The following is a 144,179-nucleotide window of genomic DNA, read 5'->3' on the forward strand; positions in this document are numbered from 1 at the left end:
CTCTTATAGTTGATGTGTTTCCCTCGGTTTTGGTTTGTGACCCGGATTTGTTTCAGTTAAATCGATTTATGACTATTGAACAGCGGTATACTACTGTTGCCTTTATTTATACAACTTTTATTGTGCTCGTATTTATTTTCATTATTGTTTTACTGACTAATTGAAGCTAAACAAACTTATCCTTTAAAGATCATCTTTGCGGAAAATACTTCATTTGAAACATTATAAACTTAAACATGGAGAAAGCAGATAAATAAATCATTTTATGAGCGTAAGCTTAAGCTCAATATGGGAAATAAACCCAGGAAAAAAAATAAAAACAAAACTGTCTCCAATTGAAGAAGAAAAGAACAGTCGATTTAATTTTGTTTTGATTATGAATTATGAAAGTATTATTGCAAGACAAATGGTATCTTTGGAAACGTTTGGCTAGCAAGGTACATACCAAATACCATCTGATGCACCTGGCGAATAATACGACACGCCATAACTATATTTTTGGATTAGCATGTGGAATGAACTTTGAAACGCCAATTGCAATTGCACTCTGTACATCAAAGCTTAACAAACCTTAAATGAGATAACCAAAATGGTCTATGTTCAATTTTACCGTATGTTGCATGACCCATTTATGGTATTCCCGGCTTTATTATTAAATAATTTTCTTACTAACATTAATGTCTTTATTGAGAAAAAGTATATAGCTTAACGTGTTAAACGATTGCTCCTTTCCCTTTGGAATCAATCAAATGGTATGTTTTTATTTGACTTTGGAATATGGAGAAGAATTATAAAGCATTTGCTTTGAAAGTAGGCCATAAATTACTATTATTATTTTTATTTTTATTGTATTCATTACACACTGTTTTATTCTTACTTAACGTTTTTTTGATAGCCACTTCATTTATATTGATCAACGACATTTTGTTCCCTATTCACTACATTATAAGCGTTCAAAACGAACAGTTCTATAAAAAGAAAATCTATAGATTTTGAAACATCTATAAAACTAAATAAGGTTATTTGTTTTTGTGTGTCGCTTCTCCAAAAAACAGATAAGCTAAATATGTGTAACTGTTTCTTGTAGCAAGCGTGAGTATTGTAGGTCATCATCCTCACTTTTCATTATTGTGTCTGAATTTTCTGAGGAATAGTTTGGAAAATAAAATGATCCCCGATTTTCCTTCCTGACATAAGATTCGGATTTAAGCCAAAACTCCAATTTTCCATGCAATCCTGGAATTTGTTAAACCATTGACTATAAATCAACTTCATTAAAAACACTTATAATCCTGGTATCTTTGATGAGCTTATTCTCAACCACTGGGTCGATGCCACTGTTGGTACAGATTTCTTCCCCGAGGTTTTTCACAAGCCCAGTAGTCAGCACTTCTGTGTTGACATGGATTGTATTGTATTGATATGGTCATAATTATAAATTTACTGTTAAAATAATTTTGCATTCTCAAGATACTAAGGATTTTAGATATATTTGGCGAAACGTTCATCTGGCGTACAAAAATGTGATCTTGGTATATATGATGAGTTTATTTACAACATATTTAATGACAAGATTGGAGCAACAATCAATATTAAATTTCAACCCGTCTCATATTCATGTTGAAATCCCGAGTCATGAACCTCGTAACTGATATACACTTGTTTAATGATGTGTGTTTATGTCCGTTAGGGAATATTGTGTAGTTATCCTTGATAATTTCCATTAAATTTTTTCACCGAATGACTCGCCCTATTGTATTTGTCTATTCTGGAATATAAGAAAAATGCAGGGCATTAAAATGTTTTAATTCAGCGTCTTTTGGTTCATACAGACAAGATATAAAAAGATTTACTCTGAAGTAACCGCTTATAATGTTATCAAAGTGTGATTCATATTTGTTTATAAGATAGTATTGATCTAACAAGGGATATGTATTTAATGCACTATTACCAAAAGGAAAAATAAAGTGTTTTTTCCGTTTTGTTAATAATGATTTTTTTTATGTCAAAGCAATTTTTTTCACGTATGATATAATATTTTTTGTGGTGTTATTATACAATATGTCAGCAGTTTTTAAGTAAATGTCTACCTCCTGCTTGTATGTACATACAGTCTTGCAAGGTGATATCAATATACTCTCCTAAATTATGGGAACACTATTTTGATTTCCTAATTCTTTTCAACTATATAATATTCTTTCTTCCAACACACAGTTTATTTTTCTGTCTGTGTGGTACGGATTGTTGTGTTTGCTTTGATGTTGGCACGGATTTGGATCTTCCTTGTTCCATACTGAAAAAATCCATATAGGTCGGAATTTTGCACAGACATGACATTTTGAGGTGAAAATAAAAAGCGCATTGGCGAATTCAAAGGGTAATAATTAAAGTCTCATAATAATTCAACCTTCGTTATTTGCATTTCCGTAAGGAACAATGTAGTCGTATATCTTATTAATAACCGGAAAAGGGGGAATATACATTTTTTGGTATTCGACTATTAAAAAATGTATTTTAGACATAATGTGCAATGTGTTGTACTTTTATAACTATTCTTTCATAGACTGTGCATGGCTATAATTAAGATGTAATTATGATGATAATGGGCGTGAAATAAAAAAAAGTGTAAGTGGGAGTATTACATGCTCCTTGCACGTACATAACTACATTTATTGCTATAAAGCGCCGTAATAATTTTTACGCGTTATAGTTCCTTTTTTGGAAATAAAAGTTAAAACAATTTAAATATCCACACTTTTTAGAGAATAAAGAGCGTGCCCTTTTGTAGAAGACTGTACCTACCGGTATTGCCATATATACGTCTTTTAGTTATTTGTATCAGTTGGTTGCTGTCTAATTCTCCCTTAATAGCTACTTCCTTTGTTATGTGCAAAAATGCAAAAATATTATTATGAACAATTGATCTACATTTTCTTTAAATTTAATCACAATTCAATTCTATTTTTCAATTTCTAAATGAAGTTCTTGAAACAAAGGTTGCAACTCCAAAAAATAAGTTGACTTTAGATGGCATTTGATTTATGATTTGGTCACTTTTTATTTTGATGCTTACAAATGTTTCCTTTATTTGACTTCCCAAACTTTTGTTCTCGAGCCATGCAGGATTCGCTTTCCCTCCTGTGGTATGAACACCAATGCACCAACTATTTCCAAAGACCTAAAGACAGGATGTTAGCTAACACATGGCACCGCCATGGCTTTAACAATCATTGTAAATGTTTTTATTTCTTCGTCTGCTTTTTCAGTATTTTTCTCTAAATTTTGATTTTTAAAACTCTTTTAAAGGTTATTTAAAAGAAACTATATGTTTTGTGTCCATATAATTTCATCCATCAATAAATATTTGAAATTTTTTTTATATTTAGTAATATCTATATATGTCCATCTGAATCTAAATTGGGTGAGTAATATGCAATTAAAAAAAAAAGCTAACAAATAATTGGCAAAAAGTCCTTAACCATATTTTATTGGATATCCCTCTAACCCCTAATTATTGTTATGTTTCAAAGTACAGATCATTTAAAACAAATACTATATTTGCAAGATGTATAATTCCCGGAATGCTTTTAAAAAGTAATACTATACTGCAGTGAAATATCCTGGCTAATTTTGCAATTGGATTTGTTACATTATCAGGATATATGAGCCCATATACCTTGTGAGCATGCACGAAGATCAGAATGATAACTAATGTTGAAATCAGGGCACTCCAGTTAAATATAATTGTTATTCGGTCTTCCCTATTTCCCCTTCGCCTGACGGTTCAGGGGAAACAAATCACTGAAAGGGATTATGTGTCAATGTCTGCTGTAAAAATCCGAATAGCCTATAATATATTTATATGCAACCTCTGTTTAATTTTTATGATATAAATGAAAGAGCCACATAAAATTTTTTTTGAAATGGCAAGACGCAAATAGCATTTATTGAACAACAACGATAACATACAAATATAAAAATGGGTTTGAATCATTGTATTTATGTATTATCACAAATACTTAAGACTTCGCCCTGTGTTTAAGCTGAAAACAATATCAAAACCAATAAGTACTTGAAAAAGTATATATGTAATGTTCCTCATTATTGTTGATAGCAAAGTTCATATATATATATTTAACAAAGCTCAGAGAGGTATGAGCTTAAAGAAATAGTCTCTTGCATTCGATGAACTATATAAAAGTAATTGGAAAAATTTTCTTTGGATTTTTTAAAGTAAGTTTTACAATCATTAGATTTATTACTTTTATAAAGGAAATAGGCATTACGATTTATAATTTTTTTAAAGACATTGTCTACTTTTCCAATTAAACCAAAATTGCAGAACGTTGAATTTTTTTTTCAATATGTTTGACATTAATTTGTAAAATTGAAAGGCCGTTCTCATTCAGCGCTAAACATTACTATTGAATATAATTTTAATACACTATTGTATTTCCCTTTTTTGGAGGGTCAAATTTGGCAAAGAAGAACATAAGAAACCAAATTAGTTTGTATCTGAGGTTATATCCATGTTTATTTTTCATAGAATTTGGTTTTAAGTGTAGGCTTTTTGTTAAAAAGATAAAGATGATATGGTATAATGGCCAACGAGAAAACATTTTCCAGAGATCAAATGACAAGATGTGAGCAAACACTTGGCACTGTATGGCATTTAACAATCTTTGTATATTTGTTTATTTCTACGTCTGTCTCCTTCTAGTATTGTTCTCTGAATTTTGAATTTTAAAAACTCTTTTTAAGGAGATTAAGAAGAAATCTACCTGATTGTATCCATATCATTCAATCTGCCATCCATCAATAAATATATGAAAAGTGTATATAGTAATATTTATATATGCCATAACCATCTGAATCAAAATTGGGAGAGTAATATGTAATGATCTTAGACACATAGATAATGACACTGTGCAATGAACAAGGTAAAGATCATACATCTTCCTTATTATAAGTTACTTAGTAAAAAAAAGTTAACAAATAATTGACAAATTGTTATACAAAAGTCATAAACCCTTTTTTATTCATCCTTACTCTCATTAAAATATAATTTAAAAAAGTTAATGTTATGTTGCAAAGTACAGTTGATTTAAGAAAAAACTATATTTGCAAGATGTTTAATTTCGAGAACGCATTTTAATAGTATTTATTCAAATCCAGCATCTGTTTGATTTTTATGACATTTACAAGATAGCCATATAAATAAGTTTTGAAATGGCAAGACCGCAATTAGCATTTATTGAATTACTACGATAAGATATAAGAGATAAAAATATTTTTGAATCAGTGTATTTCTGTATTATTACAAATACTTTTAAGACTTTGCCCGGTTTTTAAGTTGTAAACAATATGAAAACCAATGAGTACTTAAAAAGTATATATGTAATGTTGACTGCTATTGATAATGTCAAAGTTCATAACAAAAGTGCTTGAGAAACAGGGAAGTATAAGCTTCAAGATAAACTCTTTTACATTTGATATACTATATAACAGCAATTGAAAAAACTTCTGAATATACATTTTCTTACGGAATTTAATAGCTAGTTTTACAATCATGTAATTTTTTACTTTGTAAAAGGAATAGACATTTAAATTTATAAAAAGCATTTTTTGTAAATAGATTTGGCAATTTCCCCTGTGTTAGTTTCGCCTCGGAAAAGGTCGTTTTTTCGACATTTTTGTACATAAATCGGAAATATTGATGTTATTCAGCAGTATTCATTGCTATTGAAGATAATTTTAATACATTACTACATATTTCATTTTTGGGGTCAAATTTGGCATACGCCCGAAACCATTATTTCTCCTAAAAGGGGGTTTCAAGTGTCCCTTTCATCATTTTTGATTTGTAATATCTCTAAAATGTGCTAAAATGTATCAAATTTGGCTCTTTGAAAATGTCCCTTATACCAAAGAAAATTTGCCCTACCCCTTTTTTTTAAACCTGCGTTTCGTTAAATAAACTTACTTAAATGACAAACGGCGAACACTTATATAAGTTGTACCGAAATAGTAATGAGGTATGACAGACAAATATATAAATTAATAATAATAATAATAATAATTAAAAACCAATTGTTCAGAGAACAATTGAAGGTCTTTCCACAGCAATTTATAAATTTATTGAAAAGAAGCTAGTTCGTGTTTACTCAAAGTTAAAATTGGCATCTTATCATCAGTTTCTTCATACTGATGCGATAAATAAGTGGTTTCTATATACTTCTGAGTGAAATAAGGGAGATAATTAGCTACTTCCGGTGAAGTAAATGTCACTTCAGGTATCATATAATAGTTTTTTCACACTGATTCTAAAGATATATAGTTTCTATATACTTTTGCTTGTAAACCAGGAGATAATTGGCCACTTCCGGTTTATCGAAAGTCATTTCTAGTCATCAGTGATATGTTAATGTATTAAAATTACAAAATATATGGATTCCGAGTACTTTTCCATGAAGAAAGTGCAAAAATGGCTACTTACGGTTTTCTCAAGGTCATTTCCGGTTGTCATTCTTCAAGGTCATATGTCATCCAACCTTTTGTAAAAGGTCATATGGCTTTATAATGAACCAATTTGAAGTAATAATCAATTAACCTTATAATTGGACATTTCAGGGGCACTTACTCCTATAAGATGCCATTAGATTGTTTCAGACTAAATGTAACATATCTTCATTACAATAAAGCAAACATTTTGCACTTGTTGTTTCATATATATCTTTAAAAATGTTTGAGAAAATGCAAAAACAAGGAAAAGTCAAAATTGAGAACTTGACCTATGACCTTGACCTCATTTTCTAAGTTATGACCTAGAGACCTCAAATAAAAAGATTCCAGGGTTATACGGTTAACGTTGTATGAGTCAAAAAACATACCGACAAATTTATTTGGTAAAGGTAGATAACTCCTTTAAAATTTCATCGAATCGCTTCGATCCAAATTAGCCAAAAATTCCTGAGGATGTAACGAACAATTTAGAAAATGAATTTTGTCGATATCTGTTTTTGTTTCGAAGGAGATGCAGTCAATTGATAAACAGTGAATAGGGAGATAACTCTTACAAAGAAAATTGTTCTGCTTAGAATGGGTGAAAATAAAAAGCGCATAAACTGTATGATACTATATAAGAAATATCTTAGCGACGTATTGCGAAACAAAAATTTTACGCAATAACAAAATTTGGCGAAAAAAAAAAATAATAATCAGAACAAATACAATAGGTCTTTTCACAGAAAAGTGGAAAGACCTAATAATAATTATTCTTTATTTAAAGAGGATTACACAGTTAACTATAAAATTGATCTTCTCTGATGCCCTCATCTCAACTTTATATTAAAAGAGCATCATAACAGATTTAAGTTTACCTTAAAATTGGCCATACATACATTGCAAATACCCTTCTGTTTGCAATTATCTATGTGCATGGTTGGGAAATTTTGAAATGCAACTAATGAATATTTGGAACATCTTTTACGATGACATTTTTTTTCTACTTGAATCTACACATTTATTCAAAATTTGATTGATCAAATGTCTTTTTTGTGAAACACCCGTTGCTAATCATATAGATTCAATATTTTTTTTTTTGTTGAAAAAAAATTGATTTCAATAGTTTCTGTTAATTATTATCATTTACTTTAATTGATTAAATTATATTTTTTAATTTTTGAAGTCTGATTTGGTTTCAGGTTCACAAAGGTATCGTTAAAAATGAAAGCATCACTCATAGTTCTTGTAAGTATTACAGGAGTTATATCCGGTGTCATTCAAAAGACAAATGGAACTTGCCAGTTTAATCGTCAATGCTTTTGCTACCAAGGAAATCATCACTTACTTATAGATTGCTCGAATAGACACCTGAACAGGATTCCAAAATTTCCACCAAACGTTGATATTCTGAATTTACATAATAATTCTTTAGAAAGTATACCTGATAAAGCATTTGAAAATCTTCACGAACTACTAGAACTTGATATTTCTTCCAACAAGCTAACGATTATTAGGATCGATGCGTTTGTGGGATTACAGAATTTAAAACGATTGATCTTGGAGGACAATAGATTAAAGGATGGTATCTCGTATCCTTTTGGTGTTTTCAAATCTTTGGTTTCCCTTGTTTATTTGAATATCAAATTTAATGATAACGATGAGTTCTTATATAGCATAATCCCAGATTATGTTATATCAGACCTTGTAAAGCTTGAAAGTTTGGAACTAGATGTAATTGATCGTCGTTTCGGCGTTTTTGTCTTTGGAGAGGGATTTTCTAGATTATCTATTCTTAAAAGAATCAAAAACAGGAGCATGTCATATCAATATGGTGAACAATGAAACGCTTTCCAACTTGCCACATCTAGAATTTATAGATCTATCTAATTGTGTTATTTATCAATATGTAGCTGGAACACTAAGCGATAGAACACAATTGATATACCTGGATATGTCAAACGTCCTCATGAAAATTGAAACCTTTCAGGACTTATTCGAAACGGATATTCAATCATCCAAGGTGAAAATTCTAAAAACAAAAGGTATACTTCAAAATGCAGCTGATCTTCCGCTGTGCTTTTTCCTAGTCTTGAATAATACTGGTATTGAGGAACTATATATTAACAATAACAGTTTTGTTGTAGCTGAAAATGTCCATTTAAAAATTTGTAATGCCGTTCCAACAACATTGAAATTATTAGACTTTTCAAACAATAAACTGACAAAGTTTTGTTTTGAATTACCATATTTGGTTACACTTGATTTGAAAAATAATGCCCTTGCACAATATTTGGCGCATAATTCATACATGGATAATAATACCGGTATTTCTCAATTAGAAATGATAGATTTGTCTCATAATCAAATGATAACTCTCAGTTTCACAATTTTTCATTTTCAACCAAATCTGAAAATTATAAATTTGAGTCATAATTTTCTATCAAATATTACATTTGACCTTTCACACAATATCAATTTGCAGCTCTTAGACTTGTCAAGCAATTGGATAAAACTCTTTGAAAAAGAAACAATGGATTTAATTTCATTCATTGCTAAGAATTCGAAACTAACAATTGACATGACCGGTAATACTCTCCAATGCAATTGCCGAGCACTTCCATTTTTAAGGTGGATGAATGAGAACAAGTATCTATTTTTGAATATTCAATCATACAAATGCGTATCCGAAAATGAGGTTATTATTCAATTGAACAATTTCCCCAAAACTGCACAAGAAATTGAAAAAGAATGTAAGTCGTATACAGTTTTAATAACATGTATATCTGTAGCCATAACAGCATGTGGTATTGCTATAGCAACAGGATTGATATTTAGATATCGTTGGAAAATGCGTTATTTGTATTACATGACGAAAGGCAAATATTACAGTTATAAGCCAGTCGCTGATAGTATACATACTTACAAGTACGATGCCTTCATGAGCTTTTCAGATATTGACATTGGCTATATAAAAAACGTTTGTATACCACAACTTGAGATAAAAAGTAATCTAAAGCTATGTATTCATAACCGTGATTTCCTGCCCGGTGAAGAAATCACCGTAAACATAACAAATGCTATCCACAACAGTAGAAAAACGATTTGTGTCATATCTAGAGCCTTTCTGGATTCATACTACTGCAGATTTGAATTTAATATGGCTAGAATGGAAAGTATTTACTCAAGAAGTGGACATAATATTTTGCTTTTAGTATTTTATGAACAAATACTTCCAAGAGAACTGCCTCTAGTCATGTTAGAATTAGTTCAGGAGCAGTCATATATTGAATACCCACACGATGAACAAGGAAATGTTGTGTTTTGGGAGAAACTCAAAGAAGCAATAGCTTAAGACCTGTTTTTACAAAAAAACAGTTGAAAAGATAAATAACAAAGGATTTTTTAAAATCAAATTTGTATTATAATGATTCATATGAGATATGACTTTTTCACTGCGTTGTATGGCAGCAATCCTTTCAGCTAATTCCAAACACGGAAATGTAAATAATTGATCTGAAGTGCATCAAGATTTTACAATTTTTTAAAGATATTTCAGTACATCAAAGAGAATATAGAGTTCACATAGATTCTCGAAATAATTTCATTTTGTGCCATATCACTGTCCGTTTTTATCTTTTACCGTTTACGAATTATTTATCTATGTAGAGTATCACTTTTTATTTTTTTATTTCTAACTTGATTGTGTCCTTACGGTTCACATTCATATTAACGCTAAGTTTCTGCCAAATGAAAGAAAATTTTTACAGCATATCAATTAATCTATCTTTCTAGAATCGTGTTACCTTAAACTGTCAGGAATATTAAATAATCACAACTAGTCTCAAAAGAAAATATTGGCTAAAATGAAATTTATTCTAAATTTGAAAATTATAAATACATCAATTCTCATTGAAATACCAAATCAATTGTGGTCCTAACGAGAAAACACGAAGGGTAAAATAACACTGGCTCAAATATACGATTTCAAAGCTATTTCCTGAATTGAAGATTTTTAAGTCTATTCTTTGATGCAAATTATAAACTCTTTTTTATTATTTAAAGTTTTATATTTTAGTTTCGTCTTCTCACAGATATACTTTTGGCATTTTACTGCCATTAAGAGAAATATGTTCATGGTTGAATATCGTAAACAACTACTAGTGATGTTTGTAATAAAGTAACTGTTTAATATTGACAAGCTGTTGTTATGAAATAATTGAATAGAGTTGTCTCTAGTCATATTAGAATATTACAACTAGTTCACGAGCAGTCATTCATATAACATGATTAACAAGAAAATATTGTTTTATGGTTTCTGGGGGGGGGGGGGGGGGGACTCAAAAGAGCAATAGTTTGAACAGTATTGTAGATATAACTATCGCTATTTTGTGTATTTTTCCTTTGATCTTTTTTTTGTGATAATTTTTCATATCATGCTACTCGCTTGAGATAAAAAATTATCGTCAGAAACTAAGAGCGCATGTGTCGTTGTCAATGTAAAAGTTAACGACGTCTTAGGCAAAATAGCGATAAACAGATTATCAGTGGTCTTTCAAACTCGAGGATGTTTTTCTGCCACATCTCATCTCAGGGCTGTCGCCCTTCGATGAGATTGTAGCTGAGGAACACCCTCTAGTTTGAAAAACCATCGATAATCTATAAATATAATACTGATAATTGCAAAATAAGTCGATCAATTTAGGATATAAAAATTATTTTTATGATGAATTACTTCATGTTTTGTTCCGAAAAATAGAGTAAACCTCAAAATGAATTTCATTCCTCCTTTTATTTATTTCTTTTTTAATCTTGTTAATATTTTTCTTGCTGAAGAAAAACATATGTAAGCACTTTATCATTTTTTATATATGATTTATGGTTCTATTTGTGAGATATTGAAAGAATTCCTATCTTAATTTTTGTTCAAATCGAGATAACTGAAAAAGAAATTATCTTCCTTGTTTTTCAACTTATGTATTTGCAATCTTTCACAAATTTCTTTCCGCAAGAACTCATAGTGAAGACTTATAACTTCCCTATATGTATTTGGAATAAGTGATATGACATTTGTAAATAAATAAAATATATCATAAAGAATTGTCTGGTTTTTGTTTTGATTTATTCTTATCTAAAGAACATTTGAGATTTGGATATTTTATTTTATGTATCTAAATCAGCATCAATAATCTAGAGATTGGCTCTTATGGCAATCAAAGAGACCTAGAGTCTGGAATGAATATTTGTTTGCATGAATCTTGATATTGAAGACAAGTTAAATACACATTTTGTCATTATCTGTTGACCCCAATGTATACGATGTATCATTCTAACTTGGCGCATTCCATGATTCTTATATGAATCCCTATACGTAAACATAACAACTTAGATTTGTTTATATGAATCGCACTAGTTTGACAACTTATTTGAACATTTTCGTATGGCTATTAAAATCTCAACACACACAATTATCCATAATAAACTGTAAAATTTAATGATAAAAACAGTTTTTTCAAAACATATCATCAATATAAACAACACATTAAACGGTTCTCATTCTCCAGGGTATGCACTGTCAAATGAAGATACACAGAATGAAAAGTCAACATGGTTATTGAAAAATAAATAACAAATTCCATGGGAAGAATCAAATGGAATATTATAGTGATTACTACAACATTGCAAACGTTCTTAAACTACAAACTAATTTTGGGTCCAAGTATAAAATTTCGGAAGCGGAAACACACATACAAGGTGTATCCGTAGAGCTGCATTCAAACATTGATTTTCTACAAGAATAATGTTTTGAATCAGATTCACCATTGTCAATATATCGTTTATATCTAACCAAGAAAAGAATCCCTTTCATATACAAAAAGTCAAACTTATCAAAGATACCAGGCTTTTATTTAAGAACGCCTTGCGCGTGTTTCGTCTACTTGAGACTCTCCGTTGGTGACTCTAGTAACTAAACAGTGGAAAAGTCAAATCATTAAAGAATTTGAAGATAACTGAAGCCCTAAAATTCTTAAAAGTTGTGAAAAGCAAGTATCTTTCTATCTAGGTGTTCTTTTCTTTTTTTCTCAATATATAATATATATATACACGTCTAAACATGTGATAACTTTATGACAGACATTCTCCATCAGATAACACGTGGTTATACAGGGCTATGTTTCCCTCAGTTTTAGTTTGTAACCCGGATTTTTTTCCTCAATCGATTTATGAATTTCGAATAGCGGTATACTACTGTTGCCTTTATCTAACACCATGAGATATATATAATCCGTCTCAAATTTAGCCAAACAATGTTCATTCTTCAAATTTGCGTTAGATAACGCAAATTTAAAGATCGAACATTTTGGGCTTAATTTGAGACGAATTATATATATATATATATATATATATATATACAGCACAAACAACATTTTCCAAAAGACCAAAAAGTGAAAAAGTATATTTTAACAAAACGCATTTGACTAGCAGGTCGAACAACGGATGTTCTTAAACCCTGCTGACTGCCATGGCGATTGCCAAATAAACGGATCACAGATGTAACAAAATGGATTTTAATTTTAATCTAATACTAAATAGAAAAAAACAAAAAACTTGCGGAAAAGATGGTATACCGCAAACATGAGGTGCAAAAATTTGTACACCATATCCGGATTTCGACAATTAATGTCTCGCCATGGCAGTCAGCAGGGTTTAAGAACATCCGTTGTTCGACCTGCTAGTCAAATGCGTTTTGTTTAAATATACTTTATCACTTTTTTGGTCTTTTGGAAAATGTTGTTTGTGCTGTATTTAGACCCCTCTACAAAGAAATTTGTTTTGCATGCACACGTATAAAAATTGCGGTTTTTATCCAACGCATTCATAGGTTTGAACGTTGTTTTCAATTTAGACTTGTATATATATATATATATATATATACATATATATATATAGCTACGAACTACAAGTATATAAAAAACACAAATTTTAGGGGGGACTTTATCTTCTATTAAACATCATAGATGTTTTTTAATTTATATGTTATACATATTTCATCTGAATATCATTGTTCTACAACGATCTAACAGAATACTTTATAGGCATTAGATTCACCAGACTAAGGAAAAGTATAGTATACATTATTTTCATTTACCTGTGTTTAAAGTTATTGCAAATGGCTGATATTTTTGTTCGAGCATATTGTTTTTCTTTAATTGTTTAACATTTCTAACCGATATAACATGTTACTTTTATTATTCTTCCCTTAGTTTATTTATTTTGTATTTACATTATGTCATAGGTCAAATTTATTTGTTTAGTGTATGTTCAATGGTGTTAATATGTCCTTTGGTTGAGTTAAGCTATTTCAGTTGATATTTTATAGTGTGTCTTTCTATGTTGTGATGTTACACTATTGTTTCAGAAAAAGGGTAAAGGTTTGGTACCATTAAAACGTTTAAACCCGCTGCATTAGTTTGCACCTGTCCTAAGTCAGGAATCTGATGTTCAGTAGTTGTCGTTTGTTGATGTGGTTCATAAGTGTTTCTCGTTTCTCGTTTTTTGTATAGATAAGACCGTTGGTTTTCCCGTCTGCATGGTTTTACACTAGTAATGTTTTGGGGCCCTTTATAGCCTACTGTTCGGTGTGAGCCAAGGCTCCGTGTTGAAGACCGTACTGTGACCTATAATGGTTTACTTTTATAAATTTTGACTTGGATGGAGAGTTGTCTCATTGGCACTCATACCACATCTTCTTATATCTATATAAAGTCAAGTTTTGCAGAGCTGTCTAAGGCGCTGGACTAAGTGCAGGCGACAAAGCCGTTGATGTATCAAAAGCTAGACTTCGAATCCCGCGAAGGGAACATTATAAACTCGTGTAGAGATTTATAGATTTGTAAAATCTACCTGTTATGTATCCATAGATACCAGGTTTAAAGTTTTGTGTGCCAGACGCGCGTCCTTAAAAGACTCGCTAGTGAAGATCGAATAATAAAGGTTAACACGCCAAATAAATTACGAAGTTGGAGTCCAATGAGGACCAATAATTCCGAAAGGGGTTGTCAAATACAGATAAAGTAATCTATTCCTGGGGTAGAAAATCTTTAATATTTTGGAAAATTCAAAGTTTTTTTAACAATTGATTTATAATTATGACCATATCAATGAAAATTCATGTCAACACAGAAAAGGTGACTACTGGGTTGGTGATAACCTTGGGGAGGAAACCTCCAGCAGAAGTTGCATCAACCCAGTGGTTGTAAATAAACTCTAATTTAAGGATACCAGACTTTAAATTTTGTACGCAAAACGCGCTTTTCGTCTACAAAGACTCAACAGTTACACTCCCATAAAAAAAGTAGAAAGGCCAATTGAAGTACGAAATTGGAGAACATTACGGACCCAAAATTCTGAAAGGTTTTGCCAATTGCAGATAATTAATATTCTGTTTGCCATCCATCGATACATAATCAAAATGTTCATGTAGTAATTCATATATGTCATTAATATCTGAATTAAATTTAGGAGAGTATATGTTATAATCAAAGACACATAAATAATGGCACTGTACAATGAACAAGGTCATGGTCATACATTTTCCTGGTTATAAGTTAAATAAAAGCTAACAAATAACTGGCAAACTCTTATTTCAAAAGTCATAAATCCTGTTTTATTTAACCTTCCTCTCACGAAAATTGAATTTTTGTTAGAAATAATTGAACCTGATGCAAGTAAATCCACCCCTTTTATTTTGCGACTAATAAGTTTATATGACATTCAATAAGCTCCCACTGCAAAACTCATTTACTATTATATAAAAAAAGATGAAAGAACTTAAACTATTGATTTCCGAAAATACCAATCACAGACATGATACTAAAGTATATATATTTTTCAAAACTATTGATTTGTTGCAAAAGTACAGATAACAGTCAGATCACTAAGACAGCACTCCACTGGACCCCATAAGGTAAAAGAAAGAGAGGAAGACCAAAAATGACATGGAGGAGAACTGTAGAAGCAGAGGCTAGTCAACATTAACAAACAAGGGGCACACTACAGAAAACTGCCAACGACCGACAAAAATGGAAAATCTTCGTTACTGCTCTACACGCAAATAGCGTACAGAGCAGTAAGTAAGTAACAGTTAACTAAAAAACAACTATATTTGCAAGATGTTTAATTTCGGGATTGCTTTCGGAATTTTGGGTCTTTAATACTTTGTACTTTATTAAGCCTTTTAACCTTTTTATTCGAGAGTCACTGATGGGTTTTTTGTAGACGAAACTCGCATCTAGTGCACACAATTATAAGCCCTGTATCCTTGAAATGTTTGATGTGTATTTTTGTATATAGTAATACAAAATGTACATATCCAGCCTATGTTTTTTTTTACATTAATGAAAGAGCGACATCAGTTTTTTTGGAAATGGCAAGATGTAGATAGCATTTATTGAACAACAACGATAATATTAAAACATGAAAATGTGTTTGGAACAGTGTATATCTGTTTTATCACTATTACGCGCATTTTCTAAAAAATGTCCTGTACCAAGTCAGGAATATGGCAGTTTTTATCAAATTGTCCCTTCCTATATATGTTGGCGTTTGTTTTTGTTGCAGTTCAGTGTTTCTGTTGTTCCGTTGATTTCCTCTTATAGTTGATTTGTTTCCCTCGGTTTTAGTTTGTAACCCGGATTTGTTTTTACTTTATCGATTTATGACTATTGAACAGCGGTATACTACTGTTGCCTTTATTTACATCAGACTTCGTTTTAAACAATATTTGAACTAATTAATACTTGCAAAAAGTATATATGTAAATTTCCCTATTATTTTTTTTTTATGTCGTTTACAAAAAAGTACGTGAAAACCAGGGAAGCATTTAAATTTGTAGTTTTATAAAAGGAATAGACATTAAAATGTATAAAACAAATTTTTTAAAGAGATTATCAAATTTTCAAAGAAAATCATAATTGTGGAAGGTTGATGTTTTACTATTTTTTAATCTAATTTGTAAAATTGAAATATCGTTCAGCGTTAAACATTACTATTGTAGATACTTTTAAAATTTTATTGCAGTTTACATTTGTTGAGGTCAAATTTTGCATACATGAACATCAAAATCCAAACTTGAACGAGTTCGTATCTGAAACCCAGCTTTATTTCTCCCTGCAATTAGTTTTATGTGTTAAATTTTCATTAAAAAAAAGAATAAGGGCGATGTACTTGGATGGCAAATAAGGCAATTAAACTCCAGAGACCATAGGAAAGGCTGTGAACAAACAGGTGGCACCGTACTGCCTTCAACAATTTGTGTATGTTTGTTTATTTCTACGTCTGTCTCCTTCTTGTATCGTTCTCTGAATTTTGAAGTTTAAAGATTATTTTTGATGTGATTACAGAATCCATCTAAGTATCCATATCATTCTGTTTGCAATCCATCCATAAATATTATAAACTTCATTAAGTGATATTTGTTTATGTCATAACCATCTGAATCAGAAGTTGGAGAGTTATATGTAATGATCAAAGACAAACGAATAATGACATAGATAATTGAACAAGGTCAAGTTCATACGACGTCCTGGTTATAAGTAAAATTAATGTTAACAAACAATTGGTAAACTGTTATTCCAAAAGTTCTAAACCCAATTGTATTTAACCTTCAACCCACCAAAAATATGTTTTGGAAGTAATTGAACATGATCCAACTTTTTTCGTCCCCTTTTGTATTGCGACTTATAAAAGTATGTGACATCCAATAAGATCACCACAACAAAACAAGTTTTTCGTGCTACTATTTAGAAAAAAAAAAACATTTTAAAGAACTTAAATTATTTATGTCTAAAAAAAGAGACCACCGACACGATGCTTGGGCATATATTGATATGTTTCAAAGCACAGAACAGTTAAAAAACAAATTTACTTGCCGGATTTTTATTTTTGAGAACGCATTCGGTTCTCTTCAACTTCGTACTTTATAAATTCATACACAATCTTTGTTTTAAAAAACAAATTGTTTACATCTATAAAAGAGCCACATCAATATTTTTTTGGAAATTAAAGATGCATTCAGCGAATAACAACGATCTTATTCAGTGTTTGAATCAGTGCATTTCTGTTTTATCACATAAATGCTTCAGCTTTCGTCCGGTGGTTAAGTTTCACACAATATAAAACCAATTAATACTTGAAAAAATTACATATCTCATTTCCCCTTTTATTGTAAATGTCAAAGTCCATTTACATATAACAAAATTGCGTGAGAAACAATGAAGTAATAAGATTCGTGATAAACTCTTTTAAATTTGATAAATGATATAAAAAGCACCTGGAAAAGTTTTCGAATATACATTTACCTGCGAAATTTATCAGTAAGTTTTACAATCTTTTTACAATGGATATTTATAAAAGGAATACACATTAAACATTATATTTTTCTAAAAGAGATTGTAAAATTTCGCTTGAGTTTGTTCCCACCAGAGAACCAAAATTCCGGCATGTCGAATTTTTACTCAATATTTTTGACTTTAATCTAAACAAGTGAAATGTCACTCAGTGCTAAAATTACATGTGAAGATTTTAATACATTAATGCATTGTACATTGTTTTGTCAAATATGGCATACAAGGACATCAGCAACCAAACTTATATAAGTGTGTGTTATTGAAAGGTTGTACCCATAGAATTTGGTTTGAAATTTCCCTTTCGTTAATTTTTGTTTATTTTTGTTCAATCCCAAAATTTGGTTAAATGTATCAAATTTGACTTTTTAAAAATGTTACTGTAAATAATATTTGCCCTGCTCTTTTTTTCAATTAACTTTTTTATATAAATTGTTAATGGCGAACAATAATGTCATTTATCCTACACTGGTCATTTATTGTTATAGAAAAAAATAGCTACATTTAATCTCATTATAATAAATTTAAATTTACCTTAAAATTGGACATACATATATTGAAAAAGTAAAATAACAAAACTACCGACCTCCAAGGAAAATTCAAAACGGAATGGCCTTTATCAAATGACAAAATCAAACGCTCATATACATCAAACGAATGGCAAACAACCGTCTTATTCCTGACTTGGTACAGGCATTTCCTTATGTAGAAAATGGTGGATTAAACCTGGTTTTATAGCTAGTTAAACCTCTCCCTTGTATGACAGTCATAAAGGAATCCATTATATTGAAAACAATTTGTGATCAAAACAAACGGACATAATAGGTAAATATAATATCAATAAAAATTAAAAACCAATTGTTCAGAGAACAATTGAAGGTCTTTCCACCAGTAAGGATCTATTTTGATATGAAAAATATTAAAATTAGGTTTTAAATGTCAATTCCAGCGTCAAATGACAGCTTAATGTACGCTTATTCCAAAAATATATGGTTTCTATACAAAAGATAAATAAGGGAGATAATTTTTGACTTCCGGTTTAAAAAATATCACTTCCGGTATTGTTTGATAGTTTACTTGACACTGATTCCAAAAATATATAGTTCTATATACTTTTACATTAATTTAGTACAATAAATAGCTACTTCCGGTTTACAAAAGGTCACTTCCAGTTGGCTTTTTCAAGGTCAAATAGCTTGCAACCTAATGCAAAAAGTCCTATGGCTTTATCATGTATATATATGAGGTAAAAGCAAAGGTAAAAATATAGAACGTCGAATCAACCTTTGACCTTGACCCCAATTTCAAGGTCATGAAACAAGGGCTTCAAATCAAAATACCCTAGGTCTCAATTATATATGATGAATGAGTTATATGACCATACGTGTAATTTTGAATATAAAAGGGGAGAAAACTCCCATTAAATGTCTCCGTACACTTTCAACTCAAATTTACGTGTTACGACATGTCGCAACTAACAATTCTGTAAAAAAAATTTGTCGATATTTTATAAGATTTCTGAAAATTAGTGATAACAAGCCAAAATCAAAATTTTTTACATGACCTTGACCTTTGACCTTGACCTCATTTTCATTTTTATGGACCAAGGACCTCAAATCAAAAGACCCTAGGCCTCTATCACTTATGGTTTTCCAGTTACAAGTACATTTCACATATATCAAATACAAAAGGGGAAATAACTCTCATATAGAGTCTTCGTAAAGCTTCGGTCTAATAAACCTAACATCCTGAGGATATAACGAGCAATTTGGAAAAAATAAATTTGTCGCTTTCTTTTATGGTTGCGGAGGAGATCTCATAACAAGAAAAACAGTGTTTGTGGAGATAATTCTTACAAAGAAAAGTGTTCTGTTAAAAAGGGTCAGTTTTAAAAGCATATAGACTGTATGATATCATATACAAAAAACTAAGCGACATCTATTGAAACAAAAATACACCGCAAGATAAAAATTAGGCGGAAGAAAAAAAAAAATAGAACGTCAAATTAAACTTTGACCTTGACCCCAATTTAAAGGTCATGGAACAAAGGCCTCAAATCAAAAGACCCTAGGTCTCAATTAGATAAGATGAATGAGTTATATCACCATACATGTAATTTTGAATATAAAAGGGGAGAAAACTCCCATTAAATGTCTCCGTACCCTTTCAACTCAAATTCACGTGTTACGACATGTCGCTACTAACAATTCTGTAAAAGTATTTTGTCGATATCTTATAAGATTTCTGAAAATTAGTTATAACAAGCCAAAATCTAAATTTTTAACATGACCTTGACCTTTGACCTTGACCTCATTTTCATTTTTATGGACAAAGAACCTCAAATCAAAAGACCCTAGGCCTCTATCACTTATGGTTTTCCAGTTACAAATAAATTTCACATATATCAAATACAAAAGGGGAAATAACTCTCATATGGAGTCTTCGTAAAGCTTCGGTCTAAATAAAACCTAACATCCTGAGGATATAACGAGCAATTTGGAAAAATATATTTGTCGCTTTCTTTTACGGTTGCGGAGAAGATCTCAAAACAAGAAAAACAGTGTTTGGGAAGATAACTCTTACAAAGAAAAGTGTTCGGTTAAACAGGGTCAGTTTCAAAAGCGTATAAACTGTATGATATCATATACCAAAAAACTAAGCGACATCTTTTGAAACAAAAATACACCGCAAGAAAAAAATTAGGCGGAAGAAAAAAAAAATAATCAGAAGAAAACCAATAGGTCTTTCCACGGAAAGGTGGAAAGACCTAAAAATGTCAAAATTTGGGGCACAGCAGTCTACATTGCGTTAAAATCTTAATCACTATAAAAACAAATAGCTATTTCAACAAAGAAAAACAAAATGGCATATAGACACTGTATAGATAAAGTACATAAGCAAAAATGAAAGACAAAAATATAAAAATTATCAAAGCACAATAACACAATGGCGGAATGTATGAATACCAAGCCACGCCAAATTTTTTAAAAGTATATTACCAAAAATGGGCTAAACAGCAAAGGTTAAAAATATTCAAAGACAAATAAAAAGAACACTATACCATGTAATTAAGATACCTAGAAATCCTTCTTAATGCAAGTAACAATTTACTCGGATGAGAATCTTGAAATACAATAAATGAATTTTTTGGAAATTTTTGTCGACTACAAATATGTTTTTGTTTTCCATTGTAAGCTTTGTAAATCGCAAATCAATCTAAAAATTATTTCAAAATCTAATTTATCAACATTTATCCTTCAATCAGCTAACTATTGTACAATTAACAGGTACACAAATAATTTTTTGTTTTATTTGTACGTGTTTAGAGTCTTTTGCTACTCCGCTTCCATATTAAGCAAACGGAAATATGAATATTTCTTTTTGGATGACTGTTTATTTTGGGATCTCTTTTGCAGTCAGCGTTTTAATTCAGTTGATAACTTTGAAAAATCAGAGACAGCTATTTGGATAAAAACAACTAAACCGTAAGTTGCCAGGTGTAATTAACAGGATAAAACAAATACATGTACATTGTCGGAAAATATTAATTGATATGTACTCGATACGAATCATCAAGTTTTTTTTAGCACGTACAATTAAATTTTATACTTTCCGACAATGTACATATATTATATATTTCTTTTTCGCGATACATGAGTCGCTGTATCATAAATTTCATCCTTAAAGCACGAAAAGTTGATTCAATATTTTTTTCTCGCATAGATGTTGATTTCAATAGTGTCTTTTTATCGTCGTGAAAGCAGCACTCATAGTTCTTGTAAGTCTTACAGGAGTTATCCACGATGTCCTTCAAAAGACAAATGGAATTTGCCAGTTTAATCGTCTGTGTTTCTGCTACCATGGAAATCATCACTTACTTGTAGATTGCTCGAATAGATACCTGAACAGGATTCCAAATTTCCCATCAACTCTTGATATTCTCAATCTACTTAATAATTCTTTAAAAATTTTACCTGATAAAGCATTTGAAAATCTTCACGAACTCCTGAAACTTGATATTTCTTCCAATAAGCTAACGATTATTAGTAGCGATGCGTTTGTGGGATTACACAATTTAAAACGATTGATGTTGGAGGACAATAGATTAAATGATGGTTCTTTGTATCAGTTTGGTGTTTTCAAATCTTTGATTTCCCTTGTTTTTTGGTAATATCAAATTTAATGGAAACAATCAAGACAGCATCATCCCTGATTATGCTATTTTAGACCTCGTGAAACTTGAAAGTTTGGAACTGGATGCATTTGATCTTTAAAATGTATTTGTCTTTGGAGACGGATTTTCTAGGTTGCCAAGTCTTATCTAAAAATTATAAATCTGAGTCATAATTTTTCATCAAATATTACATTTGATCTTTCACACAATATCAATTTGTGCAGCTTCTAAGTTTGTCAACTAATATGATAAAACTGTTTGAAAAAGAAACAATGGAATTAGTTTCATCTATTGCCAAGAATTCGAAACTAACAATTGACATCACTGGTAATACTCCTCAATGCGATTGTCGCTCACTTCCATTTCTAAGGTGGATGAATGAGAACAAGTATGTGTTTTTAAATATTCAACTATACAAATGCGTATCCAAAAATGAAGCCATTATTCAATTGAAAATGGTCTCCAATACCGTCCAAAAAATTGAAAAAAGAATGTAAGTCGTTTACAGATTTTATAACATGTATATCTGTAGCCATGACAACATGTGGTATTGCTATAGCAACATGATTGATATATAGATATCGTTGGAAAATTTGTTATTCGGGTTACCTGTCGAAAGGTAAATATTACAGTTATAAGCCAGTCGATAATAGTACACAAACTTACAAGTACGATGCCTTTATTAGCTTTTCAGAAATTGACATTGGTTTTATTAAAAACGTTTGTATACCACAACTTGAGATAAACAGTAATCTAAAGCTATGTATTCACAACCGTGATTTCATGACCGGAGAAGAAATCACCGTAAATATAACAAATGCTATCCATAACAGTAGAAAAACTATTTGTGTCATATCTAGAGCCTTTTAGGATTCATACTACTGCAGGTTTGAATTTAATATGGCTAGAATGGAAAGTATTTACTCAAGAGGTGGACAGAACATTTTGCCTTTGATATTTTATGAACAAATTCTTCCAAGAGAACTGCCTCTAGTCATGTTAGAATTAGTTCAAGAGCAGTCATATATTGAATACCCACACGATGAACAAGGAAATGTTGTGTTTTGGGAGAAACTCAAAGAAGCAGTAGCTTAAGAGCTGTTTATAAAAATAGAGTTGAAAAGATAAGTTAAAAAAAGGACTTTTCTTAAATCAAATTTGTATTATAATGATTAATATAATATGAGACTTTTTCAGTGCTTGGCATGGCACCCACACGATGAACAAGGAAATATTGTGTTTTTGGAGAAACCCAAAGAAGCAATAGCTTAAGAGCTGTTTGTAGAAAAAAAATTGATCTGTTTCGGAGTTTAGTGTGACGTCCATTTTCGCTGAACTAGTTCACATTTTTGTTTAGGGGCAAGCTGAAGCCCGCCTCAAGATGTGGAATTTTCTCGCTGTGATGAAGACCCATTATTGGCCTTGGACTGTTTTTTTTGCCCTTTGCTCTGGTTGTTGTCTCTTTAACACATTCCCTGTTTCCATTCTCAATTTTATTTTATTGAAAAGATAAGTAACAAAAGATATTTTTTATCAAATTTGTATTATAATAATTCATATGATATATAAATTTTTCACTGCTTTGTAAAGCAGCAATCCTTTTAGCCTATTCCACACATATGGCAATGTTTATAATTGATCTGAATGCATTCAGATTTTATATTTTAAAAAGATTTTTTTTTTTTCATGAAAGATAATTTAGAGTTCCTAATAAACCCATTCAGTGCCATAACACTGTTTGTCTGTTTTAATCTTTTACCGTTTACGAAGCAATTATCAAAGTAGAGTATCATTTTTTAAAAAAAAATTTATTTAACGGTTCTGAATTAATTGTGTCCATACAGTTCATATCCATATTAAGGATGTAGTCATGTCAGGTTTAGGAATGTTTGTCAGATGTTCGGACTCCTAGTGTTTTCCCTACAATACAGGGTAAAATATTATGCCCCATATCACCCACTTTTCTTTTTATAGAAGACTTCACATAGCTCATAAAAGGTCATTACCAAAATTTAAGTAGATTCTAGATTTCCTTTCTTATGATGTGAGACCCACAAAATGCCAATGCTAAATATAAGGTAATGGTCAAAGTCAGCCTTTTCCTGCCATTTTTTAAAAATCAAATATCTCGAAAAAGAGTTCCATAACCTATCGATATTTTTGGTTTATTTTTTTCTTTAACTAATGCTCTTCTGGTTTTTAGTATCAATTTTGAATTCCAGATTTTTTAAATTTTACCTGACTACATCATTAAGGCATAGTGAAAGAAACATTTAACTACAATTAATCTATCTTTCTAGAATCGTTTTACCTAAACTACCAGGAATATCAAATAGCTAATTCTAGTATCAACAGGAAATATTGACTAAAATAATATTTATTCTAAATTTGAAGATTAAACATATATCAATTTTCATTGAGATACAACATCGATGGTGGTCCTATCGAGGTGACATAGATGGTAAAATAACACCGGCTCAAATATCCAATTTCAAAGGTTTCTCCTGAAATAAAGATTTTAAGTTTATTCTTTATTTCAAATTATAAACTCTCTTTAATAATTGAAGTATTATATTTTAGTTTCATCTTCTCACAGATATAATTTTGGCATTTTACTGCCAGGAAGAGAAATATATTCACGGTTGAATATCTTAAACTGCTACTAGTAATGTATGTGATGAAGTAACTATCTAATATTAAAAAGCTGTTGTTATGAAATAATTGAACAGAACTGTCTCTAGTTCTGCTAGAAGTAGTTCACGAACAGTCATTCATTTAATACTCACATGATTAATAATGCGACATTTTATTCTGAGGGGAAACTCAAAAGATGAATAGTATGAACAGTATTGTAGATATAGTACTGAAAAGATAATTGACAAAATAATTTAATCAATTTAGGATATGATAATGATTTTTATGATGAACTATTTCACTGTTTTGTTTCAAAAACGAGAGAAAAAAAATGGATTTCATTCCTTTTTTTGCCATTTATTTATTTGAATCTTGTAAAAGTTTTTCTTTCTGAAAGAGAAAAAAACATATGTAAGCACTTTATCATTTTTTATGATTTATGGTTCTATTTTTGGGATATTGAAAGAATTCCTATCTTAATTTTTGTTAAAATCGAGATAACTGGAAAATAAATTATGTCCCTTGTTTTCCCACTTATTTATTTGCAATCTTGCACAAATTTCTTTCTGCAAGAATTCATGGTGAGGATTTAAAACTTCCCTATAAGTATTTGGACTGAGTAAGATAGCATGTGTAAATAAATAAATATATCATTACAATTTGTCTGTTTTTTTTTTCATTTATTATTCTCTAAAGAACATTTAGATGAGATGTCATTATTTTATTTTATGTATCAAAATCAACATTTGTAATCTAGAGATTGGCTCTCATGGCGGCAATCAATGAGACCTAGAAACAGAAATAGATATTTGTTTAACGAATCTTGATATTGAAGACAAGTTAAATACACATTTCGTCCTTATTTGCTGATCCCAATGTACATGATGTATAATTCTAACTTGGTGCATTTCGTGATTTTTAAATGAAGCCCTATACGTAAATAGAACAACCTGAGATTTGTTCATTTGAATCGCACTAGTTTGAAAACTTATTTGAACAGTTTTGTAGAGTATATGTGGAATGGCTATAACAATCGTAACACAAGTAATTAACAATTATCAACTTTAACATTTAATGATAAAAATTGTTTTTTTTTTAATTTAAAACATATCATCAATATAAACAACATATTACACGGTTCTCATTCTAAGGGTATACACTGTCAAATGAAGATACACAGAATGAAAAGTCAACATGGTTATTGAAAAATAAATAATTAAATTTCATGGGTAGAATCAAATGGAATATTAAAGTAGATACTACAACATTGCGAACGTTCTTAAACTACAAATTAAGTGCCATAACACTGTTTGTCTGTTTCAATCTTTTACCGTTTACGAAGCAATTATCAAAGTAGAGTATCATTTTTTTTTAAAAAATTTATTTAACGGTTCTGAATTAATTGTGTCCATACAGTTCATATCCATATTAAGGATGTAGTCATGTCAGGTTTAGGAATGTTTGTCAGATGTTCGGACTCCTAGTGTTTTCCCTACAATACAGGGTAAAATATTATGCCCCATATCACCCACTTTTCTTTTTATAGAAGACTTCACATAGCTCATAAAAGGTCATTACCAAAATTTAAGTAGATTCTAGATTTCCTTTCTTATGATGTGAGACCCACAAAATGCCAATGCTAAATATAAGGTAATGGTCAAAGTCAGCCTTTTCCTGCCATTTTTTAAAAATCAAATATCTCGAAAAAGAGTTCCATAACCTATCGATATTTTTGGTTTAATTTTTTCTTTAACTAATGCTCTTCTGGTTTTTAGTATCAATTTTGAATTCCAGATTTTTTAAATTTTACCTGACTACATCATTAAGGCATAGTGAAAGAAACATTTAACTACAATTAATCTATCTTTCTAGAATCGTTTTACCTAAACTACCAGGAATTTCAAATAGCTAATTCTAGTATCAACAGGAAATATTGACTAAAATAATATTTATTCTAAATTTGAAGATTAAACATATATCAATTTTCATTGAGATACAACATCGATGGTGGTCCTATCGAGGTGACATAGATGGTAAAATAACACCGGCTCAAATATCCAATTTCAAAGGTTTCTCCTGAAATAAAGATTTTAAGTTTATTCTTTATTTCAAATTATAAACTCTCTTTAATAATTGAAGTATTATATTTTAGTTTCATCTTCTCACAGATATAATTTTGGCATTTTACTGCCAGGAAGAGAAATATATTCACGGTTGAATATCTTAAACTGCTACTAGTAATGTATGTGATGAAGTAACTATCTAATATTAAAAAGCTGTTGTTATGAAATAATTGAACAGAACTGTCTCTAGTTCTGCTAGAAGTAGTTCACGAACAGTCATTCATTTAATACTCACATGATTAATAATGCGACATTTTATTCTGAGGGGAAACTCAAAAGATGAATAGTATGAACAGTATTGTAGATATAGTACTGAAAAGATAATTGACAAAATAATTTAATCAATTTAGGATATGATAATGATTTTTATGATGAACTATTTCACTGTTTTGTTTCAAAAACGAGAGAAAAAAAATGGATTTCATTCCTTTTTTTGCCATTTATTTATTTGAATCTTGTAAAAGTTTTTCTTTCTGAAAGAGAAAAAAACATATGTAAGCACTTTATCATTTTTTATGATTTATGGTTCTATTTTTGGGATATTGAAAGAATTCCTATCTTAATTTTTGTTAAAATCGAGATAACTGGAAAATAAATTATGTCCCTTGTTTTCCCACTTATTTATTTGCAATCTTGCACAAATTTCTTTCTGCAAGAATTCATGGTGAGGATTTAAAACTTCCCTATAAGTATTTGGACTGAGTAAGATAGCATGTGTAAATAAATAAATATATCATTACAATTTGTCTGTTTTTTTTTTTCATTTATTATTCTCTAAAGAACATTTAGATGAGATGTCATTATTTTATTTTATGTATCGAAATCAACATTTGTAATCTAGAGATTGGCTCTCATGGCGGCAATCAATGAGACCTAGAAACAGAAATAGATATTTGTTTAACGAATCTTGATATTGAAGACAAGTTAAATACACATTTCGTCCTTATTTGCTGATCCCAATGTACATGATGTATAATTCTAACTTGGTGCATTTCGTGATTCTTAAATGAAGCCCTATACGTAAATAGAACAACCTGAGATTTGTTCATTTGAATCGCACTAGTTTGAAAACTTATTTGAACAGTTTTGTAGAGTATATGTGGAATGGCTATAACAATCGTAACACAAGTAATTAACAATTATCAACTTTAACATTTAATGATAAAAATTGTTTTTTTTTAATTTAAAACATATCATCAATATAAACAACATATTACACGGTTCTCATTCTAAGGGTATACACTGTCAAATGAAGATACACAGAATGAAAAGTCAACATGGTTATTGAAAAATAAATAATTAAATTTCATGGGTAGAATCAAATGGAATATTAAAGTAGATACTACAACATTGCGAACGTTCTTAAACTACAAATTAATGTTGGGTCCAAGTATGCAATTTCGGAAGAGGAAACACATATACAAGGTGTATCCGTAGAGCTGCATTTAAACATTGATTTTCTACTAGAATAATGTTCTGAATCAGATTTACCATTGTAAATATATAGTTTATATCTAACTAAGAAAAAAAATCCCTTTGATATACAAAAAGTTAAACCTAAACAAAGATACCAGGCTTTTATTTAAGAACACCAGGTGCGTGTTTCGTCTAATCGAGACTCCTCGTTGGTGACTCTAGTAACGAAACAGTGGGAAGGACAAATCAGTAAAGAATTTGAAGATAACTGAAGACCTCAAATTCTAAAAACTTGTGAAAAGCAAAGAAAAGAAAAAGCAAGTATCTTTCTATCTAGTTGTTTTTTCCTGTTTTCTACATGCTACACACACACATATATATATATATATATATATATATATATATAAAAACACAAATTTAAGTGGGGACTATATGTTCTATAAAACATCATAGATTTTTTTTAATTTATATGTTATACATATTTCATCTGTATACCATTGTTCTACAACGATCTTCCAGAATACTTTATAGGCATCAGATTCACCAGACAAATGAAAACTATATTATATAGTCTAGTTTTGTCGAGCTGTTTAAGGAGCTGGACTAAGTGTAGGCGACAAAGCCGTTGATGTATCAAAAGCTTGACTTCGATTCCGCGTAGGGAACATTATAAAAATTTGTGGTCAGTTTTGTAAATTCTTTTTATGGAAATTTTGCAAAATCTACCTGTCATGTATCCATAAATTTATCATAGATACCAGGTTTAAAGTTTTGTGTGCAATACGCGCGTCTTTAAAATACTCACCAGTGACGATCGAATAAAAAAAAGGTAAACTGGCCAAATAAAGTACGAAGTTGGAGAGCAATGAGGATCAATAATTCCGAAAGTGGTTGTCAAATACAGATAAAGTAAATTACTGCTGGGGTTGAAAATCTTCAGTATTTTGAAAAATTCAAAGTTTAGTTAACATATGATTTATAATTATGACCATATCAATGATGATACAGGTCAACACAGAAGTGCTGAATACTGGCCATGAGTGGGAAATATCCTTTTCGAGGAAACCTCCAGCAGCAGTTGCATCGACCCAGTGGTTGTAAATAAACTCACAAAAGATATCAAGCTTCAATTGTTTACGCCAAACGTGCGTTTCGTCAACAAAATACTCATCAGTTACACTCCTATCAAAAAATTTTAAAGGTCAATTGAAGTACGAAATTGAAGAGCATTGCGGAACCAGAATTCTGAAAGGTTTCGCAAATTGCAGATAATCAATATCATTTTATTTGCCATCAATCGATACATAATTGAAATGTTCATGTAGTAATTTATTAATGTCATTACTATCTAAATCAAATTTAGGAGAATAAATGTTATAATCAAGGACACATAAATAATGGCACTGTACCAGCTGTCGTCAGGTGGTTTATTTTCACACAATATAAAACCAATTAATACTTGAAAAATTACATATCTCATTTCCCCTTTTTATTGTGGATGTCAAAGTCCATTTACATATAACAAAATTGCGTGAGAAACAATGAAGTAATAAGCTTCGTGATAAACTCTTTTGAATTTGACAAACGATATAAAAAGCAATTCGAAAAGTTTTAGAATATACATTTTCCTGTGGAATTTAACAGTAAGTCTTACAATCTTTTTACAATTGATTTTTATAAAAGCAATACACATTAAACATTATAGTTTTCTTAAAGAGATTGTAAAATTTCGCCTGAGTTTGTTCCCACCATAGAACCAAAATTCCGACAGGTCGATTTTTTACTCAATATTTTTTACTTTAATCTAAAACAATGAAATGTCATTCAGTGCTTAAATTACATTTGAAGATAATTTTAATACATTAATGCATTGTAAATTGTTTTTTCAAATACGGCATACAAGGACATCAGCAACCAAACTTGTATAAGTTTGTTATTCAAAGGTTGTTCCCATAGAATTTGGTTTGAAATGTCCCTTTCAACAATTCTTGTTTATTTTTGTTCAATCCCAAAATTTGGTTAAATATATCAAATTTGACTTTTAAAAAATGTGAATGTAAATAATATTTGCCCTTCTCCTTTTTCAATTGATTTCTTTATATAATAATGTCATTTATCCTACAATGGTCATTTTTAGTTACAGAAAAAAATATATAAATTTAATCTCACTATAATAAATTTATATTTACCTTAACATTGAACATACATTGAAAAAATAAAATAACAAAACTGCCGACCTCCAAGGAAAATTCAAAACGGAGAGGCCTTTATCAAATGGCAAAATCAAACGCTCATATACATCAAACGAATGGAAAACAACCGTCATATTCCTGACTTGGTACAGGCATTTCCTTATGTAGAAAATGGTGGATAAAACCTGGTTTCATAACTAGCTAAAACTCTCACTTGTATGACAGTCATAAAGTATTCCATTATATTGACAACAATTTGTGATAGAAAAAAACCAGACATAATAGGTAAAAATGTCAAAAATTTGTAGTACAGCAGTCTACATTGCGTTAAAATCTTAATCACTATAAAAACAAATAACCATTTCAACAAAGAATAACAAAATGGCAAAATGACACTGTATAGATAAAGTACATAAGCAAAAATCAAAAGACAAGAATATAAAAATGACCATAACACAATAACTCAATGGCGGTATGTATGATTACCTAGCCACGCCAAAAGTATATTACCAAAAATGGGCTAAACAGGAAAGGTTAAAAATATTCAAAGACAAATAAAAAGAACACTATTACAGGTAATTAAGATGATAAACAACGTCAGTACCTAGAAATTATCCTTCTTAATGCAATTTACAATTTACACGGATGAGAATCTTGAAATAAAATAAATGAATTTTTGGGACATTTTTGTCGACTACAAATATGTTTTTGTTTTTCATTTTAAGCTTTGTAAATCGCAAATCAATCTAAAAATTATTTCAAAATCTAATTTATCAACATTTATCCTTCAATCAGCCGACTATTGTACAGATAAAAGGTAGACAAATACATTTTTGCTTTATTTGTATGTGTATAAAGTCTTTTGCTACTCCGCTTCTATATTGAGCAAGCGGAAATATGAATATTTCTTTTTTGGTGACTGTTTATTTTGGGATCCTTTTTGCAGTCCGCGTTTTTATTCAGTCGATAAATTTAAAAAATCAGAAACAGCTATTTGGATCAAAACAACTAAACCGTAAAGTGCCGGGTGTAACTAATAGGATAAAACAAATAATTGTACATTGTCGGAAAATATTAATTTATTTGTACTCGATACGATTCGTCAAGTTTCTAAAGCTCGAAAAATTAAATTTTATATTTTCCGACGATGTACATATATTATATATATTTTTTCGCTATACATGAGTCGCAGTATCATAAATTTCATCCTTAAAACGCGAAGAGTTGATTCAATATGTTTTTTCGCATAGATGTTGACTTCAATAGAGTCTTTTTATCGTCGTTTATTGTATTTTTTGATTTATTAAAATTTATATTCTAAAGTTTGATTTAGTTTCAGGTTCACAAAGATATCGTTAAATATGAAAGCAGCACTCATAGTTCTTGTAAGTCTTACAGGAGTTATCTACGGTGTCCTTCAAAAGACAAATGGAACTTGCCAGTTTAATCGTCAATGCTTCTGCTACCACGGAAATCATCACTTACTTGTAGATTGCTCGAATAGATGCCTGAACAGGATTCCAAATTTCCCATCAACTGTTGATATTCTCAATCTACATAATAATTCTTTAAAAATTATACCTGATAAAGCATTTGAAAATCTGCACGAACTCCTGGAACTTGATATTTCTTCTAACAAGCTAACGATTATTAGTAGCGATGCGTTTGTGGGATTACACAATTTAAAACGATTGATCTTGGAGGACAATAGATTAAATAGTGATTATTCGTATTCTTTTGGTGTTTTCAAATCTTTGGTTTCCCTTGTTTATTTGAATATCAAATTTAATGGAAACAATGATTACAGCATTATCCCAGATTATGCTATTTTAGACCTCGTGAATCTTGAAAGCTTGGAACTGGATGCATTTGATCTTCCTTTAAACGTATTTGTCTTTGGAGACGGATTTTCTAGGTTGCCAAGTCTAAAACGAATCAAAACAGGAGTATGCAAAGTGAATACGGTGAACAATGAAACGTTTTCCAATATGCCGCATCTAGAATTTATAGATTTATCTCAATGTTCAATTTTGCATTATGATGCGGGAACGCTGAGCAATAGAACACAATTGATATATCTGGATATGTCAAACGTATACTTTCTATTTGAATATTTTAGGAAATTCATCGAAGAAGATATTCAATCCTCCAAAGTGAAAACTTTGAAAATAACCGGAATAGTTCGGCAAGCAGCTGAGCTTCCGTTATGCTTTTTCCAAACTTTGAATAATACTGGTATTGAGTTTTTGTATATGGATAATAATAGTTTTGTCGAAGCTTATAATGATCGTATGGAAATGTGTAATGCTGTTCCTACAACTTTAAAGTTATTAGATTTTTCAAACAATAAACTGACAAAGTTTTACTTTGAAATACCATATTTGTTTACACTTAATTTGAAAAACAATACACTTGGACAATATTTGGGGCAAAATTCATACATGGATAATAAAACTGGGATTTCACAATTAGAAATGATAGATTTGTCTTTTAATCAAATAATAAGTTTAAGTTTCATAATCTTTCATTGCCAACCAAATCTAAAAACTATAAATCTGAGTCATAATTTTTTATCAAATATTACATTTGATCTTTCACACAATATCAATTTGCAGCTTTTAAACTTGTCAAGTAATAGGATAAAACTGTTTGAAAAAGAAACAATGGAATTAGTTTCATCTATTGCCAAGAATTCGAAACTAACAATTGACATGACCGGTAATACTCTCCAATGCAATTGTCGCGCACTTCCATTTCTAAGGTGGATGAATGACAACAAGTATATATTTTCGAATATTCAATCATACAAATGCGTATCCGAAAATGAGGCTATTATTCAATTGAACAATTTCCCCAAATTCGTACAAAAAATTGAAAAAGAATGTAAGTCGTATACAGTTTTGATAACATGTATATCTGTAGCCATGACAGCATGTGGTATTGCTATAGCAACAGGATTGATATATAGATAGATATCGTTGGAAAATTCGTTATTTGTATTACCTGTCGAAAGGTAAATATTACAGTTATAAACCAGTCGATGATAGTACACAAACTTACAAGTACGATGCCTTTATTAGCTTTTCAGAAATTGACATTGGCTTTATTAAAAACGTTTGTATACCACAACTTGAGATAAACAGTAATCTAAAGCTATGTATTCACAACCGTGGTTTCATGCCCGGTGAAGAAATCACCGTAAATATAACAAATGCTATCCACAACAGTAGAAAAACTATGTGTGTCATATCTAGAGCCTTTTTGGATTCATACTACTGCAGATTTGAATTTAATATGGCTAGAATGGAAAGTATTTACTCAAGAGGTGGACAGAACATTTTGCTTTTGATATTTTATGAACAAATACTTCCAAGAGAACTGCCTCTAGTCATGTTAGAATTAGTTCAAGAGCAGTCATATATTGAATACCCACACGATGAACAAGGAAATGTTGTATTTTGGGAGAAACTCAAAGAAGCAATAGCTTAAGAGCTGTTTATAAAAATAGAGTTGAAAAGATAAGTTAAAAAGGACTTTTCTAAAATCAAATTTGTATTATAATGATTCATATGATATATGACTTTTTCACTGCTTGGCATGGCAGTAATCCTTTTAGCTAGTTCCAAACATGGAAATGTTAATAATTGATCTGAAGTGCATCAAGATTTTACATTTTTTAAAAGATATTTTAGATACGTGAAATAGAATTTAGGGTTCACCATAGATTTTTCTAATAATACCATTGTGTGCCATATCACTGTTTGTTTAAATCTTTTACCATTTACGAAGTATATATCTAAGTAGAGAATCAATTTTTTTATTCTATTTTTATTTAACTGTTCTGATTTGATTGTGTCCTTACAGTTCACTTCCACATTAAAGCATCCGACAAGTGAAAGAAACTTTTAAATACATATCAATTAATCTATCTTTCAAGGATCATTTTACCTAAAACTGCCAGGAAAATTAAATAGTTAATTACATTATCAAAAGAAGATATTTCACTAAAATAAAATTTATTCTAAATTTGAAAATTATAAATATATCAGTTTTCACTGAAATACCAAATCTTTTGTGCTCCTAGCGAGGGGACCCAAAGGGTAAAATAACACTGGCTTAAATATACGATCTCAAAGGTTTCTCCTGGAATCAAGATTTTAAGTCTTCTGTGTTGCAAATTATAAACGCTCTTTTATTATTGAAAGTATTATCATTTTGTTTCATTCTCTCGCAGATATAATTTTGGAATTTTACTGCCAGTAAGAGAACTATGTTAACGGTTAAACTGCATGTAAGTAACTGTGTTTGATATTGACATGCTATTCTTATGAAATAATTGAACAGAACTGGCTTTAGTCATCTTAGAACTAGTTCACGAGCAGTCATTTATTTAATACCCACATGAATAACAAGGAAATATGTTTTTTTTGGGGGGCAAACTGAAAAGAGCAATAGTATGATCAGTATTATAGATATAGTACTGAAAAAGATAATTGACAAAATAAGTTGATCAATTGAGGATATAACAATGATTTTAATGATCAATTATTTTACACTTTTGTTTCGAAAACTAGTGAAAAAAATAAAATGGATTTCATTTCTTCTTTTGCCATTTATTTATTTAATCTTGTAAAAGTTTTTCTTTTTGAAAAGGAAACATTTGTAAGCACTTTATCATTTTTATATATGATTTACGGTTCTATTTGTGGGATGTTGAAAGAATTCCTATCTTAATTTTTGTTAAAATCGAGATAACTGAAAAATAAATTATCTCCCTTGTTTTTCCACTTATTTATTTGCAATCTTGCACAAATTCTTTCCGCAAGAAATCATGGTGAGGATTTAAAACTTCTTTATATGTTATTGGATTGAGTAAGATAACATGTGTAAATAAATGAATATATCATTACAATTTTCTGATTTTTTCATTTATTCTTCTCTTAAGAAAATTTGAGATGTCTCTATTCTATTTTATATATCTAAATCAGCATCCATATCTAGAGATTGGTTTTCATGACAATCAATGAGACTTAGAAACAGAGATAAATATGTTTGTCATCAATTTTGATATTAGAGACAAGTTAAATACGCATTGCGTCATAATCGGTTGACTCCAATGTATCATTCTAGCTTGGCGCATTCCATGATTCTTATATGAATCCCTATACGTAAACATTACAAACTTTGATTTGTTTATATGAATCGCACTAGTTTGACAACTTATTTGAACAGTGTACAAAGTGATCGTATGGCTATTCAAATCTAAACATGAATAATTAAAATTAATAAACTTTACCATTCAATGATAAAAATTGTTTATTTAAATCAAAACATATCATCGATATAAACAACACATTAAACAGTTCTCATTCTCAAGGGTATGCACTGTTATTGTTAAATGAAGATAAAGAGAATGAAAATTCAACATGGTTATTGCAAATCAAATAACAAATTCTCATGGGTAAAATCAAATGGAATATACAAGTGGTTACTACAACATAGCGAACGTTCATAACCACAAACTAATTTTGGGTCAAAGTATGAAGAGGAAACACACATACAAAGTGTATCCGTAAAGCTGTATTCAAACATTGATTTGCTACAGGAATAATGTTCTGAATCAGATTTACCATTGTCAATACATCTTTCATATCTAACTAAGGAAAATATACCTTTGATGTACAAAAAGTCAAACCAGATCAAAGATACCAGGCGCGTGTTTCGTCTACTTGAGACTAATCGTTGGTGTAACGAAACAGTGGGAAGGTCAAATCAGTAAAGAATTTAAAGATAACTGAAAATCTAAAATTCCTTAAAGTTGTGAAAACGCTGGAGGAGAAAGAAAAACAAGTCGGTATCTATCTAGGCGTTCTTTCCAACTACAAGTATATAAAAAAAATATTCAAAGTTTAGGGGACTATATGTTCTTACTTTAGTACCATTGTATTATAAATAAAAATTAAAATATATCAAAAATATCGAACTTCAGGGAACATTCAAAACCGAAAGTCCCTTATTAAGTTGTCATATTCCGGATTTGGTTCAAGCATTTCCTTATGTAGAAAATGGTGGATTAAACCTGGTTTTATAGCTAGCAAAAATCTCGCTTGTATGACAGTCCCAAAGAATTCCATTATATTGACAACAATGTGTGAGCAAAACAAACAGACGTAATTGGTAAAATTGTTATAAATTGGGGTACAACAGTAAATTTAAAACTCATCATAGGTGTTTTTTATTCATATGTTATACATATTTCATCTGTATACCATTGTTCTACAACGATCTTCTAGAGTACATTATAGGCATTAGATTCACCAGACCAACGAAAGCTATATTGTAAAGTCTACTTTTGCCGAGCTGTCTGAGGCAACAAAGCCGTTGATGTCTAAAAAGTTTGACTTCAAATCCCGCGTAGGAAACAATATAAATTCGCACTTAAAATGCAGTTTTAATATGTTGAACTGAATTCAAGACATATCGATTCTCTGAAGTTACAATGGTAAATGTCTAATAAAGGTCATATTAACGATATTGTCAATGGCTCCTATATTATCGTTTCCCCAGTTGGAATATAATCATAGAACATTTACTAGTTTCAACTTCATTAGATATTTTAAATCAGTTGCAACTAGAATGTTATGCTTGTTATGTACAACTGTAACGTTACACAAATGGAATAATCTGTTAGATGGAAAATTTTATATAAATGAACGTCTTATTCATCTTATTTTTTTGTACAATGTACAATTGAAAATCTAAAAACTCTCAGTATCTTGACACCCTTTATGAACAATTATCAAATACTGATAGTAAGTGATTTAATTTGGTGAATCCGTCGGGACCATCTAAGCAGAAAAGAAAAGCAGTGACCCTTTAAGGTTTTTTTAGTTGAGTGCATGGTTTGTTTTCTTGAAATAGGGCCTTGGTGGACTAGTGGTCCAAATAGTCAAAGTACTGTATCACTAGCTTGTCAACACGGAGGTTGAGTTCGAATCCCGTACGTGGCAGGTGCACTCGACTCCATTCTTAATTGACTAGGATTGTCCGTTTTTCTACCGAAGGTTGGTGGTTCTCTCTGAGCACTCCGGCTTCCTCAACCAATAAAAACTGACCGCCACGAAATAGCACAATAGTGCTGAAAGTGTTGTTAAACTTCAATCAATCCATGTTTTCTTGAGAAAAAAAAACCAAAAACAATTCCAAAAAGATTGCAATGGCTTAATACAGTAAAGATGAAAAGTGTTTGTATGAGTGAGTTGAAAAAATAAAACTGGAAGCGTTTATGTTGTTGGGTCCGAATGTATCCAAGGAATCAATAACGTTTCTATTCAAATACTTCTCTTACAAAATAAAACAACATACATTTCAAATAAAGACAGTTTTTCCAAGTGTTTCTGTACTATTTGTGCAAAAACTGTACTCTTCTCTGGAATTCAGCTACCGAAGACGGCAAGGATTAACATCAACAGCCTATAATGAAATAAAATTGAGAATGGAAATGGGGAATATGTCAAAGAGACAACAACCCGACCAAAGAGCAGACAACAGCCGAAGGCCACCAATGGGTCTTCAACGCAGCGAGAAAATCCCGCACCCGGAGGTGGTCCTCAGCTGGCCCTTAAATAAAATTGTGTACTAGTTCAGTGAAAATGGACGTCACACTAAACTCCAAAACATATAAATGAACTAAAATTTAAAAAAAATCATACAAGAATAACAAAGGCCAGAGGCTCCTGACTTGGGACAGGCGCAAAAATGCGGAGGAGTTAAACATATTTTGTGAGATCTCAACCCTCCCCCTATACCTCTAGCCAATGTAGAATAAAGAAACACATAGCAATACGCACAGTAAAACTCAGTTTAAAAGAAGTCCGAGTCCGATGTCAGAATAGTTAACAAAAGAAACTAAGCAAAATGACAATGATACATAAATGACCAAAGACTACTAGCAGTTACTGACATGCCAGCTCCAGACCTCAATTAAACTGATTGAAGGATTATGTCTTCATCATATGAAAATCAAGTACAATCCCTCCCGTTAGGGGTTGAGTATCATACCATCATAAAATATATGAGAAGAACATAACCTATATCATGCCAACAACTGGTTTTAGAATAAATGTGTTTATTATATATTTTGAGCTTGCTCTTAGTTCCTGCGAGCAAACTGTACGGGTAATTTTACCATTGTTTTGTTTGTTATTGATGGTTTATTTATTGTTATAACTTGATAATAGAGTTAAGTGCCTTTGCTGTTCTGATTCTTATTCTACGTTTGTATTATATACTTCTTCTAATTCTTAAATCCCAATTGAAATCTAACCCTGCGCCTTCTTCTTGTGCCGGTCTTAATTCAGTGACCTCACCAATGATTGTCTTTTGTCATAATTTGTTTTCATTCGGAAAATAAGTTGTTCATGGCGTATCTTTGATAAGCTCTGTTTACTTTATTCATACATATTTTAGATTCGGACAATTCAGTGCTTGACATATTGTAAAGAAACATATGTATTATAAAAGACCGTATGTTGACCTGTTACAGTAGGTGTATTTTGTGTTACCCGTCATTGAGTTGTCGTCTTTAACGAATACCCATATCTCCTATTATTCAAATATTTTGGTTTTATTCTTGAATTACTAGTTCTTTTTCGTTGACTATAACCATATCTGTAGTAATAAGAAGTGAATAAACTAATCATAGATACCAGGATTATAATTTTGTAGCCAGAGCATATTGAGGACCCAAAATTCCGAAAGGTTTTCCAAATGCAGCAGAGGTAATCTATCTCTGTGGTAGAAAATCCTTAGTATTTCGAGAAATTCAAAGTTTAGTAAACAGTTAATTTATTTGTATGACAAAATCAATGATAATTCTTGTCAACACATGTGAGTAAGTGCACATAATTGATTAGTATAAAAAAATGAATAAATGTATGCGATATACTCAAATGGTTGGAACAGCGACGAGGAGTATGCAGAATGTCGTATATGGATTTCCCTAAAAGAGAAATGCTCTTTACGATTTTATTACTTAATTATTGATCTACCTTTTTATAAACTCAACCTTCGCAATGCTACCGATGGCCACGCTAATGCATGTTTCGTCTATACTTGACCAGGCCATTTAAGTCATAGACTGTTATAAGCTGTTTTTTTTTAAATTTCTTTAATTGATTGGCTGTTGATAATTGGAACAATTCGCAGCCGCGAGCTATAATTATAAGAATTTCCGTTATTTTTGTATAGGTAAGAGAATGATAAATCCCTTTCTTCAATATTAAGATAGAGTGTAAGCGAATACAGGAAGAAAGGAATCATCATTCTCTTAAAAAGTTAGACTGTTGCAGAGTACTCAAGGCTCAAATAATCAAAATTTCGTGACATTGTTAGTGCATTGTTTATAATTAATGCATGACTTCCTATTTAGATATTTTAATTATGGATAAGTCTTGGTAATGTAGGGACTATCTTATAGTATGGAAAAGTTTAATAAAATGTGTTTTAGGCATTATATGACACAACAAATACGATGAAATGGTAAGAATTGTTCAAGTTTCCTTATTGTGAATATGAATTTAAATCATGCAATCTATCATTGTTGAAGTTAAACTGTTTACTCGCGTAGTGGTATTAACCATATGTGGATTCTAAAAACTCTAGAGAACTTCTGGATAATTTTAAATCTCGATCTTTCTCTGAAATGAATTGATTTTTCAACCCTTTATACCACCATTCTCCATGTGCAATTGAAAAATCGTCTAAAAGAAATAATCCACATTGTTTTTCAATATAAAACTGGTAGCACGCGCTATGAATTTATTGCTATGGCATATTTTGTTAAAAGTGAACAAAAAGGTAAAACATGCTACACAGAGGAACAAGTGATCAGTATGCTGGAGTTTCTTATTGACAATATATTTTTTGAATCTAGAAGTAAACTTTTTCAACAAATTGTCGTCATTCCTATTGGAACGAACTGTGCGCCTCTCCTTGTCGACCTCATCTCATTTTCATATGAGTTCGGAGTTGCTTCAGACCCTTGTCAAGAAGATCAAAGTACAATTTATTTAATTGCACATTCATATATGTTGATGATGTGTTTTCCATTACCAATCCAAACTTTTTTGATCGGGTTCAACTAATATATCCTCCAGAACTATTAATTAAAGAACAACAGACACCTCCGCCTCATTTTTAGACTTATACCTCGAATTTGATATAAGCGGTCATCTCAGTACCAACATCTATGACAAACGAGACGATTTTAATTTCGAAATTATAAATTTTCTCCACCTTAGCAGTAATATACCAACTTCACACCTGTATGTGTATATTGGATGTACATTTCCCAACTTATTCGGTATTCATGAGCTTGCAGCTGCTACTCAGACTTAATAAAACGTCACCAGTGTCTGAGCAGAAAGTTGATGAACTAGCTTGGTTATGTCAAAAAACGTCTCGTCCCGTCTCATCGGAAGATACCAAGACCTTGTTGATAAATATTCCGTATCAGCTTCACAAATAGTACATGATGGTCTTGAAGTATAGTTTCTAGGTACTGATGTTGTTTATCATCTTAAATACGTGTTATAGTGTTATTTTTATTTTTATTTGTATATTTTAAACCTTTCCTGTTTTGCCCATTTTTGGTAATATGATTTTTGGTGTGGCTCGGTATTTATCCCGCCATTGTGTTATTGTGCTATGGTATTTTTTGTATTCTTGTCTTTCATTTTAGCTTATGCGCTTTGTCTATAGAGTGTTTATATGCCATTATGTTTCTCTTTGTTGACATAGTTGTCTGTTTTTATAGTTATTAAGATTATAACACAATGTTGACTGCTGTACCCCAATTTTAGACATGTTTACCTATTTTGTCTGTTTGCTTTCTCACACATTGTTGTCAATATAATGGAATTCTATGCGACTGTCATACAAGTGATAGGTTTAGCTAGCTATAAAACCAGGTTTAATCCACCATTTTCTGCATAAGGAAATGCCTGTACCAAGTCAAGAATATGACGGTCGTTTTCCATTCGTTGGATGTGTTTGAGCTTTCGACTTTGCCATTTGATAAGGGACTTTCCATTTTAAATTCTCTTTAGAGTTCGGTTTTTTTGTTATTTTACTTTTTGTTTACTTACCGTTCAAATCAATGAATTCTGAATTTTAGTTACAACTAAAGTTTATTTCACATCCTATATTTGATTCCAACTCTTTACAACAAATACGATTTCATTAATTATGGTAATTAACTAAAATTAAAATGTTGAAAAAAATGCATTTAAAACGAATTCAAGTGTTGATTTTACCTCCCATATGTAAATACTATTCGTACCAACCGAGGATCCAGTAATCAGATATTTTGTAAACGTATCAGCTGTAAGGTTAACGTTATATTTAGTTTAAAGGTTTTTTTTCTTTCTTTCCCTTTGCATTGCATTGATTATGTTTATTTTTTTAGGTCATTTTAAAGTCTTTTATATTCAAATTATAACTTTACAGAACCACTTTTTACTGCACCAATAAACTTCAACTTATTTAGATTTTTGTTTGCATAACTATTAAATTTTTAATCAATTTCAATCATAAAATGTAATCCTTTCAAGCTGATAAATGGCTCCGGACAGATGTATTTCATTTATAGACATTTTTGTTTTGAACTGTTAAAAACTTATTCCCTTACTAAGAACAAGATTTATATTTATTATTCGCAATTAAGACACATACAATCCTACAATTTCATTGGTCCAGATCACTTTGCTTAATTCTAAAATATGATATTGATTTTTGATTATTATCTTTTCCGTAATAATTCACGACAGAAAATTTGATTTGAAATGTTAATTGCTTCAATGCGGGAAACATCAGTTCACAGTTAGAATGCTCGTACTGATAAAATTGATATTATTTTGGCAAACGTATGTTAACCATGCAGGTAAGGTTGTTACATTATATTATGCCTGAAAATAAAAGAAAAAAAAACGAATATATTTTTTTTAGAAATTCGAAAAAAACTGTTTTCGAATCTCAAACTATATGTTGTGAACTGGTCCTTGTATGGCAAGCTGGGGACTTGTTGAAAGATAGCACAAGGGGAACGTATTGTTTTCTAAGTGAATAATTCGTTGATTCATGAAGGATATGCATTTCTTAGCTAGTTTCGTTCTATGAGGATATACACATATTTTCTCACATGGATTCGACATTTAAAACAGTCCTAGTTTTCAAGACATTTGTATGTAAATGACGCAGTTAAAACTGTCTGTCCTTCGTGGCTGTAAACTTTAAGTTGGCCACGAATGGGACCAGTCAAAACACTGGACGACATGGAAGGTCAACTTCGATTTGTGAACAAGAGCTGAACGAAAAGAAGATCATATTTGTCTGCTTTCATTTTTAATTTGAAATAGTCAAAATTAATATTCATGTGTTTTATTACTTGGTCATCTTTCATTATAAACTCAGTCATCATTTTAAGATTTGAAAAAAAAAAGATAATGCTGTTTTCGTATTAATATTTAAAACAAATGATTCGTTGTATCTGTAAAGCTCTGTATCCTTCACAGGGTCTTTGTCAATTATAACATGTTTATATTCATAAAGTAACTTGAAATTTGGTTGTTGTTTCAAACTATTAACACAATTCAGAGTACTATTATATCAAAGAAAGGATGTGATAAAACCTCTGTTCAGGTCTCACTGAGTTCGAAAATGTTAAATTCTATAAATAATAAAAAAAAAAAAAAAAAAAAAAAAAATAGAAAATAAAAAAAAAAAATAAAACACAGAAATGTCAGCAATTAAATCCTTTTGAATTTGTGTGATACACAATTTACTCCAAGGGTTATCTAATAAGAGATATTTTTGGAGTGTTTATTTGAATAAAGTTTAGATTAAAAATCAGACACTTTTTTGCCCATTATATAGTTGTTCTTGTCTTGTCGGCAAACCAGCAAAACAATATGCATTTTGATCCTAAAACACATAATAAATCCACAATAAGATATGTATTTTTGTTTGAGTAAATGTGCATTTATGGCTTTAATCTTAGTACAATTATTCATTTTAATTTTGATACTATATGCATTTATGTTCGTGTAATTTTGTTCAGAAAGACGTTCGGCTTAGATTCTGTGATTGTGCATATCTATAGCGTATAGCATAGAAGGCATAATAGGTTGTAAGAGGAGTATATATATATATATGCATTCGATATACGGTGAATTTATGGTAGTGGTTAGAAAAAACAAGAAAAACTCTAAAAATTAGATGATAATGTTGTACAATTTAGCAATATTATGTAACACCATTTGTTAATCTATACGGTGCAGTCCAGTGTATCCGCGCACCTACGACTTTAAATTTGGCTTCACTTTCGTAATCTCATAAAACCAATAATCGGATAATATTGTGTGAACAAATTCATGACATACTTTGCTTTCATGAAATCTTCTTTATGTATGGTTTCACCCTTAAGATTTTATGTAATGTGTCTCCAAATTAGAGAAACCCCTGTTTTGACAGTTCTTCAAATGTCTGGTAACTTCGTGCATGCCTTCTAAAAATAGCTAATTTTGAATACAGGAAAGATTTTATACTACGAAATATAGTTCAGTTGGAAGGAAACATGGACTGCATGAATTATTTGCGCGTTAAATAAACATATTTTGTTGAAACCGATTTTAATTAAAAATTTATACAATCGGATGTTTTAAATTTTCACATATTTTGCAGTAAAATGATAAAAGATTTTATTAATAACAGTCTTCAAAGGGAATATTGAATCCAGTTGCTTGTAATCAATTGCACCTATCATTAGTTGGTCATTTCACTTAACCCATATTTAGTTCTTTTTCAAATGGTGGATTTTTAAAGCTGCTTAATCAAAATTTAGTCTGAATAAATACAAATTATAAAATCTGAAGCGAGATCATAATCTCATTTTTACTTGTTTCTATAAGTCATAATTTAAAGAAAAATGTCAATCACGCCCAAATGTAATATATGTGTACCCGACTTACAACTTTAGCATATTTCTATAATTTACATTAAGATACTTTTGTCTGTAGCAGAAATTCCGATCATTAATGCATTTATCATATAGGACTTTTTCATCTGTTCACAGAATGTTATAAAATTTAATTTATGAGAATGCATCTTCAAGATAAATAAATTATAACTAAACTAAATAACTATCTAAATCAGCTGTTTTTTAATTTCATGTCTTTGATTATGATGATCTGATCAACCAAGGGTTCTCGGTGTACGTTAAAAGAGGGACGAAAGATACCAGAGGGACAGTCAAACTCATAGATAGAAAACAAACTGACAACGCCATGGCCAAAAATAAAAAGACAAACAGACAAATAATAGTACAGATGACACAACATAGAAAACTAAAGACTAAGCAACACGAACCCCACCAAAAACTGAGGGTGATCTCAGGTGCTCCGGAAGGGTAAGCAGATCCTGCTACACATTAATGTCATTGCTCACAAATTGTTTTTTTCATGAATAAGTGCACGTTTAACTTAGACAAATACGTCTGAAAAATGGAATTGTGTGAAATATTTCAGTGCAGTTTTGTTGAATAGGATCCTTGTAGTTTTATGCCCAACCTATGATAGAGGTGATATTATATTTAATTGAGTGTACGTCCGTCCGTCCCTTCATCCCGTACCCCATTCAAACTTTTAAAATTATACACCAAATTAGAATTTTGACCCGGATTGACTGACGCACTGAACATGACAATGTAATATTGTGAGTTGGTACGATGTCATATGCACATATGTTCTTGTTTCATTTGTTTTAGATAACTACTTATGTGTATCTTCAATATTCATTGTCTACCCACAAACAAATTATCAGGTATTATTTGCTTGAAAAGTGTGTATCATTTATAATCACACTACATATGTAATGAACACGTATGGTCCTACATATGCATCCTGTCGAAACTTATATTCTGCACAAGGTCGCAATCGTGATCTTTAGCACTGCTTTGGAAAACGTATTTGGTCATCCGTTTTAGTTACCCCCGGATTTTGTTTTCTGGATTTGATCTTTCGCGCATCTGTTCAAAAGTAGATGCTAATGCGATTTATTAAAAGTTATTTTTTCATTATCGTTTCTTTTTTATTATATTTTTTTTTTCATTAATAATTATATTATGATATTCTGTTAAAACTTTTAATATTCAGTGTTGAACCAAGCACTCAAATATACATGAAATTGAGAATGGAAACGGGGAATGTGTCAAAGAGACAACAACCCGACCAAAGAGTTTAAAAAAAAAAAAAAAAAAAAAGAACAGCCCAAGGCCACCAATAGGTCTTAAACACAACGAGAAAATCCCGCACCCGGAGGCGGGCTTCAGCTGGCCCCTAAACAAAAATGTGTACTAGTTCAGCACAAATTGACGTCACACTAAACTCCGAAACATATAAATGAACCAAAATTAAAAAAAATATACAAGGCTTAACAAAGGCCAGAGGCTCCTGACTTGGGACAGGCGCATAAATGTGGCGGGGTTAAACGTATTTTGTGAGATCTCAACCCTACATGTAAATCTATGCACAGAATTTTGTTGAAAAAAATTTGTAATTCCTATAAACATTTCCGTTTTAATGATATATTCATATGGATTCTTTTTGTTAGTACAAAACAATCAGTCACGATATGTAGGTAAATAAACTCAGCATTATCATTAGGAATTTAAATTTTGTACACCAGACTCACGTTTCGTCTACAGTAGACTCATCAGTATCAAAAAGGTAAAAAAAAAAATAATAAAGTACGAAGTTCAAGAACATTGAGGATCCAAAATTTCGAAAGGTTTTACCGAATGAGGTTATCAATAAGCGTTACGCCGTAACGTAAACAAAATCATGTGCATGGAAATTTGAAAAATAAGTAATAATTTGAATTTAATCTTTTTTATGACACTCTTTTACGTACAGTCAATTAAGTTTAAGATCTTGTTTTACAATTTTGTAATTGAATCCATCTGTTGAAGAATACTGTTCTTTAAAAAAAACATTGTCTTATGGTTGTGGCCTGTTATCTATTTCACAAGGGACAGTGGTGGCCGAATGGTCTACGTAGTATATCTACGCAATCACTAGCCTAGGCAACTAAGGTCGTTGGAACCGCTCACGTAGAAGGTGCGTTCGACTTCAATTTTTTTTTATTAGGATTATCAGTGTTTTGGCCGAAGGTCGGTAGTTCTCTCCGGACATTCCGGCTTCCTCCACCAATAAAACCTGACAACCACGTAGAAGTTTATAGTGATTTAAGTGACAATGAATCAATGAAAGAATGAATCAATCAATCTAATTACAACATGAAGAGATATTTTTCGTTTCACACTGAACGGAGTGTGAAAAAATTAAGTCATACAAAACATTTTGTTATAATAAATTTGCATACATATTATCAATATGAAGCACAGCACTAAATTGTATAAACAGCTTCTAGAAAAAAAGTCAGGACTTATCGCAGATACCCCAGATGGGTAAGAAGACATCGATACATATGTGAAAATAATTTCCAACAACAAAGTTTGTTGCCGCGTGTAATTGTCCTGTTTTACAAAATAACAAATTTTATTTCATTGTATATTCTTCTTTCTCTTTCTAAAAATTATTTATTTCAAATGAAATGATAAAAATCATCCTCTTGATATATGAAATTAAAAATAAAATCTATCAATATGACTCCACACGTAATGTGAAATATAGCTCCCTTTTTAAGCCTCTTTCTCATCATGACGTTATTATAGTGTGCCTGGAAAAGACACCACTTAACGCATATAAATGGTAACCGTGACCTATCCCGTTCGACCTCAAGATAAATTATTTGGGGCATTTGTATGACTGTGTATGATATATAAATGCTAATCTAAGCCTGGTGGACATTGGGCAGTTAAATGCAATTCTTCGTGTTATGAAAGTTTCAGGCATTTTACAAGTTGAAGAACCCTTACAATAAGTCTTTTAAAGTTTCGTAGGTGACCTATTGCAAGGCAAAGTTTCTGCACATAACCAATGTATCCTCTTTTTGTAATGGCAATGCAAATTTTTCAATCTCAGGTCGAACAAACTTATTAGATATACCGTTATTTAGTTATATCAATAATATTCATGAACTTGCATGCAATATTTGCAAAATGACGTAAAGCGAACAACCATCAATCAATCAATCAATCAATCTTTTAAATATATACTTTCAAGCTGTGCATTTATCGTGCATTTATTGTGCATTTAAACTGTATTATCATATATATAGCAAATAACATATAATTTTTACAGTATGATAACAGCATTGAATTTACGTGAATTCCATATTTTTTCCGAAATGGTGTTTAGCGGGCTGATATGAAAAATTTGTCACATGTTATTTTTCTCTATTGTTGAAGCATATGATAAAAAGATCATAACATGTCATTTTTCATATCAGATGTATTATAAGCCCTCGGTCAATATCAGCCCTTCGGCTCTTGGGCTGATAATACATCTGATATAAAAAATGTCATGTAATAATCTGATATTATACAAAGAATCTAAATGATGTGAAATATCACTTTTGGTACAACAATTATTCATATTTCATTTTTACCAAGGTTTCGTGATATCTTTGTGTAAATAGTTAGTTGTGATCAAATATATCAATAATGAAACAGTGACGTCGCAAACAACTTTTCTACACCGAAATTTCCAGACTGTATCATTTTCTTCTGTATCAATGAAATAAACTTAATTGAAAAAGATCCACTTGTGAGAAGATTTGATATTTAAGCAAAACAGGTTCTCACCATTCTACCTCCTTTATATGAATATAAATAAGACATAAATTCAGATGTCAGATCTGCTTCATTGATTTTCTTTATCTACACTTTTTCATAATAAAAACAAGATATGAAAAATTCTGTATAATGAAGTGTAGATTTTTCATTTTCATTCTTGTACATAACTATTACCTGGATTGTCTTCTTTATTATTGGACATAATTTTCATTTTCATTCTGCCCTGGGCGAAGAATTTGTTTTCAGTTATTTCCACATTCTATTTTTCTTAGATTGTTACAATAAAAATATGATTCTTTTCCGCCTTGTAAATGAATATGGGATCATGTTGTAATTGGATAATCAGACAACCCAGTATAAGGTCTTGGATAGAAAAAAAAATTTAAAAGACCTCGACCACAAAATATATATAGGAAGCAATCAAGAAAAGAGAAGTATGCATATCCTTAACATGATAAGATAATTTTGGAAATTGAGAAGAAAGAATTTTATTTCTGATAAAAAGAAAAGCAAGCTTACATAGAATAATTTAAACATGTATATTCACCTATATGCCGTTTCTAAAAAGAATTTTTTGGTAAAAATCAGAGAAATAAAAACGTGAGATTTGTTAACAATTTAATAATTATAGCATATTTTTTTGCTAAAAAACAGTTGAATGAAATGTTATGCATTTCTCGAATGCTCTCACATGCGTAATTTTTAAAACTGTTTGTAGCTGCTTTCAGATTTATGCTTTATTTATGATGAATTCCTATCGTTTGTTTTCTCTTTCAAACTCACAAGCTCAACACTAGATCAAAAGACAAAAAAGAATAATTACTGTTTGGAAATCTGCCAAAACGGGACCATAGAATTGAGCTATTGACGTCATAGAACAGTACTATTTTTGTGTTACGACAAAATTTTACGGGAATGTCTGTAATTTCAAGTTAAGGCAGACTAATTGAAAAAAAGTTGTATTGCGAAAATAAAGAAAATAAAACAACTGTCATTTTACTTGTAATTACTCATTGATTTGTGTTTTCTAAAATTCCATCCAAAATTACATCATTTGTATTTTTGTAATTATTGAATAGATAATTAGAAGGTTTCATCATGGTTGAATCTGAACTCCGATCTTGTGACCTGACGTGCCATTGATGAAGAACCTGTAACATTTAAAAGTGTTCAAAGCCGAGAATTAGATCAGTTTAGAACTGTATATATTTCATAATAGTGACCTGGTAACCTGATGCAATTTTTTAACGTTACTTTGTAACACAAGTGAGTACCATACTGGCGCCCAAATGAGATATATCATAAATACTTCTAACAAATTGTATTTTTAAACAGGAGATACTGACAAGGAAGCAGCAAAACTGGCTCTAGAATATGTAAGCAGAATCGAACAAAATCCCTGCACTGGTGGTACCGATGAGACATTGGACCTGAACTTCAACCATACCGAATGGGAAGTATACATCCAACCTGCAATTCTTACATCAAACTTCCTCACATCAGTTATGCTTAAAAATAATGGTTCACTCAATTCCCTGACTGATGAAATGTTTTTCTCTCTAGTGAGAAATAATGTAAATAGTCATGCAACCTTATTCGGATCTTGCATAGCAATAGAACCAGGGATATATTCAAAATATTCTTTGTTTGCACCTTACGCTTACCGTAAGAATGGGATTGTGTTTGCTCATGATATAGCTTTATCGTATACATATCAAGACAACAAAACTGTGTGGTATTTTGACTTAAAGAACAGGAATTGGGAAAATGCAACAAGAACAGTTTCAAAAACCAAATATAGGTAATGTTTTAGATGCATGATTTTTTCATTAGTTGTTGTTGGCTTTGAACTAGCTGTCAGTAACTGCGAGTACTCTCAGATCTGTACTTAGTGTCTTTCTGTTGTGTGGATGTATAAGTACCCGTCCACGTCCACTCTGTGTTTTTGTTAGATGTATTTCTATTTGTATCCATCTGATGAGTAAAACGCTTTTCAACTGATTTTTATAGTTTGTTCTTATGTTGTACTGTTTCACCACTGTCCCAGGTTAGGGGGAGGGTTTGGCGCCAACAAACAAGTTTAACCCCGCCACATTCTGTATGTGCCTGTCCCAAGTTAGGAGCCTCTAATTCAGTGGTTATCGTTTGTTGCTGTGTAACATATTGGTTTTTCGTTCATTATCTTGTTTATAGATTAGGCCGTTAGTTTTCTCGTTTGAATTATTTTACATTTGTCATTTCGAGTCCTTTTATAGCTGACTATGCAGTATGAGCTTTGCTCATTGTCGAAGACCGTAAGGTGACCTATAGTTATTCTGTGTCATTTGGTCTGTTGTGGAGAGTTGTCTCATTGGAAATCATACCACATCTTCTTGTTTTTATATTTTTGAATCGTTAATAAGTTTTTTTCATGTAATTAATATTTTTTTCTTTCAGATTATTAGTTCCATTCAAATTTCTGTCAGGATATTTATAAAAGAAAATTGTTCTAGTCAAATTGTTTAAGAAAAACTGACTCTTTATAAAGATAAATCTATATCACGCAGAGGATATGATAACTCTTCCCTAGAACTCGACATCGTTTCTGCTAAGGTTAAAGTTTGTACTGACATGGAAGTATTATATTGACAGGAACTCCAATGAAAAATTAGCACATACATAAGTTTTAATGAGGTTAAAAGCTTCACGTGAGGACCTCTACTTAAAATGTTGGGATGTTAGGTTACGAGATAGATAACATGATACACCTTTAAAATACAGGTTTAATTGAATAATTTTAAAAGGTGAATGATAGTTATATCATAAATGTTAAAAATGTATGAATTATTTGCCACTGGACATTAAAAAGACACTGAATAAAATAGATGTCAAAGTTAACAGTAAACCCCAGTAATAGCAGCTTTTTCACGGAAAATATCTTACGATTGTAAAATTGATCGTAAGTAAAACTGAAATGTTCATGACTTGTTAGTATGGTAACTCTTAAGATATTTTGTGTCGCAGGGTTTTTACTGTCTTTCTTTTATATTTATGTCAAAGCAGCAAAAACAGTAGTCGTTGAATGCAATTTCCATTTCAATTATGTACACATCGATCCGGTCATTTCGGTATAGCCCGTATGATACTGTGCTTTTGGTCCGGGATTTACTTTTTGTCCGCTTTGGCTTTTTGTCCGATAATTTTGCTTTTTGTCCGACACTTTTTCTTTTTGTCCGTTGCTTTCGGTCCGTTCTGCTTTTTGTCCTACACTTTTGCTTTTTGTCCGTTGCTTTCGGTCCGTTTTACTTTTTGTCCGATTATTTTGGTTTTAGTCCGACACTTTGCTTTTTGTCCGTTGCTTTTGGTCCGTTTTGCTTTTTGTCCGTTGCTTTTTGTCCGACACTTTTGCTTTATGTCCGTTGCTTTTTGTCCGATTTGCTTTTTGTCGGATGATTCTGTTTTATGTTCATTTTAAAATGTGCATATTTTTGTAGGTTCCGTTTGAACTTCGAAACTCAATGACATATTTGAAATAAATACAAACCTTATTCCTCTCTATAAATGAGTGGTATATGGAGTTTCTGGTTTTGTACAGGTCTAATCAATTTGTTCTGAATTTACCACTGGTAAAGCCAAGCATGCTTTAATTAACCGTGCGCTTCGGTTAAAAATAAGTATTCGTAAATATTTAGACGATGGTTATAATGAGCATTATTAATATATCTTTATATTTGAAAAAAAAACGCCTGAGAAGAAAGCCACAAAATGCGAAACATGGGGATGCAAATACGGCGTCACTATCTTTCGATATGGTTTTTGTCTCGCCTGCGAAGAAAGTAGCTGAAAGCTAGACTTAGAGATTGATTTTCCGGCGACAATTGTTAAGTTTTCTGCTTAAATTAGTTTGATATGGTTTACTTGTGATAGATCATTGTTATTTAATATAAAGTTGCATTAATATCTGTACATATCAGTTTGGCGACTATTTTGAAGCCTTGCCTCCTGGGTCATGGTCTAGCCACTTTAAATTGATAAGCAATTTTTAATGTTAAGTTTCAGTATATTCTATAAACTTACATTACTATCAGTACATATCAGTTTGATAACTATTTTGAGGCTCTGTCCCCTAGGTCGGAATAAAACGGTGACTTTGAATTAATTCACAATTTTCTATGTTAAGTTTTCAGTTTTACTTAGATTGATAGAAACTACTTACAATAAAAAAGGATATTTTCTATAAAGTTACATTAAATTTTTTAAACCACTTATCAAAAGAAGATAAGAGAGGAAAACTCAAAATTTTACTAACTTGTCGCCGCCGGAAAAGCAATCCCTAATTCTAGCTTTCAGCTACTTTCTTCGCAGGCGAGACAATTGAAAAACCATTTCGAAAGATAGTGACGCCGTATTTGCATCTCCATGTTTCGCATTCTGTGGCTTTCTGCTCGTGCGATTTTTTTTTCAAATATAAAGATATATTAATAATGCTCATTATAACGATCGTCTAAATATTTACGAATACTTATTTTTAACCCAAGCGTACGGTTAATTAAAGCATGCTTGGCTTTACCAGCAATAGATTCAGAACAATTTGATCAGATTAGTAATAAAACAGATACTCCATATATCACCAATGTATAGAGAGGAATATGGTTTGTATTTATTTCAAATATGTCATTGAGTTTCGAAGTTCAAACGCAACCCTACAAAAATATGCACATTTTAAATTGGACATGAAGCAGAATCATCTGATAAACAGCAAATCGAACAAAAAGCATACGTGTCGGACAAAAGGCAACGGACAAAATAGCAAAAGTGTCGGTCAAAAAGCCAGACGGACCGAAAGCAACGGACAAAAAGCAAAAATCTCGGACAAAAAGCAAAAGTGTCGGACGAAAAGCAAAATTATCGGACAAAAAGCAAAACGGACCGAAAGCAACAGACAAAAAGCAAAAGTGTCGGACAAAACGCAAAAGTATTGGACAAAAAGCAAGAGCGGACAAAAAGCAAATCCCGGACCAAAAGCACCGTATCATCCGTAATTACGATTTATGACGAGGATCCTAAAAAACTTTGCTTGAACCAATGCATCGATATGAAATATGGAGTTAATTAACAGATACTTTAACGATTTTGCGGCATCGAACTTTAAACGTTTGCAGTCGGTTTGTTGGAGTTCCTGTCAATATAATACTTCGGAATCCATGGTATTACACAAAACATCCCATTTAATTTCATGTTTTCACTAATCGTATAAAATAAGATATATCATGTATGTCCTTTAGTTTCACGTTTTCGCTTATCGTTTATATGTATTAAGGATATATATATAATATATATATGCGTATATCCATTAGATGTATACCAACATGGCCGAAAAAGGCTGAAAAAGAACATAGGGGGTAAAAGCAAATATTTCTATTATCATGAAAGAGAAAATCTGACAGTGATCCAGAAAAGGAACACTGTATAAATTTAGTTCGTCCGGATCGCTTTTCTGGATTTAACTTCACCAGGAACACTCTAGCATAAACATTTGAAAGCCAGGGTTCTATAAATACGTATAAAAAGTTAGGAGCAGTATGACCAAAAGAGAAATTCATCTCAAAGTCAACTTTGCCTGAGGAAGTTGGAACCATAGCTTCTATATAATTTCTAATGTTCAGAATCGACCCACTGTCCATTTTACCTAAATCGTCAGAGGCTCTTTATTGGAGTTTTTGCCATGAAAAGACGTACGTTTTTCTTTTATCATTTTTTGGAAATTTACAATTCAGTTAGCATGACCAAAATCGTAAGAAGATTCCTTGTAGGAGTTATTGCTCTTGATTGATGATTTTAACCATTTTTGTATTTTTGAGTTAAATTCTGAAATAGAAAGAAATTGTTAACAATACAAAATATATGCAAAACAATACCTATAAATAAGCTTAGATTGCCGAATATATCAATCAACCCCTTATAAGAGTTATTGCCATTAATTGGCGATTCTTTTCTCATTTCATTAGCGGAAACTAAAGAAACATAGTATTAACAAAAATACCGAACTGCAAAGGTTAATTCAAAACGGGAGAAGTCCATAAAACCCGACAAAATCAAACGCTCGAACGTATCAACGAGCTGGAACGAATGGAAGTCAACTGTCACATTTCTACTTGGTACAAGATAAAAAGAAAACTGCATATGACAAAAATTATCAGCAAAATTAGATCTACAAATAAATCAACATGGCCAAAATCGTCAGTTGACTCCTTTTATGATATTTAGCCCCTGGCAGACAACGTTTTTTCCTTTTTTTGTATTATTGCCGGAAACTATACCAAAATAAAAAGAAACTGTAATTAGCAAAATTGATCTGCAAAATAAGATCTACAAATAAGTCAACATGATCGAAATACTAACGGAACTCCACAAAAAAATATTAACCCTGAATGACGAGTTTCATCCATTTTACCCATTTTTGCGTTTTTTTCGGAAACTATATGTTAAAGAGAGACAGCAAAAAGCAAAATAAGATCTACAAAAACGTAGACACGACAGCAATTGTCAGTCGAGTCCATATATGAATTATTGCCCTCAAAGAAATAAACACTTAATATAAATTTAGTGTGTTCGAAACGGTATTCAGGATTTATCTTCATTAGGCACGCTGAAACGTAAAAAGCTTTATGGCCTAATTGAAACTTAACAGAATAACCAACTTCATCTAAGTTCAACTTTGCCTGAGGGAGTTGGAACCTAAGATTATGAATGCTTTCTTAATTTATGAAAGATGATGATGATTATTATCCTTAGGTTACAATGAATAAAATCCTACATTAACAGACGCTGTTGCTTTTTACCTTGAACACTTTAACGAAAAGATGGATAGAAGCTCAGTCCAACAAAATTTATCAGCAAGAGAGGAGTTTGTGCCGCATAACATAATATTCTATTACATTTCATCAATATTTAGTAAACATACCAATTAAGCGATACAAGCCTCAAGTTTAGATTTTCCTATTCAAAGCAGTTTCTTTGAAAAGTGTCACTGTCTATGCACGTACACGAATCATTGTAATAACATTTTGAATGGTACGAAGGTGTCAGGTTGCAAAGATTTTATATATAACTAAAGTTTGAAAATCTGGGTAAACTTATCGATCTTTCAAAAAACTTATTCTGAAAGGTGACCAGTTAGACATTGTGATAGACTAAAATTCAACTAAATGCTATTTCTATACACCTATAAATTTTAACGGTCCTACATTCTGACGATACCTATACTTTTTCATTGCACAAGATGATGTTCTTCTTTGACTGTTAATGACGTCTTTACACTAAATCCATTGGATGTTTGATGTTTGATGTATTCTGATTGATTAATCTGTCTTCGATACATGATATTTTCATAATTGTTATTGGCTTTTTTCTTGTGTTGTTACAACGCTGTTCCATGTTAGTGGAGCGTAGCGATCCTGCAAACATGTCCAACCCGCCACGATCTGTTTGTGCCGGTCCTATGCCACGAGGCTGCACTTTATTGGTTGTCGTTAGTTTCTGTATATCATATCTATTTTTTGTTTATTTTTTTGTTCATAAATAAGGCCGTTAGTTTTCCCGTTTAGATTGTTTTACATTTGACATTTAGGGGCCTTTCACAGCGTGTAATGCGGTATGGGTTTTGTTCATTGTTGAAGGCCATACCGTGATCTTTAGTTGCTTTCTATCATCTATATCTTTTGGTCTCTGCCGAAGAGTTGCCTTATTGACAATCATACTACATCTTCTTCTTAATCTATATTGATGCAACTTTTTTTTGTTCTTTCTACTTGTATCTAGTTTCTGGTAAATTAAGAGATACTTATTCTTTAGTATCTGTTGAAATTGCTTTTTTCAGGTCAGGTAATACATCTTTACCGGGAAAAGAGATGGTTTTTCTTTCAGCCAAGCTAAAAGACGGTCATTGGACTAAGCCTTACTTCGACTGTGGAGGAGGGGACATTTGGATGGTTACATATGCATCTCCAATATTTTCATTGGATTTAACAGGAAGACCCAAATTTCAGTAAGTGTCGCATGCAATTGTTTTTTTAGCATATATATGTTGCCTACATGAGTAAACAATTGGATGAAAACATGCATTCCATACAAAAAAATCTGCAATAAAAACCACTAAACTCTATTATATTAGAAACGGGCGGTAAAATTGTTATGTATAGAAAATTAAAAAAAAAGTGGATTTTAACATTCTTATGTACAGGAGAATATGACTCATATTTTATTGCAGCATTAGTAAAAGAAGAAACGTTGATGATATATTTTTAACGCCGAGTGATTACTGGCATTAAAGCTTGGTCGTCAGTTTCGGGGCAACATGTGTTGTAAGCACAATAAGTTTTTTCATTCTTTCGGAACACCTTTGTTTATCTGGGCTAGTTTTTCCCAGACTATATTGTCATAGCTTAAGTTTTTCTACATATATCTTTTCAATTTTTGATTCATTTATGCTCCTTTACAAATATTGCTTTTTTCCCTTTTTAGTTTGAATTTGTAGTGTCAAAGTTTTTATTATATAATTCTAGAGGTAAAGCTTCAGTTGATATAGAGTTGACAAATATTGACATTAACCAGTGTGACCTAGATACGAGACACAGTTACAGTGATTTTGACGTATTTCGAGGAACGCACAGATGTCCTTCTACAACAGAAGTATTCTAAAATTAGTAAACCGTTCAATAGTCTCTAATTCAATCAGTCTTAAATATGTTGCTCATTTTATATTTACTTTCACACATATTTACACCATGATGTTATTAATAGTACCTGTATTTATTATGCTTTAATAAGAATAAGGCCAAATTCCTGAAAATATCTTTCGTCTAAAAGTTTGCTTTAACGGGCGAACGATCTCAGGGATATATAGAATAGAAAATAGTTTATGTAGTCATCTTTATGGTGAAATGTATTTATCGCCAGTGAAAGCATAATTCTATATATTTTGATAAAAAGAAAACCATTATGTAAAAGTTGTATTTAATTAACATGCTTATATATTATTTTCTTCAGTGCAAGTTCTTAAAAGGACAAGGTTTTAAAAGAGGTGCTTATGAGTGTTTCTGTACCAAAGGATACTACTTTCCAGATGTGAACGCTCAAGTTAAGGCTTTCAGTGGTTTAGAAATGGAGAATTCTTCCGATACGACTCAGTATAAGTGTTTACCTTGTAAGGAGGGATGTTACAGATGTGTTGATGACTCACCATGTCTTTACCAATTCCATTTTTTATTCCGGTTCCTGCTATTACTGGCTACTCTTCTGACCTTTATTGCTATTGGAGTGTTATTTGCAATAACAGTTTATTTTAGGAATGAATCGGTATTGCTTATATTTGTTTTGTGAAGTCTCAAAAAGTACACGTTTAAATGTTATCTGGGTGTTTTGGATTAGTTTTTAGACACAGCTAGCGTAATGAATCCATTTGAAACTTACACCAAAAGTAAATTAATAATAAAGAAATATATTACAATCATATACAATTAATTGTCCGAGAGTTGAAATTAATCAAAAATATGAAGTTAAGATTGAAAAAAAACCAATTGTTCAGTAAAAACAGTTGGTCATATAGAAATTCTTTTGGCGTGGCTGGGTATTTAAACATCCTGCCATTGTGTTATTGTGCTATGGTCATTTTTATGTATCCTTATATTTCATTTTTCATTATTTCATCTGTCTATAAAGTGTCTATATGTCATTTAATTTGTCTTTGTTGACATAGCTGTTTGTTTTTATAGTGATTATAACACATTGTTGACTGCTGTACCCCAATTTTTGAAAGTTTAAACCTATTCTGTTTGTGTATTTGCTCACACATTGTTGTCAATATATTGGAATTCTATGCGACTGACATACAAGTGAGAGGTTTAGCTAGCTATAAAACCAGATTTAATCCACCATTTACTACATAAGGAAATACCTGTACCCAGTCAGGAATATGACAGTTGTCCATTCGTTTAATGTGTTTCAGCTTTTGATTTTGCCATATGATAAGGGATTTTCCGTTCTGAAATTTCATTCGAGTTCAGTATTTTCGTTATTTTTTTATTTTTTGGTCATATAGACAAAACATATTTCATAACGTTCATTAACTTAACAAACTAAATGAATATCTGAAATATTGGTGATTACATCTCGTATATTCCAGTGAAACCATAAACAATGAATATTCAGTATGAAATATTATTAATAATATCGGTTACCACTGAAATTGATATAAAAGTTTAAAAAAATAAGGGCTTCGTTATCATGTACAAGTAAAAAATAGGTTTCCCTGTATCATTATGAATTCACTACGTCCATTTTGGTTTTAGTAACTCAATCGCAAAGTTATTAAATTTCAACATTCGAACATTAAATGGCTGAAAATTTCCAGTGCGGATAGGAAGAAGTCATGGATAAATTTTCGGTGTTGTCTAAACATAAAACAATAAACCTACTAACTTAATTAAATAGAACTGTATAATGACAACTTAAAGGTTTTGCTTTCATTGTCTATAGCTGTGCCAATTCAATATTCGCCACTCCATTTACAACTGATAGAACGTGGTCGTTCTTTTGCGTTATTTTGTTTACTTCTGAAGAGAAACGAAACAAAACAGTTGTTACACCGATCGTACTTTGTCTGAAAGACAAGCCAATAGAGAAGAAATATTTACATGAGGAAACAATATGCTCTTATCGGTCTAGATCATGCTTAAGGACTTATAATTTCATCTTCTAAAACTATTTATGACATTCAAACGCTTTTCATTGATAATCAAACTTTTGATAATGAAGCTTTTAGGAAAATTAATTTAACAAATGTATAAGATTTTTGTCTACTGGCTTTCAAAGATAATCACGAGGGGGCAATTTTCCTTTAATAAATGGTCTGCAAATCAGATAAAAGGAGCACAATATTTAAAAGAGAAACGAAATCATATTGATATTTAATTAAAACCCATTAATTGATTAATGAATGCATTCAACTTGAAAATCACATTAATTTTCGACTTTATAAAGTTAACATCAAAACGTTCTTTAAACTAAGTTAAGTGAATATATATATAAATAAGCGTACAGATTTTTGCAACAGGCTATAATAACTGTTACCAAACAATCTGAAGAAAAAAAACCAATATGAATACATGTTAATTAAAGAATCTACTGTAAATAGAAAAAAAAAAATGCGTAAATATTCATACAGAAGACAATACCAATTATTCAGAACAATGGGTTTCTCCCTTTAGTCTGGCAATAGTATTTTTATCTTCACACATTGAGAATCAGGATAAAATATCATACTCCCCAAATTTAATTACCTGGCTGCCCACCTTACGAAAAGGAGAATATTTGGTAATTTGATAGAAGAGAAAAAGGTATACATAATTGTGAAAATATTGAAATGCATATGACACAAAGAGGAAAACTGGACATCTGTCATATTTGTTTTGTAAATTGCTTTTTTATAATCCGACACATAAATGAGATAACATTTGGCTTGTTTTAAAAGTGTTATGAAAGTTTTGCATAAGTAAATTTATCACACATCAAGTCCCGTTATTGTAGCGATGAATACACAAACCTTCAGACTTTTTTTGGTTGTTGCTGGTATAATAAACGGAAGAAAGAATTGTTTTAGCCCAAAACCTGTAAAGACTTTTAAAGATGGAAAATTGTACAGTAAAACTCCAATTGGCAACATTAATGAATAAAATGTTTTAACAAAGTGCAGTTTGCATTTTAATCAGAAAAAATAATGACTTTACACATGTCATTATTTTATGCCTCAAAGCACATTTCGTTGAAACTTGGTATCGTCCTGGTTAATTCTTCCAAAGAATGACCTATCGTTCGGAAAGGATAAATACCTCCATTTCATTTCTCATTCCTAAGATTCGTGAAAAGTTGTAAAAGTTAGGCAAACTGTATTGTCCTACAAACAGCATGCTCTTATTTTAATTAGTAATAAAAAAAGGCATTAATTTTGTACGCCAGACGCGCATTTAATCTAAAAAAGACTCACCAGTGACGCTCAAATAAATGAAATAGGCAAAAAAAGTACGAACACGAAGAGCATTGAGGCCCAAAAGTTCCAAAAGGTTTTGCCAAATACAGCTTAGGTAATCTAGTCTTGAGGTAGAAAACCCCCTAGAATTTCGAACAATCAAAGGTTTTGTAAACATTTAATTTATTCATATTACCAAATCAATGATAATTCATGTCAACACGTAAGTGCTGACTACTGGGCTGGTGATCATACCACCGGGACCAACCTGAATTTTCAATCATCCTAAATCAGGGGCTTCACATTAAAGTGTCGTTAAAGTACCTAAACAGTTAACATTGAAATTTCTGACAATCAACACCTTCTTCTATTCATACCAAAATTAAATTGTAGGAGGTAAACGTTATTTTATTTTTTTAAGGATTTACAAGATATTTTGAAATTACTGTATCACGTATTTCTTATTACTAGGTAATGAAGGCCGGAAGTCCGATTTTCTTGATGCTCATGTGTGCTGGAGGTTTAATGATATGTAGTACGGTAGGTATCGTAATTTGGAGATTATTATATCCTAGAGATGCATAATTAGTGATACAAGAGATAAATATTTTTAATAAAATCGTTGTCGTGGTATTTTTGTTTGAATTTGAATGATCCCAAAATATATGTTATAATCTTAAAATATTCAAATAGTACTAATTCCTTTGATTTTTTAAAAACCCTTCCCTGTCGTTGTCTAAAAATGTACACATGTGTTCTTAAATTGATTTGCCGACGACATGCATACGGTCAAAGTGTTAAATGATATTTAATGGTTTTACTAGTGGTACCAGAGATAATTAACTATGTTGTGTTTTGTGTATTGTTGATAGTATTGTTGTCTTTTTTTTCTCATTGCATTGTCAGTTTGTTTTCAACTAATGCATTTGAATATTCCTCTGGAATCTTTCACCTCTCTTTAAACATACATTAAGTTGTAAGGTTTGTGATTAATTTACGTGTACAACATTTATTTTATTCGTGTTATTGAGCTGATTTGGTTTTGGAAATGTGATCAATAATGAAATATACAAATAATTTTAGGGATTTTTTGCCTATCTTCAGCCTTCAGAATTTCTTTGTATTACACAGCACTGGGTATTTCATACAGGATTCTGTTTGATGTATGGCGCACTAGTAGCAAAGACTTGGAGGTATATAAATATATAGGAGGATAAATCACTCGATTGTTCTTTAATAAACTCATCATAGATACCAGGATTTAAATTTTGCACGCCAGACGAGCGTTTCGCCTACAAAAGACTCACCAGTGACGCGCGAATCAAAAAAGTTAAAAGAGCTAAAGGAAGATAACTGCGTCAGCGGTATTGAGATAGCGTGGTCGTCTCGGGAGCAAGAGATCTCCTGTCAACCCAAATGCTTTGAAAATAAGAATTTGCTGCTTGTTTTATCAATAGATAACATTTCAGAGCATAAAAAAGCAACAGGGTCGAAATAAAAGAAATAAAACCGCTTAAGTTCAACTTTGAAGAAGGATTTGTAACCTTATATTTAGAACAATTACATAACTTAATTTAACTGGAAAAATTAAAAAAATTAAAAGAAGATAATTAATGCAAATACAAAGAAAAACATTATGATGGTTTCCTTAATTGCCTTTTCATACCAGAATAAAATAAAAACAAATGTCTTATTTATATCATATTTGATATATATGCAACGAAACTATTACATTCTTTGAATGCATTGAATAAGAGTATTAATTCATTATTAACTAATATTGCATTAATGGAATTAACTATATATCATGGCCATTTCATCGTTTCTTTTTTCAGAATAGCTATTATATTTAGATCGGCAGACAAATTTAAAATGGTTTACCTGCCAGATAAAGAGCTACTTAAGCGGTTTTCTCCACTGATTTTCATTCTTGCTTTATGTCTTCTTATTTGGACCATATCGGAGAAAGAGAAAACAAAAATCTTGGAAACTTCCGATCATCTGAAATATGAAGTTTGTATGAGAAGTTATTGGCTATATGCTCTTAAATGTGGTATGTATTTAAAATCAAAATAAAGAAAAGAATAGGACAGTGTATACATGTACATTTCTGTCCTTAATATCGATTCATTTAATAATTGGGAATGACCATGTTGAAATATAGAATTCACATTCTAAGAATTAAGAAAAAATAGAATTAAAACATCAAAAGTTAAATGTTCTTAAGAAGAAAACAATTATATCTCAAGGGGAAATCAAAAACCATACCCAACAGATTGTTATCCTTTACCGTAAGCATATGTTCTTTTTCAAGTTAAGATTCATTTGAGAAAGCAAAGGCATCTCACGTTTTTTCTTTTATTAGTGCTAATAAAGTTATTTTCTGATTGTTAGATTTCTATATGTGTTTAGTAATTGTATGTCGGCTTCGAATGATTTCATACACAAAAATGTTGCATTACGCATTTAATTCACTTCATTAATTGGGTTCATACAGCAATCATGAAGTTGTTTAATTGGCAAATCAAAATGGCAAAATTAAGATTACGCTACTGGACCAATACAACTAAAAAAACCCAAAGGAACACCAAAACATGCAAAAAAATAGAAAAAAGCAGAAAACCCTGTTCGAAAAAAAAAAAGAAAAAAAACTATTTAGCTCACATTTCTTAGTTATATATCGTTTTTTTTCAGTTGAAGCTTTTCTCCTCATGGTTGGTGTGTACATGTGTTATATTGTGAGAAAAGCACCTGGACATTTCCATGAGAGTAAATACATGACATGGGCTGTCTATAACGGAATCCTGCTCGGAAGTTTTCTTTTGATTCTGATGTAAGTGGACATAATCCCATTAATAATTTTAACAGGACACCGTAGGGTTTGTATCCCTTTGACCCACACATCCGTACATGTGTTATATTGTGAGAAAAGCACCTGGACATTTCCATGAGAGTAAATACATGACATTGGCTGTCTATAACTGAATCCTGCTCGGAAGTTTTCTTTTGATTCTGATGTAAGTGGACATAATCCCATTAACAATTTTAACAGAATACCGTAGGGTTTGTATCCCTTTGACCCACACATCATTTTATTCATTAAATAGAGACAACACTATCTTCCATTGTGTGTCTCTAACTGTAAGTAATATTGAGACGCCATTTCAACATTAACAATAAACACATTTCTGTTTGAATAGCGGAAAATAAGTATTCAAACAATTTCCTCCATATATAACTGACATCTTTAAGATATTTTCAACGTTTTGATTATTGAATTCTTTGACTAGTGTACTGTACGTTTATAATCCTATTCGTTTATTATGAGGAGAATTGTATTTGATAGTTAGACAAGGTAGGTAGTAAGATATAATTAAAGTTTTGAAACCAATGTTAATACACCAATAAAGAGATACGCGTAATGAAATAGTGTCATCAACTACATCTAAAATGTATTGTGAATGGTATGCGCACTTTCGTAGGTGATTGTGTCAGCAAATAGATTGAAAAGATATTTGTAAGAAGAATTAAAAATGGAATTATTTTTGCCTACTGGCATTGTTCAATATTCTGAAAGTGTTTTAAAAACACATTGAACAAGAATATGTGTCTAGACGACACTTTGCCACGTTCGCCATTTCACATTTCCATGTTCAGTAAACCGTGAAATCTGGGTTTAAAAGCCTTATTTGGCATATATATCAAACAGTTCACTTCATGTGTACGTAGTTTCAAGTTGATGTGACCAGAAACTACCCGACCCGTATATTTGATAAGGGACGGACGCACACACAATAGGGTTGTCGGAAAGACAGATGTACGGATAGACGGATAGACAGACAGATACACAGAAAGGAAAATATTTTGTCCCTCTATCATCGTACATGTAAGTAAGACATAAACATAAAATAAATGTAATTTTTGTCACGAAAAAAAAAAGTTTACGGTTAATAAATAAGAAAACACAAATTCATTGATGTTAATAATAATATTTGATTATAAAAATAATAATGATAAACTAATTGTTTTTATTTTCTTTTCTGGTTGCGATTCATGAACTTGGATTACGCTGTTATTCTATAAAGTTTGTATCTTAATTTGTGGACATTTACATTAAATCAACTGATTTTTTCCAGACATTTGATTGGCAATTCCTATGGACCGGACATACTATACCTGTTCCAATGCCTTCAAATTCAAGTGTTTGTTACAATAACTTTGACGTTAATATTTATTCCTAAGGTAAGCAAGACTTAAACATATTTATTGTATTCTATTTCAGTGAAATTATTCTCAATGTTCTTAGAATCATTGTATAAGATAGTGACTGTATGCTCTGTAAATAGCGTTCCCAATAGGAATATGTGCTTTTTATAATCAATTCCATTAATCGAGATTATAAGTCAGAGAAGAGTTGAATTCACTTACAAATTGTTTAACCCGCTACTTGTTCATGTGCCTGTTGCAAGTTAGAATTCTCGTCAGTGATTGTAGGATTGACGATTGATTATTGGTGTTAATGCCACCACTTTCAGCAATATTGCCTCTTTCGTGACGGCGAGTTTTTTCATGGTAGATGAAGCCGGAGTAACGAAGAAAATCACCAATCTTCGACAGAAATGGGGCAATCCTACTCAAGTAAGAGTCGAAAGCACCTGGCACCTGCGAACTTCGAACTCAGAACCTCAGTGTTGACAGAGTAGTGATAAAGTAAATGAATTACTTAGACAACTCAACAACCGTGCCGGCGGAAAACCAGTTGAAATTAAACAAAAGAAATGGAACTCTTGATTAGAGAAGGTAAAAAAGGCCAAGTTGGTAAATTTGAATTGTTTACATCTGTTCTATTGGCTTTAAAAGTTAAATGAATGTGCATTATTTAGGATTGTATGCATCTTATATATGTGTTTTACTTAAATTATGTTATGGCGCTTCGAAATATTTGTATACTTTTAAATTATAGACAAGTTTTCACAAAACAGTCGATTGTGGTACATTGTAGGTGTAAATACATGTGGATCTTTTTGTGCATAAGCATAAATTCCGCCGAAAATAAAATCCAAAGAAAGTATCAATTTGAATCTCTGCCCCGGCGACAGCATTTTGGGAAAAAATTCCAAAAATGGGCAATAATTTCATCGAAAAGAAAAAGTCGAATACACCTTTTTATGTTCAGGCGTGTTTGAGTTGTTTATTCTGTCTTAAAAATGTTTAAAAGAAAAATATTTGAAATATCATCTCGCTTCAGATTCTATTATTTTTCTATATTTAGGCTATAATATAATATATAATGATATTGAAAATTAACCAGTACTAAAAAATGAAATATATGGGTCAAGTCAAATACCTTTCTAATGAGTCATAACAACATAGTTCGAATAACATTTTTTTGACTAAAAGTACTTGACGACAGACTTTACAAGTGGATCTTAAAAATGCATAACTTAAAAAAAACTTCATTTTTTGTGTGTGTTATCTAGGGTAATTAGTCTTCAACCTCTGAAAATTTTTAGTCTGCCCTTCCACGAAATATTTTAGAATTTTTTAAAATATTTTTGAACTTTCGAAAATCCCCCCTGACAACCGATCAGACAATAGTTTTAAGTTGACCAAATGCATAAAAGTACATTAAATTATGCTCAATAGCTAGTAGATGCATTTGTCTTTTAAAATAAAACTGGCATATAAGGATCAAAAGATGCTGTGAGGATAAATTGATCGGTTTTCAAGAGCTAAATTAACAGCGCGTCATCACTACAATAGCTTCCATTTTTACGATTAAAAAAATTAGGTGGCGTAATGGGGAGATAATTTTGACGAAGTAGAATCATGACTGCGATGTCCCAATGATTGTATGTGGTTATATCTTAATATTTGTATTTATGTAATTTGCTTTTAATTGCATATCTTTGAAAGCCCTTTCAACATTTATTCTATTTTGTTAAATTACATCACCAAATGAGACTTATCACCGATTTTGTATTCACCATGGGCAACATAACGGTAAACACTAATGATCTGACTACCATTCCGCGATCACCCACAGATTTGTCGTTTTGTCGTTTTTGTCATTTTCAATTGTTTTTCTTCAATTAGAACGCAAGTAAACATAACGTTAAGTTCAAAATCTATTAACTGTGTAAATATTTTATGTGTTTTGTATTCTTTTAGTTGTTAGCATTGTACAGAAAGGATGATTTAAAGATGACAAATGATAGTTTCAATTTAGCGTACGGTTGCAAACATATGCGAACAAATAGCATTGACGTTATTCAAACAAAGGCAATCGCTACACAAACATATGAAAATGACGGAGCGAATTCAAAGGTAAATATCTGTTAATATGAATTCTAATATGTACTTGAAAATTCAATTTGTTCATATTGCGAAAACTTCAAAATCGACTAGAAGTAAATTCATTTTTCGTGTGTAGCAATATCAAGAGTGTTGAATTTGCATAAACAAAAAATTTGTTACACACTGGGAGACATGGTATCTTTCGCCTCTCTTATCAGAGATATCCACTGAATAAATATGAAACAACAATTCTAAGGGTCTAGTTTAAATTGCTTCGTTTAATGTGTCTGTTCAGAGTAAAACATATCAAAGATAGATTCGTGCGACATATGAAAGGGCGCAATTTATTCGCGGTAATTTTTATTAGAGTTAAAGATTTCTCAACACAATTATCAGTATATTAAAAATTGATATACTGAAATGGTGGCATTTGAAATGTTTTTCTGGAATATCAATTAACAAAAACACTTTTTTATCGCAAAAAAATGACAAAAGGAGATTTTTATTATTACTAAGGATATATTTACATCCTTTTCAACATCTATAAACTAATGTTATATAAATCTTAAAAATTTTCTCCTTAACCTATTAGAACCAATATTCTAAACCGTTTTTATGTGTCCAGTTCTAAATTTAAGATATGATTAAACGTATATTAATCAACATCACCATTGCAGCTATAAGTTACGGAAAATAGCAAGTCAATTAGAAAACATTTTAGTATAAAGTGGTGTAGAAGTATTAAATATAGCATTTTATTTTCGTGAAAGATTTCTTTTGTTTATTTATTTTTAGATTTATGCCATTGCTTTCTATGATAAGGAATATCTTCTTGTAATCATCCGCTTCTATTTTATCTTTTTGAAAACCAAACAGTTTTATTACCCCTTGTCAGTATTTTTGCGGATATTTAGCAGAGGAAATTTGAAATCTTATAAAGGGTAATTTGCGTTGATTGTCTATCTTCTATATTTATTTGAACCAACGGACTTAATAACCAACATATGCAATTGTGAATATGACTGCGATTTGTATAATTTCCCTTTGATCTGCCTAATATTTTTCTATATCATTAACAGAACCTGATATTAGAAAACATTAACCAATGACGTCACGTAACCAGTGCAGCAGCGTCGTGCGTTCATGTTCATCCGCGTCAATTTATCAATGCAAAGCACGCGACTTCATTCATATAAACGAACAACTATCATACCACATCGTTTTCTATGCGCAAAATTAGTTTTACTTTCTTTTTCATTTTATTTCATTCACAAACAAAAAACAAATTGTTAAGACAAACTGCCAATAAAAAGAAAAATGACATTGTTTTTATATCGACTTTGTCAGCTCGAATATCAGCTCGCTTTTACGGGCTTGCTGATGAAGTCAGTATTAAAATAAAAAATGCCATTATTCTATATGTATCATGCGACAGATCCATGCTCTAATGAGACTTTGATCAAATTACATGATGAGATGATATGGAAATATCCATTTCCGTTCTAAAGCTGGAAATAGAAATCTTAATTTATACAATCAACACCATTTGTGATATAGTTATTTCCGCCAGCTTTTAAAAGTCAGAAGTAATAATGATATCCAATGAATAAAACTTGATAAATACTCAAAAGTATATGTTTAAAGGCATCGAGTAGATATAAATATGAAGTTACTATACCACTCAATAAGGAGTAACGCACTCTTAACTTCGTTTTGTTATGCCGTCCATCGTTAACAGTTCTGAATCTTTTACAAAACGAATAATTTAAATAACTATTTTTTCAAGGATGTTTACCTCAACCTACAATTGCAAACTAATGCCATTGAAGCTAACCCAAGGCATTCAGTTGGTACACAAACGTATGGAAATAAATCGATGGAGCAAAAGGTATTTACTTACTGTAAATTCAAAAATAATTGCGAGGCTTTTTATTAATGCGAAAAAAGTGACTGGATGAATATCGCAGTATTAAGAACTAGCATTTTGATATCTGATATATATATATATATATATATATATATATGTATGTCGATTTTCCTGAAATCGCAATAATTAATCTCGCATTTTTGTCTATTCTTCAAAAATTGCAATAATAAATGCTCGCAATAATTTCTGAATTCACAGTAATTAAATATGTAAGTCAAATTAATTTTGTAAATTTACAGTAAAGACTTGGCATATTTATGAGATACTAATTAGGCAATCGAAAAATGTAAAATTGAAACAATGCAAGTATATCTACTTAGATATACTCATTCTGTAATAGATAGGCTATTGATTAAAAAGAAATGGTCAATATTGCAACCAATGATACACTTTGACAGTTCAATAATTCTACTTTTAAAAATTATGTAGTTGTGCTTAAACAAAGCTGGCAACTCCCACTGGTATTGTTGTCTTTTAGAAGCATTTGACTGTTCTCTGTATACCTGTTTTGTTCTATGGTATTTTATATATATTTGAACAATAGAATTTCAGAGGCAACAGTAGTTGGCGGATGTTTAAATCTCATACATTGATCAAGACAATACACTCTTGCTATACATGCTTCACCCGCCATGCGAACCTACACTCAGTAAAAACGTCACAATAGGAAAGTTTATAGATCAGACCACTATTCTGGTAGTCTGGTATATAAAGATATAACACCGCGAAACATGTCGTTTTTCAGAACTCCATTATCCACGTTTATATATGTTTTCCTCTTTATCGAAACAATTAAAAAAATGGTTTAAAGGAAGTTTAAGTATTTTGTTTTTACAATAAAACATCTCATGAGAATATGAATAAAAATATATTCAAAGTATACGTCAAAAGGTGCCAACTGAAAACATAATAAAACAGAAAAGGAACGACCAAGTTTGAGATATCAGACGAAAAGAGAAATTCTGAAAAGCAACACTATCATCATTTGAATTAAATATTTTTAGCCATTTTGTCAAAAGTTTTACTTTATTGATGTTTTTATCAAAAGGTCTGTTTTTCAAATCAGTGAATGTGTTCGACAATATAATTTTATTAGTAACACACATTTTATTTTTATCAAATTATCGGATATATTAAACTTCTGTTACTTTTTCCTCTCAAAATCAGATTTGCCATTTAAAAGAAATTAACAATAGTACAAACAAGTATATATTGATAAATGTTTCGATGACGTAAGTACGAATATTTCGTCAGATTTTTCATACATGTATCATAATCATACAACTGAAAATGTATCGATTAATAATATCTGCATATGTATTCGTATGTTATTTTTGTATATATTTCCAATTGTAATAAATTTTCTGTTATCTCATCCCATATGAAATTTACTCATAAATATCGTATTAGGTCACTAGCACACTATGTAACTAATAAAAAAAAAAACATTGACATCGACCTCATTCTGGCTATCTTAATTTTTTTTTATGTTTCTTCCTTCAGGTAACATGGGGTTAACTCCACAGAAGAACAACTTATCCAATCGGCAAAACCGCGATCCGAAGATTTAATGAAGGAATGTATTACTCCCATAGCGGAATCTTATATCTATCAAAGACTTAACTTGTGTTTAAACAAGACTAATCTAACAGTCATTTACTAAACACTAAATGCAAGTTTACAAAGGACAGAAGACGGCACTGTCATACAACAATTCAACATTAACTGAAACAATAATTGTTGTTGTCAATAATTTGGGTATCTAAAACTCAAACTTTTCATACAGGTATATTTTTAATTTCTTGCTGATATTCAAATTGAAGTTGGTTCATGCAATTTATTCTGTAAATGTAATTATATACATATTTATGCACACTATAAGTGTATGTGCTTGATTGAATGCCGTACGGTTGCTTATATAGCGTTGTCGTTTTTTTTAAGTATTCTTGTTTGTCGATGTGTTATTTTGAGGTAGCGTAAATTACGTAAAATCCATGTTCAAATGCCACAAAGAAAACAAACCACAACATAAAGTCTCAATTCAAATCACAATGTAATCTGTTAAATGTTTAATATCAGTTTAACATAATAAAACATCTTAACAATAATCTTGATTTCACTAACACAATATCACTGTCCTCTCGTTCTCTAACTATCCTCTCAACTCTTCTAACTAGCAATCTATCAATTCACTTATGATCTCTCTCGCTTCCCCTTATATACATAATTACAGGCGGTACCCCGACGGTTCCAATGATGGGGTACCGGGCGGTTCTAAAGATACCGGGCGGTATCCCGACGGTTCCAAAGATGGGGTACCGGGCGGTTCTAAAGATACCGGGCGGTGAATTTAAATGATTAAGCCACCGTTCAGATAAATAAAATAGCGGGCGGTGCCCTATTGAAATGAAGTTTATATTGAAATGTAATTTAACTCACACGTATTAAAAGAAAGACATCTTACATAATAACCAATTAAACTGTCAAACTAAAATCGCTACACTTACATTCACTTCATTTGAACTTTGGTGGAAAGTTGTCTCATTGACAATCATACCACATCTCCTTATTTTTATATTGATCGGAGACGAGGACGTAGACAGTGATTCTCTTTCGATATATCTTAGTGCTTTTTTCTCTCTGGGAAATTTGGTGTTACTTACAGGTCTTTGGTGTTCTTTGTTAAAATCTTTCTCAACGCTACTCTTGATTATAGAACGAGTGGTGGCGAATAGTGTGAAAATTGTTTGGTTATGGAGACTTTGTGTTAGTTTCTGGATTCCTTTTTTGGTTTGTGCGTCGTCGAGAGGTTGTCACAGAGACGTATAATACGCAGCTTCTATTATTCATTAATGTAAAACATAATTTTATGTTGAAAGCTTTCGTAGAAATAAATCTGAAGTGAGCCAGGCTTTCAATATTATGTAACACAGATTTTAGTATCTAATAGGTGAGTGTATGCATGTATGCTTTAGTTTTCTGTGCAGTGTTTTGTGGTCGGTCTTTTTGTCATTGTGTTATCTGTTTTTTTCGACTTTGGTTTTTAAAAATCCTTATGTATCTTCTTCCCTTTTTAGCCTGCAACAGACAACAAAGGTCATTGAAGAAACTATTTATCTTTATTCTATATTATTCCTTCATTAATCAAACAAATAACCAAAACCATTCATTGATCTATGTCAAACAACATAATTTGCAGAGTTAACGATCACTGGTTGTTAACTTGTACGTGTTGGTATGATAATTATCCAGCATCCTTTATTGTTTACCTTTGGGTGGAAGTAAAGACCGGGTGAATTCCTCATCTAAAGAAAAGATGGGTGAGTGTTTCCTTATCGTCAAAGTGATACATGCGTACTCATAGAGATAGTATTGATAGCATTTAAAGATAAGAAGTAACAACACAGATAGTTGTATGACTAAATTAACTTTCAAAGCACAATATTTGGCATTCTCATTTCTTAATGAATTCGAAAAGAAACATTTAAATATTTAGATCTGGTCTCCTAACTATGCAAGTTCATGATCACTTAAGATTAAATTAATCGTCCAGGTAAAAAACAAATTAATGTACTTATTTTTCTAAAGGTTGATTCTGTATGATATTTCATTGTACCATAACAGATACTGTTTTCTTTTCACGAAAAAAGATTGTTTAGAAAATCAAAACTCGTGCTTCTTTCCTCTGGTGTTAACATTTAAAGGACAATAAAAATATCCCGTCTGATATTGGATACCACAACTGCACAATAATGATTACAAAGAGGATAATTAGCAGGCTCAGCTAGATGTTCTACATAACACATTTCTAAAATTCTTACTGCCATTCGTTTTACAGTCAAATATGACATTTAAAGATATTGTGATAGAATATCAACAAGCGGTGTCAACTAGTAGTGCTTTCTTACGAAATCTAAAGATCTACTCAAAAATCATCAAAATTAATCATTACTTTGCAATAATATCAAAATTATCATTTCTACATCCTACAACTCTAAACTATTCACTTCGCTCTTTGAAAATACACCATATTTTATCATTAAACTCTGTGTTATTTCAATAAATGGAAATCGAAAATACAAATGTGTTGTTTTATGTCACGAATATTTACTTTGTAAAGAATCATACTGGTTTCAACAAAAATAAACCCAACATGTCCAATACGATATCTTTTTATGCTGGCCAGCATATTTGACGAGTTTAGTGGTTTTATATTTTGACCAATTAGTCGGTATTTCAAATCATGCAAACTGTTTACCCCTATTGAACAATATGTTTTATTCACTTGAAGTAGAGTTCATATAACACCATTTCAAAGAAAAAAATCGAAGGTTTTTTATTTCACGTTCAAATATATTGATGATGCCCTGTCGCTATTAACCTATCTTTCAGCAAGTGGTTGCATCTCATATATCCCAGTAAATTTTACGTTAAAGATACCTCTGAAACTAGATGGTCTACTTCACATCTAGATCTTTGCAGTTGGTAGCAAATGCTGTAAATATTGAAATGCCTGATCATATACAAGCTATATATAAAAAAACATAAATGAAATATCAAAAACCAAAAAGGTCAACTTTAATCAAAATTTCAAGACTCTTTCTCCAAGTCCGCAACGGATGTCTGTACAACTGAGCGCATAGATCATACTATTGGCATAGACAAAGAATAGCTGACCCTAGCACAAGTCCTTGGTTGTCGTCAGTGATGATATTGCGCAGGAAAGATGTTCATAATTGTTTTTGTATAAATGTTCCTATTTATTACCTCGCATAAATGATAGATTAGATGCTCTGGCGGGGTTCAAATGGTATTCCACGCTCGATTTGAAGAGTGGATATCATTAGGTTTGTCACTTTAGAAGATCATCCCAAAATAGCATTTTTATTTCCTGGTAGTGGGCTTTGATGCAATTTACATATTCAGCGTTTGGGCTGTGTAATGCCTCTGCTTATTTTATAAGACTAATGCTGAAATTTTTATCTGGATAAATCTAGAAAATATGTCTTAAGTAAACAAAAAGAAAATGTGGTATGATTGCCTATGAGACAACTGCCCAGCAGAGTTCAAATGATGGTGATAAAAGCAATTATAGGTCACCGTACGGCCTTTTTCAATGAGTAAAACTCATACCGTATAGCCTGCTATAACGCGCCCCGACATGAAATTTTTGAAACAATTCAAACGAAAAAAGACTAACGGCCTTTTGTATACAATACAATTTACGAACAAAATATATGACAGACATGGTGTTTATATATCTCAACTTGTTCGATTCGCTCGTGTATGTAACAACGTATTTGATTTCATCAAAAGAAATCTCTGTATTACTGAAAAAGTATTACACCAGGGTTTTCGATATCACAAACTAGTCAAAACATTTACTAAATTTATCATCGGTACAAGGACATCATTCGTAAATATAAATCAACATGCAGACATCTTATACGTTCAGGTATTTTACCTTCAATATTTTATGGTAATATTCTTTACAAAGCACAAAAATGTCGGCATTCACCTCAAAAGCTAACCAAACATTTAAACAGACTTATTCGGAAAGGATATAGTTACGATACTGTTGTCAAGTCATTAAGGATTGCATATTTTGGTATTAATATTGATTCAGTCATAGGGTCTTTGCATCGGAAATAAACACATTTATTCTAAAACCAGTTTTTGGCATGATGCGGGTTATGTTCTTCTCATATATTTTATGATGGTATGATACTTAACCCCAAACGGGAGGGATTGTACTTGATTTTCATATGATGAAGACATAATCTTTCAATCAGTTTAATTGGGGTCTAGAGCTGGCATGTCAGTAACTGCTAGTAGTCCTTTGTTCATTTATGTATCATTGTCATTCTGCTTAGTTTCTTTTGTTACCTATTCTGACATCGGACTCGGACTTCTTTTAAACTGAGTTTTACTGTGCGTATTGCTATGTGTTTCTTTATTCTACATTGGCTAGAGGTATAAGGGAGGGTTGAGATCTCACAAAACATGTTTAACCCCGCCGCATTTTTGCGCCTGTCCCAAGTCTGGAGCCTCTGGCCTTTGTTAGTTTAGTATGTTTTTTTTATTTTTTTTTCATTTATATGTTTTGGAGTTTAGTGTGACGTCCATTTTCACTGAACTAGCACACAACTTTATTTAGGGGCCAGCTGAGGACCACCTCCGGGTACGGGATTTTCTCGATGCATTAAAGACCCATTGGCGGCCTTCGGCTGTTTTCTGCTCTTTGGTCGGATTGTTGTCTCTTTGACATATTCCCCATTTCCATTCGCAATTTTATGAACCAACAACAACTTCTGAATTACAGGCTCTTGACTTGGAACAGGCTCATAAAGAATGGGGCGGTCTTAAAAACATGTTTCTGAACGCTCAACCCCTCCCTAACCTTGGACCGTGGTGTTACAGCACAACAGAAGAAAAAAACCTGTATATTTAGACGACATAACAGTGTTTTCAATGACTTTTGAAGAACAAATTGAAATTTTAGATCAAATTCTTAATATACTTTAACAAGCTCAGTGGGATATCCAGTGAACGATAACAAAAGAAAATGCACTCTTCTTATGATAGAGTCGAGGAAGTCAATAATAAGACAATACCCGTGACGATACTGATCAAAAGTTATTTCTAAATAATAATTGTACATTTTAAAGAAGTTATTTATTAAACTGTGTTAATAGAAATATACATGCAAATACACGATGTTTTATGTTCATTATTTATCGAGATAATTGCTTTAAAAGCTTGTGAAACTAAAATTCAAAAACTGCCAATCTTTGCTGCAAAATGATAAAAAAAATTGGAAAAAATCATAAACATACAAAATCGAATATTTAGGTCTTCTCGATCTATTCACATTCAATGTTTAAATCGAGATAAGGTCTGTTTGATTTTGCTTAGTAACTTAATTTCAAAAGTGCCAATTTTTGCTGCATATCAATCGATTCCTTTGAAATTTTTTTCCTGACTTTCTCTGATCTAGCTGTATATATATACGAATAATTAGCATGTTCCAGAGCGGTATACAGTCAGTAAAAAATAAATAAATTGAAGTTGGTACCCCAGAAATTTATTCGCATAGCAACATTTTAAACCAATTTTACTCCAAACATCTTTAGCCTGCTCCATTCGTCGTTTGCTACGAAGGCGGAAACTGATAACATTGAGTGGAAGTTTTGTTTTTATTTCAATTTATTTCTACTTTTACTATTTACCAGAACGTTTTTCCGTGAATCCATAATTGATAGCGTCCTTGCAAAAATGGTCAAACATTGAGACGATCTAGTTTTGAATGTTTACAGAGGAGGTAATATTTTGTCACTAGATTTCCCACTAATTTAAGATAAAACCCACCAAAAATACAGATTTTTCAAGATCGTAACATTTTAGGACACGTGGTCAGTAAAGATGGCGTTGCCAATGACCACAAAAAGACAAAAGCAGTCATAGAATAACCCATTCCTAAAATTTCAAGGAAGTAAAGTACTTTCTTGGTTTGTGTTCCTATTATATCAAGTTTATTTTTCATTTTGGAAAATTACTACCAATCCTCTTCATAAATTGACTGAAAAAAATTGTTTTTTATACAGACAGGTAAATGTCAAGCAGCTTTAAGTATTTTAAAGCAAGTTCTGACATATACTTTAATATAAGCTTACCCCAGAAACGAAGACTCATTTATCTTAAACACAGCACTGTCCAGAAAATTCGCTTGCAGTCTATTTAAGAGATAACTGTATTGTATTTGAAGCTTTGCGGACGTCCATCGGTAGTTTTACTGTTTAATTTAGTTTACCTGGCGACGCGTAGCGGAGACAGGTAAACGGGTATTTGCGACAGTAAAACTACCGATCAGTGGTCATTACTGAATTGATTGCAAGCAAATTGTCAGAACAGTACTGAATTACTTCGTATTTTATTTGGCCTTTTTAACCTTTTTGATTCGAGCGTTACTTATGAGTCTTTTAAAGACGAAACGCGCGTCTGGTGTTAAAAAAAATAATCTTAGCATCTATGATGAGTTTATTTACCGCAGTCAATATATCTGAAAATTAACAGAAAAAATGAAAATGACTTAACAAATTATTGTTAAGCTTTTTCAGATTATGTTAAGATCAAAATGACAGTTTCAGATCGAAATTCGTTCACTAGTGACGCCTACTAAAAATTTATTAATGAATATTCAGGACGCGAGAATATTAACAATTATTATAATAGGTAGGTTCAACAAGATGGAACGACAGGGATGAAGTGTGGGGTATTTTCATTACTGCTAATAGAAAACAATGGTCAATTGGAAAGGGGGAGACATTTTGCCTTGCAACAGACCACCTACAGACCCCTCAAAAAAGTTGTTCCAATGGTTCTTCAATGTAAAGTGATCATGACACTCACTTCATGAGGCATCGAATTAAATTTCCTCCATTTTTGACTGACGAGGCTGTGTATGTATACATACCACACATCAAAACGGCCCACCGACTTCAGAAAGAGTTTACGTTGAACACGAGAATTAAATGGATGACAATATGTACATGTATATGCCCTTATCAATCCTTTGGGTTTGAATAAAGGGCGATATGAGACATACTTTGATGATACGTACAAATCAACAATACAATTTCAAGTTACGCAATAGAGTTAAACGTATCTGATTCAATGATATTATCGGAAACTACTTTTTAAAATCAACAGCCGACTTCCGAGTAGATTTCATACATCAACTTCATAATTATTCTATGTAAACATTACCGGAAGAAAACATTTTGTGCAATACCAAGAATACTCAATATAATAAAATATCCCCATTTATGATCAGTACACAGTTAGAATGGTCTTACTGATTATTTTAATGTTATTTTGGCAAATTTGTGATAACAATGCAGGTAAGGCTATTAGATTATTCAACGTCTGAAAATAAAATAAAAAACGGATATTTTCAATAATATTTTGGAACATTTTTTAGTTTTCACAAACCGTTTTTGATTCTGAAACTATATTTTGTGAACTGGTCCTTGTACGGCAAGCTGAAGACATGTTTTAAGAGGGCGTAAAGAGACAGAAGTATATTAGAAGTTGATTCTCGAAAGATATTCATTTCCTAGCTAGATTCATTCTTAGAGTATAAATACATATTTTCGTACAGTGCTTCGACATTTAAAACAGCCATAGTTATTATATGGTCATTTTTGTAAATTTAGTGTTTGCAAAAGTATGAATTATTCGAAATACTAAGGATTTTCTTATCCCAGGCATAGATTACCTTAGCCGTATTTGGCACAACTTTTTGGATTTTTGGTCCTCAATGCTCTTCAAATTTGTACTTGTTTTGGCTTTCAAACTTTTTTGATCTGAGCGTCACTGATGAGTCTTATGTAGACGAAACGCTCGTCCGGCGTATAAAATTATAAGCCTGGTACCTTTGGTAACTATTTACAAGAAATTTGTATGAAAATGATACTGGTGTACCTTATGTCCCTCGTGACGGAAGATTTTCAGTTTTCCAAAAAGGGACCAGTAAAACACTGGAAGGAAAGGAAGGCCAACTTTGGTTAGTAAAAACTATCAATATCGGAACGAAAAGATCGTTTCTGTCTGTCATTCAACTTAATGTCTGTAATTCCGAGACAGTAAACATTTAGATTAATGTTTGTTTTTTGCCTGGTGACCTTCTTATCATATTTCATCATTAAAACGTACATAAAGAATCAACCAAAACTGGAACATTTCTATGTTTATGTTATCGATAAAGCAACAGCTTTTATTACAATATAACTCTATTTGTTCACAGACATGATTGTATGAGAAAACTGACAAAACGTCATGATTATCCATTAGTATTTTGGTTTAATCATAAAATCTTTAAAAAAATGGAAACCGGAAAATTTGTCATACAACTGTATTTTATAGATAACAAATATAATCATTTACGGAAACAGACAAAATGTCATAACCAGATTGGATTGAAAAAAAAAAAATTTTATCATAAAATATCCGAAATCCGGAAACCGGAAATTTTATCATCAATGATGCAAATTAAGAATTTTGTCAATATTATCCCAAATATATCATATATACACCATAAGTTAAAATACTTAACAGCGCTCATGACTGACAATATTTATGATATATATCTTAGTCGAAGACTTCATTAAAGTAAAAAAAAATCATCAAAATTTGAAAAGTAAATAAATGTATATTATGATTCTGTCGAATCCTCTGTCGCCGAGACTTTTTAAAGGTAAATAAACTTATCATAGATACCAGGATTAAAATGTACTCCAGACGTTTCCAAAAGGCTCATCAGTGGCGCTCGAGTCAAAAAGTCAACAAGGTCAAATTAAGTACGAAGCATATTCGCATAGCTATGTATAAAGTGTTTGATCTGAAGTAAGAAGAAGAGATTATTGATACAGATGAAGTCGAGTTATTTCAACTGTACAAGTTTGGGTATTACACAGATTATATGCACTGGTAAATTCAGATATAAGGGGTTGCATGGTATCCGTAAAATATTCCGCCCACTATCTGAATTTTAATGTGTATGCATATAAAAATAAGGAGACTTGGTAGATTGCCAACAAAATAACTACCCACCTTAGTACAAAATGACCGTTATGTAAGCAACAAAAGATCACCATACGCGGGACTTCAACAATGAACAAAACCCATACCGTATATCAGATATAAACAGCCACGCCATGAAAAAATGTGAAACAATTCATACGAAAAGTTATGACAAAACAATATACGATAAACAAAAATGACAAGTATATCTTTTTCTACCATCAATCTATTTCGATTTCCGCCTAATAAATAAACACGAAACTATTCAGACAGCTCAGATTTTATCTTTGGGTAAGAACATATGTAATTTTTCAAAAGAAGACCATATAAGCTCTAAACGACCTCGTCCACAAAAAAGAAAGAAAACTTTGAAATAGATGTATTAAAATAACCCCAGAAATATACATGTCATTAACATAAAGCAACATGTTAGAAATGGAAGACAGAATTTCATATCTAGGAAACTTAAAATAGAACGAACATTTAAGTTCATCTATCATTGTAAATGTATTATTACACCTTTCAAAAATACGTTTCTGGTGAATATAGGAAAAATAAGAACGTGGCATATATGCTAAAGAGGTAATGATTCTAGGATATTGAAGGACATAAAAACTGTGATCTTGAAAGAATTTTTTTGGCGAATATCGAATGCTATACCACGCATCTGCTTTCCAATTTTCGCTTTATTCCAGAGGGTGAATATCTTTCTTTTGTGAATTTTCTCTAAAACTCATAAGCTCAACACTAGACTATGAAGAAAAAACCTAAATGCTATTTGAAACACTTGACCAGATATTTGAACAATTGACGTCATACGACAATCACATATCTTGTGTGACGTAAATATTTTACAGGAACGTCTGTGATATACGGTCAAAGCAGCCTAATTAAGAAAAGGTGTATTGTGAAAATAAAGAACAATGACACAACTGTCACTTTACTTTTTTTGCCATTTAAACAATTTAGCTGCGTTTTTTTTTGTCGTTGATTTACGTGTTTTTGCCATTTCTTCCCATTGACATCATTTTACTTTTTTTATTAAATAGATAATTATATGTCCAAAAGTTCTACTAATAATTTGTATTTTAAAGCAGGACATACTGGCAAGGAAGCAGCCAAACTAGCTCTTGAATATGTTAGTAGAATCGAAAAAAATCCTTGCACTGGTGGTACCGAGGAGACATTGGACCTGACCTTCAACCATACAGCATGGGAAAAGTACACCCAACCTGCAATTCTTACATCAAACTTCCTCTCATCAGTTATTCTGAAGAATAATGGTTCACTTGATTCCTTGACTGATGAAATGTTCTTCTCCCTAGTAAGAAATAATGTAAATAGTCTGAAAAACGTGTTTGGATCTTGCATAGCAATAGAACCAGGGATATATTCAAACTATTCTTCGTTTGCACCTTACGCTTACCGTCAGAATGAGATTGTGTTTTCTCATGATATAGCTCTATCGTATAAGTACCATGGCAACAAAACTGAGTGGTATTTTAACTTAAAAATCAGGAACTGGGAAAATGCAACAAGAACTGTCTTCAAAACAAAATACAGGTAAAGAATCATAAATAACTTTGTTTCAAGTAATATACATATTTTCTTCAGCTGAGGCTGGAAATAGAACCCAAGGTGTATGGCGAGTACAAAATGTATTCGTCAAAACTAATATAAAAAAAAATCTGACAGGTGCAAATTAAAATAACGCTTTAAAAATTTTGTGCATCAAAAGCGCATTTACTGATTTACCCTCACTAGGTACGCTCAAACCTAAACATTTGAAGGCCAGGAATGTAGAAATATGTAGAAACAGTATAATCAAAATCCAAAATAAAAAATAACCAATTCAAAAATTCCCTCCAAAGTCAACTTAAAAGTTGGAACCTTAGTTTCTTAAAAACATTCTGATTTTTAGAATGTAAACATCGACCTAAATTGTCAGGCGACTCCTTATTGGAGTTATTGCCATTAAATGACGACTTTTACCATTTTGTTGTGCAATTTTAGCTATTTTCTTAGATAGATAGATAGATAGACAGAAACTGAAGGAGCAAAAATGATCTGCAGAATAAGACCTACAAATCAGTTGACATGGCCGAAATCTCAAGTAAACTCCTTCTGATATGTATTGCCCTTGATTGACGATAGTTACCCATTTTTGTATTTTTGGCATTCATTTAAAGAGACACAGAGAATTGTTAATAACAAAAATGATATGCAAAATAATTTATACAAATGAGTCAACATGGCTAAAATCATTAGTCAACTCTTTATAGTAGTATTGCCCTTTAATGACGATTTTTTCTCTTTTTTTTCCAGAAACTTTTGTCATACATGTACATATCATGTAAATAGCAATACTGATCAGTAAAGCCAGATCTAAAATGAATCAGCAAGGCCAAAATCATCTGTTGACTCCTTTTATGATTGTTAGCTCTTGCATTTTGATGTTTGTCATTTGTTTTGTGGTATTGTTAGAAACTATACGAGATGAAGCGTAAAATAAAATCTACGAAATAATATCCATTTCTATGAAGCAACATTCCAGCAGCGCCTTCAGATTGAATAAATATATCCCAGTTGATGCGATATTCCAGAGCTTGCTTTTCCTTAATAGAGGGTTGCTGCTTACAAGGAAGGTATTAAACCAAGAGTTCTAAGTGGTAAAGTTGAAATCACCCCTTAGAAAATTTTACGGACGACATTACGCGTTGGTTGACCGTTATGGAATATCTGTTTCACAGATGACGAAGTATATTCCAATTTTTGGAACCATAATCCCGTCCTCTTTCCTCGAATATGACCAACCGAATTACAATAACTACCGGGTTCGTACTTACCTTAGCAGCACGACTGGTGGTACATGAGGAGCAGGATTCTTGACCTATTGAGCACCTGAGATCACCCCCGGTTTTTAGTGGGATTCGTATTGCTTAGTCTTTTGGTTTCTATAGTATGTTTTGTATACTGTTGTTTGACTTTTGATCGTTTTCGTATTTTGCCATGGAATTTTCTGTTCGTTTTACACCTTTGAGTTTGAATTTTCTGTTCGTTTTACACCTTCGAGTTTGAATCATTCGTCTCTTTTTTCCTTGTAATAATATTTTAAGTGGTACCTTGGTAACATATTTCAAAGTTTTTAAGTAGAATTAAGTTTGAAAAGCAATCTTGACGAATCTTTATATTCTTTCGGTTCATTTAGTTTCTAGTAAAACAAAGAGATACTCAATCTTCTTTGGTATCCGTTGACAATTAAACATGCCGTTGCTTCATTTTAGTGCCGGTGATATATCTTTACCGGAACAAGAAATAGTTGTTCTTACAGCCAAGTTAGAAGACGGCCATTGGACTAAACCGTACTTTGATTGTGGAGGAGGGGACATTTGGATGGTTACATTTTCATCTCCTATATTGTCACTTGATTTAACAGAAAGACCCAAGTTTCAGTAAGTGTTCTATATGATAAAAATGAAAACAACTTTATAAATTTCGTGTCTCAAAAAAAAAAATATTAACAAAAATACCGAACTCCAAGATAAGTTCAAAAATGGGGGGGGGGGGGGGGGGGGGGGGGGGGGGGGGGGGGGGGAGGGGTCTGGGGTCCGTTAAAACTGACAAATGATTGGTTAAACCTGGTTTGATAGCTGTCTATACCTTCCACTAGTATGACAGATGTTTATAGTCTAATTAAATTGACAAAACTTGGTGAGCAAACCCAAGTAATATGACCATTATTGGGATTTTCTGGATTAACCTTCATCAGAAACGCTTAAAGCCGAAAATTTGAAAGCAACAGATGTATAAGAACTGAAACAGTTGGAGAGCTAAATGTCCAAAAAGGGACATAAATGTGTATTTAGCATACCTATTTTGCCTATATAAGTAGACTAATGGGATAAAAACATGTGTTCAATACACAAAATAGGTCATTACAACCGCTTAACTCTATTATACCGCTATCATAGCTATATATAGACTTCAATACACAACTACCATATCAAAATATCTTTGCAATTACTAATCATGCCAAGCTCTGATTCCTTGTCCGAATGTACTTATACTTTAGGTCCTTTTTGGTTGATCCACTTTTCATTATTTGTATTAGATTTTGGATATTCCAATAATTTTTTGCCTCGAGTATTACAGAACAGACATTATTTGTCGAAATGCGCATCTGGTGCATCAAAATTGGTACCGTTTATGTTAATATATACTAAGAGCAGGAACATCGTACTTAACCTGAATATAGATTGATTCAACACTTTATCAGAATTGTAGTAAATCAAAATAACTGATTTTGAAAAAACTCATCGAAGATACCAGGCTTATAATTTGACATGTCCGACGCACGGTTCGTCTACATAAGACTCACCTGTAACGCTGTATTCAAAGCAGATACATGGCCAAATAACAAAGTTGAAGAGCCTTAAAAACAAAAAAATCAACAAAACAAATGTGAGGTAGAAGACCAATTGAGACTGAGGTTAAGACAAGGAAAATAAATCGAAGATTTTTATGACTTTATGTACAGTAAATGTACAAAAAAATTAACCCCTGTAAGAATATTTTATGGCAGGATCAGTAAAAGATGAACTTTGTAAGGCGTATCTTTAATTCTGATTGATTACTAACTTCAAAGCATTGTCGCCAGTGTACGACCTTTGTTGTAAGCACAGCTGTTTTCTTTCCTTTTGGCACACATTTTTTTTTTATTTGTGCTTGCTTTACCCAGAATGAATTGTCACATTTTAATTTTTTTTTCTTTTCGTTTGTCTTGTCTATGTTGCCTTACATCATTCCCAATGTCAATCTTTTGGAGAATTATTTCGTATAATTAATGTTATCATTATATCATTCTAGAGGCATAGCTTCAGTTGATATACAGTTAACAAATATCGACATTAACCAGTGTGACCAGGATTCAACACACATTTACAGTGATATTGACATATTTCGAGGAACGCATAGGTGTCCTCCTACAACAGAGGTATTTTTAAACGTAACTGGATTGATCATGAGTCATGTTAGAATAAATTCCTGGAATAACGTTCGTTCATTTAGCTTTAACAATTACATGATGGTGGAAATGTGATAACACGACCTCAGGGGTATACATAACACAAACAGTAGTAAAACATTTAAAATAGAGGCGAAAAAAACAGAGGGATATTCAAACTCATTAGTCAAAAAAGAACTGACAATGGCATGGCAAAATACAAAAAAGCAACCATAAGAGAATTAAAGACTGAACAACAACAATACCACAAAAAAAAAAAATAAGTAAAAAAAAAAAAAAAATGGGGAAAGGGGGTAGGTGATCTTGGGATGGTAAGCGTATCTATATAGTTAAACATCCATTAAAATAATCATGTCGTTTTGTTATCTTTATTGTGAAATATTTTGACAGCCAGGGAAAGAATAACTCTATTTTGATGATATACAGACACAGTATTTATCATGCTTCATACAAGAATAAGGCTGAGATCCTGAAAAATCCATAATCTTAATTAAAAGCGACCATTTAGCTTTCACAATAACATATGATGTTGAAAATTAAATAATTCACATCAGGCTGGTGAAAGGTATTGACAGCCAGGGAAAGAAAATATTTATTTATATTGATAAATGCAGTAATGTAAAATTTGTATTTAATTTAACATGCTCATATCTTATTCTTTTAGTGTAAGTTTATAAAAGGACGAGGGTTTCAAAGAGGTGCTTATGAGTGTGTCTGCAGCAAAGGGTACTACTTTCCAGATTTGAACGCTCAAGTTAAGGCTTTCAGTGGTTTAGAAATGGAAAATTCTTCCGATTCGACTCTATATACCTGTCTACCTTGTAAAGTGGGGTGTTCCGAATGTGATGATGACTCACCATGCCTTTACGAATACCTGTTTCTATATCGGTTCCTGCTTTTACTGCTTACCCTCCTGACATTTATTGCTATTGGAGTGTTGTTTGCCATAACAGTTAACTTTAGGGATAAACCGGTAATGATTATATCCTTTTGATTAATATTCTAATAGTTAAACGTTTAAATGTGTTGATACAATTGTACGTATAAAATTGGCAACAAAAAGACAAACAGTTTGGTTTGAAGGAAGTGTCAAAGTTTTCATATTAAGAACATGTTTTAAAATAAGCATGATAACCGTAAGTGGTTAGTAACAAATCATTTGTTCATACACTTACTGGCAATTCTGTTCAACCAATCAATCAAATCATTCATATGAAGAAATTCTTCCAGACGGCAGAAGAATACCTCGTGAGGGGTCTAACCTTGTTGACATTGCTTACTCAAATTTAGATCTAGATTTAGTTTTTCACCCTGTAAATCAATCATGTCAGTTTATTCTTTGGTTTTTATCAATATGTTTTAGATATAACATATTTTCTGTTGAGTTTGCTTTCAAACGATTGCAAAAACACTAAGTATCGAAATTGTAACCTACAGAATGGTACTTTGAGCATCAATTGTGTCCATAATGTTTATACTCAAACGAATAGATGTTACTGTTTTCATTTTCGGAAGAAGCATATTGAAAAATTCTTTCTTTTGAAGCTGAAATAGTAAAATTCATTCGTTTGAGTGTATACATTATGGACATAAGTGTTGCTCAAAGAAAATTTAATATTATCATTTGTTTTTGGCTTTTAACTAGCTTTCAGTAACTGCGAGTACTCTCAAATCGTACTTCCATGTTAATTTGACCTGTTGATACAATTTGTAATGCATTTCTGTTATTCAAAGTTTTCTAATTTTGTGTTATATCTCGTCTTACTATTTTTGATATCCACCTTTGATAATTATTTAGTATGACCAAAATATTTTACTTCTGTACTAGTACTATGAACAACATATTTATTTTGAAAAATATGTTTCTGTACTCCTAACAAAAAAAATATTATATTTAGATTCACCTGTGCACGTTTCTTTATTTAACGCCATTTTGTCCTAGGTTAAAGTTGTCTTTTTGACATTGACACATCTTTTTTATTTATATTGTGTCATAGATCAAACTTATTCGTTCAGTGTATATTTACTTGTTTTTGTGTATTGTCTTTTTGATCGAGTTAAGCCATTTCAATTGATATTTTGTTGTGTGTCTTTTTATGTTGTAATGTTATACCACTGTTTCAGGATATGGTAAAGGTTGGCGTCTGTTAAAATGTTTAAACCCGATGCATTTTTATGTACCTATCCTAAGTAAGGATCCTGTTATCCAGTGGTTGTCGTTTGTTGATGTGGTTCATAAGTGTTTCTCGTTTCTCGTTTTTTATATAGATTATACCGTTGGTTTTCCTGTTTGAATTGTTTTACACTAGTCTTTTTTGGCCCTTTATAGCTTGCTGTTCTGTGTGAACCAAGACTCCGTGTTGAAGGCCGTACTATAATTGTTTACTTTTTTCACATTTTGATTTGGACGGATAGTTGTCTCATTGTCACTCATACCACATTTTCTTATTTATAATTAATAGAAATGTTTTGAAACAATTATTTGAAATATTTTGTATCAATATTCTTTATTAGGTAATAAAGGCTGGAAGTCCTATTTTCCTGTTGCTTATGTGTGCTGGAGGTTTACTTGTGTGTACCATGGTAGGATTATTAATTTGAAGAGTTTTATTTCTAACTAATTGCAAACCTTTTAACATCTAGTTTTCTTTTTTAATCTAACTTTTGTAAGGTGAGACTTTGTTTAAAATTAATTAGTACATTACTTTTTTTTTTAGTTTTGTGTTTATCCTTTCGAAATGTCTTGTTTCTAAAATTCTGCAACAGTAGCCATTATGAAGTTGAACAATTATTGGTATTTTAGTCATTAATCATTGATTCTAAAAAAAGCTTATAATTTGTACGCCAGATGCGCGTTTCGTCTACAAAAGACTCACCAGTGACGCTCAAAGGTAAAAAAGAACGAGAGGCCTAATTAATTCTACAACGGGGTAGAACAATCCTTTATATTTTGAACAATTCAACGTTTTTTTTAAAGATCGCAAAGGTTAATATAATTCAAAGTCACACAAATATAAAAAAAAATCCATTCGGTCAAAACCATAAAAACTTACTTCCAACTTAAATGTTACATAATGGTCAGTACCCATTATATAATTTAGATCGGAGTGGTAAATAGACAATGCCTTAAACATGGAGTCCTCACTAGTTGAGTTTTTAACAAATTCAACTTAATAATTATCGTTAAAATCTTTTTTGATTCTTTCCGTTGTTGTAACTCGTAAACATTAACAAAAACATAGAATGTGGAGTTATTCCTGAACTGAATCTGTAACTTTGATTTATATAACGGAAACGCTAAGATATTACATCGTGTTTTTCAATAGGTTACGACTGTACAACACTTTCTTTTCAACTTATCATCCCAATATATAGATATTTTGTTTTATTAGATACTGTGGAATCATTTTTATTCTTAGGGTCTAAAACGTTTGTATTTAAACAGATAAAATTTACCTCTTTGGACATTTAAATTCTTGGTTTATTTATGCCCACAAAATCAACGAAAATCGGGTCCCACAAATAATAATAAATCCACAGATTGAGAGATAGATCGATGAATTTATTTAAACGATAGGGAAAGAGTTCTCAGATATTAAAAAAACCTTAACCCGAAACAGGCAAGTTCAAGGAAACAAAAGAACTTGGATACGTAAATCCAAATCATTTGAGACAAATCCATTATATTGACAGAACGAATTTGTTTGTGGTATATGATGTTATAATTTGTTTTATTGACTTGAAATAACATTTTATTATTCAACCACCGTACAATCAGAAAAGCAAAAATAATTCATCCTTGCATTTGTGACATATATAATGATTTATAAAATAAATTATAGGGATTTTTGGCATATCCAAAGCCTTCAGAATTTCTATGTGCATCACAGACCTGGGTATTTCATATAGGTTTCAGTCTGATGTATGGCGCACTAGTGGCAAAGACATGGAGGCATGTATTACTTACTTGTTAATATAAAATATATAACAGCCTAGTAACCTCGACTTTGAGAGATTTCTGATTCTCGATTTGGTCTGGTAGGTTGTTACACATTCGATATCATATAGGTCTAGTATATAGCAGATTCAATGGTCATAACCTATTATCGTGCTCAATATTTTTAACAGTAAGTGTTTATCGATCAATCTATCTAACGTAATAATTTAAGGAAGTGAATTCTTTATTCAAACGGTTATATTTTTCAATAATAAATAAATGCACATAAAAAAAGCTACACGGACATCTCGGTTTTGAAATTGGTGTACATATGGACTTTACATCTGTTTTTGAACACTAATAGTTGATTGATTCATGACTTTAAAGCCAGGAATCGGTACTTGGTTTGTCTACTAAGGCAGTTTTTTTTCTTCAGAACTCTGAATTAAGTAAAAAATATTTTTGCTTTTAAATGTTTCAAAAACGTTTTTGATGAAGGAAAAAATAGTTCCTTAATTACTGTTTATTTTTTGTACAATTGGCACAAGCAGAATAAAAAAAGTATCCAAGTCTGTTTCTATGTCTCATGAAAAACAGGTTATTCATTTTCTCTTTGAATGATATCTGCATCATTGGCAAGAATACCACATGTTCCTAGTTTTATAATGACTTACCGAAAAGCAGTACAAGTTAAAAATACACTGAAGAAAAGAAATTTAGTTATTGCTAAACATGTAATGTATTATAAAATTGTTTAACTGAGCAACAAATGTTTATTAGTTTCAAATAAGGACATATGGTATGATTACCAATGAAACGACTATCCAACAGAGTCTTCATAATATGGCTTTCAAAAATGAGGAAAAACCATATCGTATATTCAGCTACAAAAAATTGAAAACAACACGTTACATAGTTTCATGCGTCCGAAGCGCTTTTCTGGATTAACCTTCATCAGGAAGGCTCAACGCCGAATATTTGGAAGCCGAGGATTTATAAGTACCGAAACAGTTGAAGAGCTTTATGACAAAAAATACATAAAAAAATAGTCAAATCCATCTAAGGTCAACTTTGCCTGAAGGAGTTGAAAACTAGTTTCTTTATAATTTCAAAATTTATACCGGCAATTTTAGAAAGATTTGTTATAACTCATGTCAGTACCGAAGTACTGACTACTGAGCTGTTGATACTCTCGGGGATTGATAGTCCACCAGCAGAGGTGTAAAAAATGAAAACAACACGTTAGATAGTTTCATGCGTTCGAGGAGCTTTTCTATAAAGCCACCAACATGACAAAATGTGAAACAATTTAAACGAAAAAAACAACGGCCCAATTTATGTCAAAACAATAAACGAAAAACAGATATAAAAGACAGCAACCAACAAAAACCACAAAATTAAAGGCGCCTGACTGAGAATATATTTTTTTTCTTTTTTCAGAATAGCTATCATTTTTAAATCGGCAAACACACTACAAAGAGTTTATCTTCCAGATAAAGAACTGTTGAAGAGATTTTTTCCACTTATTTTCATAATTGCTATGTTTCTTCTTATTTGGACCATATCAGAGAAAGTCAAAACGGAAATCTTGGAAACTTCCAGTCATTTGAAATATGAAGTGTGTTTGAGTAGCTATTTGGTTTATGCTATTCGATGTGGTATGTTTTTACAACTAAGATGGAACAAAAAATAAGTTAGTGATACAAGTATTTAAGAATTAAGTGATCTATGGCCGATACTGTATACAAATCTTAAGTAGAATGAGTCAAAGAGTCAAAGGGTCCTTTCGGATGACAAACTAAGGTTGAAAGCCCTTCAAAACTGTCAAAATATATGACGTTGTAGATCAAATAAGCTCCACATATATATATATAAAACTAATGTTTGTTGAAAATACGTAATCAATCATATTTATGGTTTTTGTTATGTTTCATGCCAGTTTTTTTCTTCAAACAAATGGTTGCCTATAATTACTAAAATTTTATTTGAACTCTGGAGGATCGTTAGCAAACTTACCATATCTCCTTTTTTTATATTGTACGTCTTTTAAAATAATGCATAAACTTCTTTTCTGAAGCAGCCTATTCTAGTCTGTCACTCGTTCCAGGCTGAATATTGACAATTCCAGATCAAGAACAGGACATAATGTTCAATAGAAGAAATACATTTACAATGATTGTATTTAATAACACATATCTGTTATTAAAGTCATATGAAACGAGTTTCTTATAATTTCAATGTTATCGAAATTATTGGACCAATGTATGCATGTATTCTAAACTAAGCACTATATGCACGTGTTTTTTTTTTATATCTATTACGAAAGTATATCATATTATCAACTAATAATATTTCATTCTGTGATTTTTCTTCGCAAGCTAATATAAAAATAAGGAGATGTGGTATAATTGCCAATGAGACAACTATCCACAAAAGTTCAAATGAAGTGGATGTAAGCAATTATAGGCAACCGTACGGCCTTCAACAAAAAACTCATACCGTATGGTCGGCTATAAAAAGCCACGACATGCAAAATATGAAACAATTCAATTGAAAAAAACTAACAGCCTAATTTATAACAAAACAATTTACGAAAAACAAATATGACAGACATGAATTTTTTACAAGTAAAGTTTTTAAGTTACTTTTGAGTTTGTTGCCGAATTTTACCAGATTGTGACATATATAAACAATCAACACAGAGAATGTGGAGCACGTGACAAATAAGTGAATTGATAGGTCCATGATATTTTTTTTATATTTACCATGCGTTCCGTTTTTTTAATAAATCTTTTCCTAAACATTTGTTAAATAATTTTTTGTATTAAATTTGTTCTTTAAGAATCATTGAATACTATTTAACTTCCAGTGCACGTTTGTTTACATTCTTTCATCAGGGTTTCCCCTCGCACTTGCGCTGTGCGGTGGCCGAAGTTCTAACGAGATGTATCGTAGTTAAGGTCACTGCATTCGGGAAAATATTGGCTAATTAGTGTACGAGAAGACAATAATTCAATAGCAGTAGATTTATGAAACTTTTGATAATATAAAAGATTTTACAACTATTTTTTCATATGACTTTTGAAGATGCTATAATAAATATTTCAAAACGCTGCCGATTTTTTTAATATGTTGTGAACCAAATTTTTACAGAATAAGCCGTTTAGCTTCAGATATCCTGAGTTAGGACATTTTGAAAAAATGGGTAAACTTTCATCCTATGCACTCATGCTGAAAATTTTCACACGTCAATATGTATCCCATGATTTGCTGAAAATTGACACATCAACATAAAGAAAAAAAAACGAAAATATTTGAATGTTTTTTGATAAGGAAATACGTTTGAAGTTGTCATATTTTTTACAAGACATGAAAATATCGTTTAAACAATTATTTATTTTTATGACTTCAATTATATGTAATGGTGTTAATAAATCTAACACATAAACAGATAAATTGACATGTAAAACAGTATATAGAATTAAGAAAAATCTATTTTAATTTGGGGTGAAGAAACGCCATATGTATACCCCTTTAAAGCCGTTTGTTTTAAATTTTGAACTAACTTTATCACCTGTTACATAAATCCTAAGTTGTCCAGGGAAGTCCTGAATTTTACAGTCTTATTTGTCAGGGAAAATGCAAATGAGAAAATACAACTTTAATTATGAATAGTCATGTTCTTTCTATATATTTGATATCATTTATACATCACGCCATATGTAATTATTTGACGAAAGTATACATTTTATCAATATACATACATTTCTTCTCATAAATGCTACCTGTATATAAACCTAAGCAATTAAGCCTTAAAGCGTTTTATATCATAGAAAAGATTAAGGATCTGCTTACCTTTCAAGAGCACCTGAGATTACCTCTGCTTTCTTGCTGGGGTTCTTGTTCCTCAATCTGTAGTTTTTATGTTGTGTTTTGTATACAGTTATATGCAATTGTTTGCACCTGTCCTAAGTCAGGAATCTTATGTTCAGTAGTTGTCGTTTGTTGATGTGGTTCATAAGTGTTTCTCGCTTCTCGTTTTTTATATTGATTATACCGTTGGTTTTCCCGTTTGAATGGTTTTACACTAGTAATTTTTGGGGCTCTTTATAGCCTGCTATGCGGTGTGAGCCAAGACTCCGTGTTGAAGACCGTACTTTGACCTATAATGGTTTACTTTTAAAAATGTGACTTGGATGGAGAGTTATCTCATTGGCACTCATACCACATCTTCTTATATATACATATCTCTTAATAGTTTTTCGTTTTTTTCACGACCTTGTCAGTCTATTTTCGACTTATGAGTTAAAATCCACCAACATCCCATCCCCTAAAACATAATTTACAGTTGTTTCCAGTTGTGTTTAAAAATCTATGCGTTTGAGGCTTACATGATTTAGAAATGCATTCTAGTTCTTTTTTTCAGTTGAAGCGTTATTGCTCTTGCTTGGTGTGTATATGTGTTATGTTGTGAGAAAAGCACCTGGACATTTTAATGAAAGTAAATACATTACATGGTCAGTTTATAATGGTATCCTGCTTGGAAGTTTTCTCTTGATTCTGACGTAAGTGGACACAACACAATGGTAACAATAACATAATGGCGGAAGCTTGTCGTCCAATTGCAGAGCCCCCTATTACTATTAATTAACTATCAAGGAAAAATGGATATCAAATTACCTATGATACAATCGAAAATAAATATCGGACAAGGAAATTAAGTTTTCATTTCTTGTTTATTCAATGTGAGTATGTGATCACAAGATAAGATCGCATTGACAATTCTGAAGGAATCATACTTTATAGAAAAAGAGAGGCAAAAGATACCAAATGACATTCAATCGTATAAGTCGAAAACAAACTAACACCGCTATGGCAAAAAAAGAAAAAGAACAAAAGACAAACAACAATATACAATACACAACATACAGAAGTAAAGACTGAGCAGCACAAACCCCACCAAAAACGGAGGTGATCTCAGGTGCACCGGAAGGGTAGGAAGATCCTGATCCACATGCGGCACACTGCGTGTTGCTCATGTAAGTACAAACCCTGTGCTAAGTCGAATTCGATAGATCACATTCGGGGAAAAGGAGGACGGTATTGTTTTTCGTAGTAATGATTTCAACTTCACCACTTGGAACACTTGATTTAATAGCTCCCTTGTGAGCAGCAACCCTCTATCATGATAGGAAAAACAAACTCTGACCTGGAATATCGTATCAACCGGGATTAATATATATATACTCCATATGCAGGCGCTGCTGGAATGTTGCTACATAGAAATGGAAAGTTCACAATTGGGAAGCTGAAATCATCTCTTTTTTCGTAAAGTTTTTCTCTCAACCGAACCTCATTGTCAATTTATAGATGTTAATCAAGATATGAGGCAGACATAACTTTATCTGTTGCATCCTTTATTTCAAGTTTGATGGGATAGAGATTTTCAAAAGTCAGTCACCAAACTTTAAACTATTTAGTGAGACGACATCATCTATAATGTGGAAAGTGAATTAAAAGGATGATGCTAGTTTCTTGTCATTCTTCCTCAAAAGCTCCTGTATGAAGTCAGCCTCATATGAATAAAGGAACAAGTCGACAAGAAGAGGAGCACAGTTTGTTCCCATGGAAATGGCATTTGTTTGTTGAAAAAAACGTCCTTCAAACGTAAAAACATATGTGGTTAATCAAGAAATCAAGCATCTATATAATGTTTCAGAGAATTTTTGTGTGAATCAGAGTGATTTTTTTACAATGTACGATTTATCCCTCCATGAGACAAGATGCTTGTATCTACGTTGCCAATTTTGTTTTATGACCCACTCTTTTAATTTGTTCTTAGTTAGAATGGGGAAAACTTGTGTAAAGTGTACAAAAGTCAAATATTTCAATACTATTGTAAGATGTAAGAATCTAAGATTGTATGTACTCTAACAGATCTTTGGAATTTTTTAGTATCCACATCTGATCACGCCTCCTCTAGAATAGATAGCTTTACAATAACTTTGAAGTGTGGCTTTAATTGCTGATAAAATTGATGTTAATAATTTAGAAAGAAGTTTCGTGGAGCACTTGGAAGACCCAGCTATACAACGTTGTTTGTAAGGACCATGACCTTTTTTTTTATAAACCCGGGGATGGATAAGGTGATTTTTTAAAATGTTTCAGAAAATACGTCACAAAAATCTACATCTCACCCTTACAGATCTAGCTGCATACCAGATGCAAAGCTCCTGTTCATTATGGGTGAATGGGCTTCTTTAAGTAATAATGTCGTACCCTTTCGATATTTTAAAGACACATAGATATATAAAAAACATCACTCAACCATTGCAAATTTTCATTGTAAACTAATTTTAAATCCCGAGTCATTCGGTAACATAAATGTCCTTATATAGACTCTAATTGCCTAAAGCAAATGGTCTGAGTTTGCGCACATGAAAAAAACATTACTTACCTTGTTCTTGTTTCTAAAACCGGGATATTTTACGTATAGCCCATATCGTTTTTAATTAATATATGTGTTAATGTTCCTTTTTGTAAAGATTTATATACATAACGTCAAAGTATGTTTTTCAGACATGTAATTGGCCATTCCCATGGACCAGATATGCTGTACCTGTTCGAGTGTCTACAGATTCAAGTTTTTGCTACTATAACTCTGACGTTGATTTACGTTCCTAAGGTAAGCAAGACTAATATTCTCTTTCATTATTTTTTTCTAACTTTTCGTCATGTTAACTTTGGGTATTGCAAAAGATTTTCTTTTCCTGCTCTACTGATGGCATGATATTACTGTATGAAATCATATAAAGTGGAGCCGTAATATTTTAAGTGAAAGACGACATGATTTTATATCACCATATATCAAGTACTTCCGAATTTCTTTTAGTTATTTCGAGCATTCATTTAATTATCATATCTTTACTTGTACCTGTGTTTTGATCTCTGTCATTTGGGTATAGTTTTCCCCTATAGACCTCCAATAATTATAAAATGTGAATACAGTTATGAACAAATATTTGTTTTGGTGCTGAAATATTGTTGTTCATGAGTCCGTCGAATAAAATATTTAATGAGTGATTTTCTTTTGTTAAATCCCAAAGTTATCTACTCTAAAACAATTTGGTCTCTATATTTGTGAAGACCATATATTAATATCTGGATGCCGTTCGTTTCTTTATGTAAACCAACATTTCAAATTAATTTATATCCCAGATCTGATACTATTCATATGAGTTTCAACATGCGAATTAGTCACTTCGATAAATCACGGCTTCATATCGTATTATACAAAAAGGAATTATGTTACCAATGTTTTTGGAGTTTAAATAACTCGTTTAGAAGAAATAGTAGACAATAGGCACATTGCTTTCATTACATCCAAATATATGCATGCAATGTCAAATTTTATAAATTACACTGTTAATGCCAATAGTTTCTTAAACGAGTATTGGAAGTCACTTCGAAATATTGTATAATCAGTTGAACAAAGCAGGTGCATATCCAAGATTTGAAGTTAATGTGGTGCACTCCTTGTAATAATTGAGCTGCGTCGGATAGAAATCGACCTTATGCAAATGATTACCAATACATCCTATTTTGGGATGAAAAAATCTCTACGGAAAATCAATAACTGTTTGAAAATTGAGTTGCTATAAGAATCCTACAAAACAAACCAAAAGTCGTCTATTATTCCGTATTTGAATGTTTCAAAATCAATCAAAGTCTTATACATGTACATGTATACGCGCACTTGCATAAGGTCGATCTCTATCCGACGTAGCTCTGTTAGTTTTTTTAAGCGACACATGTTTTTATTTCTTTAATTATCAGAAAGGGACCCGTTGGGTAAGAGAGAAAACATCAATTTCGCTCATGCTTAAACAATTACCCCAGTACATGATCTGGTCTAATTAAGCGTTTCAAACTGTAAAAAAAAACAATGTAAGGAGATGAATAATTGATATAGGGCATTTCTTTAAAAGTAAAACAATTCGATCATATTTCGATACTTTAACTCGTTAGGTCTAAATCCTCCTTTAAAAAATTGAATGGTCCTAGAAAAAGGTGACTCTTTGATCGTGAGAGTAAAATCATCAAAGATACTAGGTTTTTAACATAATTATATAATTCATCTCGCCAGAAGTATATTTCAACATACGGCACATCAGTGGCGCTAAATTAAACTATTGAGAGACCAAATCAATAACAACATCGAAAAACATTAAAAAATAAAACAAAAAAGTTATTACAAATCTGGCTACGGCCATATATAAAGACCTTAGAACTTCAAAGACATATAACATTTATGACCAGAAAATGGCTGATCAGAACATACATTTGCATGGACAATGACCTCATGAAAGTGAAAAGACATTTAAGTATTGCGTTAGCTACCTTCAAATGAAACATAGTATGTTACGTTTAAGAGTTTTAAGTTGTTACTAATTGCGAAATCTTTTTAAATTTGAAACACTTTGGATAAAAATATAGCCTGGCTTTGTAAGTCAATTATATTTAACCCGAAAATACATCTACCACCGTGTATACATGCATTAACTGTTAACTGTTCCCTTTACACATGAGCTTTTGCAACCCAATACAGGTCATAATTTATATTTTCAGTTTTTTTTTCGTTTCCGTCTTTTGCAGTTGATAGCATTGTACAGAAATGAAGATATAAAGAAAGGCTCCAATACCTTGAGTTTCCCTTATGGCACCAAAAATAATAGAACAAACTCTATTGACCTTATTCAAGCAAAGGCCACACACAGTTATGAAATTCAAACAGCAGCTCCAAAGGTTCTTGATTATCCATAGTTAATCAGAATTTAGTACAGTGAATTATATTCCAAACTATCAAAACGGACTAGAAAAAATTAGAAGTTCTCTTTGGGACCCTTTTGTTTATATCTTAATTTCACGCAATAATGATACTAGATTTCTTGTTTTTGTAGTGTATTTTGTTTGGTAAAATTAACAGGAAAGCTCAAAACAAACATTTGCATTGTGAACGATATATAAATACAGTAAAGCAACTTTTCACGGATGCCTGTTGCGCAATTAACCTTTTCTAGCCTATACCATTACAATATATCAACGACATACGTTGGCGAGTTTTAAAAACTTCGATCATTTAATTGTTCTAATGAGATTTAAAATTCAAGGCAAATAGTTTTTGCGCAATTTTTGATCTTGCGAATGATCTAGTAAGAAAAATAAGGATCTTTAAAGCTAAACGTGACGAGGAATTTAAACCTTTCGTATTTTTTATGTATTGAATTTGCCAACAGAGAGAATTTAAAGAAACTAACTTTTCTTTTTAGCCAATTTACAGCAGCAAATATTTGAAAACGGACACAACTTTTACACAACAGGCGAAAATTTGCCCAACTAAGTCGATTGGTACACAAACTCATTCAAATACGGACATGGACAACTTGTAAGTAAAAAAAGTATCCTACATTACTCTATGAAGTAGTTACATGAGATTTACAATCTGTGAATTATGAACAAGAAATAAACGAAACAACTGAAAGTCCCTAACAAGGATACCGTATGAAAAATAAAAACAAATAAGATTGCTTGATTGTTAGATGCTTAACGAAAAACAAAAAATTTGATATCACTGGAAACTGGAAAATTTTCCTGAAAGAAAAAAACAAAAAAAGATGTGATCGATCGCAGGTCACCGTACGGTATTCAACAATTAACAAAACTCATACCAAATAATAAGCTTTTATAAAAGACCCCGGAATGACAAAGTGTGAAAAATTTCAAAACAAGTGACTAAGGGTATGTTTATTAACTATGATCAAAAACAAATACGGCGAATAGCCAAAAATGACAAACTGAATTACAAGTTCCTGGGTTGGGACAGTTAAATATAGAATTTTGCGGTATTTGACATATTTTTAAACGCTCAAGCCTCCCTTACTTGGAATATTAGTATACAAACACAACATGAGAACGAACTGTAGAAAAATCAGTCGGAAAGCTTTACTCATGCGATCGATATTAAGCTCAAAAATACACAACAAAAAGACAAAAGACATACATTTCGAAATCATTGTCTCCAAGACCTTATTACATTTTAAGAAGCATTCGAAAGATTCGACTGCTTAGTTTTTAACTTACCAATTGTAAACACTTAGCTTTCTCAGATGGGGCTAAACGCCGTACTTTGACCTTTAATGGTTTACTTTTACAAATTGTGATTTGGATGGAGAGTTGTCTCATTGGCACTCATACCACATCTTCTTATATCTATTTATCGGTTTCGTTTTAGTTTAAAGCATTGGTAAATAAAATTTTGTACGCCAGACGCGTTTCGTCTATTAAAAACTCATCAGTGACGCTCGAATTAAAAAAGTTAAAAAGGCCAAATAAAGTACGAAGTTGAAGAGCATTGAGGACCAAAAATTTCGAAAGGTTTGGTCAAATACAGCTAAGGTAATCTATTCCTGGGGGTAGAAAAGCATTAGTTTTTCGAAAAATGCAAAGTTTTATAAACAGGTTAAATGTTAGGTTAAGTGTCTGACGGTAGTAAATGTTCTTGATAAATACTAACACGACAAAAATTTTCGGTAGACAAAAGTATGAAATTTAAATACCGAACAAAAACATTTATTTTAAAGGCTTTTTTATCAGCGCTTGTATGCTTGTTTTGCTGCTTTAGAGTTGAAAGTAAAGGAGGATTTAAGAAAAAAAAAACTTTACCAAAAGTAAACACAGAACAATCAAAGTTCCGCCTTGTTTAGTCCTTATGAAAACCATCAAATTTTCATTCGACGCCCTCTGCTAAGTTGACCATTTCTAATTATTAAGTTACTTTATTAGAAGTTTTCAAAATTTAGCGAATACCATATACGTCTAAGGGAACAAATCTTAAGAATGTTTTCATCAATGTCTGAACAATAAATTGTCAATAATCAACAAACTAAAGAGCAAATATAAAACGTGTTCCAACTGTTTATCATAATACACCAGTCGAGGTGGTGGATACTCCTGCGCTTTTCATTCAAAATAACTGTGACCACTAAATGAATTTTATTAGATAATTTAAAAAAAAATCAAATTGAAATCATATGAAATTTTTCAATTTTGCATTGTTTTTTTTTTAATTGTAGATGATTTGGGCACTGTGTCGTAGAAGGCAAGTTATATCTAGCTAGGCATTCATCCGGACATGTGATGCAAGAATATCACAATCACCAAATATGTCCTTGCTTTGTTATGCCTATCTATGTTTTTATCATCATTTCAAACTCAAATATCATTATTTTCAAAAGGAAATTTATATCTAAGTCGAACCTCAACACAAAGAGAGGACTCTCGGATGCGAGGGAATACTGATTGATGATAGCAGTGACCTTTGTTATTGAGAACCAAACTGCATAGGTAGTATAATAGTCGGTCCAAAAAATGTCAACCTGACAAGACAAGACATGTTTGAACTTATACGATATTGAAAAGCTTGCAGCTGATTCTAATGCTTTGTAAAACGTCATTGGAGACTGTGCATAACATAATTGAGCCAGGATTTTGTCAAAGAACGTCTCATCAATTATTTCAAAAGTTCATCAAGAAAGTATCAATTCAGTATGTACCTCACAAATAATACAGGATGGTCTTGAGTATAAGATTCTAAGTGCCGACGTTGTGTGTCATTTTATTTACTGTACAGTTTTCTCTTAAGCTGTCTTTGTACTATTATGTTCCTTTTGGTCATATGGCTCTTGGCGTGGCTCGATATTTGTACATTCAGCTTTTTGTTTTTTTGTTTTAGGTTTTTCTGGTGCGGTTCGGACCATCAGGTTTTTATAGTTTTGTTTTCATTTTGTATACTCTTATTTTACTAAATGTGTGCTTTATCGGGAGAGTGTATATGTCATTATGTTTTACTAAACTGTATTTACTATCAAATACAAGAACTTTTTTGTTGGCATGTTTGTTGGATTTGTTAGTGTGTTTGTTTGCAGTCTAAACTCGGTTTTGTTGTATGTATGTGATGTAGGTTTATGGCTGCTGGATTCCAATTCTTGTCGCGTTATCCAGTTGTGTCTATTTGGGTTACTCACCCGGTTTTGTTAATAGAACGGAACAATAGACGACTGTCAAAGGAGGATAAGCTAGCTATTTGGCCAGGTTTGCCCTCCCTTTTCTTTGGTTCCAAGTCAGGAATATGACAGTTGTTTTCCATTCGTTCCGTTGGTTGATACAGTCGAGCGTTTGAATTTGGAAGGTTTTGTGGGGTACCATCTTTTTGAATTTGCCTTGGAGATCGGTATTTTTGTAAATACATTTTCAGCATAGTTAATTAAATTTCATTGTTTAACGATTACTAGTAATTCTAAATATTTCAAGTGTTGAAGACCGTGTGTAATGACAACTGTTTTAACTTCCAATAAGAAATATCAAAATATTGCAAATATTAGCATTAAATTCATTTTGCACAAAGATTGTTCCAATTTTACTGGTACAAGCAATATAACAATTTATTAAATACAATTCAAAAAATCTAATTCGTATGCATCAATAATTAGTTTAGCAATACATTACTATTTTCCTGCACATATAACTCTCGTGCCATTGGTATTGCGTAGTGGTAACTTTATTTTCATTAACGTGGACACTGCTTTGGAACTACAATTATTCTGATAAGCCTATAGATTTGAAATTTGAGGATTGAAGGATAAGTTTAAGAACGCTTTTCGACGATTTCATGTGCTTTCTATACAAATATTCACCTATTTTGAAAGAATTCAATCAGTAATATTACAGAAAATAGAAAAAATAAATGCATTATTTTTTCGATTTTCAGTTAAAATTCAACGAGCCAAAGTTGGATGCAAAATTATATCCAAATATGAGACATAGCCCAATTACTGTAACTTGACCTTAAATAAAGGCAACAGTAGTATACCGCTGTTCAAAAGTCATACTTTTATTAAGCTTAAACAAATCCGGGTAACAAACTTAAACCGAGGGAAACACATCAACTATAAGAGGTAAACAACGGAACAGAAATAGGTCGAATCATAGTCAGATTCTCAGGTGTATTCGGGTTTTAAATGATATCTGCTAGATTTAGATTTAGAAATTGTCAAGACTTCGGATTCTTACGATGGTCTGCCATTTCAAATGACGCGGATTTCAATTAAATTTTATGATAAGACTTTATGAAACATTAAGAAGTGTTGTATCTAATTTTGTTTATTTTTTTAATGTTTTGTTTGTTTTCCGATATCGATAGTTAATCTTAATCGCTAACCGATATCAAGCAACAAACAAAATTATTTGCAAGAAATGATTGAAAGTAAATAGAATCATTAACTCGTATATTCAATGTCTTGTTTGTCAAGAAACTTTTTTAAGAATACACAAATTTAAATTTTACTACTTTGTTAGATAAAGGTTATCACTATAAAACTAATTAATTGAGGATACCAACTCTTCAACGTTTGTATTAGGTTTTAGATTTTCAAATATGTAATCACTGAAGAGACATGAATTGTCGTTATGCTCATCTGATTCAGTAAAATAAGTGCCTGTACCGTTAGTGTTATTTAAAATATAAGTTCTATTGATGAAACAAAAGATTCACCATATATCGCTCACTCGATGAAGTTAATCTGTAAAATTTTAAAAAGGGAGGCACGCCAAGGGTTTTCAATATCTAAAAATAAACTTTCGATTTTAAGACCAAAGGATGGAATTTCAACTTTTTTCTTTTCTTTTGATCAGCCAAATATAGTGTTTTCATTGTAAGTTTTATCTCTAACGAGAATTCATAAAACCAGGTTAATTAGAATACAATTGACGTCATAAACGAATATCAACCAAAGAAAAACAAGAAAAAAATTTGTTGATTTTTCAAAAATAAAAAAAAAAAAAAACCAATTGATTATAATTAGCCAACCATAATTTTATCGGATAATAATTAAACAAACTCCTTATAACACGTCTACTTAAAAAGATAAACAACACTCTTTTCTTTTATTATAAATCGCAATATGTACTACTGTCAAAAGGTGACATAATCTGGAGTTATGTCGTCTCCATCTATGCTACTAAAATAACGAGGTCCAATTTGCTAGCCAAAATGACGTAAATACGACGAATCAAAGAATTCAACTTATATATAACTAATATAAGACAATGGTGTTGATTAAAATTACAACATTACAGGCCCTTTTGTTTTCCACATAAATAATATTACCAATAATTTATAAGTTCCGGGTCTAATCCGATACCGATTCCAATAGTATATTTCTTACGTAGTGTCCGGTTATAGTAAGAAAACCAGGACGGGTTGAAACAGAAAGATTTTTAAAGCAGAGAAAACTGTATACCTTATAATCAGCATGACTTTATATGATGACAATACGAATACTAAAAATCCAGGCTAACATTAAAGCGTAGGTACTTTAATTCAGTCACGAACCCGCGGGTATGTTCTAGTGGCTAATGAAAAACCACAATTATTAGTAAAAAAAGAGATTGACGATACTACAGGGACAACCAAACAATTGTAAGCAAAAAAATCAGACAACTCGAAAAACGTCGACAAAACAAATAGCAGTCTACAAAACATACAAAACAAACCCCAACAACCCCATGTATAATCGCAAGTGCTCCAGAAGGCTAAATAGATCCTGCTCCACATGTGGTAACAGTTATGTTAATCTTGGCAGTATATATTGGGTGATAAATCTGATTCGGTGACGTCATAATCAATGATAACAGTTAGGGATCTTGGTTTTGACAATTGCAACATATATGTGGTTATCTATTACACAGATATTCCATTACGGTCACCCAACCATTATTGCACCCTCAAACTTTCGAAAACTGTTTTAAAATAATACTATATAATTTTTATGCGTCCAACGCGCTTTTCTGGATTTCAAGTTGTGAATGAAAATTTATATATGATAAATAACAGATTGATTGTTGTTTGTTTATATTTAACGAAAATAGGTCAATATTTTACGAAAATTCCAAACGTAAACAAATTTACAATTAATCCAAGTGGGAAGGTCTGCAAAGTGGGTCGATCGCAATGAAGTGCTGAACCTTAAGACTGCAACTTAAAAAGTAGGTGCCCTTGTTATAAGCCATATCAAGCAGTTTTTTGCAAGAATTATTTAACGTGCAGAGCATTATTTTTCATCTACAGAAGGCTTCTGATTTCAATCCCTTATCTAAACCAAACGTTTCTGCGTGTGTATACAACCCGTACGGCCAAACGGACGGCACTTTAACATGGGTTCTATACAATCGGAGTGAAGATGTTCGGATGACTCTGTTTCTATGACATAGAGAAATCTATGTATGTAGTCGAATTATCAAAACCAAACAATACTTGTAAATTTTTTAACTTTGGTATTATACATGTAAAGGTAAAAATAATGCTTCAATAAAGAATGAAACATATTATAAACCAGCTATCAACAGTGTCTTACAAAATACATCCATATATTTTCAGATCTTGATTTTACAAATTCTTCGTTACAATTGTTTCTTGCGATTTCAATGAACGCTTAAATTTGGTAACATTATTTTACCGATGCCTGCATAAAGATGAAAAATCCTCCCGTTTAAACATCTCACCATTTGCTTTAGAAAATGCGTCTCTTTTAAGTAGTTATAAGTCTTACATTCCATCACATGTGTGCATGTTCAAATTTAATTAACTAGCCGATTTTTTTTTATTTTAGAGATCCTTGAATCGTTTATTATTATAACATTCAAGGTATCAATTTCATTGCACCAGTTGCGCATTTCAACAATATATGTCCCTTCAGTGATTCACAAGGCCAAACTGTACATGTTTTGTATATTTATGTATGTAGCAAAGTAAATATTTAAGAAGAATCTTTATAAAAAATTACCAACTAACGTAAAATAAAAGAAGCGAATTAAACAATATTTTGTTTTTGTTCTTCAACATCAGGCGGATCTGTTAATTTTACTTGACGGATAATATTTCTTGTTGTTTTCATATTTTGGGAATGATAAAATTATCAACCATAGGTTCAACTCTGTTCTGACTGTTTAACGACAACATGGAAACAGACGTCGAAAACGCTGTACCCTAAAAAAAAAGAAAACGTCAAAACTTAAACCTTGGTATTTGCAAGATAAACTGAACCTTTTTTTAAGCAGAAAATGTCATCAAAAGCAGAAATTATAGTAAAGGAGCTCACTAAATGAATATTACAGTATGATATAAAACAGATTGGGATTGCTACCGTTGTACATTATAAAAAAAACCTGACATTATGAATAAAAAATATATCTTATAACTCCCTATTACATACTGATCAACAAATAACTGATTATGGCGAGGAATTTAGCACTGTTCCGCGTATTTTTCAATCTGATTTACCGTTTGCTTGATATTCCTTTGGTGTTTTAAAATTTAACAAATACAGGCCCGACATCGAAAAGGTGCGAACTTGATATTTATTATTATATTATTATGTACATTCCGTTCAAAGACTCGCTATTTGTATACTTTTGTAGTCTTGTCTTGTTTATCAGTTGATTTTACTTTTCCCATGGTTTTGATTTGTTCAGTTCCCATACTATCTTCTAAGTTTTTATATTTATTTTTCATTTGAATAAACCTGGACAGGTATCCATTACCTGTTATAAACATTTCTGAGATTGATTTTTATAATTTTGGGTGAATACAATTACCTTTTGATCTAATGTTGAACATTCATATGTCTGCGTCCCAACTGACATTAATGGTGTAGCTTCAATGGTATTTGTCTTCAGATATTTACTGTCGTATTCTGTTTTGAACGTATTGTTAGCTTTCTTAATGTCTTCCTTTTTGTATAATGCTGAAAACTAAAACAAGACAAAATAGTTATATCGGATAGTATGTACAGTTATAGATGTATCTATCATATATTTAGTACTAAATACAGATTTTTTTTATATCTAATAAAGGTTCTTTTCTCCAGTATGTATCACCTTCTCTGTATCGCATAGCTAAACCAGTATCGCATACCTCGTATCGCATCCCTTTAGGAACATCTTGAGACTGTTTTCGAAACTCCTCAGTTGTTATCCGCTTGAAATTTCAGCAGACGCCAATGTTGGACATGATAACCCTTTTCTGCCGGAGTGACACATGTGCCTATATGTTCAATTTATACAAGCACTCGTTTGTTCATTACCGCATCTCTTTTAAATAAAACACCGATGTTCATTTCCTTCAATAGGTCTCCAATGTAATGTTATCAGGGCGTGACATCATATATCGGATGACGTCAAACTTGATCACATGACGTCCAGTTGCTGTATTTCATGGGATCATACGAAATATAACCACATTTAATAAGCGACAACAAGGGATTTGAGCCGCAGTCCGCGAACATTGAAAATGGGAAAAAAACAGAATTAACTTCAACCATGCCTGAAATTTGTTCATATTGAACTTCGGTTTTCTGATTGTATTTGTATTATTTAAAACCAGAAAACAAACAAAAATTCATCATCTCAGAGCGAGAAAAATGGGGTTTTTCTCCCTCTAACTTCCTCTGTCCGCGGACTGCGACATAAAATGGACGAATTCTAGACACTTTGGCACCGAGACAAATCGACGCCGGGACAAGTCGGCACTTAAGAAAGACAGTTCGGTATGAAGGCAAATCAGCACCTAGACAAATCGGCATCTCATAAAGCTACTTTTTTATATTCCGCTGTTGAGCTTTCAGACCTTAAGTATTAACAACTAATCGTGTTGCCACAATGGCCAGATACTGATGTAGGGATTCTTAGAGTTGTTTACAGATTTCGATTTTTCCGACATGAAAATGTTGTGTTTTTTAAGGGTCAGTCAAAGCAAATATGCAATATGAAATCATTTATACATTATAAACTCGTAATCAATGTTTTTAAATTGCAATTTTGAGAAGTAGCTGTTGATGGCAGATCCTTTTATCAGATATGTTTCACCATGCATACAAAAATTTGTATGTTAATGTATACTGATCAATTTCATCTACGGTGATATGCATGGATCTTTAGTTAACAAAATACATGTAACACATTTATTCTTTTTATTTCAACTATCAATTCAATCAAAACAAGAACAGTAAATAGGCATCAACAGCACTAGATGAACCGTAATTGCTTAGAAGAAGCACACATGAAAGTTAAAATGAAGTACTGAATACTTATACTGCTTAATACATCAAGTTTTACTTTTTTATATTGTCATTTTTAGTGGTGGACCATACACACTGTCACAGTCTTTATAAAGACTGAATGCAAAGAATGTGCTGTTGCAGTACTCATCAAAGAGTTCAACTTGAAAAGTCGGTCCTGGGTCTGCCTACTGTGTGATGTCAAATCCATATTGGATGCTATATCAATCCTTAACCTCAACCTCAACCTCAAATCCTCTGATTAAATATATGATAAAGTGATTAATGCATAATGAAATCCGTATTACATGCTACATCACCCTCGACTAATATTAGCGCTCGGGCCTTCGGACCTCTTGCTGATATTGGTTACTCGGGCTAATACAGCATGTGAAACATATTTTACCATGTATTATTCTCTATGTATCATAGCTTCATGTTAATTCTGATTAGTTTTTAATTGACTTTAATATCTGTAACCGCTAGTAGACAGCTATTAAGAAGTGGTAATCAAGCTGCTTGTCTTCACCCCTCTGATAGAGCGGCATCTGTTAACTCTTGAGTTTTTGGTAGAGCTCGTGAAGCTTAAATAATTTTGGACCGTTCTGTGTCCGTTCGTCTGTTATCCTCGACCATGGTATTGTCCATCTTATACCTAGGTAGGTTGTGTAAAATCGAAGTTAAAGGACATGCCAATAAGATTGCAATTGAAAACTACGTTTTATATGGACTTTCCACTTTTTTTTACTTGCAACAAACCCTATCAAATAGTTAATTCATGGACTCTTTTGCGCGTTATGATCATGGGTTGAAAGCCCTTATTTGGAGCAGACATGGTATCGTCATTATACATCCCGCACAAGCAAAGGACGCCCCTCCATAGCATGCGTTTTTTTTATTTGCCGGACAATAGAAGGCAAGATAACCATATTCATATACACTTGAATGAGAATAGCTGATCACTGAACTATTTGGTCTTATACGTAATTTTTTTTTTCATAGATACAAACAATTTTTTTTATTATCAAAAATGACATGTATTTTTAGGTCAAAATGATGTAGGTCAATAAGATGTCGTTGCATGGTTTTAAGATCTTACCTTTGGAATAAAGATTAACGTCAAAGTTATTGTAACGAACGCTTGAATCTGCAGCCCTTGCAATAGGTACAGCAAGTCTGGTCCATAAGAATGACCAATCAAATGTCTGAAAAATGTCAATTGATTAGTTTTTCAGTATATACAAACAAAATTTATTTAATGTAGTACATGTAAAAATAGGCCAAATATCTTAAGCTTATATATTCATAAAGGTTAATATTTTAAAGTAGGTTATTATGAAAACAGAGACAATCTGAACAAGTTAACGGTAAAGGTATATTATTATGAAATACTCCAGAAACTGAAAAACGTTTTATGAAGCAAATATGACTCGATTCGTGCACAAGTTCGGGTACAAGACAGCGATAGGGTCAATACATATCTCAATGACTGGTATTTCTGTGACTAAAATATTGTCAACCATGATAAAACTGACTATTACAATGTCGAAAATTTACATCAGCTAAAATACACTGGAACCAATTATTATTTGTATAAGCGTTTGGCAGTGCTATTGTATAATGGATAAATACATAAATAATTTTTCTACCTGCAAATATTACAATACGATTAATCCGAAGTAGGGGAGACAAATCGAAGTTATCTTAAGTCATGATATGAATTTTGCATTTACATCCTGATCTTATAGCGATTTCGAAGTCAAATATGGTTGATGTTTCATACATGGGATAATATAAACAAATGAAAATATTTCTCTAACATTTGCGCGGCAAGAAGGTACTTTGTATCATGCGTGATAGTAAGCACTAGAGAGGACAAATACGTAAAGAAAACGAATAAATAAAGGCAACAGTAGTATACAGCTGTTCAAAAGTCATAAAACAAATCCGGGTTACAAACTAAAACCAAGGAAAACAACAAAATAACAAAACACAGAAGTGCAACAAAAAACAAACAACAATACAACATTCAGAGAAACGAACTAATAAATAACAACTGCCATATTCCTGACTTGGTACAGGACATTTTAAGAAAAAAATAGTGGGTTGAACCTGGTTTTGTGGCTAGCCAAGACTCCGCGCTTTATGGCAATGTTTAATATACCGCTAAAATGACAACATTACATAACGGGAACAGAGTGCAAATAAATTCAAAAAAATAAAGCCGGTACAAATAAACTAAAAGAGGGACGAAAGATACCAGAGGGACATTCAAACTCATAGATCGAAAACAAACTGACAACGCCATAGCCAAAAATAAAAAGACAAATAGACGAATAATAGTACAGATGATACAACATAGAAAACTAAAGTCTAAGCAACACGAACCCCACCAAAAACTAGGGGTGATCCCAGGTGCTCCGGAAGGGTAAGCAGATCCTGCTCCACATGTGGCACCCGTCGTGTTGCTTATGTTATTACAAATCCGGTAAATAGTCTAATTCGGTAGGTCACATACTAAATAGTAAGACTGTTATCTTTGTTGAGTTTTTACGAGAAACACTCAATCTCAAAACATAAATTAATGATTTTTAATCTGAGGCTGACATCTCGTAAAAATGGTATGTTTCCGCGCAAGACTAATAACTGTCTTATACCATTTCATAATGAACTAGTCAAAAGATTTCGGATTTACTTACGTTAGAATCAACAGAAAACCGCCAAGTATTATTCCATTATACACTGCCCATGTAATGTATCTACTTTCATTAAAATAACCAGGTGCTTTTCTTACCAGATAACACATGTAACCACCAACAAATAAAAGAAAGACCTCAGCTGAAATATAAGCAAAAAGAAATTCGTTTTAGTATATTTTCTTGCTCGTTTGGTGTATTGGCTTTGAGGATTATCTCGATTAGTTTGATTAATTGTTGTTTTTTTTACGTTCAATGGATCTCATTAATTGAATCAATGAATATATTAATTGTCTGTGTTTCACGCAAGATTAAGATTTATAAGCTATGTCAGTTAATATTGACAGGGGGAGATGGAATGCCTGGAGTGAAGAACCGACATCCAGCAGAAAATCGTAAATTTGATAACATTTTGCCAAAATATTCATAGACGAAATGCAATATTCATAGATGAAATGCAATATTCGTAGATTAAATGCAATATTCAGAGATTCCTACATTGGTACCAGTGGATTATCGGAATTATCCATTCAAGATAGTTAAATTATCTAATTTTAAAGTCCGAGCCTCAGCGAGGATATTTAAATTGATGATTTAACTATCGAAATTGGACAAATATGATAATCCACGAGTAACTATGTAAAAATCTGTTTCTCTTATGATTATCAAATTAATTTTCAATTTTGATAAACGAAAATCCCATTCGAGTGCCTACCGCTTTGCACAAATTGATAATTTTACTATCGAGATTGGATAAATCTGATAATCCCAGAGTAACTATGTAAAAATCTGTTTCTCTAATGATTATCAAATTATTTTCATTTTTGATAAACAAAAATCCTATTCTAGTTATGACCTGTAGACTCATCTAATCATCTTCTGAGATCCTCTCCAACCACAGGTTGATTAAATTTGGTTATACAATGGGTCCTGAAAGTGTTAAATTACCAAAACCTAGAGAAATTATTATATGTTTAACCTTTTTAATATTTAACATTAGCTATAGATAACTAAATAGCACAATTTGCATGCCCTTGGTAGAATACAAAACATAGTTGTATCTATGTCTTAACTGATATATATACTACAACACAAAAAAATCCTAAAAAAAGTTACTAACCACATTGAATAGCATAAAGCCAATATCTGTTTAAACAAACATCATATTTAAGTAAATTAGAAGTTTCCAAAGTTTCTGTCATCCCACTTTCTGATATCGTCCAGGCTAGGAGATAAAAAATAACAACACACATCGGCGGTAAAAATCGTTTTAAAAGCTCCTTGTCCGGTAGTCGCACTTTTTGATTTTTACTTGCTGATCGGAAAATAATAACTATTCTGAAAAAAGATAAAGAAAAACAAGGGCTAACTATTCTTTATCCGTTTTTAAGGTAAAAAACAAGTATTTGTTTATAATTTTCTATTGTCTTTATTTTAGTTTTGAAGCAACTAAGATCAGTATTTGGTGGTGTTCGTGTTGCTCAGTCTTTTGTTTTCTATATTATGTTTTGTGTACTATTGTTTGTCTGTTTGTCTGTTTGTCTGTTGCTCTTTTTATCTTTTATTGCCAAGGCGTTGTCAGTTTATTTTCGTATTATAAGTTTGAATGTCCCGTTGGTATCTTTCGCCTGCCTTGTCATCCCTTTTTTCTTTGAATTCGAGTTGATATATTCTCCGAAAACGCAACTGATCAGTGCAACTGTTGAACAAAATTTGTTCCGAATAATAATTTACCCAGTTGTAATTCACGAATTCAATGTCGATCTCATTGGAAGCTACTGTTGCAAATGGGACTATCTTTCTTTTAAAGAGGATATAATTTTCCATAAAAAATATAAAATATCAAATTGAAGTTAATGCCATTCTTTTCGTATTATGGTTTATTCAAAACATAAGGTAAGTTCTATCTCCAGGTATATATTTCCTTAGTCGTAATTGGCACAACATTTTGGAAATTTTGGTTATCAATGCTCTCCAACTTTGTATTTGGTTTGGCTTTTCAGCTGTTTTGATTCGAGTGCCATTGCTGAGTGTTACGAAAAAAATGAAAACAACACATTATAAATCTCATGCGTACGAAGCGTTTTCCTGGATGTACCTTCTTCAAGAACGTTCAAAACCGAATATTTGAAACCCAAGGATGTATAAGAACCTAAACAGTTGAAGAGCTGTAGAACTAAAAAGGACATAAAAAATAGACAAATCCGTCTAAGGTCCACTTTGCCTGATGGAGTTGAAACTTTAGTTTCTAATAATTTCGAAATTTATTGACGGACAATTGTATAAAGATTGGTTATAAATCATGACAGTACTGAATTACTGACTACTGAACTGATGATGAAACGCACTTCTGGTGATTCATTGGTCAGTTTTTGATTCATTTACTTGACTCTTGAAAAAAGAAGCATGGAACAATTTATACATATAATGACGAAATACAAACATGGAGCAATGAATACATTTAATCGCGAAAACACAAGCATAGAACAAAAAATACCTATCCCGAAAATACAAGTATGGAACTTTAAATACATATTATCACGAAATACAAACATACCTCCAAGTCTTTATTACGAGCGCACCATACATCAAGTTGAAACCTATATGATATACCAAGTTCTGTGATATGCAGAGCAATCTTTTAGCTTTTGGATAGGCAAAGAATCCCTAAAATTTGTAGAAATTCTAAACACCATTTTTTTTATTTCAATACTAACAGGATATGCATGTGCCAATATGAAAATCTATATACAAAACATAAACATATATTTGAACCTCGATCAGTCTTTCAAGGCAGATCAGCACTATCTCTCTAGCTCTTATTTTTGAATACCAATAACGCAGATTCGTTTTGACCGAATGTCATAAGAAATGGTTTTTCGTCTTTATATTACAAAATGTCAGCATAAATGAAACATTTTATAAATTTTCGTTAAGTTTTTGGCGACGAATGTAGTAAGAAAAGAAAAAAAAGGACATTCTAATTTTAACCCTGAAGGAAATAATTTTCCTATTAGTACACCTACCGTACTGCATATCAATATTCCCCCTCCACACATGAGCAACAAGAAAATTGGACTTCCAGTCTTTATTGCCTGGTAATAAATATTTAAAAATATTTTCAAATGCTCTATCTTTTTTTACGAAAAGTACTTTTTCGTGTTTGTTTCCGATGGTATTCTGATGGAGCAAGATGCTATCTTCAGTTTATTTCCTTTCGTTTGTTACTACTTATTTGAACATTGTTGTTTTTTAATATTTTTATAAATTTTAATACTAGAAATATTTTATGTGAGGTTACATGATATCCTGTATTCGTAAACGTTTATAAGTAGTTTTTGATTTAAAATATTTTGATCATCGGTATGATGTTTTGAGTGTCGGAATGCACTCCTATGGTGCATTAAGATTGGTACTTTTTAATGGTAAGCATATGAATTACAGAAGCAAATACACAACCAACATGGAACGAAACAGATCGTCAGAGATGAAGATAATCATATCTCCACTTAGTCGAAACGTTTGTGTTTTAGTCAACTTTTCTTCTTTATAGACCACTTTTTGTGTTTTTGTATTATTGTATTTGATAAATGTTCTCAGCACTGGTCTTCTAATCCTTTTGATGATAGTGTTAGGTTTAAGTTTGAATTTTCCGTTTGACCAATATCAATTTGACAGTAGTCTACAAACACAATATAAAACAGGTAATTCTGTTTGAAAATGATTTAAATAGTATATAACAATTAAGGAACCTCATTTTGATGTACAATACCTCGAAGGATTTAAATATTGGACTTATGCAGTTAAAAAAATATTGGACTTACAACAGAGTCGTTTATTGAAACATATTTTAAATACTTTCTGTTTGAGGCTTTTAACCAAACGAAAAATGTGAAAAAAGAGTCTCACTACTTCCTACACAGGGAATTACATGTAGACTACAGACAATCCTTTGTAACTGTTCAACGTTTCGCCCGTGGAGGAGTATGCTGAACTAGATCTGATTCCTGTTTAAACAGGAAATGAAACACTTAATGTAAAACTTCCCTTTGAAAGTGAACAACGATTGAAAGAAATCTGGTCAATAATTAAGGATAACAAGCCGAATAAATAAAACTTGAAGTTGACTACGTTATTTGTGAACCGGGCCTCATAGTTACTATGGCACTACCTTCTTTAGGAGCTGTGTGAATGAAATGTTGATACTTAAAAAAGAATTGAGTGTTCTCAAGTACTAAGTCCCTCTCTTCGTGCAATAATATACACACATTTAATTTTTTTTATCATTTATACATTCAAGTATTCCTCATTCAATGCTTAAAGAAGGAATGAAAGACATATTTAGAATAATTTATGTCGATTTGTCGCCCATGAATCTTCAAAATAATTATGTTTACCGACTTTCAGACAAAATCTAGTTCAACGAAACGTTTTTCGACTGTTTTATCAATATTGATTTCCGTTACTTTAAATGGTCGGTTTAACAGTAGGTAATAAATGTGCTCGCTCCTCGTATTGTTGGTTTCCTCCATTATTGTCTAAACTCGGAACATTATATATGTTGGAATAAAGTATAGAGAGTTTTCTATTGTTGACGACAGTCATATGTCCACTAAATGCATTTCTTGCTTTAATGTGTGTAGGGTCGGCGTCTCCGCTAACGTATACCCCTCCTTTAAAACACTAGAGGCTCTCAAGAGCCTATGTCGCTCACCTGATTCTACTTTGGTTTTGGAAATCATGTAAAAATAGATTAAAATCATAACAGATACCCTAATAATGAGTGAGGCCAAATTTTGTTTAATATTGGTCCTGTAATTTAATAAAAAATCCTGGTGGCCATCCTGAACAGTAAATCGGCAATAAAGTAGCAACACTTAATCAGCACCTCATAAGAAACATTTATGCCATGTTTTGGTTTCATTCTATTCAGTGCACCTCTAGAAGAAGCATTTGTATGTATTTCCCATAGGGTCTTATGTTAAAGGAAGTCCCCCCATTGGCGGCCATCATGGATGAAGGATCAGCTTCAAAGTAACAAAACTTAGTCAGCACCTCATAAGGAACATTCATGCCTTGTTTGGTTTCAATCCATTCAGTATGTGGTTCTCTAAAAGAAGACATTTGTATGTTTTGTCCATAGGGTCCTTTGTTAAACATTGTCCCCATCTGGCAGCCATCATGGATGAAGGATCAGCTTCAAAGTAACAACACTTGGTCAGCACCTCAAAAGGAACATGCATGCCATGTTTGGTTTCATTCCATTCAATGGTTCTCTAAAAGAAAACATTTGTACGTATTTCTCATAGGGTCCTATGTTAAACTAAGTCCTCCGCTGGCGGCCATCTTAGATTATGGATCGGCTTCATAGTAACAACACTTGGTCATCACCTCATAAGGAACATTCATGCCTTGTTTGGTTTCATTGCATTCAGTGGTTCTTTAAAAGAAGACATTTGTATGTATTTCCCATAGGCTCCTATTTTAAAGTAAGCCCCCCGCTGGCGGCCATCTTGGATGATGGATCAGCTTCAAAGTAACAACACTTGGTCAGCACCTCATAAGAAACATTCTTGCCATGTTTGGTTTCATTCCATTCAGTGGTTCTCTAAAAGAAGACATTTGTATGTATTTCCCATAGGGTCCAATGTTAATCTAAGTCCCCTGCTGGCGGCCATCTTGGATTTTGGATCGGCTTCATAGTAACAACACTTGGTCAGCACCTCATAAGGAACATTCATGCCATGTTTGGTTTCATTCCATTCAGTGGTTCTCCAAAAGAAGACATTTGTATGTATTTCCCATAGGGTCCCATGTTAAACTAAGTCCCCCGCTGGCGGCCATCTTGGATTATGGATCGGCTTCAAAGTAACAACACTCGGTCTGCACCTCATAAGGAACATTCATACCATGTTTGGTTTCATTCCATTCAGTGGTTCTCTAAAAGAAGACATTTGTATGTATTTCCCATATGGTCCAATGTTAAACTAAGTCCCCCGCTGGCGGCCATCTTGGTTGATGGATCCGCTACAAAGTAACAACACTTGGTCAGCATCTCATAAGGAACATTCATGCCATGTTTGGTTTCATTCCATTCAGTGGTTCTCTAGAAGAAGTTCAAAATGTAAAAAGTTAACGACGACGACGGACGACGACGGACGACGCCTGACGACGACGGACGACGACGGACGACGGACGACGGACGCCAAGTGATGAGAAAAGCTTACTTGGCCCTTCGGGCCAGGTGAGCTTAAAATAGGTACCAATTCATTTCGGAAGCAAACAGTTGCAGTAGACAAAACTCCAATACCAATACACGTCAGAAGAGTAACAAGTAAAACAGGAAACCTGTATAATAACATGAACTGATAAAGGCATGGTGAGTCATCAACACACTCCGTACAACCCTCCATACAGGGTGAACACTTATATTGGTTTGCATACGAGGCGTTTTCCACTTTTAGACCACTGAAAGCTTTAACCTGAGCGTTCATATCTGGAAAGTAGTACCCTTTGCTGCAGACACACTGATAAGCACCTCGTTTAAAACCTTGTCCTTTCAGAAACCTACACTAAAGAGAAAACAAAATAAAAGGATATTAAAATATAATAAACATCTTAAAGAACTTATTGTGATTTCTTTCTATTTTAGATATATGATTCTTTATTTATGTTATTTCTGTAAAGCTGCAGATAAATCGCGTTAATTATTTATAGACAAATCTTAATATTATTTGTTCTTACTGAAAACTCTTGCGTCTCAATGGGTCATCTGAATTGCAAATCATCAAAAAACGGATTACAGAGTTACGTTTACGGATTGGTATATGGTTGCGAATGAAAAGTAAAATAACAAATATACCAAACTTCAAGGAAAATTCAAAAAAAGTCCATCATCAAATGGCAAAATCAAAAGCATAAAACCAATGCAAAACAACTGTTATATTCCTGACTTGATTTTCTTCTTAAAATGTCTAGTACCAAGTCAGGAAAATGGCCATTGTTATATTATAGTTCGTTTCTGTGTGTGTTACATTTTAATGTTGTGTTTCTGTTGTGTCGTAGTTCTCCTCTTATATTTGATGTGTTTCCCTCAGTTTAAGTTTGTAACCCGGATTTGTTTTTTTCTCAATCGATTTATGAATTTCGAACAGCGGTATACTACTGTTGCCTTTATAGCTACAGCATTTCCTTATGTAGAAAATGGTGGATCAAACCTGGTTTTATAGCTAGATAAACATCTCAGTTGTATGACAGTCGCATATAATTCCTTTATATCGACAACAATGTGTGAGCAAAACAAACGGCATAATAGGTTATAATGTCAAAAATTAGTGTACAGCAGTCAACATTGTGTTATAATCTTAATCACTAAAAAGACAAACAACTTCAACAAAGAAAAACAAAATGACACATAGAAACTCAATAGACAAAGTACAACTTAACAGAAGAATGTGCAATCATAATTGAGTCATGCACAATGATGCTGATGTCATTGTTTTTTAACGTATGATGCAGTCTTGCCATTCAATTTTTCAATGCTAGTTCGCACATTGTCTTAAAACGAAATCAAGTACAAATATTAATTGAATCCCGTCCTCCTTTCCCAGAATGTGACCTACCGAATTAGACTTTTTACCGAATGTTCTAACAGGAACAAAACGACGGATGCCGCATGTCGAGTAGGATCCGCTTACTTTTCCGGAGGACATGAGATCACCTTAGGATTTTTTGTGGGGTTCGTGTTGCTCAGTCTTTAGCTGTCTATGTTGTGTTTTGTTTACTATTGCTTGCCATTTTGTCCTTTTCTTATTTTTTGCCATGACGTTGTCAGTTTATTTTCGACTTATGAGTTTGAATGTCCCTTTCGTATCTTTGGTTTCTCCTTGAAAACTATAATGTCAAAAGGTTGTACCAAATACGGTTATGAAATTCCATGCATGTTTGTAGAAATCCTTATTATTTCGGATAATTCAACATTTTGTTAAAAGTAAAATCTATTAAAAAAACAAGAACTACCGAATCAATGAGATTTATGTTAACTTCGCTGATAGTACACGAAAACGAAACGTGATCTACTAGTTGCTAATATCTAGTGGTTAGAAAAAATACGTACAAGGATTATAATACGGCTAAGGACATCTAAGACCGGGGGTAAAAAGTAGATTCGAGTTCTTAAAAACTCAGATCTGCTAAATAAATACAATTGAAGTCCCTCTCCTCGGACAAAAGTATAAAAGAAAAACATTTGATTTATCTACCATTTACACAAGTATTCCTTATTCTTAACTTATAGAAGATAGTTTGAACAAATGAGTCCTACCTTATTTCATTAAAAATGCCAACGCAAATATTAATATCTTGTGTTGTAATTGTGTTCACTGATGATCCCCAAGTAATGCCATATTGTTACTTGTGTATTTTGATATTTTGTATAAGTTATCAGAAGTTATTCTTTGTTTTAAGTATATTGCAATGAACAATTAACGTATGTTTTACTTTAAGTTATTAGCTGTATCAATTACGTCAAGTGTGGCGCAACTTTGGCTTGTGTTGTTCAAAACGTTACCGTTGGGTCAATATTCTAAGCGTGAACCCGAAAGTGTGCACTTCTGAGTTCTTAACTGGAAGAGTAGATATACATAGATTGGTTTAGTCACGATAGTTTATTAAAATAAGCATTTTGAGTCAAGGAATCCTATATTTTCTGTAAGCGTTTTTCTTCCTGCTAAGAATGTTTACTTCAGGTAAATTATAAATAAATACCAGAGCAAGGTCAAGTTCATCAATCTTCACTGTGTTTACATTTGATCCTAGGGGTTCCTAGAGGTAAGAAGCAGCGAAACGCGCGTCTTGCGTATTAAATTTTAAACTGCTACTTTTTGTTAGCTATTATTCGTATGTTTCTCTGTCCTATATGTTCTCCAATTTATTTGTATTGTATAGTCCTGTCATGTAATGTTGTCATTTTAATGTTATATTGAACATTGCCATAAAAGCGGGAGTTGGCTAGCCACAAAACCAGGTTCAACCCACCATTTTTTTCTTAAAATGTCCAGTACCAAGTCAGGAAAATGGCCATTGTTTTATTATAGTTCGTTTCTTTTGTGTGTGTTACATTTTAATGTTGTGTTTCTGTTGTATCGTAGTTCTCCCTTATATTTGATGTGTTTCCCTCAGTTTTAGTTTGTAACCCGGATTTGTTTTTTTCTCAATCGATTTATGAATTTCGAATAGCGGTATACTACTGTTGCCTTTATTTAGCTGTATGCCTCGTATATTTTATACGTAATCAGCGTAGTTAAGATGAAAGAAGCAGTGCAGATAGCTGTAACCCTCGCATCGGATTTATTTGCATTGTAGAATTTAAGATATTCCCGTTTGGTCCGCACAAAAATACAAGCAAGAATATTATTTTTGTAGCTCCGCCCCTTATGTAAATTATATAGGTGTTAGAACATTGTACATGTATGTAAATATATCAGCTGTTCCAGAAGTTTAATAAACGTATGATTTTCTACTTATTTATTCATGCTACAAATGCTGAAAGAGAGAGCAGACATCAGAAATGACAACCGTATTTATTTATCCCTCGTATAGTTACAAGCTTTATGATTTTATTCGTATTTTTTGTCTTAAAACTAAACAAAGTAGACATAAAGATATCTTGTTATACAAAGGCAAAAATCATAGTTTAAAACATGTCACTGTCATTTAAACAAAAAGAATCGATCTTAAACTGTCATCATCGAGATGAGCTTCTTTAATATAAAATAAAGATAAAGATTTAAAAAATCTAACCTGTAGATATCTGTGAATAAAGATACAAAAAACCAATCATCAACAATCTGAAGTCCACAAAAATAGACTTTTTTGGGGGGACAGTCTTACGGTGTTTTCATATCCCAAAGGTGTCTTTAATGAAGTTTTGGATTTGAATGAATATTTATCAATTTAACACTGTAGATCCTTGAATATTATTTTCATCGGTATGAATTTTGATTTTGATATCAATGAATGAAAAACTAGCTACATATTATTGTTATCTTTCTTATTTTTATAACGTTTTAGTGTATTATATAAGCAAAGATTGAATCAATAGATAGTCGACTTATACTGATAAAATGTCTTTACCCAGAAAGTAAGTAATATGTGTTACCTCTGTTGTCAGAAAACATTTATGAGTTCCTCGGAAAACATCCAAGACATTATAACTACTGGTATCAGGATCACACTGGTTGATGTCGATATTTGTTAGCTCTATATCTACTCCTACTACACCTCTTAATAAATAAAAAACAAAGGGATCATGTTAAAGTCCAAAAAGTAGTCCCCTAAAAAAGGTATAGAAAGTAATAAATCACATATGAAAAAAACCAATACATTTAAATTTTTATATGGGATCATTCAGCAAAACATAATTTGTGCTAATTTGTGGTTGCCATATCGACTAAGGTTTTCGTTATATGGAGATAACATATTACTAATTTTTCTCCTGAGCAAATCTGTGAATGACTTTGTATATTATGTTTAGCAAATATTACAGTATTATTCGTTAGAGAGAAACTATAAACACAGATTAAATGAATTTACAATTCTAACATCTATCATTCAAAGTGCTACTCGGAAAAAAATAATTGTGTCATTGACTCCAGGCAAGTATAGATTGTATGATTTGCCTGACTGATAAATACCGATAATACATATATTGAACAAAATAAAAAATTGGAGAATCATTATACAAGGATAAATAAAAAAAATCCAATACAACAATAGTTTCTATGATTTCAAGTCATTATCTCTTTCAGTCGTATTCTCAACCAATCTGATTAAAATAAAGATCCTGTGTCCAAACTTTGTTTACAGGGATCTGACAATACTCTGTTTTACTTTCTGTTCTGGTTATTATAACATCATTCAATGAAATGTTCAGCCTTCTTTAAAACAGAAATTAAAACGGAGCGTTTTCAGATTCTTGAAGATGAAGCTTGGACACAGGATTTGAATTTTAATCAACGTGGTAAAAAAGATCCACAAACAAGACACGATACGTCTATGAAACAGCAACCCTAAAAAATTATCACAAATACACTCAGAGAGGCACATTGCGCTTTGAACAATAATAGACAGATGTCTTCACAATATGGCAATTTAATTGAATTGAGAATTGAAATGGGGAATATATCATAGAGACAACAACCCGACCAAAAAGCAGACAACAGCCGAAGACCACCAATGGGTCTTCAATGCAGCGAGAAAATCACGCACCCGGAGGTGGTCCTGAGCTGGCCCCTAAATAAAATTGTGTGCTAGTTCAGTGAAAATGGACGTCACACTAAACTCCAAAACATATAAATGAACTAAAATCAAAAAACATAGACTAACAAAGGCCAGAGGCTCCTGACTTGGGACAGGCGCATAAATTAAACACGCCCACATCTAAATATTTTGTAACTAAATTAAGTTGAAATTATCAATCATCTACTTCAACATCAATTTAAAAGAATAGAAAAAGCTAAAAATATCAATCAAAACACAATTATGACATACAAAAAACACTAGCTTGGGACAGGCTAATTATTATGTGATAGATCTGCCCAAGTTTTTGTTTAATCTAAACCATCCTCTTTGTTTTATTTTTTTCAGTATTTTTTCAGTTAACTTCCAAAAACATCAATATTTGAAAGAAAATTAAAAAACCATTTGGTTTTTTTCATGAGAGTTTCAGGTACTTGACATTTTCAAAAAAAAAAGATTTATAAACTAAGGTATCAGAAATTATCATATGACACTTACTGAAACTTAGGTTTCCCGCTTAAATCTAGGGAAAATATAGGCGTTGTAAATGTAACCATCCAAATGTCCCCTCCGCCACAGTCAAAGTACGGTTTGGTCCAAAAACCGTCTTCAATATTGGTTATCAGTAAAACTGTATCTTGCTCCGCCAAGGATATATTTCCTGACCTGATACAGAGCAGTAATTAGCTTGGTGTTGGATATATTTCAAAATGATTAACTTTTTATCAATCAGGGTTTGGTCTTTTTGTATGAATAACTGGTTCCGCCTATAGACCGACAACACAGTATCAATGAAAATTTTCTCAATGCAAAGATAAAATTTACTTATTTAATAATCAACACACTGAATTTAATATATTTTCATTACCAACAGTATATACTTTTGTAATTTTAACACATTTTATAAAAGTTATATATAATGTGAATTTAATAAAAAAAAAAATTAGCATCGGATGTGTTAAGGATACCTTAGACAAGGTTTGGTTTTGATCCCAGACTCATTCCATTTTTTGCAAGCATTATATCAATTTTATATATGTTTTGTATTTCAAACTTTCGGTTCTTATTGTTTCTGCATGATTTGGATTAATCAAGGTAAAGATAATTCAATACAGTTTACTTTATATGTTGTCCAATTTGATAAAATACAGATCCTGCATCTTTTATGTGTAATTATTAAAGGTTTGGCATGCCACAAAACCAGGTTCAACCCACCATTTTTTTTTTAAAATGTCCTGTACCAAGTCAGGAAAATGGCCATTGTTATATTATAGTTCGTGTCTGTGTGTGTTACATTTTAATGTTGTGTTTTTGTTGTGTCGTTGTTCTTCTCTTATATTTGATGCGTTTCCCTCAGTTTTAGTTTGTAACCCGGATTTGTTTTTATCTCTATCGATTTATGAGTTTCAAACAGCGGTATACTACTGTTGCCTTTATTTAATACCACCAAATAATAGTATGTCACATCCGGTTTCATACCAAAAAGGATCGAAAAGAAATATTCCCTTGAATTTGACAGTTTTGGGAAGTTAACCCTCCATTTCATTTTAGAAAAAAAATTCTGCACCCTAAATATATATTTTGGGTGTTTCAAAGCATCATCCTTTATTTGTTTGGTGTTTCTATAAGATATTTTGGAAACTTGAGGTAACATGGTCACCGAAGCTTGTAAACAGGGGAAAAAGGAGTGAAGATTTAATTGGTTAACTTCCAGTGATTGTTATTATCTTATATGCAATGAAATGCGATATTAAATTTTGTCTGTAGTAATGGACAGGATAAAACTTTACAAATGACATGTATTTCTCTATTTGAAACAAAGATAAATTCTGCACAATTTTTGGAAATATGTAAATTTAACAAAGACTAATAGGGGAAAATCAATGGTGGTATTACTCCTGAATAAATTACAAATATCTGTAAAGAAACCGTTCAAGTTTTTGATCTAATCATTATTAACGACTAATGAAATATTTGCTTCCGAATTCTGTATTTTCAATCAGATCGATGTAATGTCATGTTAAAACTTTCTTAAAAATTTTAAGTCTTTTGAGTCGAAACGCGGGTCTGGCGTTCAAAAATTTATGATGGTATCTATGATGAGTTTATTTAAAATCATTTAAAACTATCGTCTTTCTACTCCCAGGCAAAGTTTTAGTTTTCTATGCTCCGCAAGTTCATAATAGATTTTGCCTTTTAACTATTTTTTTTTCACCATTTGTAGTAATGTACTGATATAATAATGATCAATCCGTTACTGTTCCATTTCGTTAACTCCAGACACAAGATGTATAAGGCGTATACAACCAGAATATTTTATTTAATATTAATGGGTCCATAAGGGGCTACATGAAATTAGATACTTATAGATATATATATATGTGACGTACTGAAAAGTGTGAATATGAAATACACTTTAGTACTTTTCATATGATTAATAAAATAATTAAATTTACAACCTACCTAAATTTAGTTTTTGAAAGTGTTCTTGTTGCATTTTCCCAGTTCCTTTTCTTTAAGTTATAATACCACAATATGTTGTTGTTGTCTTGGTAGTTATACGATAACGCTATATCATGGACATATACAGTATCATATTTATGGTAAGCGTATGGAGCAAACGAAGAATATTTAGAGTATACCCCTGGTTCTAGTGCAATGCCAAATCCAAATATAGTTTTCTGACCATTTACAATACTCTTCACTAAAGAGAAAAATATTTCATCTGTCAGTGAATCGAGTGAACCATTGTTTTCAAGCAAAACTGATGTGATGAACCTTGACGTAAATATTGCCGGTTTGACGTAGGCTTCCCAGTCGGTATGGTTAAAGAGTAAATCTAGCGTCTCCTCGTTACCTCCAGTGCAAGGACTTTGTTCGACTCTACTTACATATTCTAAAGCTAGCTGGACAGCTTCCTTGGCCGAATCACCTGTTGAAGTAACGAAAAAAAACTTCTTGGGAAATATTAGCAATATATATATATATATATATATTAGACAATCAAATTAACAAGTAGTGTATGTAACAAAAACATATGAGTTTATGAAACTAGCTAAGGTACCGCTAGCAAACCTCGTTAGAGTTAATTATATAATAAATAAGTCCAGTATTTGTTGAAACATTTAATATAACTCTCATCAAAATGGATAATGTTTAATAATAAAAGATGGAATAAAAGGATCCGTCATAAAAAAAACGGAACGTTAATGATAAGAAAAAGTCGTCCCATTTGTATTGGAATTGTATAGGGAAATTGTATTTATCAAGGTAAAAAAGAGTAAGGGTTGCTGTCTACATTGAATGTTTTAAAGTTAAGGTCATGTTGATTAATTTCATCAATTTATATAGAAAAAAGGATTATCTACAGAAACACTAAGTGAGGTATTACATTCATTTTATGTATAGTGAAGGAATTGTAGAATGATTCTGCTTCAGCAACAGAGACCCTACCAAAAGTAGGAATGATCTATTCTCTTTCTTTGCCGTAGTTCTAGAAATAAAGTTTGTTTTAGCAATGAGAATGAAAATGTTCTTTTCAAGCCGTTATGGCTTTGCTACTGGAAACGATGTTGTGTTAGATTGGGGATACTTGCCAGGTTCGGACGCCTCACACATTTGTTCCCTACTAAAACTATTTCTGCACTATATGAGTTGTCCTATAATATATTGATTGATATTTGCTCGATTAACATACAGTTTCAATTATATAAAGCATATTCAGAAAAAGAACAAATTAACAATTTATAAAATAGGTTAGGACTGCATGGTAGACCGACCGGGTAAAGGGCATGCAATTTGGGTTCCCACTGGAAATGAAGGTATGTTTAAAAGGGGACAACAGGCCACCAATGTATCGCTCAGAAAAATGTTTTCTGGGTTTTGGAACGTAGAGAGAGTGCGTGGGACTCTCCCTTCACAAGCCGCATCTGATTTAACCTTGCCACTCTGACCGGAGATTGCTACAAATTTATACATCCCGCACATACAAAAATGAACGACCCACTTTAACGACCGAACTGGAGACGTCCAAAGATTACCATATTTCTTTTCCCCAACCGACCCCTTGTTGTTTCAACGTATTTATAAATACAATGTTCCCCTGAAAGTTTATTTTTTTATTACAGATCAGCGCATGTACACGTTGCAGAAATATTCGCCGCTCGTTTCATTTTTTCATTTCCACCTGTTCCTTTTTTCTAAGTGAATTTAGCCATGTTTTGTCGAGCTCGATTGTGGATTTGCATCATGGTAATTGCATATATTGCAAGCGACACTTACCCTATAGAATCTTTTGGTTTAGCTCAATTTGTTGTTCATACGGTTCCTTCTGTGTTTGCTCTCCTCTTGATTTATATATTTAAATTGGGTTCTCCGATATGTTATCATCGATAAACTACTGTTGCCTCGAATATGTGCTTCCCGATAAAAAGCAATATTATGATTGTTTCATGGAAAGCTTTGATTGGGAAATATTTCATGAATATTTCGGATTTACCGAAATGTTGACAAAGTTAACAATGAATCACAAATTATCGACTCGAAAGAAGTGCAGGAAATATTTGTTGAATATTATTTATAGATCCCTCTCATTCAACAAATCGGAAATGAGTGGAGTTGGGATGTCCATCAATCGACTATAATTGAGACCAAAATGAGGATACTTTGTTAAGACCGTTTAAGTGTTGTCAGTTTTATAGGCTCATACGGGATATATTTCTATCTTCCATATTATGAAATGAAACATTTATTTTTATATTACACATGTGGTGAATGTTAGTTTGGCTACTATTATAGTTTTGATCAACAACAATCCCCATTTCCCCTGTCCATGATGTCATAGATCAACAATTGCTGTCCGTCTAACACTTCTCAACAGAATCATGTTGGGAATGGAAGGTTTCTATTGAACTATTTCCTATTTTTCTACGTTTCTGTTCTATTGACAAAATGTTCTACAACGCGTGGTTTAACTATCTTAATAGATTTGAGGTACTGATAGTGTTAAGAAATGAAAATAAGATTATATAAACTGGATGGGTTCAAAGTGCTTTCTTGATTTACTTTCATCATCAAAGCTCAAAACTCAAACATAATTAGATAGCGGAACAGAAGTCTTCTGAAAATCAAATTTCATTTATCCATTCCAAATCTAAGTACGAAGGCAAATAGCAAATACGGATTAGTGCATTATCGCAAAAACATATAAATGAGAACGGGGATGTTTACAACTTGAGAAGCTAAATGATCAAAAAGGACCTCAACAGAATAGTCTCCACAACATAAGATGAATATTGCAATGGTGACATAATTTCTAAACAATTTGTGAATTAATCCATGGAATCAATAAGAAATAAGAAATGTAGTTTATAAATTATGTTAGATACGGAAAACTGACTTGTTGACTGATGATAGTCTCAGGGACTTACCAGCAGCATTATACACGAAGCGCTAGGTGATGAAATTATATTTTGCGTGTCCAAAGCGCTTTTCTGGATTTACCTTCATTGGAAACTAATCTCAAAATCAAAACATTTAAAGTCGTGGTGAAATGGTAATTGGGAAGCTTTTTGACCAAAAGAGACCAAAACATACATGTAGCGAAACCATCTGAGGTAAGATTTGCCTGATAGATTCAGAAGCTCAGTTTCCTAATAATTTCCCCATTAGGTCAATATATTTTGATAACACAATTCCATAACTCTTTTTACGGTTAAAAGGCTTGAAAAATAAAGTACAGAAGTATAAACAAAAACCCCGAACCCAAAGTAAATTTAAAAAGGGGAAGTTCATTAAACCTTACAAAGTCAAACGCGCAACTTTATCAATACCAATATCAAGTAACAGTTTATCTCAATTTTATTTTCTAAGTGCAATTTTGATAAAGCTTTATTTATTAAAATGTTAGACAAATTACTATAAAACTAATTTAGAAACTTACCTGCATGAAGAAATATAATGGTACTTTGCAATAATGTCAACATATTAAACACTACGAGCATCTTGACAGCAGAGTCATTTATCGTTTAATAGTATCATCTTAGTCATATAGATTTGATTTATATAGTTGAAGATTCTGTTGTGATCTACTATTTATAAAACAAAACAGAAAATAGCAGAAATGCCATACCTGGAAATATATAGATAATAATTAATCTAAAATCTGTGTTCTTTCGTACATTTTTCCTGAATGATAAAATAGTATATATTTTTTTTTTATACTTTTATAAATTTATATCAGAAATTTAGCAGCAACATATATACAATGCAACTCTAATTAATTGCTTGATAGCAAATGTATTTCATGGTTGAGTACGCTTTTTGCGATATGATATCTTATAATTCATGAAGCTAAAGCCTTTCCGTTAAAATCGATTAGAAATAATAAAGAAAATAATCGATTGACAAAAAACAGATGGAAAACTGGTGAAATGAAAGGTATGTTTTGAATTATTTATCTAATTCAGAAAAGCAGGTCTTTGATCTTAACGATAGATGTTGCAATGGTTGAAAAATCATTTTAAAACACTTCTAATTATATACAGCATTTACCAAACCATCAAACGATTCAAACGACTCAATTGTGAAATTAATCAAGATATTTGATGTAGTATTTCAAAATCAAATTGCCTGCTCAAGCTATAAATACAACAAGAAATGAAATTGACAGCAAACGGGGTTTGGTGTATAAAGAAGGCATTTTCAGGCTTCTTTGAATTGCCAGGTTATGTGCTTATCTTCCAATTTATCAAGGATCATAAGTTGACGACCAGTTTGTCGTCCGTAACAACATTTTGAAAAGCATTGGTTGAACAGTTAATAAGTAATTGTCCAGAACGACATAAAGTATCATTTCCTAGCTATCGATAATCTAACTCTGAATGGAAAAAGTAAAAATCATCAGTATCAAATCTGACCTCCACTGTGTTATCAGTAATACCATAATAAAACTTGAAAAGAATAGGTTAAAATGTTAATAAGTAAGTTACTAGAACAACATAGAGTGTTTTTTTTCCAATTTGTCAATGACCATAACTTCTGAACTGTAAAGTGAAAATCGTCAAAATCGAATTTGACCTCCATTTAGTCATCAGTAACAACACATTGAAATTTGAAAAGCAATGGTTGAACTGTTAATAAGTAATATTCTAAACGGACATAAAGTATCATTTTCCAATCTATCAATGACCATCACTCCTGAATGGCAAGAGTATCAATATCAAACTTGGCCTCCGTTTTAATATCAGTGACAACATATCAAAGGAGTAGGTCCAGTAAGACCCCTTTTTGGCCCCAAAATATAGCAGTTTTACAAAATTGTTAAAATGTAAACTTTAAGTTATTTATTGGTAAGAAGAATGCTTCTGCTACATAAATATGGGCTGTTTTTGACAATAAAATGCACATATATCGGGTACTAGCATCCTTTAGTCAGGCTAAATTACTGAAATCTTCACAATTTTAGCATTTTAGTTAAATTTTAGACGGTTTCCGTCTAAAATGAAAGTGGCCGCATTTGTGTTCATTCTTAATATTGAAATGTAAGTTGTATTTGATGATAATACATAACATATATAAAGGTTGAGGATGAACACGGATGCGGCCACTTTCATTTTTGACAAAAACCATCTAAAAAGTGACATTTTTGGCATATTTGATATATTTTTCATATTTTAAGCTTGAATCGGAGCGTTTTTAATGACTAAATCAGTTAAAATCTTTCACATAAACTAATAGAATCAACTGAAATAGACACTTTAGTGTTCAAAAAGTGTCCAAAATCCTTCGTCATATGAACCTGAAATTTGAGGCCAAAATCGGCCCTTACCGGACCTACTCCTTTGAATAGCATTCGTTGATCGGTGTATAAGTTATTGCAAGGAAACGACATAAATTTGATACAGGAACTATCGAGGTTTCCAATAAAATATTTTTCATATTTGAAACTAGACACAAAACAAAACAATTCTATGCATTAACATCACAGGCCCTGCATATGGGAAAATCTAAAAGACAAGTGTGTTTTCATTTGAAAATCAATGTCTTGTGTAGACCAAATCATATGAAAAAAAGTTACTGATCCGATGAAAGTAACACCAAATATCAAAATATGATTACTAGTAACATATTCACACCAATATACTACGCACAACACACATGTTTTTTCTACTTTTGTAAGAATCTTTTTTTTTGAAAATAAATGTGATGCAGGTAGATTTAAATTAACAATAATGTTCAGAACAAGTAAACATTACAAAAAAAAAAGAGATTCAGAATTGTATCATAAATCCAATAAGGAAATCTAATTTCAAATAACTGGAAGTTCTCCTTATTTCTTAAACAATCCAAACACGGTTTTGAATATCTATGAACAAAATTGAAACTCTCATCAGTCATATTGAAGAACAATTTAACCACATGTCTAGAATTCTATGTAAAATATGTGAACTGAATATTGAATAAACTGACAATACTAATCTTAGAAATAAGAACTCAAACTGAACCCAGATTATGTTAAAAAAAATAACACGAAAGCTTCCTGATACTGAGTTATATAACAGGATACAATCAGAATGGATTAATAAGATGATAAATCGTTGAGCCATTGTACATATACACGTAGAAATAATTCTACTCTCAAATCAGATACGTGTATTGTTCAACGTGGCAAGGATTTATAACCAGCATAAATTTTATATAACTATCTGTATACAATCCAAGGAAAATATTTTTCAGTACCAAACTTTTGAAATGCAAGGATAGTACAGTTTAATATTGCATAACACACAGGGTTTAACGTAGTAGTTTAAAGTCTAAAGCATGATGGTTTGTTTAAGATAAATTTCAATGGTGCTTGAATTTTACCATCGGTTAGACCTTGATGCTAAATATTTTACTACGAGCGAAAGCGAGGGTAAAATATCAACATAAAGCGACAATCCGTGGTAAAATCAAAATAAATTCAAGCCCCCATGAATAATTTCTATTCTAATAGGAAAAAGACAGCAATACTTTTGGATCGAAGCGCTCTAGGTTAAAGAAAATCTTTGCTATTTCCCTAATTTAACCCACTATTACTACTGACGTAAAAGACGAAGAAAGCTATATTATTAGCATGCTTAAACGATTTACAATAACATACTAAAACAGGTTTGAATGAAATTGATTGATTGTCATAATTGGCATTAAGCAATTTATTTTCATGGTTTGTTTAGTTTATGTTTTCATGTTTTGATGACTATAAGTTTCACATTCGTGCATTTTCCCGTAGAATGCTTAAATGTTTACGTCATTGTCCAATTACGTCATTTTGACCTTCTGACCTCGGATAACTCATTCGAAAAAAGCAAACAACGTGGGAGTAAGATTGGGACAGCCCAAACAATCCATGACATAGACGATCAGCTGACATGTCATTGTATTTTTATTTTACCACGGGTGTGTATTCAACGCGTTTGAAGAACGTCTTTTTAGAATTGGAAGTAATTGTTTCATAATATCTTTAATTTATTCTGCCAATTTAAGGAGCGGTTTACACGCGACCTCTATCAAACATGTACAAACCATTATACTTATTGTCCCAAAACTCTTTTTACTATTTGTGTTGAAATTGTTAAACTGTTGTCCCGAAACAGGTTTGTGAGTAAAGTGTAATGTGTGGCTCTTTCGACGTCAGTGGCTTTCGTCGGGTTCATGCACAATCAAGTTCATTTAGAGATATACTAACACAAAGCACAAGTTGTTGTGTGTTAAATAGTAACTTTTCTTTATCTGTTAATACTTTCTGTACAGACATCTTTTCGAAGTTGTTTGAGGATTCTTAATAAGCAATATCGCCCGCTTTCAGTTGAACTGATGTCTAGCGTCCATTTTACAGTCTTGCTCGAAAAAGTGGAAGTATTTGCATCCTGGAGATACCTGTTAGGTTCTGGTTTTTGACATTTGAAAAGCCTTCAGGCTTCATTTCATTTTCATTTTCCTTAGAATGAAACCTTAGATCAACTTTATATTAATGAAAGTCTGATTTGACACGACCCTTTTTGTGTTGCTCTTTAACATTTACCTTACTCTTATTTGCACTCGTGACTGCTGTTGTACTAGGTATACCTTACAATGTGAATTATTAACTATCAATAAATAAACACATTATTTTGTTGAATATTCCTTCCACTAAATGTAATTTATGGTTATCTTTATCTTCTTTTTCAGATCAAGTTGATTTTGTTATTGTTTTGCTGATGATATCATTTATATCTGATAGACTGTTGATTGCTTAACGTCCAGTGGTAAATATATCAATCAAATACAGCTTGTTATGTCGATATTGTCAACTACGTTTGCAATGCATATTCTGGTATGTGGAATTTTGAGGATTTCTGATATCATTGTGTTACATATACATTAAAATTTCATCACATCTTTTATGTTATCTGTAGTTTTCTAAAGAAAGTCCTTATTAGTTCTAGGATCACTGAACACTTATGTTTATTTGCCTTTGAGTATTTCAATTCTTTGTCCCATTGTATGTTCTTCACTAAGTAATTGTGGTACGTAAGGTCATTAGGCATAGTTGGGACCAAAAGCGTCGTCGTCTGCATGAAATGATCAACCTATGTGTAATGTCACCTGATCATGTGTTTTCATCAAGCGGAAGGGATCAAAAGAGAAAAGTAGTCGAACATTTTAAGTGGAAATTTTATCCATTTGAAATTATTGCGCAAAGAAGTATGTTTTCTTACACTTTTATTTACCCCTCGTTGAAACGGTCACTATTTCATATATGCTTCTCTCAAAGGTTGACAGATTTCGGGTTATTTCTCTTTTTTGATTTCATAAAGAGGGAGGAAACGTTTGGAACACGTTTTTTTTTACACTATGCACTTGAATGTATAATATGATATATTTTTTTTCTATTTTCATAATGAACCTTACCGGTCAATTGTTTACAACGCGTTCTTATATAGTTAATATATGCATATGTAATAAATATTATTAATAAGCGTTACTAATTCACATCTTTGTCCTTTGGATATTGTAGTTGAAAACAAACATAGTGGTACGTCTTTATTTCTGCATACATGTTATTAAAACATTATTTTTCTAAATACCAAGTGGGTGTCACGTTGTATATTGAAACAGGAAGTGAAACAATTTGTATCAAAAGAACATGCAATAACAGAAATGCAACCAGTCGTTTAAATCATGTCAAAAGGTATCTCGACAAATTTATTCGGGATTAAAACATTCTTTACAATGCCCATCAAAAATTGTTATCTTGTGAAAGGAATTGTCCATTATAGCAGAAGATATTCTGACTTTTTACTAAAACTTATTCATGGTATATGTACTTTCCGTTGCCTAATTCTTATAACTAGAGTCTCTAAAGATTCTGTGTTGCTCACTTTGGCCTATGTGCATATTCAACAAAGGACACTCGCCAACATTGTAGACGAGAATAGAATTCATGACAAAAATCTCTGTTATTTTTATCTTGTATTGCCTGTCATTTAGTCTGTTTAGTTTCTTTCTATCTTCTTTAGTTTTTACTCAAAACTTAAAAGAGGGTACAAAAAATCCTCATTTAAGGGCAATCACTCCTATGAAGAGTGACATTCTACTAACTATATCGGCAAAATATGACTTTTTAGCAGATCTTGACCTGTTGATCATTTTTTTCATTTAAAGTGTCTTTTAATCTATTATAATTTTTATTATATAAGGGGCAATAACTCCAATAAGGAGTCATCGGACGATTTTCTCCATTTGTCTTAATTGTAGATCTTGTCTTAAGCTTGCTAACCAGTTTTGCTTTTTGAAGTTTCTATCTATTATATTTTTTTTTCAGATATAAGGCAAAAACACTAATAAGGACTCGACTGACGATTTCGACTATTAGACTTATTTGTACAACCTGTCTTGATGATTATTTTCGCTATTTAAAGTTTCTCTCTATCTATTATAGTTTTCATGATAACAGGCTGAAATGAAAAAAAAGTTAAAATTTGTCATTTAAGGGCAATAACTCCTATAAGGAGTCGTCTGACGTATATGGACAATTGGTAGACCTCAACATTCTGAACATTTCTCCTCTAGTTAGATTTTCTCTATTTATAACGGTTTTCAAAATAATACACAAGACTTATTTTCGATTGTAAGCTATGTCGGCTATCTTGGTTAGCAGACGGGGTCATCGGACACATTTCAAACTAAATATCCCAATGATGATAGTGGCCAGGTTTGGTTAAATTTGGCCCAGAAGTTTCAGAGGAGAAGATTTTTGTAAAAGTTAACAGACGACGACGAAGACGGACGCCAAGAGATGAGAAAAGCTCACTTTGCCCTTTGGGGCAGGTAAGCTAAATATGAGATTCAATTTTCAATTAGTCGCAAGAGGGAAAGAAGTCTTTGAAATGTTTAAGTAATGAGATGCATATTATCAATGACTGCTATTTAGATATTTTTGGAAGATTTATATGTTTTAATGCTTTGGAACAAAACACTGTTGAAAATTAAATGCATATTGCCAATGGCTGATGCTTTGGAGACATAGTATGTAAATTTATCATTAAATTTAGAAGAAGAATACGCTATTCATTATCTAATTGTCTCTAGGTCTATATGTGTAAACATGTATTTTATGATTGTTTACTTTATGCTATCTTTTCCAATCTGTTTTTGTAAAATATCTTTGGAAATTAAAGTCAAAATTGCTCAAACATTTTCAATGTTACTTTTCTTTTAAGGAAGGTCGAGGCTTCCCTTTGCTGTAGAGCGAACAAATGTCGACATAAACCAATTTGATACATATACCAGAAGTTACAGCGACCTTTCCATATTTCGAGGAACTCACATATTTTCTTATATAACAGAGGTATTTTGATATTTCTAAAACATTTTTCATGCAATTCAAATAAATGTTGTCTGATATATAAAAAATTAAGAGATAATAGATAAGCAGCTAATCAGTTAGAACAAATCTTAAAAAAACATTCATAATACGTCAAACTCCTGCTTTTTCTCTTACGTACTATATGTTGCATCTCTGTAAACATAGACAATGTAATTTCCCATAGAAACTCCCTTTACGGCTAAAACTGTGCCACTTTTACTATGAAGTTTCGTCAAAAATTATATCCTAGAATGGAAAGTTGATATGCACTACTATTTTATTCAAAGGTCAAAACATAGGGCTGTGCGGCATATTTTCAACATGTATATACCCCGATCTTCTAAGAGTTTAAACTTATACTTAAGTTCTGTACTACCCCTACCTTCACTTTAGGTGACCCTCAGAATTCAAAATTCCCTGCAACCATGTGTAAATATATTGGTAACATTCCAAAGTTATGTCTCTCTGAGATGAAACATAGAGATTATATCTGGGAACCAGTACGAAAACAAACAAAATATCTATGAATATTATATCTCCCCAAAAGGGGCGTGGTTTGTGAAACAGCTGTATTTACAAAGTGCAACCTATAAATGCAAACTTTTCACTAGAATTATGCTATTTTTTTTATTAATATCTTACTTGTGTCTAGTGCACAGTTTTCAAAAGGACGACTTTTTAAAGTAGGTGCTTATCATTATGTCTGCAGCAAAGGATTCTACTTTCCAGATGTGAACGTTAAAGCGAGAGCTTTTGATGGTTTTAAAATGTAAAATTCTTCGGATATGACACATAATTGAAGTTTGCCTTGTAAGGTGGGGTGCTCGAATGTGTTGCTAAGTTTACCACTTCATGATTTTCAGTGTCTGCTTTAACGTGCTACTCTTCTGACTTCTATTGCTAATGGTATGTTGTCTTTCATCAAAGTCAGCTTCCGAAACAACCCGGTACTAATTAACTCTTTTCGATACTGCCCAATAAAATCACTCGTGAATGTAAGCTGGATGTTTTTGATTATTTATTATTTATGAATATGTTATAAGTTATTGTCCAGCCATTACAGCGTTTCGTGTGGAAAAAATATTTATTCTTGGCTTTTAAATATTCGGCTTTCAGCGTTTCTGCTGAAGGTAAATCCATAAAAAGCGCTTTGGTCGCATGAAATTTATAAAATATTGTTTTCATTTTTTACAGTACTGGGTCGATACCACTGCTCTTGGATTATCAGTCTCCGACGGTATCATCAGCTCAGTTGTTAATACTTCGGTACTGACATGATTTATAACAAACCTTCTTAAATTGTTCGTTTATAAATTTAGAAATTATTAAGAAACGAAAGGTTCAACTCCCTCAGGCAAAGTTGACCTAACACGAATTTGGTCATTATTTTTAGGTCCTTTTTGGTAATAAAGCTCTAGATCTTCAACTGTTTCGGTTCTTAATTCAAGTGTCTGTACCAAGTCAGGAATATGTTGTTTTTCATTCTTGTGATGTGTTTGAGCTTTTGATTTTGCCATTTGATAAGGGACAGTCCGTTTTGAACTTTCCTTGGAGTTCTCGGTATTTCTGTTATTTTACTTAAACATGCTTAGCTTTCAAATATTTGGCTTTGATCTTTGTTGATAAAATCAAATTCCGAACAGCGTTTCGGACTTATGAAATTGAAAAAAAGTATTGTTTTAATTTTTTTTAATATCACTAAACAACTGTTGCGTCTAATTTTCCATTTATACTCTTTAATATTTTCTTAAATTCCTTCCTTTTTAGGAGATTAATGTTTGTTTTACATCCATTATACACGTAGATTTTCTTTTATGATTGTTAAAAATATGTTCGGGAAATTAAGATATAATCTCTTTACTTGGGTCAAAGGGAAATAACCTTATTTTTCTACTATTTGAAGTTACAGTGCGTATGAAGGAGTATTAAGCTTTCAATACAAGACGAGGAAAACATTTCCGAATGCACATAGTTAGTTTCAGTTTCAGTATTATGTAATTATGTTACATATTTTCCTCAAAGATTGCGAAAAGTAACAAAAGAAAAAAAAAAACAGTTAAAAAGTTACTTGACAATAAATTGGTTTGGATTCCGGAATCATATTGTTTTAGTCACCTTTTAAAACGTGTGTATTATAGATGAATTATATATACGTGTACTAAAAACAGTAAATGTAAGGATACATGTTTTTCATGTCATTTCTATGAGCAAATTGGTTGCATATATTTTTTCCCTCAAGAATTAACTATTTAAATTAAGTTGTGGTGTTTGTACATGTACACATGTTAATAACGCTTAATATGTAACAAGTGATACCAGTTGTACATCTGGATTATAGATGTGTTGGTGGTGAAAAGTAAATAGATTCCATAATGATTGTCAGGTAAAAACTTTGCAAATTCAAAGCATATACCCATACTGCGTTCTTATTCCCGTCTGATTCGGGGTCTTGTCGGTATGTCTCCTAGATATACCACCGCCAAGCTGAGTAATGATTGAAATCTGTCTAGATCTTTAATAAAATATTAAAAAATTTGAGAGAGGAATGAAATTCATTTGTAATATTTTTTTTCAAAGAAAACTTTGTGCTTATTTTCTTATTACGACTATAAAACATACAGACATTTTTTTGTATCAGTCATTCTTTTCTCAACTTTACCATATAAGGGGAGATAACTCGAAAATGAGAACATAATTAACTATTTTGTTTTGAAGCCAGAAACAAGTTCAGTGACCGAAATTTTTATCTTTATTTTTAGAAAGCAGTTTATGAGAATTATCTTCTCTGTATAATATTTTATGTTAAAATTTCATCTTTTTTAGATTTCCTTCTATAATACAAAATTGAGTTTTCCATGGATATTCTAAACATAATCTGACAATTTATACAACCCTTAAGGTGAACAAATCTCCTTGACTCAAGACTCTACTACATTTTAGTAAAGAGCATGATATATACTACATTTTGGCAAATTACTAAGAAATTCTAATGATTTTGATTTAGACCCTTGATCTACCTGAATGTTATTTTTCATGATACCAAGCGGAGAGTAAATAAAAGTGAGCATTCATTTAGCGTTATGTATAGCAATTAAAATTCTTTTGGCAAACAAACTTTTGGTTATTGCTTCGCACCACGGTGCGGAGCTATTAGTTTCAGTCGATATACACGCCTTCTTGAAATAATTACTTATCACATATAGATTCTGATTGGTTGCTTTATGATGCGGCTGAGATACAGCAACAGCTATTGGCTTAAACGAGATAAAGAATGATAGACTTTTCTCGTCTCAGGATGACATCAAATGCCGGAAAATTAACTATGTGTATTCCAGTTCCGATCAACTGTCATTAATTCATGTTCGTTTTATTATGCATATATTGCACATTGAAATTCAATATTGAAATATCAATTGTTAATACGTGTTTATTTGCACTGTTAATCTGCAATATGCACGATTTGTTTTGCTAAAAAATGTTCCTATACAATGTTTACAAAAATGCATTTTCTGTATTTTATAACTTCTGCCAATCTAGGCACGCCTCCAGAGAGGCACACCTCCAGAGTCGTGTCTATTTGTAAATGTTTTAATTTTCAACAAGTAAAGTAAAAAAAATTTTAAAAGCATGGGTGTATAACGCACACTCTTAAAGTAGAACAACATCATTTTCACTGAAACTAAATATTTATTGCTGTTTGCAATTATATGTTATCGCATTGCAAGCTTTATTACAAAAAAAAACTTCATTCTAACGCATTATCTTTCTCAAAAGTTTCTTGGACATGGCTATGAATCGGTCAAATTAAAGTCAGCACTCAAGAAATTTTATGGTCGCCATCATGAGCTGATTGGCCATTATGACAAAAGTGTGTCAGAAATCGTATCTGATATTGTTCTTCAGTCATAAGTAATCTTCCATCATTACCGGACTGGACATAAAAATATCACGACGGGTGTCGTAAACGGTGAGAATGCTTACCCTTCCCGATTTTTAGTGGAGTTCGTGTTGTTTCATATTTATTTCAACTGTTGTAAATATCTTTTGGTTGACTTGCACAAGTCTTTGTTTACTCCTTCGTTTTGATTGTTAATGTCTTCATCACTCGAAATCATGTTACTCTTAATTAACATACCTAAACATTCATATATATCTAAATAAATTATATACAGAACTAGCAATCAGAATCGCAAGTCAATGACCAGCTGAAAGAACTAGAAAACCACACTCCACAAAAACACATTGACAACTAAACACTGAACAGCCAGTTTAAAATTTCAGAAAAGTTCATCTTAATATATATACAAAAATTGATATTCCAAGTCTAAGACATCCATTTTATATCATTCAATATCTAAAAATACCACATTTCCAATACTAAATCAACAACCACATGCACACATATTACCTTAAATTAGGATAGAGCGAAGCAGTCCACAGCTTTTTAAAAAGCTCAAACTTGTATATGAAGTGTTTGCTTTGAATTTCACATCCCGTAAAGTTTTATATCTAATTCATAATCATCAAACATATAAGTACATTGTAATTAAAAAAAAATTTAAAGAGCCTACAGGACCGTTGATATTTATAACAATGCAAACATCTTATAACCGTTTTATTGGAGAAACAACTATACAACTAAATTATAAGACATTTAAAAATATTTGTTTTTTTCTACAATACTGGACGGATCTGTATATTCTATTTTCCGGAACTGTACTGAAATCCTTTTATTTTCTTTTTGCTCATATTGTAGGAAGAGCCAAATGATCAACCATAGGTTCAATTCTGTTATTGGCTCTCAACGATAAATTGGAAAGAGAAAATTGTTTATCCTGTAAAGCAATAAAAACACGTAAATTACAACTCGGAATAAACTTATTCTAAAAGAGTATAAATTTAGTATAGTGTAGTTAGATTTCAACGGCGTAGCCACTGGAAAATGAATTGTAAGCAGGGGGGTCTAAGGGTGGCAGCCCCTAGAAGCTGAACGATTACTAGTATAGTAAAATTCTTATTTAACAATTATGTTTTATAAAATTATTTGTTAGCACATGCTAACAATGTTACACAGGTGCTACGCCACTGGATTTTCGTATACTGTCTTTGTCGGTATTCTGTTTAATTGTTTTACATTTTTTAACATACCGTTGTTTACTGAATGGTATGGGCTTTGCTCATTCTTGAAGGTCGCACTGTGGCATATAGCTGTTTACATCTTTATCCTTGGATCTTTATGGATAGTTGTCTCGATATAAATCATACCGCATATTATTTTCTACCATTTTCTACATCAGGAAATGCCTGTACCAAATTAGGAATATGTTTTTAATTCGTTTGATGTGTTTGAGCTTTTTGATTTTGCCATTTGATAAGGGACTTTCCGTTTTAAATTTTCCTTGGAGTTTGGTATTTTGTTATTTTACTTTTTATACTTGATCATCAGATATCGTAAACAGCAAACTCCACATTTTTATTCGTAGTTAATAGAAGTACATATTAAAAACTAGTAAACAGCAGTTTTAAGACATATTTGGCAAGGAATAATTATCATACATTGATCTAGAACAAATTCGTCGGCATATATTTTCTTCATTTACTTTTTACTATTTTTGCTTTTCTATTTTATTTTTTGCGATTGCAATAAAAAAAAAAGATCGACAAAAATTGAAGATCAGGAAATGTATGATATATAAAGACAGATGAATTCGGTTACCATGATCTAAATGGCTGACGCACTACTTTAAAATACAAATCACTTAACTAACATCCCTCGTTTGTATACTGTGAAAAGGCTATTATAATTTGTTTTAAGTGCTCGTTATTTATTTTACGCCTGATACATCATGTCTTGCTTGTCTGTATCTTGTCGCGTTTATTTTTTATGGATTTAGTTTCTGTTTTCTTGTCTTACTTCCAATATTTGATTCTTATGTATTAAAGCGCCGTTTGGTTTCATATACCTGTAATTAAAAAAAACTTAATCTTAGCATTAATACCTTTGAATTCGGTGTAATATTTTCAATTGTTTGAGTACCAACCGACTTTGTTGGAGCAGCTTCAAAGTCATTTGTCCTTAGATATTTGTTTTCATTTGTTATTTTGAAAGCATCATTGGTTTTCTTGATATCTTCCTTTTTGTACAATGCTGATAACTGAAAAAAGACAAAAATAACATATATACTCTTTGGTCGGGTTGTTGTCTCTTTGGCACATTCCCCATTTCCATTCTCAAGGACGAGATAGAGAGAATTTTTACTTTGATTGATTAATTTTGAAATATTAGATGCATTTTCAGGACAACAGCAAATTAACAATACATCTTTTACGTGAAAAAGTGGGTCGACCGAGATGAAGATCGAGAACTTAAGAATGGGATTGGAAAAAAAAGGTACATCAATCCACCTACAGATCCCTCAAAAAGTTGTAGTAAGATTTGTAAGGTGAAAAAACGTTGAAACCTTCAGGGTTAAACAGGGATTTAGGTAGCAGTAGACAGTAAGAGTGTTTGCATTTTGGCCCGGTGGATTTTTAAAAAAAAATGAAAGTAATTGTGTAATGAAATTTATTTTTCAGACAGCTGATGACCAATTAAGCCTTCCCAGTGGGTTTATATGAACATCAAGATTGTTTTTGCATGTTTTGGCTATTTTCTGAACGACAGTCCGCATTGTCATAGCCGGACCGCCAATAGGTCGATAAATTATTGTAATTTTTGCAAACACTTTCTTTTCACACGAACTTTTTGATACTGATGACAGATACATGCACTTATATGATATGAAATAAACAGTACGCTTAATTTGTAGGAAAGCAAGGAAAAGGGATAGTAAAATTTGTGAGGGTCAATTAAATTTTTTTTTCTAAACGTATATTGCTACCTTAGCAATGGGTTTATCTGGACTTCTCCCGTTCGACAGTAAACTCTTTTTGTACGTCCGTTTATCTGTGTGAGATGTATAAATGCGAAGCCACGTCCTGTCGAAATATGGACGTTAATTACGATGCCTCATGTAGGGTGCATGCCATGATCTCTACACTTTACAGAAAAAAATTGAAAATGGAAACGGGGAATGCGTCAAAGAGACACTTTAGATATAGCTAATGGGGAGAGGGTCCGTATCACTATATGGCCTTTTAAAAGTCAAAATGTATTTCTCTATCGATCATTCCATCATATCCAGTGCATTCAAAATTTCCCGCTTTCATGCGGGTCGGCTTACTTTGCTAAATCTACATATTGTTCTTCCTGGAATTGTTAATTTCTTAAAATCGTCCTTGATATTTATTGGGCTTTCAACGTGTAATAATAAGTCAAAAAACGTACTTTTCGAACACAAGAAATTAGATTTAACGTCTCCATTCTGACCGTGCGTGGTTGCGTATTTATATATCCAACACATTCAAATGGACTTCTCTCTTTAGCATAGGTTTTACCGCCAGACTTAATAAGTCAAGGTAAACATATTTCTATACTCCAAGTGTAACCTTAGGGTGGCAATGTTTAACGAAAGAGGGATCTTAATTGGAGGGTCACAATTGGTTAAAAAACTATGAGCTACAAGTCCAAAATCGTCCTTTTTTGCGAACTAGATTACATTTTTGTAATGCCCAGTAAAAAAAAGAGGGATGTTTGTCTCACTATGATGTTGTTGCGTAATTTTCACATTTTATTTCATATTTACCTTTGGAACATAAATTAACGTCAAAGTTATTGTAACAAACGCCTGAATCTTCAGCCCTTGTAATAGGTACAACAAATCTGGTCCGTACGAATGACCAATCAAATGTCTGAAATGTACGTAGATTGTTTTGTCAGTACAGATATTGGAAAATTGTGAATTAAGGTAGTACATGCAAAATCAAATATTTCGTTTTCTCGAGAAATTTCGATGTTAATGATTAAAGAAATAATTAGTTTAAACAAGTCTTTAAATATCTATACTACTAAAGGAAGAGACCGATCTCATTGAGCCGCAACTCCTCTGAAACCATACAAAGTCGGAAATATTTGTGATATGACATATAAATGTAGTGTTTTGTACTTCCTAAATTTGTCTTTGAAACAATCTTTTTTTCCACAGAAAACGCCATTTTTGAGAAAATATCCAAATTCGGAGACCGTTATTGGTCTATGTCTTATACGCTTTCGCGCATGCTCAGTCGACGTACTGCCCGCGAAATCCAAGTGAAAGTAAGAAGAAAGGATAGAAAATAGGACAGTTAGGCCTATAAGGATCCTGTATTGTATTGTAAGTGCATCATTTTGCTAAATTAAACGACATTCACCCTTTTTACTCAGGTGCAGAACTGTCCAAAAATGAAATGGGCGTTGAACGTGTCGAAGTGATCCTCCCCCTTTTCATGTGTAAACATAGGCACCCGACTTCAGGACCCCTTCCCCCTTTTTATGTGTAAACACAGGCACCCTTGACACTCTTTGTTTCAATTGTACCGCGATTGCGCGGGATCTTCTAGTATATATAATTGATATCAAATACCAAAATATGAGATGACAGATATAAAATATCTCTCGTAATAGTTTCAATTAACCACAAAGATAGCTTTTTTGCAAAAGTGAAAAATGTGGAGAATTAAAACTGACAGCAGTACAGTCTCAGTTAATGGGGATACCAATTTTTATTATCTATTATAAGAGTTTTTCAAATTAAAATGTGATTGCAGATAAAAAAAAAGTAAAATAATTTAATGTTGTCCTATTGACCGACATTCCTTTTACTAAAATAATCCTAACCATGAAAAAGACTGTGCATACTACGAAAAGACATGATTGCACATCGGCAAAACAAATTGCTTTGGAGTACAATATGGATGTTTGACACCGCTATAAAATAAGAAGCCAAGGGTACAATAGTCATTCCATCGTACTATACTATCATGCAGTGATTTCAAAGTTTGCCTAAAAAGGTTGAAGTCATCTCAATTTCGCATTTACATCCTTGTCTTTGAGAGATTAATGGTAAAATATGGGACGAAATTCTTAAGCAACCAGTTATATATACTAGTATATATATATAGTCAGACAATGATGGTATAATTAACGAACTGGTTTTATAGTCACGATTGGTTCGTCATTGTTTAGTAAGTATCTCCTTTGAGAAAGGAGATATATTTCAATCAAGGGTCGCGTTCTTACATGGAGTTAAATATGACACTTTAACTCATATAATAATTTTTTAACATCCAAAGCGGGATCGATATATTTATCCTTCCGGAGCACGTGATATCGATTCCAGTTTAAAATCGGTTTGGTTTGCCTTGGCTTTGATTTGTGTTTAAATTTTGCAATAACTAGTCAGGTGTTAGTATGTCGATTTCTTTCTTTTTTTTCGTAAGCGGGAGGGGGCGTGTAGCTTTAATTACATTGCGTTGTTAACTTATAGTGTTTTGATTTTTCGTGAAAAAATGCTTAGTATAATAAAAAATAATTAGCTGAAAAGACGAAACAAGGAAAAATAGTCATAAGTTGAAACTATAATTTAATAGTAGTTTTTAATGTGAACGTTTTTTATTTCGACAATAATTTTTTCTTTCCAAATATGCTAAAATGCTAAAACTACACTTTTTGAATGGTAATTGGTTTAAGATCAACGAAGCAATGTTCGTTCTATAAATTGGTCTAAATTTGTTTTGTTCCGATTTGTTGATTATGATTCGTTTGTGAATGTTTAGACTATATAAATTGCAATTAACTTTGTATCATTTGCAGCACAAAAATGCTACTTCTAGCATTTGTTATGGGAACCCTTAAGAGAACGAGTAAATCAGGTTGCAAGAAACTTTCAATCTAAAACAATTTAAATTTATAAACTGGGTACTTAAATCTGATACACTCATACGTCATAAAATAAGTTGTCAAATAATGGATTAGACAATGACTATCGAAATGTAAATCTTCACCTTCATTTGCATTTGAAAATAGACTTGAATGTTATTGATCACATAGTCCTGATCTGGATCTCAAACCGGATCTACGACTTATGGCTGAGGGTGTGAATAGAGGTTTGCAGAATAGAGAATAATGGGCAAAAAATATAAAGAATAGAGAAAAAGGGACAATAAAAAATTATGAATAGAGAATAACGAGGTGCAAAAATATAAATAGAAGAGAATAGTGGGCAAAAGGTATAAAGAATAGAGAAAAATGGTCTTAAAAATGAAAAAAATACAGAAATGAAGGAACCCTCCTCCAGACCCTCATAGCTATCCAAAATTATATAATTTACTTACGTTAGAATCAATAGAAAACTGCCAAGTATTATTCCATTATACACTGCCCATGTGATGTATCTACTTTCATTGAAGTGACCAGGTGCTTTTCTCACCAGGTAACACATGTAACAACCAACCAATAAAAGACATACTTCAGCTGTAAGATAATAAAAAAATACAACAACTTCAAATGCATGTCTAATATGGTAAATTGTTTTAAGCGTTTTTATAATTCGTAAATTTTGATCCATCGTTTTCTGCTTAACGTCAAGTCGATCTGGAAAAGAAGTTGAACCAACTATAATTGCAAAAATAGCCAATATGAAAAATTTTAATATTCAAATTACATTAGAGTGTTACATAATCTAACTTTTGGAAGAATGTAACACTATCTTGTCTTGATCAATACTAAAGAAGTAATCATTGTATCTTTGCAAAGGTGATTTTAAAAACAAAATACTTGTGTTTTACCAATAACATACCACACTGAATAGCATAAAGCCAATAGCCTTTGAGACAAACATCATACTTCAGTAAATTTGAAGTTTCTAATGTTTCTGTCGTTCCTTTCACCGATATCGTCCAGGCTAGAAGGTATACAGTTACAACACACATCGGCGGTAAAAATCGTTTTAAAAGTTCTTTGTCTGGTAAATGTACTCTTTGTAATTTGCTTGCTGGTCGGAAAATAAAAGCTATCCTGAAGAAAAAAAAATAGCAAGGGGTGATAATAATATTATTCGTTTTAAATGTTCTTTTTAGTTTGCTTTTTGTTTTTCTGTCATGATTCTTTCGATGAAAATATGCTTCATTTCCATAGAGAATTATAATTGAGATTTATCCAAATTGAGTTCTAAAATTTTTCTT

At 31.7% G+C, this 144,179-nt stretch overlaps 2 protein-coding genes and 1 long non-coding RNA gene across 3 annotated transcripts in view; 2 read left to right on the forward strand and 1 right to left on the reverse strand.

Moving 5' to 3' along the window:
- The first annotated feature begins 20,679 nt into the window (after positions 1-20,679).
- LOC127737119 (probable G-protein coupled receptor 158) lies at positions 20,680-88,063 on the forward strand. The gene is made up of 9 exons (XM_052247652.1): positions 20,680-20,713; positions 21,890-22,039; positions 32,036-32,164; positions 80,116-80,629; positions 82,351-82,518; positions 83,933-84,059; positions 84,754-85,062; positions 86,604-86,672; positions 87,932-88,063. The coding sequence occupies exons 1-9, from the start codon at positions 20,680-20,682 to the stop codon at positions 88,061-88,063; spliced, it is 1,632 nt and encodes a 543-aa protein (XP_052103612.1).
- Positions 88,064-89,470: 1,407 nt separating this feature from the next.
- LOC127738798 (uncharacterized) lies at positions 89,471-105,007 on the forward strand. The gene is made up of 6 exons (XR_008000169.1): positions 89,471-89,684; positions 92,453-92,591; positions 94,606-94,711; positions 96,682-96,831; positions 97,356-97,471; positions 99,159-105,007. It is a non-coding gene; the product is annotated as an uncharacterized LOC127738798 (long non-coding RNA).
- Positions 105,008-137,772: 32,765 nt separating this feature from the next.
- Positions 137,773-144,179, reverse strand: part of LOC127737015 (probable G-protein coupled receptor CG31760) — a 6,587-nt gene continuing 180 nt past the window's right edge. The window contains exons 2-6 of the mRNA XM_052247567.1: positions 143,795-144,012; positions 143,331-143,469; positions 140,765-140,870; positions 139,079-139,234; positions 137,773-137,914 (exon numbers count right to left, since the gene is read on the reverse strand). Coding sequence (XP_052103527.1) covers positions 137,825-137,914; positions 139,079-139,234; positions 140,765-140,870; positions 143,331-143,469; positions 143,795-144,012 — 709 coding nt within the window. The 3' untranslated portion in view covers positions 137,773-137,824. The remainder of the gene's footprint in view (positions 137,915-139,078; positions 139,235-140,764; positions 140,871-143,330; positions 143,470-143,794; positions 144,013-144,179) is intronic.

The sequence above is a fragment of the Mytilus californianus genome, unplaced genomic scaffold (genome assembly GCF_021869535.1).
Source record: "Mytilus californianus isolate M0D057914Y unplaced genomic scaffold, xbMytCali1.0.p SCAF_4, whole genome shotgun sequence".
Taxonomy (NCBI): domain Eukaryota; kingdom Metazoa; phylum Mollusca; class Bivalvia; order Mytilida; family Mytilidae; genus Mytilus; species Mytilus californianus.

What these genes read in the sequence shown, in the direction of transcription:
- LOC127737119 (XM_052247652.1), top strand. Translation starts at nt 20,680, where the DNA reads ATGTCAAAATTTGGGGCACAGCAGTCTACATTGC. An exon ending in GGAGGACAATAGATTAAATA is followed by an intron (nt 32,165 to 80,115) that starts GTGATTATTCGT and finishes TTTATTAAATAG; the next exon opens with ATAATTATATGTCCAAAAGT. An exon ending in GTCTTCAAAACAAAATACAG is followed by an intron (nt 80,630 to 82,350) that starts GTAAAGAATCAT and finishes GCTTCATTTTAG; the next exon opens with TGCCGGTGATATATCTTTAC.